Source organism: Mercenaria mercenaria, chromosome 18, assembly GCF_021730395.1.
Source record: "Mercenaria mercenaria strain notata chromosome 18, MADL_Memer_1, whole genome shotgun sequence".
NCBI classification, from domain to species: Eukaryota; Metazoa; Mollusca; class Bivalvia; order Venerida; family Veneridae; genus Mercenaria; species Mercenaria mercenaria.
In genome coordinates, this window is record NC_069378.1 from 50,198,776 (window position 1) to 50,307,693 (window position 108,918).

General features: G+C 34.8%; 3 protein-coding genes across 7 annotated transcripts; 2 read left to right on the top strand and 1 right to left on the bottom strand.

Moving 5' to 3' along the window:
• The first annotated feature begins 559 nt into the window (after positions 1-559).
• Positions 560-36,988, top strand: LOC123539497 (MPN domain-containing protein-like). Of its 5 annotated transcripts, none has more exons than XM_045324143.2 (16): positions 573-752; positions 20,977-21,197; positions 22,251-22,397; positions 23,026-23,115; positions 23,247-23,421; positions 24,203-24,290; positions 25,654-25,697; positions 26,197-26,338; positions 26,793-26,889; positions 27,712-27,784; positions 28,537-28,613; positions 28,785-28,953; positions 29,942-30,012; positions 31,904-31,993; positions 32,892-32,984; positions 33,997-36,988. In XM_045324143.2, the coding sequence occupies exons 2-16, from the start codon at positions 20,994-20,996 to the stop codon at positions 34,078-34,080; spliced, it is 1,644 nt and encodes a 547-aa protein (XP_045180078.2). In that variant the 5' UTR covers positions 573-752; positions 20,977-20,993; the 3' UTR covers positions 34,081-36,988. The 5 variants fall into 5 exon arrangements, with proteins under 5 accessions (XP_045180075.2, XP_045180078.2, XP_045180076.2 ...); XM_045324142.2 differs by lacking the exon at positions 573-752 and adding an exon at positions 17,953-17,988; XM_045324140.2 differs by lacking the exons at positions 20,977-21,197; positions 22,251-22,397; positions 23,026-23,115; ... (10 more) ...; positions 32,892-32,984; positions 33,997-36,988 and adding exons at positions 10,408-10,973; positions 13,634-14,889 and having other exon boundaries at positions 560-752.
• Positions 36,989-37,066: 78 nt separating this feature from the next.
• LOC123538795 (peroxisomal membrane protein 11C-like) lies at positions 37,067-63,578 on the bottom strand. The gene is made up of 4 exons (XM_053529569.1): positions 63,338-63,578; positions 53,421-53,599; positions 48,707-48,787; positions 37,067-44,630 (listed from the first exon to the last, which is right to left on the bottom strand). Exons 1-4 carry the CDS (start codon positions 63,557-63,559, stop codon positions 44,390-44,392), a joined length of 723 nt encoding a protein of 240 aa, XP_053385544.1. The 5' UTR covers positions 63,560-63,578; the 3' UTR covers positions 37,067-44,389.
• Positions 63,579-69,376: 5,798 nt separating this feature from the next.
• Positions 69,377-94,350, top strand: LOC128545898 (uncharacterized). The gene is made up of 5 exons (XM_053529570.1): positions 69,377-69,533; positions 74,291-74,765; positions 76,043-76,117; positions 77,740-77,980; positions 81,956-94,350. The coding sequence occupies exons 2-5, from the start codon at positions 74,307-74,309 to the stop codon at positions 84,640-84,642; spliced, it is 3,462 nt and encodes a 1,153-aa protein (XP_053385545.1). The 5' UTR covers positions 69,377-69,533; positions 74,291-74,306; the 3' UTR covers positions 84,643-94,350.
• Positions 94,351-108,918: the final 14,568 nt, after the last annotated feature.

Consider the following 108,918-nt stretch of genomic DNA (forward strand, 5'->3'; position numbering starts at 1 on the left):
TTTATTGTAAGCCACTAGACTTCTGTAACGATAAATGTTTAATGTATTAAGGGGAATATACTCTTATAGTTTTAGAATGTGGCATTCCTTGACCACCGTATCTTTTCTTATGCACTACTTTGTAAACAAACTAAATAATGAGTTTTAGCTCACATATGCGAAATGAAAAGCAAGACAGTGAACTTATTTCACATTCTTTCTTTAAATTAGAATCTGTAGGACATTGATAAATGTTTGGACAAAGTGAAGCACTATTATTTTCGCACCAAAAAGTCTTAATTGTTGACTTTGAATGTACACAAGAAGTCTTATGTAATTCAACAATAACTTTCTTATTTCAGTTTTTCTCATTTTTATTTTAGTGAGCAATCCTTTGTGTACTTATAACAGTTGAAACAGTATTCATTTCATTTACCAAAACCTTGTACTTTTTTGCAGGTAAATTTTATAATACCCCACCCACTTTTTTTTAATTTCAAAGTATGCGTCCCCTTAACGAATTCACCATTCTGACAATCAGATTTGTTCTACAAGTAGTGAGGAGTGCTTCCCCTTTAATTGTTCAATCAAAGTTAATTGGAGTCGACATGAGAATGGCACAGTGCCTTCAGCAATATATAACAATGTTAAGATAAAAGTTTAGTTCAAGTGCTGCTAAATACCGTTGGTGCACGCACTCAGCTGCAAATTTGTTGGAATTATTTTATAAAATGAAATAAAACAGAGGTACATGTATAACTGCTTCTATTAAGGTAAGAGTTTAAAGTGAATTTTATAACTTTGTTTCTATTCTATCTGTACTTTTTTCTACTAATTTATTTGCTTACTTTATTTTACTTACTTACCTACTTACTTACTTGCGTACATGCTTGCTTGCTTACTTATCTTTTTCTCCCTTGCTTGCTTACTGACCTACTTGCTTACTTTAATACTCGTTTGCTTGCTTCCTTCCTTTATTGTTCGCTCGCTCGCTCGATTACTTACTTTCTTGCTTGCTTGCTTACTTATTTAACTAACTTAAATATTCGCTCACTCACATAACTTGTATTTTCTGAGCGGCAAATTGACAGATCGCTTACTGTGACGTCGCAGGTTCGAATCCCGGAAAGACCAATACGTATGTGGGCTCTCATAATTCTATGCAACTTCAGTTGGGAAAACGATGAAATACGTTGTCTTGTAATAATTTGACCCGCGCCATGAGTAAACCAATATAGTGGCTTTGCGACCAGAATGGATCCAGACAAGCCTGCGCATCCGCGCAGTCTGGTCAGGATCCATGCTGTTCGCTTTCAAAGCCTATTACAATTAGATAAACTGTTAGCGAACAGCATGGATCCTGACCAGACTGCGCGGATGCGCAGGTTGGTCTGGATCCGTACTGGTCGCAAACGCACTATGTTTGTTTTTTCATGGTTCGGCTCATTTGTCCTATGATAGATGTAGAATTTAACACAAGGAACGGTAATGATATAATGTCCCTTTTACTACACTATACCTATTAGTATTCTTGTCCTAGTTAAGAATGATCTTCAAATCTACTTCCTTAATTAACTCTCATCTACAGGAAGTTTCGTGTAACAAAAGTTTGACAAGTGCACAAAACTGTGTTGAAATGTTTGATAATACAATGTAGCGCTTGTTTACGTCGCTCTATAATCATGACACATTTAAAGTTCAGATTTTATATGAAATAAGACATTTAAAACGGGACAATAGGTACCTCGTCCGTCCGTCCGTCCGTCAGTCAGTCCATAATTCCTTTAGTCAGTCCTGTTCTTGCCGGTCCATAACTCTCTCATCCATCAAGGGATTTTGATACGTATGTTTTCAAAAATGTTCCCTATAATAAGACAATGTATCTATCGCCCCTATAAAATGGTGTTATAACAGCACGTAAGCGCGAGAATCTCTCTGTTACCCACGAAAAGTGACAAGAACAGCCTTTTTTATGCTAGAATATTGCTTAGAACTTACTTTAACATCGCCTTAACATTGTTAAGCATGCAAACAAAGTATGTGCAGTAGCTGGGCCCATTATTCCGAAGCTCAAGGTCACCAAGGTGTTATACTTAGGTCAAGGTCATATCTTTGTTACTATTTGCTTATATCTTACGGTTGTAAGTCTGCGCTCCTCCAGCTAAAACTAGTAACATCTGGATATGAGTCTTGTATGGATGCAAGCAAATGAAGAAAAAAAATAACAAAAATCCACAGCAACAACAACACTTCTAAACTGGAGTGTCCTCTATATCTTGCATGCACTATTTTTCAATTAGTAAAATAACAGTCATTTTTGGACGAATTAGTTTGGCTGAGGGTGGGTTGAAGTTGGGGTATCAAGTTGGATGCGCCTACGAGTAATCATTGTACGAGAAGAAGATTAAGGCGGGGTCATGCTTTAGGGAAACTATCATTTTCATCAACGCATACACATTTAGAGTTTGAACAAAATCTAGATATCTAGGCAAAATCAGTTACAAAAAGCTTAAATGAAGTCAGCTGTTGGGAAGGCGTTGGATTTTTAAAAATGCAACACCAATTTCTTGTGAACATAATACTGTATATAAATTTAATTCCTGTTGCTAGGTAATACAATTTAGTCTCTTTTTATCGAAAAAAAAACAACAACAACAAAACATGTTAAGTCGCTTATCACGCCTGACCAAATATGGATATTTATAGGTATAATACAATTATTAAACACGCACTTGGTTAAATAGAGTAAATCAAAAAGCATATATTTATATGTGGATATTTTTTGCAAGTTTTATATAAGGTTAAACTACTTTCAGGACATTGTAATCGGAACACTTTGACAAGGTAAGGGACAAACCTTTTACAAAAGGTGACTTAATTTATACCCCTTTTTCACAATAAGTTGTTATGTCCTATCAGTACTATAGGAACCAGCGCAGTCCTGAGCTGTCTTGGCGGACAGGTTCTTGGACACTATTTTTTCACTTGTGGTGGTCACAGAGGTTTAAATTAAAGCTAGTTTTTGTTTATATTTCATTGTGGGTGTATTTTTAACATTCTGATAGAAAAGAATGAGGGTATTTTTTATTTGAAATCTGCAGTGGGTGGTGGTAGGTTCATTCCCCACTGGGACCTTTTTCCCCCTATTTTCCTTTTTTCTAGTGATTTTTTACTTCTTTCAAGACTTATTATTCATTTATTGTACAAAAGTGGACAGTTTTCATTTGATAAGCGAGTTCTTGCTGTTCAAAGTGAATTTACCTCAGAAACAGAAAGGGTAGAGTTAGACATCTTTAAAAATACTGAGTTATACATGCGGTAAAAGTTCTCTTTTTGCCTTCACACTTTAGACTACATATCGTGGAAGAAGTGTAGGTAAGTCTTACTTCTGCCCCAAAGTAGTTTTTGAATGAAGTGAGCTAAATTCAAAACAGACCCGCAGGATTTGACCTTAATTTTTCAATGTTGGAGTTAGTATTCTGTCTCATTAAATCATTTTACTTGAGACACCCTAGACAAAAAAATATACTCAAAGTTTTATTTTATGTTTTATAATTGTTTACAGATCGTTTAATGTTTCTTTTATTGAAATTAATGGTATAATGAATTCTCTGCAAACGTTTTGGATAGTAGCCATCACATTGAAATTTGTCTCTACTTGAGCTTGAGGAAATACCATAAATTATACACAATTTATAAAAATCAGCACTGTAATTTTTTTTATATAAAATTGCAACACAGTGCGAAACACGGTCAACTTTAAGAATATACCAAGCAAATGCCATTTTTTTAAACATTACTATTAGGAGTCTAATACCTTAACTGCCACATACATCACTTCATTGAATAGTCATCGCATATTGATCGTAAAAAGAATTAAATACCTATGGCAAGAACTTGAAAAAATGCCTTTGTCATCAGTGTCATTTATACTTACTGTACAAAATGAGAATTATCTTGTTTTTCTTGTTGTGTAACATGATTATTGAAACATAATGGATAGGTGCCTCTAATGGGCGATGTAGAAATTCCGTCTACCAAATACTGTTTCCCAATAGTGCCATCACCACATACACTAAAACTACGACTGCTGACTCAACAAAACATCAAACTGAAACAAGATATTGAAAAGTCGATGATTAAAACTCGAAACCGACAGTGCGATGATGTAAAGTTAAAATTACGATAAGAATTGAATTTATATATGATAATGAAAGTCGAAACTACGACAATTAATGAGACAGCTCAACCACGATGATGAAAAATCGATGAAGAAATGTCGAATGATGAAAAGTCGAAACTTATGTGCCGAACAGTCAAAACGACGAAGTTTAGCAGGAAAATGAAAGAACGTAATAATTTCGAGTTTTCGCCATCGTTGTATCGTCTTTCGTTTTTCCGAGGATATTTTATGCTGCGATGACTCAAACGTGCCACTATAACCGGCTACATGTTAAACAAAAAACGAGAAACATTTGTACTTTTGTAGTGTAGGTTAGTAAATGTGTACAATGTATTATTTTTTAACGTTATGTTATCATCAATCAAGTCGCTAAGCTTACTACTTTAATTGACAAACAGGTATTCTTGAATATTGTATGTAATAATTCATTTGAACTTGACTGAACTGGTTTAGTATTTGGGTCAACTGCAGTGCAAAATATAATATGCCCACTTATTTACATATACAGTCAAACCTGTGTTAAGTAGCCAGCCAAGGGAGCAGCATTATCTGGCTGCTAAAGACAGGTAGCTGCTTAAAAGAGGTTGAAATTAGAATAAAAAGTCAATTTTGGAAGTTAGCTGACTGGCTGCTTAATGCAAGTGGCTGCTTAATAGAGGTAACCGCTCAAGCAGGTTCAACTGTATACCATAACTTACATAATTGATGAAAACCCCTAAATAAGACTTAAGCCATATAAGCATTTTTTTTTGGTAAGTTTTCTTTATAAAACCTGCGGGGGCAGGTGTTTGTACGCATCAAAAATAATGCACTGAGTATAATGCGCCACGTATGGGATTCGAGCCCTTGACCACAGGAAAGAAACTTTGCTCTGTACTAGTTAACCGGTTTGAAAAGTAACGGCTGATGATATTGGACAGATGGTTTTATGGTGCCGGTGGTATTCCGTATTTACATGTCATGCCAGCCTCAGTATGTTAAAAATGCATGAAATTATGTAATCAGTAAGTACGTTTCATTATGGTGCACTTGCGTGGGCGGTGTTTTTGATATGTACAAGACTTTCATACTTGAAATGAAGAAACAAGGCTGTTGGATAGTGATCTAAATGTAAGTGAAGTGTTGTGTATGAATTAATTATACGCATGTGCATGTTTGTACGTTTCTTTAATCGGAAGGGGATATTGTAGATATGGGGGCGGAGGGGGAGGGGGAGGTGGAGGAGGAATATGGGGGATACATAGACGGTTCAGAGTAAGGATAGGTTGTTGAGTTTATTGAAAGACATTATTTGGGCGAAGACTTCGTGAAAAGTTAACTAAGAAAGGTGTGTATGCATATGAATTCAGTATTTCGTAAAGTCTGTAAGGGAGGGGTTTTCAAAATAAATGAGCCGCACCATGAGAAAACCAACATAGTGCATTTGCAACCAACACGAATCCAATCCAGCCTGCGCAGTCTGGTCAGGACCCATGCTGTTCGCTTTCAAAGCCTATTGCAATTAGAGAAACCGTTAGCGAACAGAATGAATCCTGACCAGACTCCGCGGATGCGCAGACTTGTCTGGAACCATGCTGGTCGCAATTGCACTATGTTGGTTTTCTCATGGTGCGGCTCAAATGTCAGTGCATACAACTACCACTTTAATGTTTTCTTTGATATACTAGCAATACTTGCCACTTAATCTACATTAAATGAACAACTGACCATACATTTATCTACATTAAATGATTAACTGACCACCACAATTAAGCCGAAATAAAGAAGATTAAATTGTTTCTAAATCTACAGAAATAGTACACTGAAATAAATTTTCGATTCTACGTGTAACATACTAGTAGAGGATATTTGTTTTTTTTCAGCGTAAATTTCAAAAATCATTCACGAGTGAACATCATATGCAGTATTTTCACGAGCTGTACGTATAGCAGCGAGTGAAAATGTAAGATAAGCTGGTCATGAGTAAAAGAAATTTTGATCTAAAATAAACAAGTTTTCTTTGTACTCCATAGTTTGACTAGATTTACCCATTTTGTAGTTTCTTACCAGTTTTTTCATTATGAAAATACCAGATATATTTCACTCTAATATTTATATAATTCACTGAAAAGTATGTTATAAAAAATCTACATACTTGTTTCGAAACACACTCGAATTTGAATGGAAACTAGATATAAGAATGAACAATATTTTTTCGTGTTTTTTTTTACGCCTCGATAGCCTAGAGTGTCCACTTCGAGTGCGGGAGGTCGTGGGTTCGATCACGGGTCGCGTCATACCAAAGACGTGAAAAATGGAACCAGGAGCTCTATTGCTTGGCGCTCTGCATTTAAAGGGAATCCGGCTTCCCTTCTCTCATACACTCGTGGGGATGGATTTCATCAGAAATGAGATGTAGAGAGTGAAGAATATAAGTAGTAGAACTTGCTTCACAATCGACCGAAAATAAATAAGTATAAACAACATTTGAGCCGTGCCATGAGAAAAACAACATAGTGGCTTTGCGACCAGCATAGATCCAGACCAGCCTGCGCATACGCGCAGTCTGGTCAGGATCCATGCTGTTCGCTAACAGTTGCAATAGACTTTGAAAGCGAACAGCATGGTGCTGGTCTGGATCCATGCTGGTCGCAAACCCACTATGTTGGTTTTCCCATGGCACGGCTCATTTTTGTTGATTATGGCCTAGTTTAAGAACATGTGTTCTTACGGACACACGCATGCAGGCATCACAATAACCAAAACATTAGTTGGTTTGGCCGAAATGTCATTGTAGTTTTTGACCAACTTAAATAAAGTAGAGCTCAAACATTCTCTAGACTTTTAATCAGTTTAAAATCAGGATAAATGGAAGTAATATCTCCCTGTAAATCATTGCGCCTTGAGAATCTGTCAGATGGTTTACTTCAAAATTAATGTTAGTTCGTTATCAGCTTATCACACTCGTCTGTCTTTATTCCGCTGTAATTTATGTAAAACTGTCCAGTTTTCGTGAATCAAAGACTGAAAGAACATTGTTGCAGAGTAATACAGTGCGCTTCTGTTCGAAATATTGGAATTCTATGCACGTGAAAACTGACAATGTGCGATATTCTAGAACTGCGGATCGTGTGTGCTTGACAATTAACATTCATAGACATTCAGCTTAGAAAACAGTATGTGTGCATTAATTTTTTAATCTAAATTTGGATAAACCTAGAGTTTTTTTTCTGTCCATATTGCTGTAGGCATTTTGACTTTTGGAAGTGTCTTACCATTACTAGATTTTCTTTAGGTAGCGGACCCGTAATGACATTCGGATATTTCCGTGCGATTTACGTACCCTCCGTATGCGATTTCGGAATCATTCGGCCATAACCGAATGATAACCGGAGAATGCCGAAATCGCTTACGGAGCATACGGAAATCAGCGGAAATTGCCGATTGTCATTACGAGATAAAATCCATATTTCACGCATACTAAGCAATCAGTCATAGGACGGAAGATTATCATGCAACATTCTATAACACTATTGTTTTTGTTCTACTTATGGTGGCAGATGTTGGTTAGAGTTTTAGACCTTTGTAATTAAAATCATATAATATCGTATTAAGGGTAACTAGTTCATTTATTTCAAGTTTTTTTTTCAAAACGTGTTTTAAATAGATCATGCTGGAATGGACGATCAAGTGTTTTCTCAATGGATTTATATTGAACTCTTAGAGTGAATTATATTTGGTATGTTCACATTGTAACATATATTTTGCGCTGGCACGGAACTATACAATTCAATGCAGAAGAGTATGAATTATCAATAATCAAATTACGTATTTTTTAGTTAATATTCAACTTCTTCTTACATAAACATTGTTACGTCATAAACACCAGATTTTACATTTTAAACAGCCGCTGGTAGAAATAAATTATACTGTATCTGAAACATGTATTCATTCTGATGTCTTTTATCTATAAGTATTTTAATCAGCAAGGTTGCCTTAAAAGGACAAAACTTCAGATTAACATAAAAACATTACTTTCATCTGTTAATTATTGTAAAAATAAACAAAATTGTGTTAACTGAGCAATGTTTTTGTTTAGCCAGTAAAACACATAGAACTCATTTATCGCGTGTTAGTCACTTAGTAAATGTTCGTCGCGCGGTAAAACAATTATGATTTAATTGTTATTTACATCATACTAGAAAAAAACTCACTTAAATCATACCGGTTTAGTATTCTTTATATCTATATTTAAAACATATATAGATCTTACATTTGGTGGCATGACTATTGCCTTGTCGTAGAGAAACTCGTATGTACACAAAATCAGAAGAGTTTAAAGCAGCATGCCTCCAGATTTGGCTAAAAAAATAATCTTTCTTTCAAATTGAAGTTTGGTCATATTATGAACATTAGAATATGATTTTTTGTTTCTAACATATTTTAAAAGTTCCAAATCAAGAAAAAAAGATGACCGCGTCGGGAATCGAACCCTGGACCGCCGCGGCAATAAAACATTTTCCCGTCGTCGTAACCAATAGCGCTGTAGCTGAAGTAGTGAGTAATTATTTATAATCGAGACAGTTTACCTGGAGTAAAAGTTTGACAAACGCTTTTCGATTTTCATCGCAAAAAGTAGTAAAAACAGCAAATTCTCATGTGTTTCCGTAACATAAAGTTTGCCAGTAATTAAGTTTTAAAGCCTTCTTAAGAAATGTAGCATTTATTTCAAGATATCTAAAAACAATTTTTTTGTTGCCGAACGATCTGGAGGCATGCTGCTTTAAAAGATGTTACATGCCGTTACGTGTTTTCCAAGAGACAAACACAGGCGTGTCGTAAAACGTTAAATAATCCAACTATAGAAAATCGATCTTAATTATATTTTATTCCAGAATACACAGGTGTACATATCAATAATGCAGTATCAAGCTTTCGCCTAATGTCTTGCAATCCGGATATATTATTCAGTAATTAACAAGAGGCTTGTCATAAAAAATTCAATAGGGTCAGGCATAAAGATAGATTACTGTTAAATACTATTCATGTAAACGACAGAAACACGAAACAGTCTTCAAACACTACGGAGACTGATTACGCAATCGCAACGGAAGGTTGTGGACTTAGCTTTCTGGTCCCAAAGCTTATGAAACTGACATGATTATTGACTGCAGCCTCAAATTGCAACATTGAAAACTAAACAATCAGGACCAGCTAGTCAGATTTTTGCGTTTTGAGACTTACAGCCAAAAATTTTATGACCTAATATTTGAGCCGTGCCACGGGAAAACCAACATAGTGGGTATGCGACCAGCATGGATCCAGACCAGCCTGCGCATCCGCGCAGTCTGGTCAGGATCCATGCTGTTCGCTAACAGTTTCTCCAATTCCAATAGGCTTTAAAAGCGAACAGCATGGATCCTTACCAGACTGCGCGGATGCGCAGGCTGGTCTGGATCCATGCTGGTCGCACACCCACTATGTTGGTTTTCCCATGGCACGGCTCATTTATGTTCAATAATATAACTTAATATATCTTAGCTACCAGCATCTGTGAATTGCAACTGGCAAATTATGCTATTGAGACAGGGGACGGGAAAAGGAAGAAAGATTAGGACTTTTTATATTTGGACTACTTTTAACAGACCAGCGTAGGTTTACATCAATTGATTTGGTAGTGGTCAACCTAATGTCCCACCGAGATTTTCAGTACATACGCGTTGTCTTTTATTAAATCATGCATTTATTGTTAGCTACAAATCAAATAATACCAATCGTTTTTTTTTCGTTGACCAATGTATATAACAGAAAATGTTTAGTACAATGTACTACTATCTTAACATTGTTACTTGCAAGTTTCACGTCTACTACAGGAATCAATACTCAATAAATCTATAGTAACCGTAACTAACACTGTGGTTAACATTACATAACATTACAAAAATATGCACTCTTGATGTTCCACAACAATTGTAGTCCAGGAGACACTTATGTCATTCCTTTAATTTGGAACATTTTCATAGTGGTATAGAAAGGATCTTTAACTTGCCGCAGTCGGCTAGTTGCAAAATTACAGTCTGATGAAAGGACTTATGTTAGCAAAAGTACATTATGATATATATTTCTGAAAATATAATTTCAGATGTAAGATTCTCAACAATTATCCATTTAATCAATGCTGTCAGCGTAATATTAAAGTGGAGACTCGAATAATGGAAAATAATATTGCGTCACACTTACATGTATCTTTCTTTTTTATATTTCAGAATCGTTTGAATAAGGATGGGAAAATCAAAGAGGAAGTCAAAATGCTCCCTGAGGTCGTATATCCTAAGTGCTATGGTGATAGTTGCGTTCCTGACAATTTTGTACGAAATAGCGATTTTCTGTACTCTGGATAGAATCAGTAACGTGAGCTATTTTGGCGGGCTCATTTCCGTTCCAGAAGAGAGTTTAGACAATAGTCAAAAAATTACGGACGGATTCGACGCCGAAATAGTTTTACACGAGTTAGCTGGATTCCGAGAGGGCGGATTGAGCGTAGTTGGAAGAAACAAGGTTATAAATACCGTCCATTACGTCTGGTGCCATAACAAGACTTTTGACTTCCGGAATTATCTAAGTGTTATGAGCGTCTGGAAGATCCTGAGACCGGATATCATTGAATTTCACCAGAAGGTGGCGCCAAAACCGGATAAGTACGACGACTGGCTGGTTGAAATTCAAAAAACTATTCCGAGCTTTGTTATGAAAGAGTTACCACAAGACTGGGACGGTGATGATATGGGTTGTGGTTTCTGGTTCGGTCTGGCTGTCATAGACGATAGGGGAGGTAAGATACATTTTACATGCAGTCGTTATTACTTTGATAGGTGTACAAGTTTTAACAAGGCAACAAATTGAAATATGCTTGTCTAATCTTTCGGATAAATCAGTGGACGCTAGTGTCGCAGGTCTAAGTACAGATCAACCGGTAGATAAAGGCAGTGTGCTCGTGTATGGGGCTCAAATACTGATCGGTAAAAAGCGATGAAGACAGAAAATACCATTTTAAAAAAGAACAGTCACTTTCGGTGTTGTGAATATAGATAATACTTTTAGGGTGAAGAAAGCATTTCATGACTTCTTAATCTTATAATTTTGACTTCAAAATTCAAAGACCCAATGGATCAGGGGTCACACTGGGAATTTATTTCTCTGAGCCACTGCTTTTTCCGAAGATAAAATTATGAGGCCAGCAACGGCGAAGCGCATAGCATTGACGTTCTTGTAGGACTACATTATATGTACCAAAGTACTACTCAAGAAATTAATGTAGTTAATTATAACATATTTCTTAGTAACCCTTTAAAAAGCTAATTAGAAATCAATTTGTGTTAATTTCTAAAATAATCACTTTTATAAACATCTGCAATGTAATTAAAAAAATTCTGAAAATCACATTTAAAATAAAGATGTCAAAAAAAAGAAAAAAAAAACTTGTTAAAAAAAAACAGTGTCTTATTTTGCACATTGCCTATAAGACGGTGGGGTTCGATGCCTTCGCATGTTTTATTCTCGAAAAATACTTCAAAATAAGAGCTCCTTTTGCAACAGTTGTCATATTTTCTTAAATGTAGACTTTTTATTGGCTTTTTATTAAGATTGCACTAAAATATCTCGTCAGAAATGACAGTAATATCCGAAAATCACGGTCGCGAAAACGGGTGACAAATTCGTAAAACGTAAGTTGGAATTAAATATTTGATACAATACCTATGTTTTATTGCTTTTCTATCATCATAACTATTCAATATTTACAATTTCTGCTTGTCTAAAGCATTTTTATTTGTTTTTGCCCAAACTAACCCTCGGCAATCATAGAAAATTTGTCTAACGGCCGACTGCTCATAAAATCGTTTAAAGTGCACAAAATGATGATTATAATTATCCAGTTTGTTATTCAATAATCTAATTATCGCCAATTAACTGCCTGATCAAATAAAAAAAATTCAAATTGGCTCCCTCCCTTTCAATAACGGATGTTGTGTCTACACAGATTATCGATTTTTCACACCTTTTGGTTCGTAAAACTGGCAATATTCGTAGTTTTGCAGCGGGCCATTTTCGCCAATCAGAAAATTTCGGAGCCACATTTAATTTTTTGTCGCAAATGGCTCAAGTGGCGATCGACAGCGTGACCCCTGTGGATATAACCTCGGGGTTTCAAAATCCATTGCTTATCACATTATCTTCTTCCGATGCGTAAAAGGAGTTAATTTTCTTTAGCCATGATTATTATGTTAGTTGTTTCCTTAAATATACAATTTAACATTTAAGAAATCTATGTAAATTGAATAGTAAATCAATGAATTGTTTTAGCTAACAATTTTTTGTGACAATATTGAATACCAATTGTAGCAAATCCATATACAATGTAATTTAAACATCTACACGAAGTTACGAAGTAGCTAATTCCGTATAAAACGTTTTACAAGTGATTTCTAATATGTAGAGCTAAATTGTGTAAAACTTTTAATATTTTGAATGTTAAAACCTCATACGCTTATCGAAATAAAGAATAAAATCTTACATGATCGTACAGTTAAAAAAGAAAGTTCGGGAAATATTCCACTCGGCCAAGTGCTATCTTTCTACAACTTCCAATATATTTCAAATTAAGATATGTCAATATATTTTGCATCTAATACCTTCTGTTTTATAAAACTATAATTTCTACATGCCAAGAATCAATGCAGTTTTATATAAAAAAGTAAACATCTCAAGGTAATTATATGAGCCGTGCCATGGGAAAACCAACATAGTGGCTTTGCGACCAGCATGGATCCAGACCAGCCTGCGCATCCGCGCAGTCTGGTCAGGATCCATGCTGTTCGCTTTTAAAGCCTACTGCAACTAGAGAAACTGTTAGCGAACAGCATGGATCCTGACCAGACTGCGCGGATGCGCAGGCTGGTCTGGATCCATGCTGGTCGCAAACCCACTATGTTGATTTTCTCATGGCATGGCTCATATGTGTTTCTTATCATTATAAGAGGGGTGATCGGGAACTTCGTAGAGTGTTGCTAGAAAATAAAAAAGAAACTCTATATACGTTGAAATTATTATATATATTTTAAGGTTGATATGTCTTGTCCACGATGTATAAATATCAGGTAAAAATATTAGATAAAGTAGCTTGCCGCTTACTTTCAATTATTTACATGCTGATATTGTTCCCAAAATAGAGGGATCAGTGTTCTTATGATTCTTGCCTGGTTCATTTTGGCCCATGTGGGTCCAAACTGTGAAGGGAGCGAGCGAGCCAAGAAGTTCGCAGAAAGGAAGCATGTTAAGCTGGAAATTAAAGATGAAAATAGCAAAATGAAATGTGTCGTTTTCATGCATATGCACTGTTAGAGAAATGTATCAATGTTTTAAAGTAAATCCTATATGTGTCAGAAAAGGTTTCATATTGTAAAGTCGTTAACTTGTTTCTTTATCTATTTTCAGGTATATACGTTGGTGAAAATGTTATAATAACTGAAGAAGTGGTGAAATATCTGGAAAGCGACATGACACTTCTATTTTCTAAATCCAAATCCTCGGAGTATGCCAGTGTTGCCTTTGCCATGGGAACAGACCACGATGAGGATTTCAAAACATTCAGAAGGGCCTTTGCTAAAAATAAAGAAATTCCGAATAAAGCACATTTTTGTGAAATTGTAGATGAAAGTCTAGACATAACTAAGACATCATGTTATGTACTAAGTGCGCCGTTAAGCCCAGCGGATGTATTTCAATCTGAAACGCAATTCGGTGAATTGGTCAGAAAATTAACGTATGGTTCCACAGAAAGGAAAGCAGCTAAAGCAGTGCTGCCGGGAACTATTCCAAAAATAGTCCACTATGTTTGGTTTGGTTCTAAGGAGCTAGATTTTATGATGTTTTTAAGCATGCTTAGTACTTTATTCATTCTTAATCCCGAGAAAGTCTTTATTCACACAGATGGAGGACTGAAGGGAGGATACTTTGACAGAATATTGAAAGATCAACGAGTGGTCCTTGTGCTCCGGGAGAAGCCTTTTAACATCTATGGACATAAAGTAATATATACACAACACCGCAGTGATATAGTCCGAGCCGAATGTTTGCTAAGATATGGCGGTATATACATGGACTGGGATGTCTTGTGGCTCAAAAACCCTGACGACCTTATACAAGCTGGATATGATGCAATAGCAAATTTTGACCATATTCAACAGGGAAATTTTCCAGATACTATAAATTTAGGTGTTTTAATGGCCAAACCTAAATCAACTTTTATAAAGAGATGGCAAGATGCCCTCGCTAATTATAAATCCGAGGATTTTCTATACAATGCAGTAGAATTACCGTACAAAATTTATGAAAAATATCCGCAATATCTTAAAATAGAAAAACGGTTACAGGTTATGTGCTTTAGATTGAAATGCCACCCAACATTCCAAAATGATTTCAAAAATTTCATGGAGGAGCAGCCATTTGATTGGCGGACAGATGTTTATTCCATTCATTTTACATTTCCGGATCCGCCGGAGCTCACTAATGAATTCGCTTGTAGGAACGGCACTGGACGGTTCGCTGAAATTGGGCAGTTCATTTTGCAGCATGAAAAGAAACTGAAAACGTGAGGAAATACAATGAAAACGGTTTACTTGATTTACTTGAAATGGTCACATAATAACACATTCTCACAAGAAGTGATAAATAAAGTTTTATTTATTGAATATGTATATAATTATTATACTTAAGGTATTCATATTATATTTAACGTGAAGTGAAGTATTTTTCTGGATTAACCCAAATTGTGATTTAAATAATTTAGAAATGAAAATTATTTTGATATTCAATTATTTTGATTAACAAGAGTACTGGACAGCAATTTTACTACCCGTAGGCTGCGTGCCGATCTATGCACAAAATACTGCCTAGTTCATGATGTTGTATTGCCATGTACAGAAAGTGCAAGTTTTGCAAACTTCAATCAGTTAAAGCAATGCCGTAATTGACAAGGGCCGTAATACGATCTTACGGAGTTACTTTTCAAACAACCCGGAAATGCGAAATCCACACGGAGAATAGTAAACGAACGGAATTCCGATTGTCATAGCGTCTATGACTTAATGTTATTCTAGACGTGCTCAATGCAGACTTGGAGTAGCCGGTATAAATTAAGATCCGGTATTACCGGATTCTATTTAAACAAATATCTTAATTATATATTTTGCAACCATGGTTATACTAACCCTAACCTTTAGTCATATATTGCTATTAACACTAAATGCGTACGACATGCAAAATTAGCATATTTTTGCGTGCGCTCAATTGTAATCACTTCGGTATGCGCATCAGACCGCTCAACTCTGCAATGAGTTACATCGGTTTTTCCTATGCCATGTGAACTCTATATATCAAGAAAATAAATATGAAGCAATGTTAGTAATGAGGATGCAATGTCCAATGACAATGTAACATAATTTTAAATAAACTTTACATCTATTTACAGTGACAAGCGTCTGTTTCAACAATTCCCACCTAAAAATTTTAACCTTTTGTAGGTAATTCCACTAGAAAACAAATGCTGACAAAATTTTATTATGCATTGTAATTTCGTTTAGACCTTAACCATTGCGTGTTTTATAATGACTATTTGATTTTTTTCGTTTGAAAAAATCCATTGAAGGGTATAAAGACGTTATACATTATTTCATAACTGAAGCACCCACGCCGCTTAGTCAGTATAGGTGAGCGTTGTCTCGATCTCGGGGTAGCGAGTTCGATCTCGGGGGGGCATTTTCTCCGTGACGATTATAAAAGACATTGTCTGAAATCATTCGTATCACTCTGATAGTTCATGTGGATGTTGGTAGTTACTTTTTCGGAACGTTATACTGGTACAGATCCAGGAACACTGGTTAGGTGAACTGTCTGCGTACATGTCGAAGCGGTGTGCAACGACGTTAAACCCACACACCCACACCACACACCACTCACAACACATAACAAAATAACTGATATGTTATGCATATCATTTAAATGTTATTGGTGAATATGTGGTAAGCGGTACTAGCGACACACTTTTCCACGATCCGGAGTTTGAGTTCGAATTCGCGGACGTATTACGTCTTCATCCCATTCGATACCACGCTATATTACTGGATGCGAGAAGTAAATATAAGTTATGACTTCCTCTACAATCGGTATAATGTTTTAGGTTATGTCTTATTTATGCTTGGCCATAGTTTTATAGAGAATTCAATGGTTTCTGTTGCGTGTAATATGGAGACTGACATTTACTAGATTGATCCACATATCATTTGTAGCCTTGACAATCGATGGGAAGTAACGCGAGTAGATCCTGTCATCTGTGAACAGGGAACTGGGATGTGACTGTCAGGAGGTCTTGTATGATTAGAAGGACGGGGCCCAGAAAGATTCCTGAGCGTGACGGGTTATGAACGCAATGCCTCAACTATCTACTGATGGATCTACCTATATGGAACTAGCTGTATCCATACAAATTGTCGTAAAAACCGTGTTTATGGCAGCTTTATAGTATTTTAAGTGACTGACCTTGTCAAAGCTAACCAATAATCGAGCAATAAGTCGGCATATTCACCATTTCGAGAATTTTTTTGCTAGATTCGTCATACTAAATTTAACACTGGGTTCTACAGAATTTAGTAACCGTGCTGCAATTCAAAGTATTTTTGCTTTGACAAGTGTGTGGATAAGTTTAATGTTATAACGTGCTTCAGAAGTTTGCATAGAAACATGTTAATGATATGGGCCTATAGTTTGCTGGATTACTATAGTATCACATTTCATATTGAGAGCAGCGACGTTTGCCTTCGTTCACTCAAAAGGGAGTTGACCAGTGTTTAGGGACTTTTGGAATAGCAGTGGTACTATATCATGGATCTCATGGCGAGTTCCTTAAGGACAATGGGCTTTATTTTATATGGGTCGGTAGCCTTATTCACTTTGGGGTTTTGGAGTAGTTTCCTGACACCATTTGGGTTTATTTTTATGTTCGGCATCAGCGGATATTTTGGGATCCTTAAAACATTTTTGGACAGCTGAGACAATGATAGTGGGGAGATGCCGGAGAAAACAGACTGGAAATGTTTGTTTAGGATGTTTGCTTTTCCAAGGTTTCCTGAAGTTAGAGTACCACTTGTCTGATCTTTTAGTGGGGAAATACTTTGGCTGTCTTGTCTGGCATATTTATTGATTGAGTAGAAATTTTTGGCATTAAATTTGGTAAAGTCAGTATCAGTTCAAAATGTTTTCTATGCATGCACTTGCATGGGACCTAGATAACCGCTGTGTTTATTTTTCTGTTGACCAGTGTGTGTTGTCTGTTCGAATTGTCCTGACTTATGACTCACAAAGAGGGGCCTCCATGGTCAAAAGGATATGGTGGCTGACTTCGACACTTCGCTTGTGGCGAAGATACCTTTTATTCTAGGAAGCCATGCAGATAGTGTCCGCTTAAAAGATACAGGAATTTTTATTTTACGCCGGATACAGTACATGTGTGTAACAAAAATAATTAGAAAAATATCAAATCAAATCAACAAAATTTATTTAATGTCGGAGATATTTCAACAAATTAACATAAGCTATGTCTGTAAATGCCCTGAGAGCTGCCTATGGATCTTCCTACATCACTAAAAATTGGAAAGTCGCCATGCGACATGTCGGTGTGGTGTTAACCCCAACAAAACATAACAAGCATACCGGACTGTTTTTACGAGGTTTTAGTCTATGCGTCATGCAAACGATTTAGAAATGTACTACAGCGTCTAGTAATTCAGATTTAGGTAAACAAAGACTTTTCATTTTTCAATCGATTTTATTTGTATAACGCATAATTTTAAGATTTATTTAAGTGTTCTACGATTAACATAATATGTGCTAATAGTAGCAATAGAGAATATCATTATAACTCTCTTGTTGTAACTAAAACTTACCAGGTAAAATAGTGTCAGTAATTCGGATAGTCAAATAGTTGCCTACTGTTTGGTCCACATAATTTGTAACATGGTCTTTTACGAATTGCAGCTTCATATTGCAAGATTTAGATATATACAATATAAGAATCTTTCACTGGTCGCGGGTAAAGATGGGAATATCCGGCACGAGGGTAACTGTTCAGGCGGTAACGAGGCTTCCAGCCGAGTTACCGCCTAAACAGTTACCCGAGTGCCGGATGTTCCCATCTTTACCCGCGACCAGTGATTGATTCTTTTTCTTGCATACCGATTTCAAGAAATAATAATAAAAATAAAATCAATCGAACGGCTTTCCTTTTAGAACTATTTCTTATAGCAGTGTATTTAAACAAAGCGCGGGAAACCAACGTCCGTAAACAGGAAAGACGTCATGACGTTTCAAAACAAATAACAATGTTTAGTTCCGGTTTTGTTTTATCAGTTGCAGCGTAACGTTATGAATTTTTGATAAAACAACGTGATTTGAATCGAGAAATATACTATCAGGAACTAATAGGAACAGTCAAGGTATTGAATTTTTATTCCGTTTTTTAAATAAAATATCAATTACTACATAAATCTTCTACATATATGTAGTTCGTAACACGTCATTTACAGCACGAGAGTCATCTTACACCCCGGGGTGTAAGATGGAGTTTTCCAGCACCGGTAAAAATACCGGAAATCCCCGTCTGGTATGCAAGAATACATACCTCTGAAAGGTGTTTGAGGTTGAGCATAAGATCTTTTTTAATTTAAGAGATATCGTTGTTCATGTCAAGTTTTATTTTTAAAAAAAAATTAATTTGGCTAAAAGGTGTTTGTCCTACACCTCAATCTACGATGACAGTGGCTAAGACTTTGGTACTGGACCTCTAGACAACCCCTACAGGGCAGGCTAGAGGTCCTGTAATCAATATAAATACTGAGAACGATAATTATAAAGAGGAGACTATAATTTATCTTTACAGTAAAACCGTAGGAAGTGGCTATTCTTACGGTCCCATAGGAATAGCCTCGCAGGCTATTCTTACGGCTCTCACGTAAGAATAGTGAAACGCCCGCCGGTGGCTATTCCTACGGCTCTCCGTAATTTATTGTAAGTGTAAAATACTATTTTTTAACCGAAATTTGTCAGAAATATGTCAGAAAACGACTGTTGGTTGTACAGATGTAGATGTAAATACATACGTTATTAATATTGAAACACTAATAATATTAAGTGTTTTCAACTAAACCAGTTAGAGAATGATTGATCTATGTTTCGTGTATATACATGCAAGTTTTTCACAACAGTATAAATCTCTTACCACTCTAATCATGTTTATCGCTCTTTAAATTAGTTTCATACTTGACGTTTGATGTGTGTAATGTGTGTACTTGATGTTTGTCACACATCAGCTTGACATGTTTGCATCAATTTTGACCAGACATTTTATTTGTAACACAATGACCAAGTGTGATTAATGTCATTTCCGAAATCAGTTGAAAATATATCGGTTGAATGACTGCAGTACAATGTATTGTAATACAAAACAGTCGTAGAAATAGCCACCGGCGGGTTTTTCATTATTCTTACGGGAGAGCCGTAAGATTAGCCTGTGACGCTATTCCTACGGGACCGTAAGAATAGCCACTTCCAAAACCGTAAGATGATTTCAGATGTTTGCTCTCGTATTATTCTCATCATTTTAAATACATTGTAAGTGACAGGAAACAAGTAGAATATATTTATAATTCTTTAATCCTGAGAAAAATACAGTCGCAAGTTGGATCATATTCATTACACTCAAACCCGAGTGAGATTTACAATAAAAATGTAATAACTGCAACTTTATGACAACTGATCATGACTTTTTCAAGCAATTACCTTATGCACTAGGAATACGGTACACAATAGTACAAATATATTGAGGACTGGTTACTGGAGTCCTACCCGCTTCCATCTACGATAGATGGGTTGGGGTTTGGAAAGGTCAAAAGAAGTACAGACAATATTGTGGTCTGAATTACCAGAATAGGTTTCTACATTGTTGACTACTGTAAGTTTTGATAATTAATTAAGCTTTACTTATTTGGCTTGTCGGGATGACTTATTTTATGATCTTTTGTTTTATAGAACTTTATTGTCATCCCTCTAAGCCCCACCGGTACCTGCATTTTACTGTTAGGAAAACAAAGATATGTTAAAAAATCCAAAAAAGTCATGAAATATTGGTCAGACTTACTCGCTCCAATAAATCAAACATGAATATTTATGTAGAAACTTCAAATGGGTTTAATATTTTTTAAAAACGAGACTTAAATCTTCGGAAATAATATGTGTAAACAGGTGTGAAGAGATATCTACCCTGACGCTGGTTTCAGTATACAGCGGACTGCCGATGACGCTAAATTTCAGAAACAAAAAATATACATTAAAAAAATGTAAGGGTGGCAATTTTATGCTTTAGTGTCAACATGAATTCATTATCAGAGATGTAATTGTTACAGATACATTGTACATGCACCAGAAAATGTTCCTAATGGATTTAATTGGGAATTTCCTAAGAGAAATATGCAGAATAAGTATGGACCTGAAGGGACAGGGACAAAAGTTATCAAAATACCCTGTCATTTGGAAATTTTGGACTAAGTTTTGATGTCCAAAATAAGTCTAGGGCATTTTGTTTTTGAGTTTTCAAAAGTATAAAGACATAAGAACTGTTTATTTTAGATGTTGAATGTCTAAAGTTTACTTGTAACTAGAATGATATTCCTTAATTCCTCATATTATGCAAAGTGTTGGGATAGCTTTTACAACATTTGACTTTACAGTTACTGTCTGATTCAAAATGAGTGAAGATATTCCTCTGGATGAGATGGATGAGGTTGATGATATTGAAGATGAAGATAATCTGGATGAGTTGGGAGTAGAACAATCTACACCTGAAAAACGTGCCAGACATGCTATCACAGGAAGGGGAGTAACTCTGCAAATGTTGATGGCAGATGGAATTATCAAACCTGGGGATGGTGTGCTGTCTTTAGAGTACTTGGTAAGCAAGGCCTGTGGTTATATATCTTGAGTTTGGAGACCAGTCTCAGAGTGCAGTGATGCCATTGGTCAATTTCAGTTTGTCACTGAGAAACAACCAATCAGAATCAGGGTTTTTATGCCCCCCCCCCCCCCCCCGGCATCTACTGATGTGGGAGGCATATAGTGATTGTCCTGTTCGTCCATCCGTTCAGTCGTCCATACAAGGTAAACCAAATGGGACCGTTTCGTCTAGCATCAATACCCCTTACTAGAATGACTTGATACTACTGCAGATGTAACCTGTGACCATTCCTCATCTTCAGACATCACCTGACCTCAGTTTGACCTTGATCTTGACCTCATTTTGGACTTAGGTTGCTTTATATGGGCCATCTCTTAGTTAACCAAATGGGACCGTTTCGTCTAGCATCAATACCGCTTACAAGAATGAATTGATACTAATACAGATGTAACCTGTGACCATTCTTCATCTTCGAACATCACCTGACCTCTGTTTGACCATGACCTGGTTTTGGACTTAGGTTGCTTTGTATCGACAAGGATGCTACCGGGGGCATCAAGCGTTTATTAGACGTAGCTCCTTGTTTGAGACTGGTACATAAACTCAGTTTTATAACCATAGACAAACAAGAGTATTGGAAGAGGACAAAGTAGTTAATTTTCATGAACTGTTTGTTCTGTACCTTGTTGTATGTAAGATAATAGTTTTAAAATTTAACATTATATTAACTTATGTTATGAGATTGAAGTTTATAAATGATACAAAATTAATGTGAGTTATAAGTTGGACAAAATTAATGGAACTTACTAATCATACAAAATAAATTAGCGGAGCTGTTCATAATAACATGTCTGTGGCATGCACGTTTACTTCTAATCAAAGTTGAAAATATATATGCAAAAACCAGGTATATGTTGTTTTTGTGAAAGCTGTATAAAGTACAAACTAAAATATGATTGACACTAAACAATTTTCCAAACTTAAGTTTATAAAACATGTTTATTATTTCTGTTACATTTTTCTAATAATGTGATTTTTTTAAATATACAGGGCCAGAAATTTACAGCTGATCTGCAATCAAATGGGAAGATTAAATCAAATGAGACAGACCAAATTTTCAGTTCGCCCAGCTCATGGGCAATCTTCTGTAAAAAGCTTGTCAACCCTGCAAAAAAATCTGGATGTGGCTGGGCCTCGGTAATACCTGTTTTCCGTAAAAAATATCCTTTTTTCATTTAAAGAACAATGAAACCATCTGATTGAAACGTGTTGGCTCACTTGAGCCATTCAAGATTGTTATTCCCTGCTGTTTTCCAAATATTTTGCTCTAAATCCTGGATAATTCAAGTATTTTGAAACTATGAGCGATCATTGTTTTACTGTAATAGATTAATTAAGAGAAAAGCAGTTTTGTAGCATTCAATAATTAAATGATTTTAGGTCCTTTTATATACATGTACGTAATGCATTATAAATTTGTTTCTGGACCTACTTGTAATTTTATATATTATGCTATACGTTAGTCTGCAGTTTAAGATTTACATAGAGACACCTGCCTTTTGTTAACCCTTGCCATGCTGGACATGATTGATTCTCCCTTTGCGAACAGTGTAGATCATGATCAGTCTGCACAGTCTGATCAAGATCTGCACTGTTTGCCATTTAGTCAGTATCATTTTGGTAAGCACCCCTTTTAGTAGTTAATGGCACTGTCCAAAATGAAAGATAGACAAATTCATTACAGATTATCAGCAGAGGAAGGATTAAATTAAACATGCATGTATTTTCTAAGGTTTCTGCATTGCTTATAATTTTAATTCTGTAGGTTAAATACAAAGGCAGAAAACTGGACTCATGGAAAACAAGCTGGTTCAGGCAACAGAAACCAAGAAAACCTCACATCCCAGGGTCTCAGGTAAGCAGTTTGTTTTCTTTGAAGATATTGGAAATGAATATCACACTGTTGTATCTCACATGAAATATTTATCCTTTGAAACAGTATCACTCTATGTAGAGTAAGATTTTTTTTTCTTTTTCTTTTTTCAGTCTCCAGCTAGCAGCATCTCCAGTGAGACTATAGATCTTTTCCAGAAGCCCGGGCTAGCTGATGACACCAGTTCTATCAACTCTGAGTCTACAATTGGAACTTTTGGAATGACTCCTTGTAGTTCATTTGGAACAGACCTGCAAGCTGCTGCAAAGGATTTAACAGATAGTTCATGTAAAAACAGATAGTTCATGTAAAATTCTTTTTCTCTGTAACAGACAGTTCGTGTAAAACTGTTCTCTGTAATAGACAAAGTTCATTTATAACCCTTCTCTGAAATAGACAGAGAGTTTATGTAAAAACCTTCTCCTTTTGTAATAGATTTGACAGGCAATTAATGTAAAGCCCTTCTCCTCTTTAACAGATGGTTCATGTAAAAAACCCTTCTCTGTAATATACAAGTAATTTATGAAAACCCCTTCTCGACTGAAAAGACAGAGTTTGTGTAAAACTATGCTCTGTAATAGACAGAGAGTTCATGTAAAACCTGTCTCCATTTTAATAGACAGAGAGTTCAGGTAAAACCCTTCTCCTATGAAATAGACAGAAAATTAATCTAAATCCCCTCTGCCATAAACAGAGACCTCCTCCTCAGAAATAGGCAGAGAGTTTATGTAAAAGCTTTCTCTGTAATAGGCAGAGTGTTCATGTAAAACTGTCTCCATTGTTACATATATATATAGAGAGAGAGTTCAAGTAGAACCGTTCACATCTGTAAAAGAAGGAGAGTTCATGTAAAACCCTTCACCTCTGTAGTAGACAGAGAGTTTATATAAACCCTTTCTTCTTTGTAATAGACAGAGAGTTTATATAAAACCCTTCACCTCTGTGATGGACAGAGAATTCATGTAAGTGAATGATTAAGAAAAAGAAAAGAAATTTCATTCAAAAGGAATGTTAAAAAAACAACAAAATCTTTGCTCTACAGTATCACTGTTTCATTTTTTGTTTTCAGCTGTGAAGAGCAGCGTGTTAGAAGATGATAATGGTGTGTTAGATCTTACAACAAAACCCAAGTCAAAGGATTCAATACCATCCAGCATGTAAGATGTCTTAAACAATAATACAGATTCAATAACAGTATTCACAAATTGTCCTGTCTGCTTGGACTGAGGTGATAAAGAGACCAGTCTTGAAATTCTAGCATCTGATTGGTTGTTTCTAAGCACACATTTAAAATTGACCAATTGCAAGGTTCCATTCTTTGACTGGTCTTCAATTTCAGTCAACCTTTCAGTAAACAAAGGTTACCAAATAGTACGCCAAAAAGCCCAAGTTACATATTATATGTTAAGAATTTCAAAAAGGATAAATATAAATCACAGTGGTTGGTCAACACTGTGGCTATATGTCAGCAGGAACACGAAATAGTTTCCTTTTATATAGTTAAAGTAGTTGCTGCACGTTTGGATCGAAAGTTTTTCTGAAATGTAGAATTTGATTTAACTCTGATTTTTCGAAACTTCAGAATATACCTAGAAAATTCAGCAAATAAAAAAGATAGGGTCATGTGCTAGATTTTTTGCTAGACTGTTTTGAAAAATATGGACCACATGCAATATTTCATAATGGGAATCTATTGGAAAAACTTTCATAACATTTTCGTGAATAGAAATCTTTCTATAATGTAGATTTTGATGAAACTTCTCACAGTTGTAAATAAAGACATGGCCTATAATTTAAAGAAATAAAATTTATAGGTTCGTGTGCATATTTTTAAGATATTTGACCATGATTAAAGTGAACCGGACTTTTCCCGCTAAGTTTAAGACATTATTTTGAACTATTTAACATGTCATATTTTGACTTTAGAAATATAGCAACAGTGCCATTGTAATAAATTTACTCACAGGTTGCGATTAATTCATAAAATGGTTTTCATTTCCGTACTCTGAATCCAGGCTTTATTCTACTTTTTCCGGATATTGAAATGATGTTACGCAATCACTATTGGTTTATCAAATGTGCAGAACTACCTTAAGCAGAAAGGACAATAGCACATTTCCCTTTCCATGAATTAAAATGAAATGGGGTAGTATTCTGATGCTTTGATTTTTGCTTAAAGTTGCAATGCCACTTGTGCATTCAAAATATTTGTGATCATGTCCTGAAACACAAGCACTCTATGTTACAGAAATTCTTAACACCATGGATGAGACTGTTACCCACAAAATTATTATGTAAAATAAAAATTAAAATAAAGCCAGTGTGAAAATTACCTAAACTGCAGTAGCCCAACTCGTTTAACTCTTACAATGCTAAATTTCTATAATCTTTCAGTTTGGACAGTACCGTTAACTGTTAAAAGGACTGATCTTGGTCTGCACTGGTCGCAAAGGCAGACTCACTTGCCGTTAGCAGGCTTAGGGTTAATACTTGCATTAATACTTTATTACTTGTTTTCAGATCTGAGCCAGCAAATCTTTGTTTTATGGGTGAGCAAGAAGAAGGTAGGCTGGTTATTCCCATTGATTACAGGTTCCAAAGCTGTACATAGTAAAATTTAAGTTATATTGAGATGTTTAGATAAATACTGCTAGACAGTCTAGATTTACCTAAAATGGTGTGTGTAGTTTTTGAATGAAAAAAACCCTGAATTTTCCAATTCTTTGTAACTTTTTATTGGAGAGAAGGCTTGCCCTTCTAAAGATTTTGTATCAATTTGGAAAAAAAGCAATTGAGCCGCGCCATTAGGAAACCAACATAGTGATTTTGCGACCAGCATGGATCCAGACCTGCCTGCGCATCTGCGCAGTCCGATCAGGATCAAGGCTGTTCGCTAACAGTTTCTGTAATTGTGATAAGCTTTGAAAGCGACCAGCATGGGTCCTGACCAGACTGCCTGGATGCGTAGGCTGGTCTGGATCCATGTTGGTCGCAAATGCACTATGTTGGTTTTCTCATGGCATGGCTCAATTGTTTAGTAATGAACACAACATTTGATTTCAGCATTAAATCTATCCTTGAAAGCAACCCCAGCAAAGAAATCAGTGGAGGTCAAAGTAGAGAAACGACCAGAAAGTCCTGAAATTACCAAAAATGACAGAACACCAGTGAAACATAGCTCACTGCCAGACAGATCTAAAGTTGTGTATGTGAAGTTTTCATCTGAAAAGTGTTATAACTGTCTACCATTTTCTGTAATCTAAATTATTGTTTTTGTTGGGGTTTTCAGTCACATCAGTACAATTATGTAAAAACTGCACAGCTTTCAGTGGTAGAAGAAGACCCATGTATTGTTCAGCATTTAAAGTTGTGCAACTTTGGTTTTATTTGGGATTTTCACATCCAATTTCGCCCTTCTTGAGGCTATTTAATTTTGTAGTATCCATACCCTGTCCTCAGCTGCCACGCCCAGCCTAAGGTAATCTGAAAGTTTACCTAGTCTTGCATCATCAGCATGTAACTTATGACTATAGTTTACATTGATTGCAAAGTTGTCACCATTGTCCCATGGACACACTTGTAGTTATTTTCTTATTTTCCCTTACATCAGATCATTTGATTCTGTTAATATGAAACAGTCTATTTTTATCACGTTTCAGAGATATGAACCAGCTAGTATCATGTGAAATGTTCACCAGTTTAGGGAAAATACAGCCTTATACGGTTTCCATGTCAACCAACTCATTACTTCTGATGGTAAGTACAGCATTTAGAATTTTGGTCTATAGCCAGTGCGAGATAAAATAGGGTTATTATAACAGTAGCTTGATCTAGGATGCTGTATTCGTCTCAAATGAATTTTTCCAGATCGGATCTCAAGAGGCGCGCAACCGATGAGTGTGATCCGACTTTTTAAATCCACTAGAGCCGAATACAAAGTCCCAGATCTAGTGATTCATCATTGATATAATGACCTTTTTATGATATATCTCTACCGCTTTGTTTGTTGTTTTGTTATTGAACGAAATCTTCAGTGTGTATCAATATTTAAATGGAACTAAGTGAAGTTTTTATGTGCGCTATTTATAGAACTGTGTCGGGTCGGAAGGTACAATTCAGAATTTAAAAAGGTAGAATAACAGATTTTTTTCTGTCTGTTCATACAAGCCGACTTTCTTACAGAACTTATATAAGTATATAGTAAAGGGACATAGGTATTTACTTGTAATGTTGAAGATGCATACCGTCCTCCAGATTTCTGTCAAATTTTTTGAACTTTTGAAAATATTTTCGTTTGTTAGTTATTTCAGTAGTAAATTTTAAAATGGCTCCATTATATATTTTAGGAAGTTTTTCTCTAAATCACTAGTTTTCATTACTAGTACCCTATCTTAAGGTAATGTAAATCACCAGATGACTTATTTACTGTTTGTTTGTTTTTTTACAAAAAGCTATATGCACATTGATCTAAATTTATGCCTGAAATATGCTGAGTTGCCTTGTAAGAATACACAATCATACTGAAACTGCTGAGTGTCATAATTGGTCCCCTACCTTAAACTGAAATTTGTTTTACAGGACTTCCATTGTCATCTCACCACGAGTGAAGTGGTTGGGTATCTTGGTGGAAAATGGGACCAAAGTGCACAACGTATGTCTGAACTACAATTTTCTGTCAGTTGATATAATTTCTTCAGATTTAAAACTTGGTTTGGTTGTTTACATCGAGGGCATGATTAAAATATGTGGTTGTAAAAGCCTGGCCTCCTTACAAGGTTATTATGTCTCCCACACAACTTAGTAGCGGAAGTCTTATTGATTTACTCCTGTCTGTGTATGTGTCCATCTGTCACAAAATGTCCGCACTCTAAGTTGATCATTTTCTCATTCAAACTTGAAAACAAAATATGTTTGCCAATAAGTTCTTGGCTAAGTTCGGTAACTAGCCAAAGTGGCCCAGGCTTTTCAGAATTGTGGCCCTTGAATTACGAATAGACTGCTTACTCCAAAACTTATCCGATAGGCTGATTACTCCAAAACCTATCCGATAGGCTTAATACTCCAAAACTTATCCGATAGGCTGATTACTTCAAAACTTCTCAAAAGCAGCTCTAGTTTCCTCACCTTTTCCTTTAGTTTAATGATGATGTGGGTGGAACATCAGACACTTCGAATTTTTTTTCTACTTTATAGACTTACAATTTTGTATTTATTTCTGGTTATAACTGTTTTTAAAACTTAATATTTAGATAGGAAAATGTTTTATCTTTCTGAATTGTGAATTTTATGATTGCAAGTCTAATATTGAAAAATATTGGAAATAGATATACGTGTAGTTAATTTTAGTGTTTTAAGAATTTTATTTTGACATGTAACATTGTAGAATTTCTGCTATTGTTTCAGACTTGAGTATTCAGCAAGCATTCCCATGTCGTTGTCGACTCAGTGATTCCCAGAATGCAGCACTAGTAGAAGAGGAGGTTTGTTATAAATGTTACATCTTTACACTGTCACAATATTCAAAGATATTTTTTTCATTTTAATCAGTTCAAAAATTCATATCCCCACGAAGTAGTTGTTTTGACGAAAACAATGAAACACACTGCTCACAAAGTTAAATGATTTTACAGTATTGTGTGTTTGATTGACAGATTCGAAACCACATGAAGCATCTTGGGATGTCGCTAGTTGGCTGGTTCCACTCTCATCCATACTCCCTACCGGAACCATCTGTCAGGGATCTAGAGTGTCAAATGTCATATCAGCTGAAAATGAAGGGTGCTAAATCTACATACTTCCCATGTGTTGGAATCATAAACTGTAAGTTTTGATTTTTATTGACAGTCTTAAAATGTTTTGATTACTTCCTTTTCCTTTACCTTGGCAAGAAAGATTAAACGAAACTAATTATTTGTTGCTAGGAACAGTTACAGAATGTGTCTGCAAGTTGGTTATTGCTGTAGCACTGACAGTTGGAACAGGGAAACTAAAAAATATTCCTAAATGTTTAAAAAAAATGTTTTAAAGGGAGATAATAACAAAATGGAATGAAAGTTCTTACATAAAGTTCTTACATGTACTTAATAACACTTTATATACTAAAATATCTCAAACAGAGTGTAAGAAAACTCAAAATGTTCAAATCGAGTTGTTAAGTGTTTCTATTTTGAAAAAAAAGGTCTCTGTCAAAACTATTTTACTCTATAGGGGCAATATTTCTGAATAAATCGGTGGGTTCAGAATCACCTTCTACCATTCCGCCTGAACAGCCTGATGTATTGTTACAAATGTAGAGCAACTATACTTGAAATATTGAGAGGGCCTCCTAGCTGTAGGCCATGTGGTTCTTCTTCTTCTCGTACGTGACTACACTGTCAGACTAGTAGCCTCGATGAAACTTGTGGTTTGCCGCAGATCCTCAGTGTCTCCATACAGTGTCTCCATACAGTGTCTGGTGGATTGAGGTATCTATCGGCCAAGTCGCAGCTGGCTCCTGGTCATGCTTTTTACATCTCTGAAGTATATGCTCCGCAGTCTGATCTTCCTCACCACATGGACAAGTTGGCAATGATGCCAGTCTGTATTTCTTGTACATGATGGCCAAGTGGTTAAGGTCATTGACTTTAATTGCTTGCCCCTCTCCCCCTCCACCACTGTGGGTCCGAAGCCTCACCTAGAGTTAGAATTCTTCAGGTAAGGAAACTATCCAGCTGTCCTCAAACTTGGAATATGTAACTTCTTTTGAATAGCTGTTCTGAAAAAATATTAAGTTAAATGCAAACATTATAACTGATCTTGTTATTTGCAGCGCCATATTATGGAAAATCATTGAAGACAGAATCTACAGTACAAATGTATATGGTTATGCCACCTCCAGAGGTACACATTTTCACTGCGTTGTTTTTTTTACACCATCTATGTTGCTTTTATGACCTGCCCTTATTTGTTTTATCTCTCTAATTTGTTGTTTTATATCCATATGGAAGGCAGTAATCATTCGGTATTTATTGTTTCACATTTCACAATCAACACTTAACATTTATCATTTGATAATTACCAAGTCAATTAGTCAGTATTTGACATTAAGCATTTGGCAAAAAGCATTTTGCATTAGCTATTTTGCATTTAGCATTGGCAATTAGCATGATTCACCAGCCTTCCATAGCTTTCAACATTTTCATGCCCGGCATTTGTTTTGTTTTTTATCCAAGGTTTGTTCATTATATGCCTTGCCTTTGTTTTTTTATTAGCTTGTCTGACTTTTGAAAAAACAGTCTATAAGGTGTTGTCATCACTTGATCGTCGGCATCAGTGTCTGTGTTGGGGTTGGTTAAAATTTTTGTTTAGGTCCATCTTTTCTCAAACGCTGTTAGAGCTACAGCTATGAAGTTTTGCACACTTGTTTACCATAATTAGGGGACTGTGAAGGCCAAGAACTGTAACTCTTACTTACTTTTTCTTAGAATTATGGCCATTTTGGCACTTTGAACTGTAACTCTTTTCTTACATATAGTCTAGCACTTGCAGACGAGCGTTCGCACCCGTTGGCAGTGCTCTTGTTGTCGTTTTATATTCCCAACATTTGTTTTTCCTTTGCTGTTTTTATGCCATATATTTGTTGTTTTTGTGCTCAGCCTTTGTTTTTTCACATCTTATTTTACTTGTTTTTTTGTACCATCTCTTTTATAATTAGATTTAATTTCCTTAGTTAAAAAATAGCTTAATATTTGAAAAAAATTAACCTTACTTTTTATGCCCCCTTTGAAGAAGGAGGGTTATATTGTTTTGCAGATGTCTGTCGGTCGGTTGTTCTGTTGGTTAGTCAATATGTAGACCAATCCATTTTCCTGATGATAAGTCAAGAACGCTTGGGCCTAGGATCATGAAAGTTGATAGGGAAATTGATCATAACCAGCAGATGACCCCTATTGATTTTGAGATCAGTAGGCCAAAGGTCAAGGTTTCCAGATGATAACTCAAGAATGCTTAAGCCTAGGATCATGAATATTGACAGGAAAGTTGATCATGACCAGCAGAAGACCCCAATTGATTTCGAGAACAATAGGTCAAAGGTCAAGGTCACAGTGACACGGAACAGTTAAATGGTTTCCAGATGATTACTCAAGAATGCTTTGGCCTAGGATCATGAAAGTTGACAGTGAGGTTGGTCAAGACCAGCAGATGACTCCTATTGATTTCAAGGTCAGAAGGTCAAAGGTCAAGGTCACAGTGACCCTGAACAGTTAAACGGTTTCTAAATGATAACTCAAGAACACTTGGGGGAGGTTGGTCATGACCAAAAGATGACCCCTAATGATTTTGAGGTCAGTAGGTCAAAGTCAAGGTCACAGTGACCCACAACAGTTAAATGGTTTCCGGACGATAACTTGAGAATTCTTGGGCCTAGGATAACGAATCTTGATAGGGAGGTTGATCATGATCAGCAGATGACAGTGATGTTGAGGTCAGTTGGCCAAAAGTCAAGGTCACTGTGACCCGGAACAGTTAAACCATTTCCGGACAATAAGTTGAGCCTAGGATCAAGAAACTTAATAGGGAGGTTAATCATGACAAGCAGATAAACTGTCTTTATTTTAAGGTCAGTAGATCAAAGTTTAAGGTCATATTTACCCAGAACAGTAGAACTTTTGTGTATAGTGACTAAATAATTTCTGTTCCTTGTGCAATTACTGAATGCATCAAGGGGAGCATTTCGTGTTCTACGAGCTCTTGTTTAGAAATAATAATTTGACATCATTTTATATTTCAGTCATCAAACACAGATTATGGCATCCCAATGTCTCTAAAATACTCTGTAAAACAGAATCATTCAGTTAGTGAAGAGCTTCTTACTGAAATGGTATGTATGTGGTTTTTAGCATAATTAGGATAAAGTCTATACCTTTCTCTAATGTGCATCTGCTCATTTTTATTCATTTACATGTAATATGAAATGCAGTCATTGATTAAATTTTGGCATGTTTGTTTGTTGGAATTCTTTTGAATTTTTGGTCACTTTGAAAGAATTACTGATCAATAGCACACACTACGAATGCAAGATTATATAAGGAGTCATGTTAATATACAGTATGTTTTTTTTTTTTTTTTTTTTTTTTTTTTTTGATTTATTTTTTGTTTGCATTCTTGTATAACCAATGGCAGGCGTGTGTTTACTATCAATAGTCCAAAAATTGTCTTTTTATTGATGTTGATTATTAATTTTTCATTTTACATAAACGTTAAATATGAAATTCAAAGTTACTTGCATGAGTAAATTACAAGCTCTTGTCTTTTTATAAACTTGTATTCTATTTTATTGTCCTGAAAATTGATTGAAAACTGAAGTTTGTGCACTTGTGTTCATTTGAAAAGATATAGCCAAATAAAACTCACCTGCTTATCTCAATAGGGAGAGTGCCGATATATGTATAGTGGGGTCATAAGTTTGGCTGTATGTTCTCCATGACCATTTGATGAAAGACATTGTGTCCAAAATTATTTGTCCTTCACCTTTGATTCATGTGGGGAAGTTGACAGGTTACTTGTGGAGAACAGGTTTGTTCTGGTTCAGAAACTAGGAACTGCCCGCTGTAACATAACTGAAATACTGTTGAAAAATGGCGTAAACCCAAAACAAACAAAACAGCCGATACATAAATGCTGCACATATCAAAGTGTTAGGGTTGATATATGGGGTAAAATCTCTGACATTACTGAAATGTTCGTGAGAGGCAGTTCATTTTATTGATATTTTTCAGAAAAAGTTGGTAGAATTTTATCGAGGGGCCCCTGACTGGATCTCATTTCAACATTCATGGCACCCAAGTGTGACATACCTGGAAAAACTAAAGGTAGGTTCTCTACTGGTGAGTTTTATTATTACAAATATGGTATCTCTTCAGTGAATAAAACCATCTTAATTTTCATGAAGGGGGTTTAACTGAATATAGAAAAATATGTCTTCTTTTACCTGTAATCCTACAAATAAAGGGAGTTAAATACCTCATAATCTGATGACACATCAAGTCTATAAGAAATACATGCAGATGTGTGAGAAATACATGCAGATTTATCAGAAAGACTTGCAAGTCTTTGGGAAAAATATGCAAGTTGATAAGAAATACAGAAATACATGCAAGTCATTCAGAAAGGCATGCAAGTCTATGGGAAATACATGCAAACTTTGTCTGTAAGAAATATGTGTAACTGTATGAGAAATATGTGTAAGTGTATGAGAATTATGTGCAAGTTTATGAGAAATACATGCAAATCTATGAGAAATACATGCAAGTGTGAGAGAAATACATGCAAGTCTATGGGAAATATATGCATGTCTATGAGAAATACATGCAAGTCTATAAGAAATATGTGCAAGTGTATGAGAAATATGTGCAAGTGTATGAGAAATACATGCAAATCTATGAGAAATACATGCAAGTGTGAGAGAAATACATGCAAATCTATGAGAAATACATGCAAGTGTGAGAGAAATACATGCAAGTCTATGGGAAATATATGCATGTCTATGAGAAATACATGCAAGTCTATAAGAAATATGTGCAAGTGTATGAGAAATATGTGCAAGTCTATCAGAAATACATGCAAATCTATGAGAAATACATGCAAGTGTGAGAGAAATACATGCAAGTCTATGGGAAATATATGCATGTCTATGAGAAATACATGCAAGTCTATAAGAAATATGTGGAAGTGTATGAGAAATATGTGCAAGTCTATCAGAAATACATGCAAGTCTATGGAAAAGTTTTTTCTGTGAATTTCAGTTAGGCATGTAACTGTTAAACTTAGTTTAAGACAAGTATTTTCTCCATTTGATTAAAAAAATCATGATTTTTTTTGCAGACCTCACTTGGAAATAAATTACCAGAGGACCAACTTGACAATGGAACATTTATGGAATTTGTTCAGCATGTCCTTACATCTTAGAAATATAAAATATGTGTATACTCATGGCATGACAAAGGCATTTTTGGAGATAGCAGCAACCATACAGAATAGAACTTCCATGGAATGGAAAATAAAAATGGGATTTCTGAAGTGTGACACCTGGAAAAACTAAAGGAAATAGCAGCAACCACACAGAATAAAACTTCCATGGATTGAAAAATAAAACTGGGATTTCCAAAGTGTGACACACCTGGAAAAACTAAAGGAAATAGCAGCAACCACACAGAATAAAACTTCCATGGATTGAAAAATAAAACTGGGATTTCCAAAGTGTGACACACCTGGAAAAACTTAAGGAAATAGCAGCAACCACACAGAATAGAACTTCCATGGATTGGAAAATAAAAATGGGATTTCCAAAGTGTGACACACCTGGAAAAACTTAAGAAAATAGCAGCAACCACACAGAATAGAACTTCCATGGATTGAAAAATAAAACTGGGATTTCCAAAGTGTGACACACCTGGAAAAACTTAAGGAAATAGCAGCAACCACACAGAATAGAACTTCCATGGATTGGAAAATAAAAATGGGATTTCCAAAGTGTGACACACCTGGAAAAACTTAAGAAAATAGCAGCAACCACACAGAATAGAACTTCCATGGATTGAAAAATAAAACTGGGATTTCCAAAGTGTGACACACCTGGAAAAACTTAAGGAAATAGCAGCAACCACACAGAATAGAACTTCCATGGATTGGAAAATAAAAATGGGATTTCCAAAGTGTGACATACCTGGAAAAACTTAAGAAAATAGCAGTAACCACACAGAATAGAACTTCCATGGATTGAAAAATACAACTGGGATTTCCAAAGAGTGACCAACCCCTGGAAAAACTAAAGGAAATAGCAGCAACCACACAGAATAGAACTTCCATGGATTGAAAAATGCAACTGGGATTTCCAAAGTGTGACACACCTGGAAAAACTTAAGAAAATAGCAGCAACCACACAGAATAGAACTTCCATGGATTGAAAAATACAACTGGGATTTCCAAAGTGTGACACACCTGGAAAAACTAAAGGAAATAGCAGCAACCACACAGAATAGAACTTCCATGGATTGGAAAATAACAAGAGCTGTCCGTAAGACAGCCAAGCTCGACTATTCGAAATATTGTCCCAGAAGCAGGAAAATATTATCCAAATGGTTAAATATCAAAAGAGTTTTAAGTTCAAAAGGGGAATAATTTGACCAAAATGCATATCAGTTATGGGACTTGCTGCTATCAACTAGTTTTATAACCCCGAAGGCACATGTGAAGTTTCAATTCAATATCTGCATTAGTTTTGGAGATAGAAACTTGCATGTAAAACTTTAACCAGAATTTTCAAAGTCCAAAAGGGGGCATAATTTGCCCAAAATACATGCCAGAGTTATGGGACTTGATCCAGTGAGGTTAGTAATTGATCTAGAAAAAGAAAAAATAAGTTTCAAATCTATATGCCTTTTAGTAATAGCTGTATGTACTTGCATGCAAAACTTTAACCAGAATTTGCTAAGTCCAAAAGGGGACATAATTTGGCCAAAATGAAGGTCAGAGTTATGGGACTTGCTGCTATCAACTAGTTTTATAACCCCCGAAGACACATGTGAAGTTTCAAATCAATATCTGCATTAGTTTTGGAGATAATAACTTGCATGTAAAACTTTAACCAAAATTTTCTAAGTCTAAAAGGGGGCATAATTTGCTCAAAAAACATGTCAGAGTTATGGGACTTGACCCAGTGAGGTTGGTAATTGGTCTAGAAAAAGAAAAAATAAGTTTCAAATCTATATGCCTTTTAGAAATAGCTGTATGTACTTGCACGTAAAACTTTAACCAGAATTTTCTAAGTCCAAAAGGGGGCATAATTTGGCCAAAATGAAGGTCAGAGTTATGGGACTTGCTGCTATCAACTAGATTTATAACCCCGAAGACACATGTGAAGTTTCAAATCAATATCTGCATTAGTTTTGGAGATAGTAACTTGCATGTAAAACTTTAACCAAAATTTTCTATGTCTAAAAGGGGGCATAATTTGCTCAAAATACATGTCAGAGTTATGGGTCTTGACCCAGTGAGGTTGGTAATTGATCTAGAAAAAGAAAAAATAAGTTTCAAATCTATATGCCTTTTAGAAATAGCTGTATGTACTTGCACGCAAAACTTCAACCAGAATTTTCAAAGTCCAAAAGGGGGCATAATTTGGCCAAAATGAAAGTCAGAGTTATGGGACTTGCTGCTATCAACTAGTTTTATAACCCCGAAGACACAGGTGAAGTTTCAAATCAATATCTGCATTAGTTTTGGAGATAGTAACTTGCATGTAAAACTTTAACCAAAATTTTCTAAGTCCAAAAGGGGGCATAATTTGCTCAAAATACATGTCAGAGTTATGGGACTTGACCCAGAGAGGTTGGTAATTGACCTAGAAAAAGAAAAAATAAGTTTCAAAGCTATATGCCTTTAAATGATAGCTGTATCTACTTGCATGCAAAAACTTAACCAAGGTGTGACGCCGACGCCGACACCGACGCCGACGCCGACGCCAGGGTGAGTAGAATAGCTAGACTATTCTTTGAATAGTCGAGCTAAAAATGGGATTTCCAAGGAAGGAAAAATGTAAAAGGTTTTCCATGGATTACAACTTTATTTTAAAGGGAAATTTCATGGGTAGGAACGAAAAAAAAAGGGGTCCGGGTCTTCAGTAACACACATCACCTCATTATGAGGAACATTTATGCCAAGTAATTTCTAAAAAACTTCCATGGACTGGAAAATACAGGAAGGAACTATCAAAGAATCTTAACCAATGTCTGAAAGGATATAGAGAATAGAAAAATCAGGAATTTTTATTAAGAATTCAGTTTTGCTATATTCACAAAATATAATAGGAATTTAGTTTCGTTGTATTCACTCGTTAATTATTTTTCGCCAGCATCAGTACTGGCTGTAAGTGCTGTTTTTGTTGTCTTATATACTTTTGTATTTCACAAGTTGGTTGTACAACTCATATATTCTACCTCGCAAGCTAACTTGTGTTTTGGAATAGTTAACTTTTGGCATCTTGAAAATATCTGATTTTCAGATGGAGATTATTTTCAAGGAGGCGAAATTTGCATGGAATTTTTGGACATATGTTTAAATCTTATGATAACTGAAATAGGAACAAAATATGGAATGACTCAAAATGTTATTGAATTTAATTGTGAAATTTATGTTTGACGTGACACCAGTGATAGTAAAAATGTGGACCATATACAAACAAAATGAGATACTGTAGCATCAGTCATGTTTAAGGGGGACTTACTGTAAAATCAGAAATTTTCACACATGTTTAAATTTTGCTATGTTCGCGAGGCCCTACATTTTACGAAAATTAATCATCTTGCAAATATTTATTACGTGTAGTAGTATTCAAATTCAAGTAAGATACCATTTTTACAATTTCGCAAATATCAAAACCTGCAAACATACTCAAAATTACAAATGCGCAAAATTTCGGCTTGGCGATAATATGTGCCTTTACAGTACTTTCATGGATGTTATGGTTTTGCCAAGGTACAAAATTTTCTCCCAGATGAGCAAACAAAATGCTCACTCATTCTGATCTTCTGACATTGAAATCTATGAATTCAAATCTCCATGAAATAATAATTTTGGCCAATTCCACAAAATTTCATTTCCCTGAAAATAAATGATTTTATGGTAAATACCACAAAGAACAACTGACTAACTAAATGCTCAGTTATTTATGTATCTGTAAACAACATTTTCAACTATTTGTTGAAGTACCGTATGAAATGACATATTTCCCAACCTTGTTGGATACTTCAGGTTACGCTCAGATTGTACAGTACATGCAGTTCCAGTAATGATTCATTAATCAATTAACCAACATCAGTAAATCTGGTATGTCTGGTGTATACAATACACCACTACCTACTCTGAAAATTATTTCAGACGTTTCATGCACTATTTGTGTTACTGTGAAATCATTAATATTCGTGGGGGACTAATTTTTGAGGATTTCGTGGTTGAGTCCATTCACGAAATTTAATCCCAACAAACAAGTAAAATTCCCATTCATTTTATGTTCAAAAGTTGAAATCCACGAATTCATATCCCCACGAAATTGCCGTTTTGACCAAAACCACAAAGTTTCATGACCACGAAATTTAATGATTTCACAGTATTACAGCATCCTAGAAACAACTTTTTTTTTATGTGTAAATAACAGTGATATTTTTGACCAAACTTAAGTGTTGTTGATATATTGTAGATGTATTTTGTGCAATAAAATGTCAATATTGAATTCATTCTTTTATATTCTTCATATTTGCAAAGTGGAAACAGGGGAGGTAATGGTATATAGAGAACAGTTATGATTTCAGCAAGAGTACAGGCCCTTTGCTGAAAGCACAGTAGGAAAAGAACACTGTTAGTGGCGCTAACAGTATTCTCTAATTCTGCACCAGTACTGACTTGTTTATCACAAGTAGCTGACAACTTCGCCTCATGTATCAAAGGTGGACAAGGAATAACTTCAGGCACATTGCCTTCTGTCAAAAATGGCCATATAGAAAATAAGCCTCATCTATTTACTTTTAACTAACCAAGGATGAAATTTACATTTAAGGATTTAACCTTTACCCTGCTAAATTTCTAAAATGGACTGGTCTATCATTCAATTTGGGCAGTACCATTTACTATTTAAAGGGTGTTCACTGAAAATAATACTAACCGAATAGCAAACAGTGCAGACCATGATCATGCATGCATAAATATTTTTAATAGGGTTCATAGCCTATGAACTGAGATGTAAACTGCTTGGAACAAACTTAAACTTACCATTAGGCCTTATATACTTTATAATGAAGGTGGGCATATAAAAATCACACTGTCCATCCGTCCATGTGTGTGCGAGTCTGGTAAATTCTTGTCCGAACTGTAACTCTTCCATTCATCAAGGGATTTTGAAATAACTTTGCATAAATGTTCTCCATAAAGAGACAACATGTCATGCGGAAGACCCAGCCCCCTAGCTCCAAGGTCTAGGTCACACTTAGAGGTCAAATGTAAAATTGTCTGTTTTGTGTCCGGTCCATAACTCTGCCATCCATGAAGGGATTTTGAAATAACTTTGCATAAATGTTAACCATGATGAGACAAACTGTCATGCAGAAAATCCAGACACCTAGCTCAAAGGTCAAGGTCACATTTAGAGGTCAAATGTTAACATGGTCTGTTCTTGTCTAGTCCATAACTCTGCCATCCATGAAGGGATTTTGAAATAACTTTGCATAAATGTTTACCATGATGAAACATGTGTCATGCGCGGTTAAATTCAGACCCCTAGCTCCAAGGCCAAGGTCACACTTAGAAGTCAAAGATTAACAGGGTATGTTTTGTGTCCGGTCCGAAACTCTGCCATTCATAAAGGTATTTAGAAATTACTTGGCATAAATGTTCCTCATAAAGAGATGATGTGTGTTACGGAAGACCCGGACCCCTAGCTTCAAGGTCAAGGTCACACTTAGAGGTCAAAGTATAAATGGTCTGTTTCGTATTAGGTCATTAGGTCATACGTAATTCTGCCATTGATGAAGGGATTTTGAAATTACTTGCCATAAATGTTCCCTTTAATGAGATGAGGTGTCATGCATAAGACCAAGACCCCTACTTCTAAGGTCAAGGTCACACTTAGAAGTCAAAGGTGATTCTTGTCTGGTCCATAACACTGCCATTTATCAAGGGATTTGAAAAAAAAATTGACACAAATGTTAACCATATTAAGGTGTGTCACGCTTATGATCCAAGCCTCTAAGGTCAAGGTCAAGGTGACAAAATGATGTGATTTTTTTTACGGATACAACTATGGCATTCTTGGGCATACTTTGGGGGCATTTGCCACCAATAGTGACAGCTCTTGTTTTTTTAGGCCCAAGTCATATTGGGATTTCCAGCTTTAGCCTTATGATTGATTTTGCCTTTGGGACCAGTGTAGACCAAGATTAGCCCGCACATCCATGCAGTCTTATAATGGTCTGCACTGTTGGCTATTCAGTCAGTAAATTTTCAGTAAACATCCCTTCAAATGATAAATGGTACTGTCAAAATTGGAAGATGGACCAGTCCATTATAGAAATTTAGCATTGTAAGGGTTAATGGTGGAAGAACATCCCAATTGCCCTTCCATGCATTTTTTCATCATAGGCAGGCACCTCAGTCTGTAAAACCACCAACCTCGGCAAAGTCAGCGTGATGGCTTTCTCACATGAAGAATTCAGTGCACCAAGTGAGGCTTGAATGTAAGAAGTTAAGGGGCAAGTGATTCAAGGTCAGTGACCTTGACCACTTGAGAACAAACACTTCATGTAGTACACGAGAACTCACCATGACAATGTTGTTAGAAAGAAGATCAAGTTTGAAGATCTTGATTTACTGCCCTATCATGTTCATGTTTGTTTGTTTTGGGTTTAAGGCCTTTTTCAACAGTATTTTGGTCATGTAATGGCGGGCAGTTAACCTAACCAGTGTTCCTGGATACTGTACCAGCACAAACCGTCTCTGTAAGTAACTGCCAACTTCCACTCGTGAAATATCAGAGGTGGAGGACAAATGATTTCAGACACAATTACTTTTATCAAATTGTCAGGGAGAACATATGCCCTGCCCTGGGATTGAACTCGTAACCCTGCGATCTGTAGATCAACACTTTCCCTACTGAGTTAAGCGGGCGGGCGCTTTACCATGTTCAAGATATAAGATATGCACCCCTGTTTTCATGGTATTATCACTAATATTTTATTTAGCCTATTTTTTTTTTAAATGGTGTTGTTAACAGGAGTACTGGTTAATGTTGAACAACAAAACTGTTAAAAGAAGAAAGAATAACACAAGCTGATATAACTATCTGTTTATTATAACAATAATTTTTATAGAGCATTTGATAGGCAACAATATATCTTTAAGACTTAATAAAACAACTTGCTCTGTGTTCTAGAATAACTGTCACTACTTTTAACATAAAAAGTTATTTTAGCCGCACCATGAGAAAACCAACACAGTGGCTTTGCGACCAGCATGGATCCAGACCAGCCTGCGCATCTGCGCAGTCTGGTCAGGATCCATGCTGTTCGCTAATGGTTTCTCTATAGACTTTGAAAGCTAACAGCATGGATCCTGACCAGACTGCGCGGATGCGCAGACTGGTCTAGATCCATGCTGGTCGCAAACACACTATGTTGATTTTCTCATGGCGCGGCTCATTTTAGAACCAATGATCTGTAGTTTTGGCCGACATACCTGTAGTAAAAATTAAAGACGTAGTGAATGGCTTGCTGGTCTATAGTAAAAACTATTGCCCAATGTACAAAGGGCAGCGGTTCAATAATTTTGAATATTGACCAGCAAGCAATTCAGTCAGTGTTTTATAACATGACATCACAGATACATCTCAGCTAGTTTTTCTTTTTCAAGTATTGACTTGAGCTCAACAAAATATCTTGTCGACCTTTAGATGGGTCATATTTGCTTTCAAAATAATCAAAAGTAGTGAAAATAAATACATTGTGAATACCTTCGATACAAAAAAAAAATTATTTTATTATACAAACTACTGCTTTTAAACAGCAATATCTGTCAATATAAAAAAACTCATAAACTCACAAACATCACTTTAGCAAACTCAAGTGAAAAGTCAGGCATTCAGAATTTAATGTCCTATCTTTCATTTAGTTCAAGGCAAGGGAAATTCCAAAAAAGTTAATAAATAAAATTTATTTGACTTGTAAACTGAATATTTATTGTCTAAGTCTAAACTTTAGACTATAAACATTGATAAATATTGCCTCAGTAATGGTTTCAAAAATTACGAAATTTACATGATAAGGCAGGACCGGTGTTTCTTTCTTCACTATTCCAATTTAAAAAAAATTGGAAAATTCATGACAATGTATAAATTTAAATTTTAATCTATATTAACTATTAACACTATATCTCACATGAAAGCAAATGATTCAAAGGGTTACATGGGACTGTTTAACAATCTTGTAAAAGCTTAACATTTTCTTTGGATTTTTTTTAATGAAAAAAAAACAAGAGCTGTCATTAATGGTGACAAATGTCCCCCGCAGCACCTTGACCTTTGACCTGGTGACCCCAAAGTCAGTAGGGGTGGTGTACTCAATAAGTACTATCAGCACGTGAAGTTTGAAGGTCCTGGGTGAAGAGGTTCGTGAGTAAAGTGCCTTCATGCAAAAAGTTAACGTTGGCCCCTGTGACCGTGACCTTTGACCTGGTGACCCCAGAGTCAGTAGGGGTCGTGTACTCAGTAACTACTATCAGCATGCAAAGTTTGAAGATCCTGGGTGCAGTGGTTCGTGAGTAACGTGCCTTCATGCAAAAAGGTAACGTTGGCCCCTGTGACCTTGACCTTTGACCTGGTGACCCCAAAGTCAGAAGGGGTGGTGTACTCATTAAGTACTATCAGCATGTGAAGTTTGAAGGTCCTGGGTGAAGAGGTTTGCGGGTAAAGTGCCTTCATGCAAAAAGTTAACGTTGGCCCGTGACCTTGACCTTTGACCTGGTGATTTCAAAGTCAGTAGGGGTGTTGTACTCAATAAGTACTATCAGCAGGTGAAGTTTGAAGGTCCTAGGTGCAGTGGTTCGCGAGTAAAGTGCCTTCATGCAAAAAGGTAACGTTGGCCCCTGTGACCTTGACCTTTGACCTAGTGACCCCAAAGTCAGTAGGGGTGGTGTACTATCAGCAGGTGAAGTTTGAAGGTCCTGGGTGCAGTGGTTCGCGAGTAAAGTGCCTTCATGCAAAAAGTTAACGCTGGCCCCTGTGACCTTGACCTGGTGACCCCAAAGTCAGTATGGGTGGTGTACTCAATAAGTACTATCAGCATGTGAAGTTTGAAGATCCTGGGTGCAGTGGTTTGCGAGTAAAGTGCCTTCATGCAAAAAGTTAATGTTGTGACGAACGAACAAACAAACTAACGAACTAACGAACGAACGAACGGACAGTTGAAAACTAATATGCCTCCCTTCGGGAACATAAAAAAATAAATAAAAATAAAGAATATAAGATTGTTCCTTAGGTGTAAATGCTTTTGAGCCAAATGGTTCTGACTCAAATACGATTAAGGGCCAACAATTTTAGACGAAAAAATATGTTGGTATACCTTAAACAGTTTTTACCTATCATCTTGACTACTTATGGTATGAATCAATTTCATTGAATTACATCTAATTATGTCTCCCACCACACAGTGGTGTAGGAGACATATTAATTTACTCCTGTCTGTGTGTCTGTCTGTGTGTGTGTGTGTCTGTCTGTCACAAAGCTTGTCCGCATTTTAAGTCGAACATTTCTCATCCGATCTTCCCCAAACTTGAACAAAATGTGTTTGACCATAAGACCTCTGCCAAATTTGATAATTAGCCAAATCTGCCCAGGCACTTTTGAATTATGGCCCTTGAATTACTGATTGGATCCACTCATCAAGACCATCTAGACATTTTTGATAGGAACCATTTGTCTGAACAATCCAGACAAAGAAGGCAGTTGTGGGAGGCATGCGCTTTTCTCAAAAGCATCTCTAGTTTCAGTCAGTCATTGCCAATATCTGTCAATTATTGGGTACTGAAAAAATCTGCTTTGCTGCTGGAGCCAGGTAAAACTATCTAAATTAATTAATTTATTTAGTTTTTTAAAATTTTGTCGAAAAGGAAATACTTATGTGGGTATGGGAGAAGAAGAATGGGTTTTGGGGTCTAGAACTGGTTTTAAAGGGATGATGAGATGGGGTGATACTGAAAGCAGACATCAAAAATCGTACAAATACTGAAAGATTAAAATGGCACATATAATGCATAAACCTTCCCATTAACCATTACCCTGCTATATGTCTAAAATGGACTGTTCCGTTATTCTATCTGTGCTGACCCACTTATTATTCTAAGTGATGTTCACTGAAAGTTTACTGATTGAATAGTGAACAGTGCGGACCAAGTTCAGCCTGTGCAGGCTGATCTTGGTTGGCACTGGTCTCAAAATCAAAACCACTTGCCGCCAGCAGACTAAATGTTAAACGATTATTTTAGCAATTTTTATGGAAAAACTAATTGTATACTATTTGTCACTAACTCAACTGACACTTTTTAGTCAGTTATGTTCATTAATCAAAATTAATTCTGATTTTCATTGATCTACCACTATGTTAAATATGTCAACAATAACATTAAAAGTAAAGATTATGCATTTTTAAAAATATGGAGTCAACGGATTAAATTCCAGTTACGAAACTTTTGATTTTGCACTGTGTATGCGATATAATTTTATCGCGGATGAAATGATCCCCATGCCACCACAAAACCTGGACGGAAACTTGCCAGACCAGAAGTAACCAGCCGGGAGCCAGTTGATAGCATTGGTAAAATCGGCACTATTTTCGACAACTGCCAAATAATTGTCCATCTCCTGTGCTTTTAAAGCTCGAATCTGGTTCTTGATGCTTGCAGTCATTTCAGTAGAATCGCTGAAATTACAGAAACAACTGTTACTAAGAAGTAAATACTGCGATAAAATTTGAGCTGCACCATGAAAAAAAAAACAACGTAGTGCATCTGCAACCAGCGCAGTCTGGTCAGGATCCATGCTGTTCACTAACAGATTCTCTTTTTGCAATAGGCCTTGAAAGTGAACAGCATGGATCCCGACATGGATATGCGGGCTGGTCTGGATCCATGCTGGTCGCAAATGCATATGTTGGTTTTCTCATGGCGTGGCTCATACAGAATTCCACAATTCTGGACAACACCTACTTTGTAGAGACAGGAATTGGTGGACTTGAAGTTTGTTAAAGATAAAATCAAATCAGCAGTTTATTTCCATATACTGTGACTAAAAGCATAGTAGGAGAGCCTGTGATATATTTCAGACTCCAGTAAATATTCAAAAGTATCTTTAATGTTTATACATGTATTTTGAAACTACGGTAATTCTAACCCTACATTTTAGTCAGTACATTAAACGTGTTATACACTTAATGCGTGCGGAAATGCAAAAACTTGCACATTTTTGCTGTCCACTTTGATGATAATGATTTTGTGACATGCCCAGCATTATCTATTACAGCAGTATCTGTTTGCTGAGATGGGATTTTAAATTAGTGTACATATCAATGTAATCATGAAATCCAACAAGAAAATTAGTCATCAAGTAATACAGTCGACTCTTAGCGGTCACCTGTATTAAGCTGTCACCTGTCTCAACGACCCTGACCTTCTGATTTGGCTAAAAATAAACTTTCTATCATATTGAAGCCTGGTCATATTATGAACATCAGAATATGACTTTTTGTTTCTAAATTCTAAAATATCATACAAATTCCAAATCAAAGAAGTATAAATACACAGATCTATTTATTTTTATAGCTCTTTGTCCAAATCAAGAAAAAAAGACTATCTTGTCGAGAATCAAACCCTGATCCACCGCGACACTAAAGACATTTTCCAGTTGCCCTAACCAAATGAGTGAAATATGACCTCAGAAATTGATATTTATAACTGAGACAGTTTACCTGGAGTAAATGTGTTACAAATGCTTTACAATTTTCATTCTAATATGCTTTTCTTTGTTAAAACACTCTTATGCAAGAATGACGTCACGTAAATGTGCGGTGACATCAATGTTTTTGTTGCGACCAAGAAAGAACTCTACTATATTTTATCTACTGTTTTAGATTAAAGGCATATTAGAATCGAAATAATTCATAGCAAAACCATGTTTTAACAGTACTTAAACACTTGGGCTGTAATACGTCATACAAATAATTTCACTATGCCCTCGTGAAATTATTACGCCCAACATATAACCGCCCATCATCCATAGTGATAAAGCACTCTTTTGCTATAAATTATTTCTGAATCATGACAGCAGATTCTCACGTGTTTCCATAACATAATTATAGTTTGTCAGTAATCCAATTTTAAAGCCTTCTTAACAGATAGAGCATTTATTTCCAGATATATAAAAGAAAAACAAGAGGGCCATAATGGCCCTATATCGCTCACCTGTCATCATTGCATTTAAGGACAAGAAGGTCAAAAAATCATAATCAAGATCAATCAAAAGAATCATGAGAAAATATAGTTGAAATTTTCTTAAAGGTATAGATACGTCAAAATACACTTATAAATTGGAGGTACCATCCATGTTGTACCACAGGAAAGTGGTCTCGGTTTTTCCCTATGGCCAATAATAAAAAAAAGTTACTAATAAGCTGTTTATAGTAACATAAAAGGGAAGTAATTAAAAAAATTATTGTAAGTGAACAAAAGAAGGATCTGCCAAATAAAAACAAAAGCACTGCAATGCAACGCAAATGCAGAGCAATATACACACAAAACAAAGCCATATGACCTTTGACCCCTAAGTGTGACCTTGACCTTGAAGTGAGCCATCCAAAACATGCGCTCTGCACATCATTTGGATGAGGTGAACATTTGTGTCAGGTTTCTTCGAAATCCTTCAAGGGGTTCAAGAGTTACAGAGCGGCAGGGAAATTGCTAACCAACAGACAGACAGACACCGAGGCGATAACATAATACGAGGGCATATAAAAAGGAATCGAGATCTTATGGTGATACAAGTTGTATGCAAGTTTGGTTAAAATCAAAACATAAATGAAGCTGCTATTGTGCAGACAAAGTCAAAATAGGTAATTTTGGTCTATCAGGGGCCATAACTCTGGAACCCATTATGGGATCTGGCCAATTCAAGAAAGGAACCAAGATCTTATGGTGATACAAGTTGTGTGCAAGTTTGGTTAAAATAAAATCATAAATGAAACCACCATCGTGCAGACAAGAAATTGTGGACGGACGACGAACGAACGGACGGAAGGACGGACGATCACAAAAAAACAAAAAAAAAATTGTGACCTATGACAAATATATTAAACAACTGCGACCAAAACATACAAGAGGGCCATGATGGCCCTATATCGCTCACCTGTTATCATTGCACTTGAGGACAAGAAGGTTCTCAGAAAAAATATCTAAGTCCAAAGGACAGGAACAACAAAGGAAAGAAATTTAACCAAAAAGAAAAAAAAAATTCTTACAAGGTACAGATATGTCAAAATACACCTAAAAGTCGGAGGTACCATCCATGTTGTACCACAGAAAAGTGGTCTCGGTTTTTCCCTACGGCCAATAATAAAAAAGTTACTAAAAATAAGCTATTTATAATAATGTAAAAGGGAAGTAATTAAAAAGAAAATTATTGTAAGTGAACAAAAGAAGGATCTGCCAAATAAATCTGTTGACATAAATGAAATTTCAGATCAGTATCTTCATTAGTTACAGAGATTTACCCATTATAATTTGAAATAAAGGGAGGTAATTTGACATAAAATCAGTCCATAGTTATCTACCCTGAATGACTCAGTCCAACTAATAACAATAATGAAATTTCAAGTAAGTCCTATATAAGTACTTACTGATATAAATCCAGGGGAGGTAATCAGATATAAAATAACTCTGGAACCTACGATTGGATCTGATTTGTCATGGAATCCAAGATTTATTGTTGTTGAAGATATTTTGGAAGTTTGTATCAAATAAAACGATAAATGAAGTCTCTATATGGCTGCAAAAGCCAAAATAGCCAATTTTGGACCTTTAAGGGGCCATAACACTGAAACACATGATGGAATCTAGCCAGTTGAAGAAAGGAACCAAGATCTTTTGGTGATACAAGTTGTGTGCAAGTTTAGTTAAAATCCAATCATAAATGAAGTTGCTATTGTGCAGACAAGGTCAAAATAGCTAATTTTGGCCCTTTCAGGGGCCATAACTCTGGAACCCAGTATGGGATCTGGCCGGTTCAACAAAAGAACTGAGATCTTATGGCAACACAAGTTTTGTACAAGTTTGATTAAATTCAAATCATAAATGAAGCTGCTATTGTGCAGACAAGGTCAAAATAGCTAATTCTGGCCCTTTCAGGGGCCATAACTCTGGAACCCAGAAAAGGAATCTAGCCAGTTCAAGAAAGGAACCAAGATCTTATAGTGATACAAGTTGTGTGCAAGTCTGGATAAAAAAGATCATAAATGAAGCTGCTATTGTGCAGACAAGGTCAAAATAGCTAATTCTGGCCCTTTCAGGGGCCATAACTCTGGAACCTATAATGGGATCTGGCCAGTTCAAGAAAGGAATCGAGATCTTATGGTGATGCAAGTTGTGTGCCAGTTTGGTAAAAATCAAATCATAAATAAAGCTGCAATTGTGCAGACAAGGTCAAAATAGCTGACTTTGGCCCTTTCAAGGGCCATAACTCTGGAACCCATAATGGGATCTGGCCAGTTCAAGAAAGGAATCGAGATCTTATGGTGATACAAGTTGTGTGCAAGTTTGGTTAAAATAAAATCATAAATGAAACCGCTATCATGCAGACAAGAAATTGTTGACGGACGGACGCATGGACTGACGACGGACGAAGGGTGATCACAAAAGCTCACCTTGTCACTATGTGACAGGTGAGCTAAAAAAGGGTCTAAGATATATTATAATATATTACAAAAAATGTGAAAAAGTGCTATGGTACCTTTCATTCTTTGCCACGAGCTGTTGTTCTTTCAGCAGCCTTCTCTGGGCATTTCTGATCATGTAAATCCTACTGACGGCTCTGAAATATAAATCTAATGCACAGATAATGTGTACCTATACAGTTATTGTTCTTGCCTAACTAGCAGGGAGAAACAAAGATAGGTGATCAGTAGGAAAAAGAAAAGCTAAATATATGTATGTGAATTGTGATGTCATAATTATGATGTGACAAACTACAGGCAAAATTTCATAGCGTACAATACTACCTGTGATAATTTTGCAATGGTAAACAAGAAAAATGATCTTACATGTCTACATGTGTGAGACAGGAGTTTTCCCCCCACCTTGGGACAGCGCCAATAAGAAACCATAGTGCTTGGTTCTAATTCCCTCTAGTCTCTTTTTAGTTTGGAAAGACCTATCCTACACAGGTAGGCATGTCAGATCCTTAATAATAAATATATTCTTGCATGTCCGACATGATTTTTCTGTGTATTTGCTGGTGCTGGAAAACCTCAACTTACATTCAAGATATAAGATTACTCATGTGCTGTAATTTATGAATGCAGGTTTTTTTTCTAGCTAATTTGGGAACATAACCTATACCCCCAAAATTGGGAATTTCGACTCGTAAATGTTCCAAATTGGGAAATATTTAGCTCCATAGGATATAGTAAGGATGTGTTTAAGCTCTTTCTCATACACTTGTTTCACATTGAACAACCTCTTTAACATACTTCCATTACAAAATTGTCCATAATCTGGCCAATGTTTGTGCAATTTTGGTGAAATTTTTTTCAGAATGTAGATTGGGAATTTTTGCACTCATTTTGGGAAAAATACATACTTTTTGGCATTGGGAATATAGCCAGATAACGGCTATAAAAACGGCTGAAAAAAAACCTGGAATGAATGCGTAAAATCATACACTACTACAATAAAATTGGGCATTCATATTTTTTTTATTTCTTCTATTATTTGAAGAATATAGTATGAAGAAAAAGAATATATAATACTGGTTGAATGAGTGGTCATAATGGCCTGAATAGTTACTCTCAAGCCAGAATCATTTCAATCAGCATTTTCAACCAGTTAAAGATTCTTGTAAACATTCTTAATACTTCTCTTAACCAAAGAGCTATAAAAATAAATAGATCGGCAACTTGAAAGGCATATAGAGCAAATCTCGCCAACATCCCGTGACTACTGAATGAGATTTTGTTTACTAAAAGTGACGCGTTCTCCACGCGGCATATTGTATTCAAAAGCAATTATTCATCGGTAAATTAATTATCACCGTATGACCACGCTTCTTTTGATGGTAAGAAACGTGTACTTTGTGTCTTAAGATTATTTTACATGAAACTAATGTTGTTTTAGAAGCTAACATGTATTTTAAATGTAGTTTTAGAGGTACAAATTGTAACTCCATGCTCGCCGATGTTTGTTTTTACTAAGATAATGCCAATTCACGCTCTGACACGAGATCAAGCAAGATTACAGCCAGTTGCCATTCTGTGTATTTTATACTTCTTTGTCTTAACTTTTTTTTTTCACTCTGATTACTAATATTTAGAGCTGAAAAGGGACACAACTGTTTATAATTTGAACACGTTCAGCAGATTTTTTTATGTAAGCAAGAAATGCTAGTAAGTCTGAAGGAAAAAATTCTTTAAAAAAATTTGTGCACTTTAATTTGGTTTAATAATTAAAAATAAGTATTTTCTTTTTTGGGTCTAGAGACACTCTGATATACTTTAGGTCACATGGAAAATGTTTCAACTTCAAAAGCGGAGGAAGACCACAGGTGCCCGTCTGTATATTATTTCATGCATTGCCAGACACTTTGTTTGGGACCAACAACCTTCTGTAAGATAGCTGGATGGCTCCCTGGCATGATGAATTCTATACCTCAACCAAAGTTTTAAACTCTCATCAGTGAGGGCAAGTGATTTGAAGTCAGCTGCTTTATCTACTCTACCTTGAAGGCCCCTCAGACATTAATCCTTACCATGCTGGACACGACTGGTTCTGTCTTTGCTACCAGTGTAGATCATGATCACAGGGGTCAAATTTAACAGTAGTTTGTACTGGCTGAAGTTAGCTAGTGCTCTTTTTGATCACTAGCTAAAATAAAAAGCTACCGGCGAAAGTTAATAATATTTAATTACTCTATTAATATTTTACTGGCCAAAACTTACTGACTGATCTCTGTTAGTAGCCAGTCACAAACAAAAGTATTTTCTATTAGCTTAAAATAGCTTGTGCCATTTTTGTTGAACAATAAAATATCATAAACATAAATGATAACATTCCTTTCATGAAGAAAAATGTGTACCTTCAAAACAGTTAAACTTTATTTAAGCACTGAATTGATTGATTGATTTATTTCGGCAAAGGAAAACATATAATGGTTTACAAACATTCTTATAATGTTAAAATTCTAACATATTGAAATATTAAATAAATAAATAAATAAATAAATGAATAAAAATGGATAAATAAATAAATATTAAATAATACAAAATTAAACCATGATATGCATCCAATACCAAGGATAACACAAAAAAGCGCCAGCGCTTGTTTCCATTGTGATCCTTTGGCACTGTTGGCATGACATAGAGAGGCACTATTTAAATTTAACACATATTACAAATATTATTAATATATCACAGAATAATTCTAAATAGAAATATCACAGGTGACTGACAAAAATTATTATGAAAATAATATCCTATCGTACAGAAACATATCTCAGCAAAATATATCATCACAGTAATTACTATATGTATGGGAAATTGAACACTGTAAGCACATCATGGATAGATGGTTAAGAATAAAGATGTTGGTAAAATATTAAGAAATAGTTTTACCTTAGCCGAAGAAAACAACAACTTTTAAAAATGTATTACATGTAACTTTAAATTTAAACATTCAGAAGATATTTAAAAACTGTTCATTAAATGTTTTTTGGAGGCATCCTTAAAAACTGCTAATTTTGTAATATTTGTGATTTCAGAAGGTAGCCCATTCCATAGTTTGGCTCCTAAAAAACAAAATGATTTTGATCCCAACCCCTTTACCTTAGGAAGACCATAACCCCCTTCATTCCTGAAACGGGTATTATATCTATGTAAAGAATCTTGAGCAACAAAATAATCATTCATATACCCAGGGGCCATATTGTTTCTGACTTTAAAAACATGACACAACATCAAATAATTAACCCTTTTATCAACTGGTAACCAATTAAGTCTATTAAAATGTTCAGAACTGATATGGGATCTGGGATCAAGATCAAGTACCAACCGAACCATTTTATTTTGAGTAACTTGTAATTTATTTTTCAAATTCAAACTGTTATACCAAACTGAGCTAGCGTAATCAAAGTGACATTGAACCAATGACATAACAAGTAACTTTTTAGTATATTGAGTAAGAAATTCTTTTTTATGATAGAGAAACTTTAATCTAGCATTGGCTTTCTTGATAACAGAATCTGCCAAATTTACCAAATGATAAATGTTGGTCTATGGTAACACCATTGACCAAGATATTTTACAGATTTTGTAGATTCAATTGTAGTGCCATTACAAGAAATATTCAAGGATGACTTTGACCTTAGTTTTTGTTTGGAGCCAAAGACAATGGACTCAGTTTTACCTAAGTGTAACGACAATTTATTATCAATGAGCCATTGACTTACTGATTGTAATTGAACTAAAGACATTTTCTTGTTATATTATTGACTAGCTGAAATTAGCTAGTACATTTCAAACCCACTAGCTATTTTAAAATTCCACTAGCATTTAGCTTGTATGCTTGTCTAAATTTGAACCCTGGATCAGACTGCACATCCATGCACATCTGATCATGATCTGCACTGTTCGCCATTCAGTCAGTAACGTTTTTAGTAAGCACCGCTTTTAAAAGTTAATGGTACTGTCAAAATTGACAGATGGACAAGTTCATTATAGAAATTAAGCAATGCATATTTATGTATGTGAAGAATTTCATTTTTTTCCCCAAAAACTGTAAATGAATATCTTAATTACTCACTCAAGAAAACAATGGGTAAATATGTAAATTAAAAAGGAAAAAAATAAAATGGTGTGCATATTCAACATATTGCCTTTTATACCTGTCAAAGATTTCAAGAAAAAATCTCTAATACTTTTAAGTTATGACAGAATCCACTATTTTTGACAGCTGGATAGACAGACAGTTGGATGGATAAGATGGAGAAATTCTGAACATGAAACAACATTCATTTTCCTACATTTTTTTATATATACATCAAGTTTCAGGAAAAAATCTCTTGTTCTTTTTAAGTTATCATAGGATCAAATTTTTGTCATACTGCTTCAGTATCTGAATCAATGAACCACATTTGTTGCCATAGCAACAAAATAAAAGAACATGCTCACTCTAATATTACCATTTATTATACCAAGTTTCATGGTAAAAGTCTTCTTCTTGCAGGATCCCACTTTACCAACGTTTTGTAGTATTTTTTTGGGATACTCCTTGCCATAGCAACAAAATAAACGTAAGTTCAAAGCTTCATGAAGAAAAATCTAGTATTTTAAAAGTTTTGGCAGGATCTCACTTTCTGTGAGTGAGTGAGTGACTGGCAGGGTGATTGGCAGACAAGGACAAGCCATAAATATATCCGGTTTAACCAGCAGGTGACTAATAAAAGAAAATCTTACTTGAGTATTTCCGAGAACAGTGACACTGCCCATGCTGCTATACAAGCTATCGCCCACTTGGTATGTGGCCTATCAATAATCTTATTCTGGGCGCACCATGACACGTGCTCCAATGGGAAGTACAGCTGGTTGGCACAGTTACCCACAAGTGTTAGGAACCGCATCCATCCGTTTGATTCCTGAAAAAAGGAATATACAGCTTTTATATAAAAAACATGTGTTTCTCAAACTTTCTTTAAACAAACATTCTAAGCACGTTATCACAAAGTCAGTGCTAAACATTTCTCTATCAAATTTACAACAGTGTAAGCAAGCCTTTAAGCTTTCATTTGCTGCCATTAGATCATAGAATAAAGCACTCTCATGAGAAAAATTGATAATGGCTCTAAGGCTAGGCCATTTGCTACTTGTTGTGAAGCAGTGTTGATAATACTGAAGTTAATACCAGTTGTAAGGAGAAGTCCGTCACTGATCTTTTTTTCATATGCAAAGTACATGTATGAGGCCCCAGACAGACCTGAGCTTGTGTATGCTGTCACCAGCTTCAATACATACATATTTTTTACAGTTTTCCCTGTTCGAACTGCCTGCAATTTGAGGTCATCACAGCCCAATTAATTAAAGACTTCCAGATTCAAGATGGTAGAACTTTAGGCACAGAACAATTTTTGTTTGTTCTAATTTACTTAAATTGTCAACTTTCCTCACCATAAATACCAAAAAGTAGAAAAAAGAAAATCATCCTGTACAGACAGATGAAATAGTAACGTTTCTACATACTGCACTTCTTTTCAATCAGGGTTCAAATTTAGACAAGCATACAAGCTAAATGCTAGTGGAATTTTAAAATAGCTAGTGGGTTTGAAATGTACTAGCTAATTTCAGCTAGTCAATAATATAACAAGAAAATGTCTTTAGTTCAATTACAATCAGTAAGTCAATGGCTCATTGATAATACATTGTCGTTACACTTAGGTAAAACTGAGTCCATTGTCTTTGGCTCCAAACAAAAACTAAGGTCAAAGTCATCCTTGAATATTTCTTGTAATGGCACTACAATTGAATCTACAAAATCTGTAAAATATCTTGGTCAATGGTGTTACCATAGACCAACATTTATCATTTGGTAAATTTGGCAGATTCTGTTATCAAGAAAGCCAATGCTAGATTAAAGTTTCTCTATCATAAAAAAGAATTTCTTACTCAATATACTAAAAAGTTACTTGTTATGTCATTGGTTCAATGTCACTTTGATTACGCTAGCTCAGTTTGGTATAACAGTTTGAATTTGAAAAATAAATTACAAGTTACTCAAAATAAAATGGTTCGGTTGGTACTTGATCTTGATCCCAGATCCCATATCAGTTCTGAACATTTTAATAGACTTAATTGGTTACCAGTTGATAAAAGGGTTAATTATTTGATGTTGTGTCATGTTTTTAAAGTCAGAAACAATATGGCCCCTGGGTATATGAATGATTATTTTGTTGCTCAAGATTCTTTACATAGATATAATACCCGTTTCAGGAATGAAGGGGGTTATGGTCTTCCTAAGGTAAAGGGGTTGGGATCAAAATCATTTTGTTTTTTAGGAGCCAAACTATGGAATGGGCTACCTTCTGAAATCACAAATATTACAAAATTAGCAGTTTTTAAGGATGCCTCCAAAAAACATTTAATGAACAGTTTTTAAATATCTTCTGAATGTTTAAATTTAAAGTTACATGTAATACTTTTAAAAGTTGTTGTTTTCTTCGGCTAAGGTAAAACTATTTCTTAATATTTTACCAACATTTTTATTCTTAACCATCTATCCATGATGTGCTTACAGTGTTCAATTTCCCATACATATAGTAATTACTGTGATGATATATTTTGCTGAGATATGTTTCTGTACGATAGGATATTATTTTCATAATAATTTTTGTCAGACACCTGTGATATTTCTATTTAGAATTATTCTGTGATATATTAATAATGTTTGTAATATGTGTTAAATTTAAATAGTGCCTCTCTATGTCATGCCAACAGTGCCAAAGGATCACAATGGAAACAAGCGCTGGCGCTTTTTTGTGTTATCCTTGGTATTGGATGCATATCATGGTTTAATTTTGTATTATTTAATATTTATTTATTTATCCATTTTTATTCATTTATTTATTTATTTATTTATTTAATATTTCAATATGTTAGAATTTTAACATTATAAGAATGTTTGTAAACCATTATATGTTTTCCTTTGCCGAAATAAATCAATCAATCAATTCAGTGCTTAAATAAAGTTTAACTGTTTTGAAGGTACACATTTTTCTTCATGAAAGGAATGTTATCATTTATGTTTATGATATTTTATTGTTCAACAAAAATGGCACAAGCTATTTTAAGCTAATAGAAAATACTTTTGTTTGTGACTGGCTACTAACAGAGATCAGTCAGTAAGTTTTGGCCAGTAAAATATTAATAGAGTAATTAAATATTATTAACTTTCGCCGGTAGCTTTTTATTTTAGCTAGTGATCAAAAAGAGCACTAGCTAACTTCAGCCAGTACAAACTACTGTTAAATTTGACCCCTGTCAATGTCTTGTATCTTGGTGTGAAATGTCAACTAAACCCCTTGGGTATGCACACACTTTTTCAGTTATGTTCTAGACAAGAATTTCAAACTATATTTAAAAGATGATGATAGGTAAATAGGTGTTTTTTATAAAAAAGGGGGAAGGTAGAGTAATGTCTTTTAAGTAATGTATCTTATTAATAGTAATGTATCTTATTAATGGTCTCGTTTTGTGAAATATGAACAGATCTTTAGTAATCTGTCTGATAAGTCTATAATAAGAAGAATAGGGAGGTGGGGGGTGTGGGGGGCCCCAAATGAAAGATGAGACAATATTCAGAGTTATGACACTTTTTCACTGCACTCCACTTTAATGTCCTCTATTTTAAAATGCAGTTTGAATAATTTCACTTTCAAAGAGTCAGTGGCAAAGTTGTTAGCAGGCTGGTCTGCAACATCAGCGATCCAGATTCCATTCCCCATTGGGCCAAATATCCCAATGAGTGTTCATTTCTGGGAGATTTACTTAAACTAGTACTGTTTCCAACAGTATCGGCCTAGACTGGATGATGTGGAGGTAAATAATACACCCTGTCATGGACTTGTCTAAAGTTGTTCCATCCATTCAAGGTCAAATTTACTTTCATAAACTTACCATGTAAACAAAAAACTTTTACCTTTAACACTTTTAACAGTTATGCTGGCAGACACAGACAAGAAAAGTTATTTTTAAAAGAGAGTTCAAAATGTTATATAGTACGTATGGTATGTATTTGTAAAACTGAACATTTTCTCTCTCTTCATATAAACATGTTTCCTGTCATTGAATGAACATTCCACAAAATCCTTGTAATATTTCTGGAGTTACCATCTGGAAAGAAATGTTCAGGATCATCCTGTTTAAGACAAATGAGAAAGGCAAAATTGTAAATATGCCCCAATGCCTGAATCAAACCCAAGCTTGCCCTCTATCAACCAGCTATGACCGGTGTCCTGACAGTATATTAATCAAGGGCGTAGGAGCTGGGGCGGCAGGGGCGGCACTCGCTGCCCCAATAATTCGAGGAGCGGCGAAATGCCGAACTCGTAAATTTTCGAAAAGGCCAGAAAATATACAGCCAGTTGTAAATTTATCATGAAGTTCATCGGCGACTGATATGTCCATAGAACCTTATCATATCGTTGACACCTTGCTAAATCGCCTTGGTTACAGGGTATTGTACAAAATCGATAATCCGCAACGACCAAGGTCGCTGTATTTTCATTTGCGTACCAGTATGACACAGAAAAGGTTAAACCATCTCATGACACTCTATATGCATACTAGGGAGATGACGGACAAAATTGACATGATGAAAGTGACAAATGAATTTGTTTGTGGAAATGAAACACACAAAAGTACATTTGGAAAGTTTGTTTAACTTGGTATCAGCTAGCTATTGGTGCAAATGATGTTCTAGATAATATGTTGTACATTGTGTGCGATAAATTCTGTAATAAAATTAAAATATATAAACATACGAATATATAATTAGTGCTTAGTTCAGAAAGGAAACAGCGAATTGCGTATTACCTTTATAATGTCATTTAACGACTTAAATGCCATAAGGATTGGAATACCCCTTTAAGTCAGAGTCTTGTGCTCGATGCCCTACATAGACATTACTGGTTCTACCCTGGTAAGACATTGTTCGTGTCTAACATCGAACCGCCATTACAGTGTTTGAACACGGTAAACTGTTATTAGGGCTGAAAACTCGAAATAAAGTACTCCTACCCAAATCACCGCCCCAACACGAAAGTCATCCCTACGCCCCTGTTAATAACCTGTCTTAAACATACTGCAAGTCTGTGATTATGCATCTTATTGAACATTTATAATCTAAAATCATAAGAAATATTTTCTAAAGTTTAGGATTGTGATTATATATTTAATGTTAATATATAGGCCGCATAAATCACTTGTAATATGATAAACCTATAGGAGTGATCGTGTTTGTAAACAAATCCATTGTATTTTCTATTTTTAGAACTGATAAGACAAAGACCGGGTGGGCCGACGCCGAGCGTCCATGTTTTTTGTAAACAGTGATGTTTTTCTAATAGTCTAGTCCAGATTTCAATAAATGTCAGAGGTACAGGCATTTTGTTAGTATTTGGTCCCATATACCTTTTTAGTATAATTTGAGTATGCTGAATTCAAAAATATATGTTGGCCATCTGACAAATAATTTTTTGTAGGTCAAAATGGCGGAAAACAAAATGGCCGCCAAATTAAGATATTTCTAATATAAATATGTAATAGTATTACAATTATCCAAAAATATGTGGAGTTCTTTATCAAAGTTATGTGTAACATAGTAACAGATTAAATTAACATCACTTTTTTCAAAGATAAATAACTTTTAATCCAAATGTGTGCTCCATTAGGAGAAAAAAAGCATTTAAAAACCCACTCTAACTTGACTATTTTGCCAAAAACATGATTATTAAATAATTCACGTTGGTTATATTTGCAAAACTATTGCTGAATACAGTACACTAATTTATATGTGGAATCAATTTACAGGGCAGAAGCTAAATCTATAAACTGTTTATCATATAATTGTTTCAAAATAATATAGATTGAGATATTTGCTTCATTTCATGTTAATTTACTGTCTCGAGTTCATTCGAGTTTAATCGCATATACATTATCTGTATCTGTGCATAAGAGCCCAGTCATTTTACATTCACATCTGAGGGTTCTACATCCAGATGTACACTTGCAAGCAATGAACTCAATACAAGCTTGAGGAATTGGATCACGGGTAATAAAAACTGGCGTAAGTGTGTCATCTGCCACTTTCCATCCCATGTCGGAAGGTGCAGGTAGGTCTGCATTGAGAACAGTTGATTGGTTCCATACCAGGGCCTGATAATGAGCTCTTCTAATGTGAAATGCGCAAGCATCGCTGGTTGGGGGTATGTGTTCAGGACTTGTAGACCTTCCAAACATAACATTTTGAGCACTGTCAGTACTTACAACATCTTGGCCATACATTTTGCAAATAAGATATTCACAGTTTTTCATTACTTCATCAGACAGTTGTCCATATCCAAGACCTTCTATCAGTTTTGCACTGGCTGTAAACACTTTAAATACAGATCTTTAGAGATTCCACAGAAATTTGATGTTGTGTCTCAGCCAGTGAGTGCATGAAAGGCAAGTAGATTTCTACGCAACTCTTATTGAGGATTTAGTTAACACTGCCTATCAGATTCAGGATCTTTATGGTCAAGTTCTTCATCTAGAAGCTCTTTGCCACCATACGTTGAATTCAGAAACATGAACAGACACTCTGGAACACAATTTACTGAATCATTTTCAGTCACACTCAGTGCAGAATTTCCGAGTTAGTGCTACGTGTACAATTGACAAGATGTCGTCACTGGAATTATAGTTCTGTATTGTCAGCCGTTCATCAATATTACCAGTAGTATTATAATGGGCATCTCTAAGCATTGACGCAAAACATTCATATGGAACAAGAAGTGTATTCCTTTCAACAGAAGATATATGTAGTGGAGTTACAAACTAAAACTGGTTTCTCAGTTTACGTTGTAGGGCTTCTTTGAAAGATGATATTCTAGAATTAAATGAATGACAAAGAATTGTTGAAGAAGTCTCTTCAGTACGTATGCGGTATCTGTTCCAACTGTCTGAAAACTGCAGTATTTGCGATTTCATTGCAGCATACCAACGTTCATGTAAAAGAAAGATCATGGCAAGATCTGTATTTGAGTTGTCCGACTTGGTTTTGCGAACTCCGTATCTAAAAAAATTTAAACATTTTTATATTTGCCCTCCGTTGACATCAGAGAGTCATAATCGCATTGTGTTGTCATGTTTAGCATCCTTTAAAATACTTTCACTAACTAGTTCTATATATGTTAAAGATTTTTTTGTTGTTTATTTTTGTTTTTGTTTTTGTCTTGACAGAACATACACATTTCTTAATTTAGTAAGAGTATATGATAAGTTTCATGAGGATGCAGCTTAATCTGATGTTTGTTCTATATTAAACTTAGCTTTGACTGAATAGTATGTATTAGTTCTTTGTGGACAAAATTAGAATAACACTTTCTATGGCAACGTATTTTGTCATTTTCATCTATTTTTTTCAATTCTACTAATGGCTTCATATTTAGAAAAAATCTCTGAACAAATCTTGACAGCACACACTTTTAGAGATGTTATGCCTTGAGGCTATTTAGTTTCAAGTTTTGTCAGATTTTGCCTCCTAACAAATGATGCACTTTTCTGTGCTATCTTGAAATGGTCTCTTAAGATGCAAAGTCTTGTCCATTCTTACTTTGGAATATTTTAACACCTGTTAACCAAAATGATATTTATTACTTATCATTCGCAGCAATTATAGTATATAAAAAGCTAGCATTAACAGATTCTTATAAATGAACTTATCACAGATACTGAAAGTTAAAATAAATACAATTTCACCAAATCTTAAAATATAACGAAGTATATAAAGCCAAGCATCTCTAAAAAAGTTTAGAAATAAAGTATACATGTACATTTGGCCTACCTGTAAAAAAACCTTCGAAAAGTCCTGATTCCATGAAGTATTCTTGACATCTCTAAAGCCTTAATGATCATGAAAGAGTGTTGTTTTTTGTCAGAGTTAATGTACATTAAATAACAGGTAAAACACTCCAAAGAGTTTAGAAAAAGACTTTAAAACATGATTTGACTCAGATTGTTATTGTGATAGAGACCAGGATTGTTTATGCTAATTAAGTTCACATTAGCCTTAATCTTAATCCCTGTCACACTTAATTTTCATCAATTATTATGATGGTAAGGTATTAAAAAGTTTACATTTGTAATATTAAATAAAATGATCTAGTTACCAGGATAAAATACGTTCTACATGGTATTCTGTTCATTACAAACAATGTCATGTTAATTAAGTTTTAACTTCTCCATTGTTTATTTTGTCTTAAATGACTATTTTAAAACTGCAAAACCATTTCATCAAAATATTATTTTCTTTTTTGACATAAAATTCCAGCGGAAGTTTTCAATCTACTACTTAGTCTCATTTTTCTATTCTATAAATGATGTTGGATATATATTTTTTAAAACTGTCTTCAAATTCCCCTTTTTGAACCCCGTTAAGTTCACATTTTTAACTTGTGATATATTTTTTTGATAAATATTTACTGAATTATACTAATAACATTAAATAATTTGTTGAAACATATCTAAAGATAAAGATTTGCATTATAAAGTAATATTGATGGATTTTTTTTTGTTAAAAACAGTGGTCATTTTTGCCCCCATTTTTACCCTTTCAGAGGCATTTGCCAGATGGCCAACATATATTTTTAGATTCAGCATACCCAAAATATGTTAAAAAAATATGTTGGATCAAATAGAGTAACTTCGGATAAATTCGACAGTCGTGTATATTCGACACCTTGAATTAATATCCGTGTGGAAAAACCCATAATGTCCTAGAATAATTCTTCTTTGGTAATTTATATGATGTCATATTTATGTATGACATCATGAGAACATTTTGATCACACAGGTGCTCTTTCCTTTTCCGATACGCTCATCGGGTAACTTCGACAGTCAATTCATTTTGAACGAAAACCGCAGTTACAGTTTTCTGTAAGAATGGTCAGCGAACCTAAGGTATGTAAAACTATTCTTACAATTGCATTTTGACTTTATTTAATCGAAATATAAACAGAACTATATTTGATGTTGATGTTTAGAAACAAATAGTATCACATGTTTCCAAGCATGACCTTGGCTAGGGGGTGACGAATTTGCAAGACAAGATATAACATTGTCGTGCAAATTCGTCATACTATTAAAAATTATTCGATTATATCTCCTTTAAAGGAAATTTACGGTATACAAGTGGTTTAAGCGTTTTTTTACCAATCCGAGCTTTCCTAATTTTGTCCACACAGATCCTTAGAGTATGTAACCTGAACTGACGTCGCTAATTACGTCATTAAAAAGCACCTGTACATTTAATTAGCTTGCACATAATTACACCTGGGACCAATATGAATATATGACAATTAATTATCAATAGACAATAAAAAATCATGCAATTTTAATAGTGTAATATATTGATTAGCATACAATAAGAACATATCATCGATCGTTATTTAAAACAATCACAGCCGAGTACTCCACATACTTTAGTAACAAAAACCCTTCTATCAGATTAAAATGTCGTGACAAGTTCATGCAAAATGTTGCAGCTACTCTCCGTCAAAACTTGCTTCTGCCTTTCAGATGGTAGAAAATGGTACCATGTCAAAAAAGAAGGCAGCAGCGAATAAATAAATAAACATCATTAATGAGGCTATATCTTATATTGTTTCCCGAAACAATTAGCCAGCGTTTGTATAATCTACTGAACAATAAAGATTATTGTTTGTTTTACTTTTTATAGCTCAAGTTATGAAATCTGAAAAATTAGAGCCTACTCGTCAGCATAAAACCATGTGTTATGTCTGTTGTGAAATTAGCTGTTTTTAATGTAGTTCTACAAAAATGATTAATGTATAGTTTTAAAATTCATCAGGGTGCCGAATTTGCCCGAAAGATGTCGAACTTACACGACGACAACAATCAGAATAAAATCCATCATTTTGACGATGTAGATGCAAACACTGGGCAGCGTTTTATACTGAAGACGCAGAAAAGGTCTACTTTCGTTTTCATGAAATGTTCGCACCGGTCATTCTGCAATGAAAATTGCTTCACCGTTTTTATGCTTAAGGTGTCGAATATACCCGAAGTTACTCTACTAACAAAATGCTTGTAACTTCTTAAATAAGCTTATATCTGCAAAATCGGACTAGACTATAACGGCTTAAACTTTCTTAAAACACAAATAATATCAATAATTTTTTGATCAATGGAAAGTGTATAAAACAAGCAATTTATTGATTACTTTTGATTATAAATTCGAAATTAAATGGATTAATTATGAACGCTTAACTTACAGTGTTTTTTCAAAATGTTTGGAGGATCGCTACGCCGCTATTAAAATCTTATGTCATTTAAAACGGATATTCATTTTAAAAAGATATTTAAATGGGAAAATATGAAAATCCTAAGCATTCCAAAACTTTTTTAATTTTTAAAATCCATAAATGAGCGAAAAAGTTATTAAAAATTAAAAATTCAGATCCCATACACAAACGGTGTAAAAACATTTGTTTTACCCACCACCAGATAAACAGGTATTTATGCGTGACGTAATGGCGATCTCTCCTATAACAATAAGACATACTAAATCATGAACTCGTCAACACGTACTAAATACTGACCTTTTTCCCTAAACCATAGTGTAGTGTGTAAGCTAGCATGGGTATATCATCAAACAACCTTAAAACTGTACGACATTTTCCGAACTCCTGAGCAACAGTGCTGAGCCTGACTCCCATACCAGTCTGTGCCGTACCTGCCAGGAATCGTGCAACATACTGACATAATCTTATCAACTTGTCACGTTCTCTGTAACTCCCTATCAACTGCACCAGTGTATCCATTTTCGTTTTCGTTTTCTAACGTCAGATGAAAAAGGGAAGTAACTTTTGTAAACTTACATTACTATCCGGACACCGTTAGCAACGTAAAGGAAAATGCAGGTAGGTAAAGGTAAATTTTATTTACCGTTGCTTTGTGAAGCAATTAACATAAGCTCTGTAGAGCTTTTGATCGACCCTATTTTAAGAACAGTTAAAACAAATTATACCTTACCCCCCAGAAATTTGCTGGTACACATTTACAGCTGGGTCGACTGAGGCAATCGTGATAAAGTGCCTTGCCCAAGGACACACCGCAGTGGGAGTAGCAAGGATTCGAACCAGGGGCTTTCACCTCCGTAGGAAAACCTCTTAGTCTTTTCGACCACTATGTCCACTAAATAACCTAAATAAAGTTCTGTCCGGCAAAATTTACAGTAATCAAATGTGAAGACTTATCTATAGATTTTTCTATTTTGTTTAAAATGTTTTGTGCTTAGTTTTCATCATAATTGATCCAACAAATTAGAAGAGAATGATTATATAGTAAACACTATGGTCTCAGATCTATAAAAAATTGTATATATTGATAAGAATAAATATCCGCCCATTGTTTTAAGAATCGACGAAGAAAATTGCTTTCAATCTACTAAAGTATAGTCGGTTCAAAAGCACCTTGAGTGATTATGTTGTATTTTTACTTATCTTGCCGACTCAAAATAAAATTTATCTTATCACATCTTTATGAAGATAGCCAATCATTTTAACTACCCTTTTTTAAGTTCAAAATCTCCCTTTACCCTCTGAACTCAAAAAGATCTAGTTTGCAAATATCGAAAACTATTTTGTCGGGTTTTACGTCACACCGACACAGTTATAGGTATTATGGCAGCTTTCTAGCTTTGATAGTGGAGGAAGACCACAGGTGCCCCTCCGTGCATTATTTCATCACAAGCAGGCACCTGGGAAGAACCTCCGATCTTCCTGGCTTCCTCAGACGAAGAATTCAGCGCCCCGAGTGAGGCTGGAATCCACATCGATGAGGGGCAAGTGATTTGAAGTCAGTGGCCTTAACCACTCGGCCACGGAGGCCCCTCAAAATATCGGAAAAGAAATGAAATCCAGATTGTATTGAATTCAAAGCTCATACTGTCAGTGAATATGTTATTTATAAAGAACTACGTAATTTAAACTGTTCTAAAAGCACTGAACTATATTATAGTCCAGCAATATTTTTGAAAGATGCAGAACCTTTCTTTTTTTTTAAAAATACACGTTACTTAAAAGATAACTCTATTACTAGTATCGAGGTTTTCGAAGACCTTAATTGTTTTTGTACATTTGACATGTCTAACTGTTGAGTTCTGCTCAACTCTGGGCTAAAGGGCGTGGACGGTAGAATGCATTTCCACTTCCGTCCATGAACAGGCTCAATCAAACCGAGCGTGCAACATATTCATTTTTGTCGTGTTGTGCGAACTGTGGAGTTTCCACTTTTTTGTAAAGTGTAAAAGTAAAACCTTTGTTTAAGAAAAATAACTCGTCTGATGTTTCAATTATAGACCAGTTAGCATCTTGTTAGTAGTCTCAAAATACTAGAAATAGCTGTATATAATAAGTTTAAGTTAGAATCATTTCTAGTGAAGCAATTAAGGTCTTTTATATAAATTCCAAAGTGGGTTTCGAGGGAACTACTCCACTAACTCCTGCCTAATTCATCTCTCTGACCATATAAAATGTCAAAAATTCGAAAAGACTTCTTACTGGCATGGTTATGCTGGATCTTCGAAAAGGCTTTCAATACATTTCATGCATTTGATCATGTAATTCTGTGTCATAAATTAGAGGCAATGGGATGTCAATACAAGAATTTAATTCTAGACTTTACTTTTCTGATAGACTGCAAGTAGCACAAAACAAACTTGTGAGACTAGATCATGCCTATAATTATAGAACCTCTCGTAAAATTGATGACCAGTAACATTGGTTGGTTAAATATGAAAAAAGGAGTTAGACAGTTATGGAATTTTAACAATCATGTGTAGGCTACAACATTTTTAACAATAAAGGTCCCTCTTATTTCAGAGAGCATTTCAAGTTGACAATAGCAACTCATAGAACTAGGAGTAGTACCAGGAACTGTTACGTACCTCCGGTTGATGGTTGTTCTTCTTCTACCTTTTTTTATAATGCAATTTTAGACTGGAACAGTTTGCCACATAAGATTAGAAATAATAGAAAATGTATGCTTTTCAAAATTGAAGATATCTTGTTAAAAGCTTTAAATGAGTTTTTTTTATATGATAAAGCTAAAGGGACGAAACATCTTCTTCTAAGGATTGAAATCCATACTAGATTGTCAGGAACCCTGCGTAAAACTTTATAATGGCGGTAAAACAGCTTATCATTCGGCGATATTTGCATTCTAAAATAATTTGCATGGTCGGTGAGGGTCCACAGAGGGCGGTAAGGTCGGCCCTGTTGTCCTCTAGAGTATGTGTATCTGTAACCCTGACTGGGAGATTTCATATTCCCTTGTTACTTATCCATGCTGACTGTGAGCCTTTGCCCTTATGAATCGATGATCTAGACAAGTGAAATGCATCATTGCTCTTGTCAGATGGATTTTTTTTTGACAAGGACACAAAATTGTATGAATCAAATCATTCTATTTCGTAATTTTTTACTTCATTTGGCTCCTCCAAATTTCAAGAAACCAAAATGTTTGACAGAGACACCTCTAACCGTGAGCCAACTACATCAACCACACCATAGTCTATATAGCCAATTTGTCATTGTCTTTGCTAATAGAAAATAAGTAAAAGCTAGACAAAACCATGCCAAAATGCGTTAGTTCTGTGGCGAAATGAGGAAACCGTCTTTAAGGAGGTAGGTTACCTTGTTACCAGGGTAAATTCAAATTAGTTGAACCGCAGTGATTTTTTGTATTTCGTGTAATTTAATGTTTTAACTGCTACAATCTCAGTTCCGTTTATCTCTGTCCTTTCAAGTACAATTTTTATCCAGGTTTGAAGTACATGACCCTCTTAAGGCATTTTATATAGAAAGAAGAAGGAAAATACGGATATTTAACACTTTTCAGTGTATTTTGGTTTCATTGTTATCCGTAGAAGTCTGCATAATTAATAGTTTTACTAGCATGCGCATTAGCTTTCTAATAAAAGCTTAAAATGTATATGTCGCGGGGCTCGTGTTTCCATGGTAACGCATTTTCTCTCATTTTTCAACAATTATGTATGAAAACGGGTTTTTCGACGGCTTCAGTGCCATTCTGTTATTGACCAGCATGGAATATTTGGGTAATATGATTAGCAAAATAACAAGAACTTTACATCGTACTATGTTTTTTTTTTAAATTTTAGAGTAACCATGGCAACAGAGATGTTTAAAATAGCTTATATGTTGCTTTTTATCGTAATTTCTTATAAAAAAATATTATATAAAATTATCTTTCTTGTTAATGTAGCTTTAAAACATCTTATTTCTATCGTTAGTAATATTTTCGTATGAACTGCAGTTAATTTAACAAATTTCACAGCTTACAGCAGTGCCCGTCGTCTGACATTTTTATTGAAAAATCGTTCTGCATGCTGCTATTATTTTCATGGATATTGTTGAAATGAAAATAAAAAGTCGAAGCTGTGTTCCTTAAATAGACCAGTGTCAACGTTTTTGAATTTTACAATTAGACATATAGGTCACGGGCTTCGTTTCCATGGAAACATCAATTTAATTCAAGACACCACAATTTTATACTGAAATTTGAACAATTTTAGAGCTTAGTTTTAGTATTTAAGTAACAAATTATCAACGGAAACTGGGAAATAGGTATAACAAATCAAACTGCCCATTTTTTTATTTGTAAATGACTGTAATAAGTTACCTTTCAGCCAACTATATTCCCAATCACATCAGTTACCATCATCCATTTTCTTACATTCCGCATAACATTTCAATATAATTACATAAAAGAAGCAAAATATTGATCATTTTTCAGAGCAAAAGACTAATAAAAAGTATTTCAGCAAATAATGGCTATTTAAAAATAGTTCAAATAAAGAAAAAGCACAGAATAACGTACTTTCAAAATAAAAGCTATTAATTTTGCGCGGTAACTGACACGTAACGTCATGACGTCAATGACGTCATTTTAAGGCAACAATGTTTTGAAGCGTTTCTGTGGCAATTCATTCATTATTTCTGCATTATTAAACCATTAAACAGAAGATCGGAGGCAGGTTCAAGATTTATTTCCAGAAGAATGGATAAACAAACACATTTAGTTTGTCGTAAACGTCGCCGTAAATCGTCACGTTAGCTTCCGGTTGGACATGCGCACTTACAAAAATTAAGGTAACCTACCTCCTTAACTTGTTTGTATGTAAGCTTATTTCTAGTCGCCACCGGTAACCCATTTGGGCGACTCCTCCAGACGACTGTTAATGTTAGAAGGAGGATAGTGCAAGATACAGAAGACGCTCCAATTCCAGAAGCTTCCCTGGTTCTTTAATGTGCCAAGTGTAATGTACCCATATACGGGTCTCCCAATGTCACTTATTTTTAGTTGAAGGAGAGGGGGCTCGAACTTACGACCCCCTGGTTTCGTAGTCAAATAGTATTACCACTGGATCACTGCGTTTGTTCTAATCGTCTTTAAACTCGGAAATCCATGAATTATAGTCATAATTTAGGACTGTTTTCAACCATGTAGAAAGTGTCTACTCAGTATTGCATGTATTGCATGTGAAGAAGCCCAAACTGTAGTTCCCTGCATTTGATGAAATATGGTATTATGAAGCATATAAGGATGTGGCAAATTTATTTTTGACTTAATTTCATTGTTTATAGTATTATGTACATAGTATATTTAGCTTATATGTTAACTAACTGGCTAAATATGAAATATTCTTAAATAAGGACTAAAGATTTGATTGCTTATGCGGAATAAAGAAGGAACTGAATTAGTATTATATGGGGCATGTAAACGCCGTCACATACCGTGCACTGGATAGTTACCTGTTCTAATCTAGCATTCGTAGGTGTCTTCTGAATAAAAAAGACTGCCATCCACCTCTACCATGACCTTCGGGCTGCAATTTAAACCTCTTTTCAAAAATCTAAATACAAATCCTATTAATGAATAATCTTACCACTTGAGGTATGGATGTCTAAAAACTGTTTGACCTTTTACCGGAAGACTAATTCTTTTGGAAAAACAGAATGAACTTTTCCTAGATTGGTTCCCTTCATACTTCAAGGTTTAAGATGGCAGGGGAGTGCAGATTTGCGAATTCCACATTGACGTGTGGGTACCAGTGTTGAAATATCCATAGAAATCTCGTTTTTGCTTATTTTTCTTTGAAACTAATATGGACCATTGCAGACACTATAGACTACATAAAGACGACTCTCCGGTTCTATACACCTGTCGCTTTCCACGCCAGATGTAGTGAAAATCGGCCAAATCACCCAAATTTTATAGACCAAAAATAGCCTAACCGGGCCTCACTTTGAACTCTGCCATTCACCCATTATATATTTTTAAATCCATATTTCGTAGCATATATGTATAGTACGAACATAGATGCATACCCAGGTGGTGTGGAATGTGTCTGCCAACCACCACTTTATTTCCCTAATTTTCACTTGAAAAAAAAGTGGATGGATGACAGCCGCGCGTCTGGCCGACTTTTTGTTCTGATATTTATGTTTTAGCCTCAACCGGAAGAACGGAGCTAGGAATTTTAAAACACCCGCCATGTAGAATCATTAATTGTCCTCATTCCCCAGATATATTAAAGAATTGATAATGATAAATAACCAGTATGATAGATATGCCTTTGTATCTACCCTGTCCTGTTTATACAGAAAATCGACGGGGCCAAAACTACGAAACCGCTCCCTGCCACCTTAAGTATATACCCGGACTATTTAGGAACTTTATTATGTAGTTCATTTTTCGTACATGGATCAGAAGGTATGTATATAAGTTTCTGTAAGTTTCCGTATATTAAGATATACAGGCCATGGGTATCACAAAGTTAAGAGCAAACAAAAAAAATAAAGAAATTTAGGGGAACGTAATACAAATATATACATGTAACTTAATTGATAAAGTTGCATTTTGTTATAAATTGATTGGATTATTTTAACAATACATGACATCAACAATATATTTAAATAATGAAGTATTAAAACTGTCTATAATACAATTATATGTGACGGTTAATTGTTTCTTTTTATCATTTTAGATGTACTTTCGGTTTTGATTTTATAGGCCGAAGTAACGGAAATACCCCTCAAGATAAAAATAAAGTTTTGCTGCGCATGCCTGGTTTATATTTAATCTGATATCATATTAGCGACTTCAAATAAAGGTGTATAGGGTTAACATATTTTTTACATTTATTTGTCATTTTTGCCACTTTAGTTCTCTGGTGGATGTAAAAGCTTACTTAAGTAGAAAAACAATACCTTAAGCGTTATATATACATATTTCAGACATGTACAATGATAAAGATATCTTGAAATGTTAGTTGCTTAATAGCATAAATGCCTTACCTGCACATTATATATGAAATAAACTGAGCCGCGGATAGCTAGTAATAAGTATGAATTATTTTGATAGTTTACAATGGATTTGCGAACTGACCAACATTGAACAACTAGATTCTATTAAAAGTAATTACATACATCATATGGACGAGAATTGTATCATGTTATTAAATGTTATGAAGGTCGTTTTCTTTGCTTAACGTTGTGTTTCATCTTGAGAAATTCTATGGGTTTTTAACAAAGTGTTGACAAATTTCCATACAGAAAATGTAATAATTTATGCTTTAATTGTTTTAAGATATATTAGAGTCCACAAAAGTTTTTTTTTTTCGTTTTAATGGTGTTCAAAGAGGTATTTAAATTTGTATTAACATTGAGAGCATAGTGCAGCCGTCCTTCAGCATGCAAGACCCTAATCCTAATCTAATCTTAATTTTGGATTTAAACAACTTAGTACGGGAGTGTTTGTGATAGTAATCTTGGCCTCTTTGTGGTTCGTCCCAATAATATTCCGCATATTTCTTCTGTTACTTCTAGGGGAAATTCTTGTTACTTAAAATACTGAGGGAAACAGAAAAACAAACCAGCAACTATTAACAACAACAAATTTGTTTAGAAAAGTAACAGTTCAAATACCTAGAACATATTAACTAGCCATAAATTCCATTTGAAATATGCAAGAATAATCCAAATCCTGTCCTGGTCAAATTTAAATCCAATAAGTAATAATTCCAAATTCCTTATCGCATAGTGCGGCAGTTTTCCTTTGATCTTTGCTGTATGTTAAACATGGTAACACACATTAATACTACAAAGTCTGTGCTGATATTTTACAAAACTGTTACGATATATATCAACACAGAAATCTCTATAGAGTTTCATTAGAAAAAAAAACTGTTGTGATATATATCAGCACAGTAAAACTGTTCCGATATATATCGCAACACTTTTTCTCTTTCGAGGTCCTATCGAGGGAGTATAATTTTTTTCCTTTCAAAAAAGAAGATGATTTTAGCTCCAATTTACAGTTCACAGAGAAAGAATTATCACAAACACCTACATTTATAAAGTAAAAGAATAAATAAACTAGAATATTTCAAAAACTCGATAGTTATCGCCAAATTCAGAAATACATGAAATATATGAAATTCTGAGATTTCTCAAATGTTTCTTTTTCTTTGATTTTTTTTACAAACAGAACAACAAGTTTTACAATAAGTTTGGTCAATGAAATGCAAATTTTTAAGATTTAAAACCAATGCAGAAATATGTTGGATACTTTTATCTGGGGAACACATTTCCTAAAACAGAAGTTTTAGTGTTTCAGTCAGCGAGGCGCAGAAAGGGAATCAAAAGAGTAAAAATAATAATAAACAAATTTAAATGAAAACAATATACAAATTTTAATGATAAAACTATGCGATAAAACAGTTATAATATGCAATGCTCGTGTGTTACGAGGATATATCAGAGCTAGGGGTACATCTCGGTATTTTTCTCTGCACATATCTGTCTCGGCCTACCGGCCTCGACGATATGTGCAGAGAAAAATACCCTCGATATACCCCTAGCTCTGATATATCCTGGTAACACACTCTGACACATACTATAACTATTACTTAAAAAATCAAAACGGAATTCAGTATGTCCATAGAATAGGAATTCTCTCTTCAAAGATGTTAATGTATATCCATCAAGTTTTAAATGTCCAAACTGGTGATATTTTACTATTAAGAATCAAAGCCTTGAGATGTCTGGTGGTTGCGGGTTTTGCTAGAGTTATTTTCATTTTAAATGCCAATCTATAAATATAAATGTATAAGAAACAAATACTAATATGCCTCATATCTAAGATAAACTCTGCCTGACCGTACATTAACAGATGGAAGTCAGTGATGCAACCATGGACTGGAATACCTAATCATTGACAGATCTTATATAATCTAAATGGCCAGTGCGAATGGATAGAGGATGAATAAGAACTGCTTGATCATTGATAATTCATCCGCATTGTTCATGAATGGGACTACTTTGTGTAGCACATGAACAAATTCCTTTGGATGTGATTTGGAATCAAATAAAGATGCTACATGATTGTCAGAAATACACTTAACTTTGGTAGCGGGATAAACCCGCAACCAAAAACAGGAAAGTTTTTCAATAAGATCGCTGTAGGTTCTGTCCTGTCCTCGACAGCTGCCTATTTAAATTATCATGGAAGGTTCAAGAACTTTTCATGTTATCACTAAGAATAAAAAAAAGAATATTTTAGAAAAACCAATAATATTCTAGTCTTTAAAATAATTCTAACACCATTTTTATCAGTATCGAAATAGAACATTCTGGAACACCATAGATATTGGATAGATAAATAACTATTGACCTACATGATGTCTCAAAACCAGGTTAGTAAACAATGAGTTATCAATAAAGTAAAGCATAAGGGGAAGTGGCATGTACATTATATTTGCAGAGGGTTTAGATCATCTTGTCTGATCACAAAATACTTCTTTTACACATATGATGCATTTATCAGGGTTGAAACGCACATTCTTAGAATGTCCACGCGTAAAAAGTACTTTTAGAAGCATTTCACCGCGCTCAGTTCTTGTTTTACCTCACATCAATATGTCTACTACTTTACATGTGAAACTCTTCATTGATTTTTCTTTGGAGTACACCCAGTGTTGACTTTACATCAAATTGTAATCTAGGAAATGGAGATGAAAATGTTGAAAGTCCTGATGAAGCTTTTTTCAAGATTGAAACTCCATTACCCATGTGCGCAATCAAATATAGGGAGGAACGACTATTCGCTAAGTTTTGCTGTTTATATCGTTCATCATAGGCATAGGCATAGGTTAATTGGACCACATGACGGAACGTTTTGGTCGAGATAGACTTTTTCTGTTTGAGCTGATAACCCATTCAGTAGGCTCACCTTTAAAATTTGGTTTTAGCTACTCGGCGTCAAAGATTAAGAACTAGACTTAAATTTGGCTTTAAATGCAATTCACATTCTCATTCAAGAAGACCAATACATTGAAATACATCCTTATATTTGTAAAGGACTGTTTTTTTTATCTCGGGGAGAATGTGTTACGGATTGCAGGTTAGGTATTTACCCCTGCATGAGCCTGTGCTAACTTTCAATGTTGCGTTCTCGCAGCATGATCGTTACATAGAGTAAGAAAAACCGAATCAAATGTTATATACCAGTTCCTTTTTATGGTTATTCATGCTAGAATATCAGACCTTCTGGATCCGTTTTGTATGACGCATCTTGAAAAAGCGACAGACTATAGTTAATTATTCATGATAGTGATTTAATGCCCGGTATCCGTTTTGAAAAGTGATTAAATATTGTTGATCATGCCGGAGATTTCAACGTTCGGATCCCGTTTGTTCGACCCCTCTTCAAAAAGTGATTGAGTTTGTAGAAGTTGTAGCATTGGCGCCGTAGCTTGACATGTTGATACGTCCAAATGCCATGAGTTTCAACACTTCCCGCTCATCTTCTGAACATTTAATGTCTGCCCAGAAGGATTTTGTTCCAGTGTTTTTATGGTGGTTACTACTAGCGTTTATTTCCCTCGGTCTAGGTTTCATTTTATCGACGTTGTTCTAAGCTCGAAAATATAACTGTGTCTGCATTCGTTCTAAGTAATAGAGTTAAGCTATTTGTAATGCCTTGCCCAATGTTGATGAGTTTCGTATGGACTCGTTGGATAGAAAGCTCGAACTCTTTGTGATCTCTTGTCATTTTCTCTGCATCATAAAATTTACATTTGTTTGCACTGTGTCTTAAACTGGTTACCATTTTTGCAAATTGTTTCGATCCTGTATGTCTCGTTGTAAAACATACCGCTTCTTCCTTTGCCCATGTATTGTATATTTGCCGGTCTTGCTCACCAAGCAATAAGAAAGATACGAATATCTTCCTTTGGAAAATAGGCAGTGGTACTCCAGACATTTCCATAATTAAGGCTTTAGATCAATACAAGAGCTACAACAACGATGCTAAATATTTGCTTACATCAGCTATTTATCTCTACAAAGCTAATACACTCATGTGCTACTTTATATTACAATTAAGTTAGGATAGAGGCATTTTACAAAGTTTCACAACTGCATAGAGAATTCTTAACATTAATAGATTTCATGTACATATATTTGTAGGCAAAATTGCTGTAATATGTCACTGCCGCCATTAGTGACGACACCAAAGCCTGAAGATGGGCGAAAGTACGCATATAGATACTACAGTTTGATAACTGATGTAGGTGGATATGTATGCAGGGGCATATTGCACTATGAAATGCAACTCACGATAAAACTCGAAGATAATCCAGACAATAAACGAGAGCTGTCCGATTTCCTGAGAGCATACAGAGACAATATTGAAGACTATTATTATGGCAGAAATAATAAACCAGTTATTCTGAAGAAACATCAACACGAGAAGCTCTTTCCTGAAAGTGGTGAGGCAGACTCCAGTAAATTTGACTTAACATTGATATTATTTTTGTTAAGAACCTGCATATTTTGCAACCGGAGCTCAGAAGCTATGTGGAGAAGAGAACTACATGAAATTTATCCCCATGTGACATCTGTGATAGCTGATCTCGCCAGAATAAGATGTTACAGAAATAAGGTATTTGTTTACACTTTTTCTTGATATGTTACATAGACCAATACCTCTATTTTCAGTCTGTTATTTCTTCCTTACAACTTTTATATGAATGTATATGTTGCTTGATGATTTTGGCATTTTAGTTTACATATGTCATTTTTCCTATATGCACCAGCCGATCAATATTTAACATGATGTTTAAGTTTATCCTCTTTATTTATTTTTCGTTGCCAGTCAATACTTTCAGTATTTTTGTATTACTTGGTGTTTGTGTATTTGTGATGATCCGATTTAGTTTATACTAATTCATATTAACTTGACTGTGATGAAAACATAAAGCTCATTTGAATAATTTTCTAGTACGCTTCTTGGAACAAGCAATACTGGTGTCATATGAGAAAATATGGGCTACACCACAGTGGGACTGGAACCCACGAGTGGCTGAGACCCTAACAATTACGCAACCACCCCTTACTACGTTTTATACTGCAAGACAATCTTACTAATTTTAGTATCGTGGAGTCGCGAGTCTGATGCGAGGCGTATGATCTCCCTGACATTTTAATGGAAGACATTGTGTCTGAAATCATTCAACCTAGGTCTCTGATAAACTAAGAAAAGTCGACAGTTACATGTGGATGACGATTTGTACTTGTAGAAATTCATGAACATAATGGCCCTTAATTACAAAACAAAAAATGACACATAAAGCAAAAACAAAACTAACGAAATAGAATTTTATAAATGTTGTGTTTGAAAATGTGAAAGGATCTCTAAAACACCACTTGACATAGGAGCTAAACAAATATTCCAGGTGAGGTTAGAAACAGGGTTTAGCCCACTCCTGTCTAATATGTCATTTCCTTTAGCTTGAAAAAGAAACAAACAGAAATTAATCAGCACATTAGATTGTTTTGGACATTTTATACATGTACTTGAACAGAGGATGTAGAAATCAAAACTTATTTGATATTTATGTTATTTTAGCCAAAAAGCCACCACCTGGGGATATTCAAAAAGCATTGCACTGAGAAATTTGTCATGTCCTTTAAACTTGTTATGTAGGCTGATTGCATTTAACGAATAATACTCCTTTATGTATTAGTTTTGTCCTTTTCTGTCTATTTCTTTTACTGTTTCTGAGCAGATGTTTCTGGTTTTAACAGACATACAAACACTGCTACGGGACTTGCTTTAAGAAGTGGCGTTATAGAGACTGAATCTTCTTTCCTTGGTTTTATGTGTAAGTATCGAATCCATCAAGCTAACAACACTTTTTGTTTGATTTTCATTTTCAGTTCCATGACATTCCAGATACAAGCATATCGCTGTCAGCAGAAGACTTTTGGACTTATTGGGGTGACCTTAGCCGGGTAAGTGTTTAACATTTTTGTGACGTTATTTTGTTTGAAAAAAATATCATATTGAGTTTATATTTAAAATGTTTGTTTTTTTTGTTTTATTATATTTTTTTACTTTTATCTTTAATTTGTGTTATAATAATTATTTTTACACGGTTTGTGTGCACGTACATGCATTTCCGTTTGGAGTGATAAGTAGGTAGCTTCTTCCCTGGAATATGACTTGTCTATTAGGCCTTTGTCCGTGTGTTTTATCCCCTGCCCGATATGGATATAGACATCGGTTGCGACCATCCCATAGTACATTTACTTGAACTTTAAGAAAGATCTTTATTTAATCTTTATGTGCATATTGGAGAACTGGATATGGACATCATTATACTAATAACGAAATGTCCGTTAAGTCTACAGACGATCGACAGACAAAATAAATTTTGCAATGTCCGCCATACAAGCATTCATGTACATATAATGTATTAACAGTTAATTCAAAAATGTTCATACATAATTTTGCCTCCACATTCCTCACTGTATATATGGGGATATGTATTAATTTTGCGTAGTCTGTCCTCTGTTCGTCGGTTTGTCTTACTCTGTCTTTTACAAACGTTTCTCTAGAAAACATTTCTGCAGCTACTCGTGAAATTCCTACCAAATATATTTAGAGGTTCAGGCATATCTTTTCGTAATTCTTTTGTTTATATTTTTGGGCTGAGTTAAGGCCCCTGAAATATCATGCCATTTTTAATCTTAAGTTTGCTCGGACTACTTTTTCTTTATTACTGACTAGATTTGAATAATCTTTATAGGACTGGTTAGTATATGGCATTGTTCTGGGTGAGACATTCGAAAAAAATCTATATTTCACCATGTTTTCACATTAACTACATCATTTCTTCACCACTCCTATTCATATGTACACAGAATACACAGAATATAAATATCTATACAATATTGTTTAAGATTTATAACTAGAATGTGTCTGTAGGACACAGGGTGTACCCCCACTGGTACATTTGTCTCAAATAAAAGGCAATAATTCAAATTTTGCAGTCTTAATGGGGTATAGCCTCAATAAACATTATATGAAAAGGATTCATTATTCAAGGCCATATACTTTCTGAGCTATGAGCATCACAAACAAAATACCCCCCCCCCATTTTTGCTATTTCAAGGGCCATAACTCTGTAATAAGCCCTAAGATTCTCAAGAAGAATGCCAAGTGTGCAAGGTCACAATATGATAAAGACTCAAGCAAGGTTTCCTGAAATTACATCAAATACTTTTTGAGCTAGGCACGTAATTAGGTGAAAATGTGCATTTTTTACTATATCAGGGGCCATTACATTAAAAATAGGGGGTGGAGCAAGCCAAAAAATAAGAGGTGTGCAATGAGTCTGCTAATCAGTATTTTCAGCAAAAGATTTAAGACAGTATTAAAGAGTAATTAAAAATAATTGCAAGGAGGACACGGACATTATCTGTAGAAAGGTTTACAAAAGTTTACGGAAATGCCTCTACATCTCAGACATATGCATTTGAATAAACTTCTGACGTTTGGTGCAAAACTGTTACTTCCGACAGGAGGTTTGTGTTCCGTATCTTTTGTAAGAGTGTTTGACACACAATTTCAGATTTTTCTTCATCTTGGAAATTTATATACTATTCCCGGAGTTTGCAAAAAGATCTATGAATTGCTTCATAAGCCGTTAGACGAAGAAAGAGTGAATAGTCTGGATGACCATATTAGACAGCTAAGAGAAGACTGGAAAGAAGCTGATGACAAACTTACTGGATTACTTCAAACATTAGACTTAAACCAAACTGAAATACAGGAGCAGGTTGAAAATATTTATCAGAGATTAGATCCTACTGGTGAGTTATTTATTTAAGTACTAGTTAGAACTTGGAACAGATTTGTTAATTTTTGTTGAATGTAAAAATGCCGAAACGGTAGTTTTTGTAATTCTTTTTCAGAATGGGTAATATATAATCTTTTAGTTTATTGTTGTTATCATAGTCCTTCTGATTAATATATTGATTAAGACATTGTACCGCCTATCTGTCAGTGTATCAAAACAAATCTTTATTGTCAAGTAAATTTTTATTTAATAAAACCTATAAGAAAATAAATTGAAAGCATTGAACGCAGTGAGGCAACATATTTAAAAAAACTCGGCTTCATTGGCTATCTTCATGACAAGTAATGACAATTGCTACACCCTCACAACTTACTGTCCATATAGCTTATTGATTTCCTAGCTAAATAGTATTAGATACAAACTTTTACTCTTTACAAAACTCCTCCAACTGAACGCCTGTGAGGTATCCAACCAAAACTAATAAATCTACGGGAAGATCCTTGGAAGCTTTGAACCGAACAAAGCGAACTAGTACCAGACTAGGTTTGATGGAAAATGTTCAAGAGGGGTAATAAAAAGTGCAACACTATAAGCTCTACGGGTGAAGGGCTATAGCAAAACGCTGCCACAGCAGATGGTATATTGCTCCATAACACTAAGATGTAATTGTTGAAACAGTTAATTATGTTTTGGAAGTCCTCTTGAAGTTCAGAACACGACTAAGAATTGAAAAGCAGACTCGGTTTGATAAAGCCTATTCATGAGAAGCCATTAGAACTGCAAACCCCTTACCTCCATTAGCACCGGCTTTAGCATAACTATTTTGCAATAGATTATTGAATTGACTCGGTCAGTGATCACAAAAATCGTTTATCTAGTGATGTAGTACAGGAAAAAACGAGTTTGATCAGATTACTTCTTTTAGCTGTATGTTGGATTCAAAACTTGATAGGCGCTGAGACTGTTTGTTGAGCTGAAATGATTTAGAGAACCTCTCAGCTGGAACCGAATTGCAAACAAATCTTTGTCGAGACTATACTACCAAGTTTCAGTCGAAATATTTAGCTGTTATGTATTTAACTGTTACATTTTAATGAATTTACCGTTTCATTCTATGTATTGATTCACTTATTGACTTGCGTGTACACCAGTGCACTTACAGAATATTTAAGAGTTACTGGCCGTTTGTTTTTAGCTCACCTGAGCAATGCTCAGGTGAGTTTTTCTGATCACTCGATGTCCGGCGTCCGTCGTCTGTCGTCTGTCAACATTTAGCTTGTGTATGCGATAGAGGCTGTATTTTTCAACTGACTTTCATGAAATTTGGTCAGAAAGATTACCTTTATGAAATCTAGGCCGAGTTTGAAAATGGGTCATCTGGGGTCAAAAACTTGGTCACTAGGTCAAATCAAGTAAAAACCTTGTGTATGCGATAGAGGCTGTATTTTTCAACTGATCTTCATGAATATTGGTCAGAATGATGACCTTGATGAAATCTAGGCCGAGTTTGAAAATGGGTCATCTAGGATCAAAAACTAGGTCACTAGGTCAAATCAAGGAAAAACCTTGTATATGCGATAGAGGCTTTATTTTTCAGTTGATCTTCATTAGTATTGGACAGAATGATAACCTTGATGAAATCTAGGCCGAATTCGAAAATGGGTTATTTGGGGTCAAAATCTAGGTCACTAGGTCAAATCAAGGAAAAACCATGTGTATGCGATAGAGGTTGTATTTTTCAGTTGATCTTAGGCCGAGTTTGAAAATGGGTCATCTGGGGTCAAAAACCAGGTCACTAGGTCAAATCAAGGAAATGCCTTGTATATGCGGTAGAGGCTGTATTTTTCAATTGATTTTCATGAAATATGGTCAGAATGATTGCCTTGATAAAATCTAGGTCGAGTTTGAATATGGGTCATCTGGGGTCAAAAAGTAGGTCATAGGTCAAATCAAAGAAAAGCCTTGTATATGCGATAGAGACTGTATTTTTCAATTGATTTTCATGAAATTTGGTCAGAATGATGACCTTGATGAAATCTAGGCCGAGTTTGAAAATGAGTCATCTAGGATCAAAAACTAGGTCACTAGGTCAAATCAAAGAAAAACCTTGTGTATGCGATAGATGCTGTATTTGTCAGTTGATCTTCATTAGTATTGGATAGAATGATAACCTTGATGAAATCTAGGCCGAATTCGAAAATGGGTTATCTGGGGTCAAAATCTAGGTCACTAGGTCAAATTAAGGAAAAACCTTGTGTATGCGATAGATGCTGTATTTTTCAGTTGATCTTAGGCTGAGTTTGAAAATGGGTCATCTGGGGTCAAATACCAGGTCACTAGGTCAAATCAAGGAAAAGCCTTGTATATGCGATAGAGGCTGTATTATTCAATTGATTTTCCTGAATAGTGGTCAGAATGATTGCCTTGATGAAATCTAGGTCGAGTTTTATATGGGTCATCTGGGGTCAAGAAGTAGGTCACTAGGTCAAATCAAGGAAAAACCTTGTGTATGCGATAGAGGCTGTATTTTTCAATTGATCCTTATGAAGTTTGGTCACAGTGATTGCCTTGATAAAATCTAGGTCAAGTTTGAATATGGGCTATCTTGGTTAAAAAACTAGGTCACTAGGTCAAATCAAATAAAAACCTTGTGTATGCGATAGAGGCTGTATTTTTCAATTGATCTTCATAAAATTATGTCAGAATGATTGCCTTGATGAAATCTAGGTCGAATTTGAATATGGATCATCTGGGATCAAAAAGTAGGTCATAGGTCAAATCAAAGAAAAACATTGTGTATGCAATAGAGACTGTATTTTTTAATTGATCTTCATGAAATTTGGTCAGAATGAATGCCTTGATAAAATCAAGGTCAAGTTTGAATATGGGTCATCTGGGGTCAAAAACTAGGTCACTAGGTCATATCTAAGAAAATACTTGTTTAAACTCAAGAGACCACATTTTTGGTCCAATCTTAATTCAAACTGGCCAGAATATTTGTTTCCATGAATTCACTAGGTCAAACATGTTTACACTGTTATGGTGTGTTTTTCAGGTGAGCAATCTAGGGCCATCTTGGCCCTCTTATTACTAGATTTACTTAATGTTGCCTCCTTTACGAAAATGTGGCTACTATTTTGCTCGTGTTGGTTGGTCAGTCCAACCAATAACTAGAAAACATCATATGATGATTGTCTGATACATGTTGTTTCAGCAGTAATTTGGTCTAAGGTCAATGTCACAGATATCTATAGATGTCTTTGTCTATGTTTTACTGCTTAGCATTATCGTTAACGATTATGACTAGCAGGCGCGTTGTCAAGGATAGCTGTTATAAAAGAGTAAGAACTCAGGGATTATGTGCATCACAAAGATAAAGTAAAAAAAATATATTTTACAGGTCAGGTTAAATGTAAAAGCATTAAGTTGAATTAGAACTGATAGAAGGGTGGTAGCTGCCCAGCAAGTATTTCTAACCAGACTGAAAACAATTTCCGATCAACTACTTCATATGATAAGATAATGTTTGGTTGGTAGGTAACCCCTGTTGTTCTGGGGATAAGTTGATGAAACGTAACGGTCACATGGACATTACACTGAAAACGGTGTTTGATTAATATTTGGAGGTTATTGAGACTAGAAACAGTTTCCAGTCAATAACTGGAGGAGAGTTAAGTCAACAGTTGGCAAAAATTTAATAGATATCTGCCCTTGGTCTCTTGATAAAAACTTATTGTTTTAGATTAGTAGGCCATATGTTACGTTAACTGTGGACTTTAGCCTATAATCGTTTCTGATCAATAGCTATAGAACGTTGTAATATTGTTAATGTCAATAGATGACCACGTTTGCTTTGAGGATGGGGAGGGTTAAAGTCATAAAAACGTTCTCAAGACTAAAATGTTTAGTAATCTCTGGAGAGAATCCATGGGTTTCTTGTCTATCTATATATTGATTGTAAGTAGTTCTCTAAATCCTTTTATAACAGCTCGCTGTCAGCTAGATATAAAAGAGGTGTTGTCGGAGAAGTATTTCGTGAAGACAGAACAGTACTTTGAGGTGAAAAAGAAGCTCCTGGACTGCAATATTGTTGTTATAAACGGTGCGCCTGGAGAGGGAAAATCAACAATGGCGAAGATGCTTTTTACAGACAATGACATATCAAACACAGGATGCATGGAAGTAAGAACAATGGGAGATATAGAGAATATAAGCTTCGAAAATTGTAAATTTGATGCAATCTTAATTGATGACATGTTTGGTGCTGAGGTATTTGATAAACAAGAAAGCAGAAAATGGCAAAAGATTTTGCCTAGAATTGTAAAATGGGTTAGAGATTCTCCTCAGCGTATGCGATACGTCGTTATTACTTCTAGGACATACATTCTGCAAGAAGCAATGCAGGATCTGTATCTTGATAACATATTTGGCAAAGAGAATATCTACACTCTTCTTTCAAACGAACTGCGTACAGACGAAAAGCTTTCGATTTTAAAAAAACATTTTGCTATTGCCAAAAGTAGGTCAAGCAATGTCCACTCCTCAACTTCAAATAAAGAACATGCTACACTTCTTAAGAGAATAAGTGAGTTAGAACTTAAAAATCACGGGTCATCTTTTACGATAGGATTTCCAGAATGCGCAAGGTTATTTGCCAATAACGCAAGTATATATAAAACTGGTGTTGAGTTTTTTCAAAAACCAATGGTGCACGTTATGAAATGTATTTCTGAGATAACTGAGAACGATGACGTATTAGTAGCATTTTTTGTTTTATGGGCCCAAAAAAAGCAAACACTAACGTGTATAGATCTGGAGCGTTCTGTTCCGGAAACCTCAGTTGATATCAAAATTCCTATATCGAAGCTCCAATATAAACCCAAGAACAAAATAAGAAATATCCGCAAAGTATTATACACTCATACGCATGAAGATGGTTTCATTATATTAGACACGGAAAACAATTTTCGTTTCAGTCACAATGTAGTCCGAGATGCTGTTGGTTTAATTGCATATCGTAGAAATGCAACAGCAGTTTTAGAATTATGCGATGTGGCTTTTATAGAAAATTACGTCCGAATTACAACAATAATTAATGAGACGGAATCTGAACGAAGCGACCAACGGAAATCAGAAAACGTTAATTTCCAACTTCAGCCGTTCCGATATGATCAGCTTAGTCTCAGAATAGCTGATCTGGTGATCCCGGACAAATCTAAAATGACAGGTGCCTCAAAACCAAGCCTTGGTCCAGGTACAGAAATAAATGCAACGTCATTGGAGAATTATTCTATCTTCAAACATTCGATATTTGCCAGTGAAGAGTTTTGTAAAGTCTTCATTGAATCAAATAGGAAAAAAGGAAATCTCAAAACGCTTCTTACAACAGAGTTGAGAACAATTACATCAGAACTGATGAAATTTAAGTTTCTGGAGCTTAATGAAAACGAAACTGCGGTCAGATTACCGTCATTCTTACTTTGGCAAAATGAACAATTATCGATTTTGGCGAAGCTTAGTTTCCATGAAATGAGGCAATATCCAGAGGATTTGCAAAAAGAAACACGTATAGCATTGATTATTGCATCAATGATTGGTTCGTGTGAAGCAGTTGAATTCCTTCTAGGGAATGGAGAAAAAGTAACTTCGCAAATGATCCTTTTGGCCTATGAAGCTTTGAAGCGGTCCGGTTCGGGGATCAGTCTTGGGAAAACAAACCAGGCAATAACATTGTTACAAAAACACTTCGGTGTTACCGAACCGAGTGGTCAGTATCAAATACATATCGCAGCACTTGATGGATGTTTAGACATTGTTCGGCAAATTCTAAAAAAACATCCCTCACAAGCACAAAATACATTCACATTATCAAAATTTAATGGTAATGATTTAGAAAAAGCATCATTGTACCATATTGCAGCATATAAGCAAAACAATAAGCTCATTGAATTGCTATTGGCCGAAAATGTTAAATCAAAGGTTTTTGACGCCAAAAACAGATCTCCTTTCCTGTATGCCATTTATAAAGGAAAATGCAAAGTTGTGAGTACACTTCAGGAAATTGCAGAGAAACATGGCGACGAAATGACTCCTGATACAGAAAAAAATACGCCCCTGCATGTTGCGATAAGGAAGTTTGTCAAAGAAAAAGATGAAACTAGTAAGAAAGTGTTCAGAGATATTGCGGTAAATCTGTGCAGAAAATGCACAAAAAACATCAACATGGTTAATTCAAAAGGTCAAACGCCTTTGCACGTAGCATGTGCGTTAAATGCAGCGGAAGTAGTTGAAGAGCTGTTTAAAAGGGACATTCATCTAGCTGTAGAGGAACGATCACTTATGCATGATTTCGTAATGAGTGACAAAAAGGTGGCCTTAACATTATTACTGGAAAAAGGCTTCGATCACACTATTACCGATAAAGAAGGTAGAACTCCGTTGATGCTTGCACAAGCACAAAACAAAACACAAGTAGCTGATATATTACAAAGGTTCGCCCAAAATCAGAATCCGGGACCATGTCTGTCTGAGAATGAGCGAATTACTAAATCCTCAGATCAAATTAACAAACTGTCTGAAGAAGTGTCTGTTCAAAGTGCAGAAACTGGAGACATATTGCCAGATGCCGTGTTACCCGTGGATGCGAAATCTAGTGCAAAGAATCAGAACAATTGAAAAACTATCTAAAATGCAGATTTATGCCGTTGACAAACATGTCTTCGTAAACAGTAAAGTACTACCTTCAATGACATCATTCAATAATTGTCTAAAGGTGGATTCGAAAATAGAACTCAGTGTCTCAATCAATACTTTCAGTATTACCGTTTAAACATGTTACGTTCAAGACGGTTGCTAGGGATGCTGCGCAAACCCCTTATGAAACAGTATCCATCAAACCGAGTCGGTTACAGAGACTGTGACTATTAGATCTGTCTCCGTTATATACCGGATTCAAACGATTTGAATGATAACTATCATTAATGAATATAAGTTCTTGTATTTTGTAACCATTGTAATACTAACCCTAAACTTTAGTAAGTATAATATAAATACTATACACTTAATGCGTGCGAACCTCAATTATTTGGGTATTTTTGCCGAGCACTCCAACGATAATCACTTCCGGACATGCAGAGAAGAGCATTGAGCAGAATGTATTTACTTTGCATACTATAAATAATTCCATGGTCTGAAAGATATTGAAAACGGAGGAAACCACCGTAATAGACGGTTAAACAGCACCCTGTAGTTGTACTCCATCTTGGGCCATTTATGAAAACCAGAACCGTGGTCACTTCAAAGGGGCAAAATGTAGAAGTACTAATAAACTTAATTTCTAAAGAACTGATCACAAAACATAGAGGAAACCACCGTAATAGACGGTTAAACAGCACCCTGTAGTTGTACTCCATCTTGGGCCATTTATGAAAACCAGAACCGTGGTCACTTTGAAGGGGCAAAATGTAGAAGTACTAATAAACTTAATTTCTCAAGAACTGATCACAAAACATGCTTGGTTGTATGGTTTTAGTGAAATGGATTTTTTTCTACACATAACGAGGCCGAAGGTCATATTAGATAACCCTTGTTAAACATTCAAAATCAACAGACGAAATTTTGTAGTGAATTTCCCTGTAAGATGTTAATCTTATTTCGTAAAGGTATCAGTCAGGGTTTATTACATTGTTTATTAAGGCATTCACATCTACGTAAGTCATACCAGATCTTACAGTGAAATATGATATTATAAAAACCAACACCAATACCCATCATTATCGATTACCGTAATCGACTTCAGCAGACACATCACCCTAGGCGGAGTACATCTGGTAATAAGGGTGTTCCTTGGACAATTTTAAACGTTACTCTTGTCGTAAAATAAAGGCATTAATAATTGCGAAATATTTTTTGTCGGAAACAGTCAACCGCTTCCCCTATAGAAAAAATGCAGTTATATTGTGTCTGCTCTTTATTTCTACTTTTCTGTGAATATACATTTCAAACGCAACATAAATTACAATTAATAATCAGTTTTAGCACACATTATATAAACTGCATGAATTATTACAAAAGTAGTTAAAGTAACTTTTCTTTGAATACATAAATAGAGACAAAGGTGTAAAAATTCTAAGCGTACATGGTCATGATTCATTACAGAATACATATTCATAATGAAATAATCGCATTTGTTCTCTAATCAATTAAACTATTGCATCTTTGCAAGTAGTGCAGAGAACGTTTTACAAACAGTTATCAAGTGTTTACCTAGTCATGATATGTCTGTCAATGTAATCAAACTAAAACTGAATAAATTCATCGAAAGAGAAAGAAGAGAATTAAATCAGTTAGCAAGTCATGTCTGAATGATTCAACATGCAATATCAATCAAAAGGATCAAAATCTGTAGTTCATTTCGTTTCTGTAATTGTACGTAAAGCAAATTGTTTCAAGATTTTGATATGAAATTATTTTAATTTTTTTCATGCTTGATTTACTTCAGTTAACTCAGTTAATTATATCAATAAAGATTTTACATCTTCCTAGCATAAACTGACCATCAAAATAGAGTGTCTTATTCCGTAGACTTTTTCGTCATATTTACCCCTTACGGGCAAGTTAGAATATATTTAGCACGCAAACATGTCATTTAAATGTACATATTATAATAATGTTTTTGATAAATCTATATACATGTATTTTTTGTTATAATAGGAAAGAATATAAGTTTGATATAATATTTACTTGTATAGTCATTTTTGTACAATCTAGCAAGTTTATTTTCTATGTATCATATCTATAGTAGTACATTCCTCTTGTATTATATATAAAGAATTATTCTGGTTGAACTTTTGTATTATATATCTATACAATAACGATGTGCATATTTTTGTTTCATGCCGCTGTGTTTTACCTATTTTTCTATGTCGAACTGTAGTAATTTATGACAATGAATATTGTCACTTCATTTTTGAATGTGTGACTTAAGGTATGTGATCCGTAATGTCAACTGGCAAATTCCGTTCGATTACGTTTTTTTTATATTTCTTGTTGCATGGAAAGCCATGTACTGGCAGGAGTTTCATTTTCTAGGTAATTTAGTTATAAAATGTAATAATAATATTTAGTCTAGCCTATCAGTTTTTATATCTTAGTTTAAGTATTGATATGTATTCAGTAATAATAGCATATTGTAGAGTGACATAATCACTGATTATGCCCTTCGTAGATTTATTGGGCAACCTTCATTAAGTCTGGAAATTATTTTAGTTTTATCTAGCCACTCTTTTCGCATTATTGCTGTTTTAATAATTACTTTGTTTTAAATGTATGGTAGTTGTGTATAACATGTAAATTGTTGAATAGTCTCTTATAATTCTGTATGGAATAGCCATATACTTCTTGTAATACGTTGTTTTAATAGAATAATGCTGCTTATCTAGATGTGTTTATATGTGTATGTGGAAAAGGTTTAAATAAATGTAGAAACTAACTTATTGGTCGAAGTATTGCCACAGCAATTGCTGATTGATATTACGGTTCAGGTACTTTAAAGAAGTTTATGTTTACAGATCACGACTGTTTCATACGAGTCACCTGTTCAAATGATTAATGTATATTTAGTAGACATTAGAGTTTATTCATCCAGGCTATGCCAACGTTATTTAAAAATATTTCAATGATAAAAACATTTTCTCTCTAGATGGCCATTATTAATAATGAATCCATTTTTCGATACTTTGACTTATTGGAAAGCTTTCGGATTATGAATACTGCTTTTAAAAGATTGTTTATTTTTACTTCTGCGTTTCGAAGACATAAGATTCCCCCTTGAAACAAAACATTTTTAGAAAACATGTATGTGAGTGGTTCAGAATTTATTTCAACAGTCACAAGTTTTGTTTTGAATTATCTTTGAATAGCTGGCATACTGCTGCTGACATGCATGTTTACCTGTTACAATCAGTCGGTAAAATATTATTTGTAGAATGAATTTTATAGATAAATACATTTGTATTTTTGATAGTTTGTATAATGTAAAGTTGTATCTATTATGATTCCTTTTTAATAGGTTGTAGGAGGTTGATAAAGTTCAAGACTCCAAAAGCCATATTTTGTTCTATAACAAGTTTCTTGTGAGGTTAAAGTATAATTATAACGGTACGCAAATATGTCATTCAAATGCATGCGTATTATAATGTTAATGATGAATATGTATAGGTTATAGAATATTTATTGACCTTTTAATTAAATAAGGTGTTGCAGTAACACAGCCCACGAATTGACAGGAAAACAAATTCATTAGAAGATCAATACGTAAGGTATAACCTATGAATAGTTTAACAAGTAAAAACTTTAAGTTACTATTACATCTAGCCAGCACCATATCAGCACACCACTAAATGGTCTAATTAATGGATTCACTCTAAACATGCTAAAACAAGTAGTGCATTATCCGGCATTATAAAGTAATAAGTGAATCAAAATTCGAAAATCTCTGGTGGCTGATTGAATGTAAACTATGCGTATACTTTTGTTATAATATAAGGAGTATATTTAATTTTGGTATTTAATTTTCTTGCATAACCCTTTAAAAGTGATTCTTGTTGCAAAACTAATATTTGGGATGAACAGTTGATACGCATTATATTGCTTTATATCTATTGTATGTTTTTTTTATATTTGATACCAGTTTTGCACAAAAGTCTATTTTTATCTCACTTTGTAATATTGTATTTTATGTGAAGCTTTGACAGTATGAGGAGATTGAAAGTTTTCATTTCATCTGTGATTGTGTAGCTGTAAAAAGGTCTAACTTGACATTAATTGCTTCAAAAGTGCCATTTGCTTTACGCTTGTTTTGCATTTATTGTAGGCAACAGTGTTTAATAAATTGACTTGTTTCATTTTAGGAAAGTTATTGATACTGTATTTTTATCTGTTAAAAAGCCTTCGGATTATCAATAGATGTGGAAATATACTTTTCAGTGATTTCCTTTGTAAGGTTTTAAGTCCATCACTGACAGTATTAAGAGTACGAAAATATCACATATGTATGACCTATTATTGTGTCGGCGTGACGTTAACCCTAACAAAAACAAAAATATATATACTCATTATATTATGTTACCCATATGATAAAACAGTTATTGACTCTTGAGCCATTGGATATGATGTTATATTCACCGAAGAGGCCAATATTGACCGATATGATTCACCGGAAGAGGGTAAATATTAACCTCGACTATTGCCTAATATTGCCCTCATCCGGTGAATATCACATCTTATTACATACTCGTTTTTATTCCTCGTTAAGTTGCATTGGTACCGGAAACGTCAATATTTTTCCATACACTGACGCCTGAATTTCATATCGGGTGCTTGACGTAATTCAGCGTGTGTTGTTGCACTACTTTTTCTTCTTAGTTCAGTATTGTCAATCTTTTTCAGGCTAATGAACAAATCTATGATATTTACATTATATTTACTTGTGTAGATGCGTATGTAATAAAAAAGTTATTATCTTTGCATCGGGAAATATGCACCCGTTCTTCAGTGGAAGAATATTGCGCTTCTATAGTCGCGCAATATTTCCGCTGAAGAACTCGTGCATATTTCCCGATACAAAGCTAATAACCTATAAATATCAAATGCAACCCATTTAAGTAAAAGAATCACCGTCTAATAGAACATTCCTAGATTTTTTTATCCCTTGATAATCTTATCAGTTCGTACAAAAAAAAGGTTTTATCTCAAATTCGTTCAGCAAATAACTAGAATAATGTTAAGGTTAAAAAGTGAGAAAAACATCTAAAAGTATATGATACCGATGGTGTTTGAACTCATGCCCTGAAAAAAAAGAAAAATATATTCAGTCATCTTGGCTACGGAGTCATTTGAATAGAATTGTAAGATATATGTGCCTCATGTTCTATACATTCTTCCAATGCTATAATGATTTCTTTCATGATGACAATGTATATATTTACGAAGAATGACAGTTACATATTTTTATTCTGCAATGCCAATTACTGCTTTGCATGTTTTCTCCCGTGTTCATGCATTGATTTATTTATTTTTATTTTGTATTTCTGAGTACAACATTGTACTAAATTGTAAGGAAAAAAAAATCATCAACTTGACTTCATGTACTCATCTGTATTTTGTGTAAATGTCAATTCTTTAAAACTATTCATGAAATTTACGGTGTCTGCCATGTTAATTGTTTATTGCAGCAAGTTGAAATACGTTCAATTTCATATTCAACTGCAGCATGCTTTTATCAGTTTGTTTAATGTGTATTGATACGGTATTAGAAACATATTTTTATAAGATCTTTAATAATGATGTATTGTCCCTTATTATACATTTTTTTTGTGAAAGAAGTCCGCACTATATTTTAGGTCAGCGTAGTCTAAAATGTTCTTTACCATTTGATATTACATGCGAGATATGTTGTCATTGCATGTTACTGTTCATATTTTTTGTTGTATGCCATGCTATTTGTAATTTTACCATGTTAACGTATTTAAGGAAGAGATATCTTACCAAATTCTGATTGGCTTAAGAAATTCCGAAGTGCTATCTAATTAGTTTAGGCATTTCTTCTAAAATAGCGATAAGCCTCACTTTAATCGGGGCAGTTGCGAAGGCGCCATTAATTATATTTGTCAACAATAACTATCACGCAATCTTAAATCATTCTTACTAATAGTAAGTAACTTATGAACCTTTCCCTAGATTTCGGATTACAAACTTTAGGATCAATGAATTAGCATTATTTGAATACAACTACATGTAAAATGTATATATATAAAATCATTTTAGTACGAATTTAAGGAAATCAATCCTAAAATACGGATTTTATGATACTTAAGAATACTGGACATTTACCTTTTTCCAAGGCAACTGTCCCAATTTGAGAGCTGGTGCACTTCAAGTTTTCTGATAAATAAGGATTTAGGAGTGTTATTTTGTATGTTATTGTCAGTTATAATGCATTATTGCATGTAATAGATAGAATTATTACTAATATTGCTGTCGTTTTCTATTCCTTGCTACTCCTTGTTTATTCAAGCAGCCCTATCCAATGGTCTCGTAATTATATGCGTATTTTATTAAAACATCCTGGTCCCCTGACTACGCATTAAGGGATTTTAATGTCACTTGGCACAAATGTTCTCCATGATGAGACGACGTGTCATGCACAAAACCCAGCCCACTGGCTCAAAGGTCAAGGTTACAATTGGGGGTCAAATGTAAACAGGGCTTTTTTTCCTGTCCGTTCCATAGCTCTGTAATCCATGAAGGGATTTTGATACTACGAGGTACAAATGGACCCATGATGAGACATCGTGCCATGCGCAAAACCTGGATCCCTAGCTCAATGGTCAATGTCCTAATTGGAGGTCAAAGATGAATAGTTTTTTTTCTTGTCCTATCCATAACTCTGTCATCCATCAAGGGATTACAATATTCTTGGCATAAATGTTCTCCATGATGCGACTCCCACAACTCTAGCTTAAAGGTCAAGGTCACACTTGAAGGAATTTTCCTGTCCGGTCTATAACTTTGTCATGCAAAACAGGATTTAAATTTCAGTTCGCAGAAGTATTTTCCTGGATAAGACCATGTGTCATGCGCAAAATCCTGGCCCTTAGCTACAAGGTCACACTCGGAAGTCAAAGGCCAAAACGGCCTTTTTTGTGTCCAGTCTGTAACTCAACAATGCCTAAAGGGATTTTAATATTACTTGGCATAAATGTTTACCACCATAAAACGGAGTGTCAGACGTAAGAACCAGGTCCCTGGGTGTAAGGTCAAGGTCTCGCTTAGAGGCCAAACATCAGTTACAAGAATAACTTTTTCTGGAGCACTTCGTCTTCATGCATGAAGGGATTTTGATGTAACTTTACACAAATTGTTTACCACCATGAGACGGATTGCCATGCACAAAAACCAGGAAGTAGGTCTAAGGTCAAGGTCACACCTACAGGTCAAAGGTTAAATGCTTTTCTTTTTCATGCGTTAAGGGATTTTGATGTAACTTGGCACAATTGTTCACCACCATGAGACACCATTGTTTTAGAATTATGTCCCTTTTGTTGTTACTATAAATAGATTATATTGTATTTAGTTATTACTGGAAAAAGGGAAAAATCGAGACCACTTTTCTGTGGTGCAATATGCAGGTTACATCCAATTTTGGGTGTATTTTGACCTATCTCTTCCTGGTAAAGAGTTTCTCAAGGACTTATATAATATAGATTTTTTAAAACTTAGGAATAATTTCTTTTTGTTGTTACTATAAATGACTTATATTGGAGATGGTGCATGTACCAATTCAAACTGTATCTGATATAAGTTTCTGTTAAAAACTCAATATTGTAGTACCTCAATAATATAATTGTTTAACTTGCATACTTAATTTCTCATGCTGAAAGGCAATATTTAATCCGAAAAATTTGGTCATACTTGGAAAAGTGAAGTCAGTGAAACAAAAAGTTAAGCATTATCTTCCATTTTCAAATGAGCTAACATTAAGATTACTTGTTTATATATTACTGCTGATGATTTACTTTTATGGTATGGTCATAGGAAAGAAAACATTATTCGTAAGGAAAAATATAAATAGACTATATGAATTTTATGACATCGAATTCCTTAACATTTTACAAATTTCGTTCGTGAAGGATAGTCAAGGCCAATATACGAGATATAAGAATGTATATTCTATCTGATGGTCACACCAAAACCATACAAAAACTTTACCGAAAGACGTTATTGCACTTTTCATACCCCGCTCCTTGTGTTTTCAAATGTACCTAATTTGCATATTGATCGTGGCGTGCGGAATCGCAGTTACCTTACGGAGTCTGCCGTTACAGAAACTTCTGTTAATATAACGTTCTTTAGTATAAATAGAATTGTTGTGTTAGTTAAAAGGAAATGACAATCTCCTCTCTTTAGCTAATCCGCCAAAAACAACGAAGCCGATGTCGCTGTCAAAAGTTCCCGTATTTATTGTACGGTGCTATGTTTAAATATTGCTAGTGTGCGATAAGCGATATGCACTTCAGTTTTGCACTTGGTTTGTTGTTGTCGTTGAATACATAGCCTTAGGTACCATCTCTGCTTATATGTTAACTATTTTATAATCAGCAAAAAAGTTCCATATGAAAACAACTGTAGGTTTTTGTATATGCAAATTTTAGTCCAAGTGTTTTGTTATAACATACTGCATATATAGTACAATATTGTTTATAAATCAGTAATAGTTATAGTATGTGTGAGAGTGTGTTACCAGGATATATCAGAGCTAGGGGTACATCGAGGGTATTATTCTCTGCACATATCGTCGAGGCCGGTAGGCCGAGACAGATATGTGCAGAGAAAAATACCGAGATGTACCCCTAGCTCTGATATATCCTTGTAACACACGAGCATTACATATTATAACTGTTTTATCGCATAGTTTTAGATCTATCATTAAAATTAATATATTATTTTCATTTAAATTTGTTTATTATTACTTTTACTCTTTTGATTCCCTTTCTGCGCCTCGCTGACTGAAACACTAAAACTTCTGTTTAAGAAAATGTGTTCCCCAGATAAATGTATCCAACAGATTTCTGCATTGGTTTTAAATCTTTGCATTTCATTGGCCAAACATATTGTAAAACTTGTTGTTTTGTTTGTAAAAATCAAAATCATAGAAACATTGGAGAAATCTCAGAATTTCATATATTTCATGTATTTCTGAATTTGGCGATAACTATTGAGTTTTTGAAATATTTTAGTTTATTTCTTCTTTTACTTTATAAATGTAGGTGTTTGTGATAATTCTTTCTCTGTGAAATGTAAATTGGAGCTAAAATCATCTTTTCTTTGAAAGGAAAAAAATATACTCCCTCAATAGGACCTCGATAGAGAAAAAGTGTTGCGATATATATCGGAACAGTTTTACTGTGCTGATATATATCGCAACAGTTTTTTTCTAATTAAACTCTATAGAGATTTCTGTGTTGATATATATCGGAACAGTTTTGTAAAATAACAGCACAGATTTTGCAGTATTAATGTGTGTTACCATGTTTAACATACTGCAAAGACCAAAGGAAAATTGCCGCACTATGCGATAATTGACAGATATAAGTTCATTATGTTATACTGCAGTAGAGAAAATTAGGTGCCTTTCAGTAGAGGACATTGTATGGCATGGCAATACTTCATTCACTTGTGTTATGTAATTTTATCATACTTATATTTAGTAATATTTTTCATGAACTTTTATATTCTCTTTAAAATTTAAAGAGAATAATTTTTTTCTATGTTTTTATTGAAAAAAATGATGCATGATTGTAAAATACAGATTAAAGCAAGTCACTTTTTCTTTATTTTAGTTTTGATACATACTTAATTTCTGTGTATATAGAAAAAATTTAACCAGGTGGACATCTTATTCAGTGAATAAAGTTTTGGTGCAAGGCCTTCCTTATGTCTGTATAAAAGCAAAATTAGTAGTTGGATTATCAAGCATAGTAACAAAGAGTGAGTAATTACAAAATTACAATCAAGGCAGGTAAAAGTATTAAACCTGCACAACAAGGCTAATGTGTCTCTAGTTTATGCTCTTAACCTGCTGTGTCCGTCTATTCCAGTCTTGTTTGCAGAGAGTTGCCAGCTTATGATTTTTAGTTTGTCTGATTTTAGCTCTCCTGAGCAGAAGGTGCTCAAGGTGAGCTATTGTGATCACCCTGTGTCTGTCATTGTGCTTCATCAACAATTTGAATATTAACACTCGAAGTCAAGTTTGAAATTGGGTTACCTGTGGTCAAAAACTAGTTTACTAGGTCAAATCAAAGAAACACCTTGTCAACACTCTAGAGGTCACATTTTCTGTTTGATCTCTTAAAATAATTTCTCAAAATGTTTGTCTCTCTGTAATCTAGGTCGAGTTTAAAACTGGACTACCAGAGGAATCAAATTAAGTCATATAAAAAAACTCGTAAACACTCTGGAGGCCACATTTTGATATTGATCTTCTTAGGAAAATTCAGAATTGTTGTCTGTATTAAATCTAGGCCAGGTCAAAACTGGACAGCATGAGGTCAAAAACTAGGTCATAAGGTCAGAAAATCCTTTTTAACACTCTAAAGGCCACATCTTCTTAAAACTGTGTCAGAATGTTTGTCTATGAAGTCTAGGCCAACTTCAAAACTGTGTTATCTATGTCAAAAACTAGTTCAGATTATAGAAAGATATTTTTAAAACTCAAAAGGCCACATTGTCTACATGGTCTTGATGAGACTTTGTTTGAATGTTTGTCTGTTTAAAATCTAGGATAAATTTGTAACTTGGTCTCTTGGGAAATAACGAGGTCATTAAGTAAAATTGTTAACACTGTAGAGGCCGTTTTTCAAATCTTTGTTAGAATGTTTATCTGTAAGGAATCTAGGTAAAGATCAAAAGTGAGATACCCGAGTTCAAAAACTATGTCACTAGGTCAAATCATTGAAAACCTAGGTTAATGATCTACCTGATGTACATAAAACATGTTTGTCTCTATGAAATCTGTGCCAAATTGTATACTATGCTATCTAGTGTGAGCTAGGCCAGGTGAGCGGTAAAAAGGTATTGATGTCATTTGATTGTCAGTAGTTGCATTTATGAAAATGTTTGTTCAGGTGAATTAAAGCTTCAGGGTTAACTATTAGTATATTTGGGTGGATGAAATGGCCCTCTCTGAGCCAGCTTCCTTATCAAAGGCATGCTCCTTTTCAACCAAAGCTTTTGTTTGTAAGCCAGTATTAGGTGGAAGGGTTTCAAATTGTCTAGAGTGCTGTCATTAGGCAGTCTTTTCAAATGTTATGGGACGAGTTGAAGTCGGATCGATTCCCGAGTGAGGCAGTGCCTTATTATGTCTCCACCACATATTGTTTTTGCCCTGTCCGTCCGTACTTCCGTCCGTCACACTTCATTTCCGATCAAGAACTGGAGAACCATTTGACCTAGAACCTTCAAACTTCATACGGCGACAGGGCTTATGGAGTAAACGACCCCTGTTGTTTTTAGGGTTGCCCAATCAAAGGCCAAGGTCACAGGGGCCTGAACATGGAAAACCATTTTCGAACTTAAGAACCACTAGACCCAGAATGTTGAAACTTTATAGGATGATTGGACATGCAGATTAGATGACCCCTATTGATTTTGGGGTCATTCTATTAAAGGTCAAGGTCACAGGGGCCTGAACATTTCCTGTCAGTAACTTGAGAACCACTTGACCCAGAATGTTGCAACTTTAAAGGATCATTGGACATGCATAGTAGATGACCCCTTTTGATTTTGGGATCACTCTATTGAAGGTCAAAGTCGCAGCGAACAGAACATGGAAATCCATTTCCAATCAATGACTTAAGAACCACTTCACCCAGAATGTTAAAACTTCATAAGATGATTGGACATGCAAAGAAGATGACCCCTATTGATTTTGGGTTCATTCTATTAAAGGTCTAGGTCACAGGGGCCTGAACATGGAAAACCATTTCCTGTCAGTAACTTGAGAACCACTTAACCCAGAATGTTGCAACTTTAAAAGATGATTGGACATGCATAGTAGATGACCCCTATTGATTTTGGGGTCACTCTGTTGAAGGTCAAGGTCGCTGCGAACAGAACATGGAAATCCATTTCCGGTCAGTACCGTATAGCGGGTTATTTCTGCGGGGGCAATATTTCTGCGTTTCTGCGGTCTCTCGGTAGAATCGCAAAAATATTTCCAGCAGAATATTCATCCAGCAAAAATTTAAAACGCAAAAAAATCTGCATTTTTTTTAAATTTCACCAACGTTGTTTCACGCTATGTTATCCGAGGTAATCCGAAGTTCACAATTGCCTGGTCTAATTATTGAAAATTACCGTCGCCATCTAACAATTACCGATAGTGGTATATCATGATAATTAGGTGTGATGGTCAGTCAAAGTCCTAACTGTTAATCCTTCAGAAAACGTTTTTCTTTTGTGAATGAAATAAACTGAGTGAATTCCACTTGTGTTGTTCTTAATAATCCCTTGTGGCGATCATCTAATCAATTGATACTTTAGTAACCTTTATATAGGTGTAACCGTTATATATATATATATATATATATACCGTATTTTGTAGTTGCTGTTTGTGCAATGATTTATTGTTGTTGGACTTATATTTTTTCATTTCGCAAATTATTATATCCTACAATGTATTCATTAAGTACAAAGATACTTTACTGCAAATAACAGTAAGTTAGCTTATTGTTTTCATACGCTATCATTCTCAACGTCCGATCATGCGAGGAATTACCTCCTCCTTGGCATCGAAAACGCAGAAATTTCTCTTCCATTTTAAGTGAAAACGCAGAAATAAAACACGCAGAAATTTGTTTCACATTTTTTGGGGCCAAAACGCAGAATATTTTGACCGCAGAAATAACCCGCTATACAGTAACTTGAGAACCGCTTGGCCTAGAATGTTGAAACTTCGTAGAGTGATAGGATTTACAGAGAAGATGACCCCTATTGTTTTTTGGGTCCCTCTATTAATTAATGGTCAAGGTCACAGTGGACAGAACATGGAAATCCATTTCCAGTAAATAACTTGAGACCCATTTGACCCACAACCTTCAAATTTCATAGGGTGATAGGACTTACAGAGTGATGACCCCTATTTATATATATCATTTATATACATCAAAGGTCAAGGTCACATGTGGCTGAACATAGAAAACTCCTTTCAATCATTATCGAGAACCACTTGACCCTGAATGTCTAAACTTAATGGGATGATTTGACATGCAAAGTAGATGACCCCTACTGACTTTGGGGTCACTCGATCAAAGGTCAAGGTCACAGGGGCTTATACATTGAAAACCGTTTCCAATTCATAACTTGAGAACCACTAGGCCCAGAATGTTGAAACATAGTAAGATGATTGGACATGCCAAATAGATGATCCCTATTGCAGCCAACCATCAGTGTCTCTTTGACTTTTGCTCCTGTCCCCTATTGACTTCTTGCCTATACGACTATGCATTGGGGGAGACATGCGCTTTTTTACAAAAGCATCTTCTAGTTTCATATCACTAATATCTTTACCAAATATCGATAAATGATCACTAAGGTTCAATCTTATGTTACTAATATCAGTTTTACTTATTTTGAAATTTCAAAGTGTCTTTATTAGAAACCTGTGAATTAAAGGTAACTTGTGGTCAATTTGCAATCTTTGTGAAAATGACAATCGGAATTTGTACTTGTATTATTGATGAAGAGAACTGAACCACAGAGATAGAACGGTCAGTTAAAAAGGTTGGTTTTGTTTCAATCTTCAAACAGTTTATATACTGTTCACTTCTATTAAAATGACCGGTTTGTAACACCTCCCAACCCCAAAAAAAAGAAAACAACAAACAAAAAAAACAAAAAAACAAAAACAAAACAAAACAAAAAAAAAACAACAAAAAAAAAAAAAACAACAACAAAAAACAAACAACATTAAGAAATGTCACGTTATAAACGCTTCTATACAGGGTGGCAAAATATTGATCGTCTGTTTGTTTGAAAACTACATTACCTTTTGTCAAAAGAAAATCTAATAATATTTCATATCCAACGTGTTTCGTTCTATTTATTGTTTCCTCTCTTTCATAGTCTCTCTCAAAAGTTGAATGAAAAATGAGCCTCGGATCGATACTTTTATTGTGAACATTTATCTATTTCAACATTTCTATTGTCATTTTTCTTGAATACTTTGTAACATTCGCGGCCTACAAGATATTTGGAGAGACATCATGTAAGTACCCAATTTATTTTGCTTCGTTCTTAATTAAAAATATTGACGCCATTTCACAAAGGTTAACTTAATATTTATTGTACTGCACACAGTTTATCAGTTATTAGGGAATCGATCCTATCGATTTTCGTCGCGAAGGGTGATTTTCGTCGCGAAATTGTGATCGATCCCTCTACAGTAACATGCAATATATACCGAATGGGATATATTACCGAATTAAAAAATGTGTCCTTCCGGCAAGTGCGCAGAGCGTCTGACTTCGGATTATTTGGAAGAATACGCATTTTCCTTGTGCGTAATAAGCGTCCACATAAATTGTCCGAACAACAACGTTTTGCACATCAGTACAAGTATGGGCGGTATTGTTTTTATTCCAAAATCTATCTTTAAATTGATACAAACGCATATTTCTGGGCAAGCTGATGGCCTGTAACGATTCCCGATTGAGGCAGTGTCTTATTTTATAATATGAAATTAGGTGCTACCTATGACGCGGAAAGCCCGTTACAAGTTAAATTAAGCTTAATAAAGTCTTTACAGTGAAGATGCAATGAAAAACGGTGTTATATATTTGGTGGATAAAATAGTAAAATAATTAGAATGAGTCTGGACTATGACGTGCAACCACAGTGACAGCAGACTCGGTTTGATGTAGTCGTTTATGGAAGATAATGAAATGTGCAACACCCCTCATGCTACCAGTTAGACAAGCTTATTGTTGCTGAGTGGCTGCTTTTTAATTTCTGACTTTTGCAGCCACCGCAGTTTGACCGTCACAATATAAACTGTATACGTCGGATTAGTTCGACTAGCTACCAGTATGTTTTCCAGAAGGCAATTCACTTCAAGCTTTCAACGAAATCGAAATACTTAAAGATATCCAATGGCAATCTTTCACTTGAAAATGTTTTATCGGTATTAACTTTGAATGTATAAAAGCCTCATCAAATGTTATCAACTTTACTGAATATATAAATTAAGTTTAGTCATGATAAGTTATGTAGTTACAGTTAATTGCTAAAAAGCAGCCATTAGTCCCATTACACATTTATACTGTATTTATCTGTACTTGAATACAGTTTGTGCTATTTTAAACCTAATGTGTAGTTCTGTTAATACACATAAACTTGTAAAGTTTATGTTTAAACTTTGCATAAAGGAAGTGGCGAGGGGTCCGATTACCGGACCTCTAGACCCGGAGTGGAAATGTCCGGTTATCAATATATATATACTATTATGAACTGTATTACCAGTGTACAAGATAATCGCTGGTAAAAAGATATGATTAGTTGTCATAAAGATGCCGTCATTATGGTTTTTTTTAAATATCTTACTTATAATTACTTCTCACTCTTGAATATAAAATTTCTGGTAGTCATTGTCATTTATTTACTCAAATTCAACAATTCATGAGCACATGCCATGTCTAAAATACTAAAGAAAATATTAAGTTTATTATTTCGGCGATTTTTTTTCCACTATTTCGGGAATGGGTCTGGTACCATTCTAATGGGAAAAAATAGTTCAAATAGAATAGACATTCTGGAAATTGGGAATAAATGACTCTCAAATTCTCCAAATTGTGGAAAATATATCGTATTGTAAATACACATTTTGTCAGCTTCCATTTTCTCTCATTTGAAACGTATTTTATACATATAACTGTGACTCAAGGATTGACATAAAATTTATGTTTTTTTCCCCTCAAAATTGGGAATTTTAACTGCTGAAATTTTGATTAAATGCCATATTTGGCAATAGGGAATGTGACCTATTACGGGACCTGTTGATATAGAGAAAAAATCGCTGTATTGTAATTCATCAGTCCCGAGAAAAACAAAAATTTGATCCAGTTAGGACGTACAGGTTCCTATTTATCATTTATCGAATTTGTGATCGTATATTTATTAATTAAAGATGAAAATTAAAGTGCAAGCTGTAAGAACACCAACTCAAACCTGTAAGTCACACAGACGTAATGTTATAAAAAGTAAAGTATTTGTTCCTTAAATACTTTTCTTTTCGATATAATAAATTATCTCTGTGTGGCTTACAGGTCTGAGTTGCTTACTGCTTGCGTTTTATTTTTCATTTTTTAACTAGTAAACTTTAAGAGCCCTCTTATTATCATACAAATGCTTTTTCACCAACTGCATACAAATAGAAAATCCGAACGTGCAGTCTGTGATTCAGTAAATTTCCAATTGAAATAACTTTCATGCATATGTAATTTTGCGAAATAATTGAAATACAATAGGGTTAACTCACAAGTATATTTTTTCAGAATACGTGATTATTTTATTTGTATTACTTTCATTAATTAAAAAAAAATGGAATAGAATAAGGCTCCTTTCTTGATAACAACAAGATATGTAGACATTGAATTCTTTATTGTTGATATTAAAGGTCTAAAATAACTGTCATTGCCCCATACCACTGCCATTCTCTTATGGCACTTATAATAGCATATCAAGAATAAAACATTTTGCATTTTGGTACTGCTTAGACATTTGTATGATCTGCATTTTCCCAACTTTTTGTCAGTGAAAAAAAATGCAGATAAGTATTCAGGTGAATGTAGGACTTTTCAATACTCAAAATAATGCAGTACCCTTTAAGTCTGTTATGTCGTATAAATAGTGGACCGCAGAAATGTTTTCACTGACGCCGATGACGTCATACAGCGGCAAATTTGTTTTGTAGCGTTCACGTCGTAGTTCGCTCATTGTTCAAGTCAAATTTCACCATATAAAATCAGACCGGCAACAGATTGATAAAGTTGTCCATAAAGTTAAATGTACGCACACTTAGTTTGTCGTAAATATTGTCGTAATTAAATTTTCCAAAAGTCAACATTTCCGGTCTTACTCAATGAGCGATTGCGTCTAACTTTGACCAATAAGCGCCTAAATGATCAAGAATTCAAAATGGCGGCCCCCACGATAGCTGGAGACGAAATTCAATTTGCATGGTATTGGAAATATTTTTCTCATTTGTTTTCATTATTGTTTCATATATTTCACATACGTCATACATGTTATCTAAAAGCGCTCCAAGCCCTCGCGTATGACGTACCATTTGGGTCAAAAGTCTGAAATCGCTCGAGCGGTACCATAATACACGGTAAGCGTGTAAATTTACACGCTCACCGTGTAAATTTATACGTTAAGCGTGTTTTTACACGGTTAGCGTAAAAAATACACGCTAAGCGCGTAAATTTCCACGCTTACCGTGTAAATTTACACGCTCAACGTGTATTTTCGTTGACCCGATTCCTAATTTAGAATTCGAGCGAATAGACTAATCAAAATTTAGTTTAGAACTGCAAAAATGACTGCATTCACAGCGGACCAGTAGTATGGTCGTCTTCTGTATCAATATGAAAAGAATGCATACAGCAGTAGTTTCTTAAACGAGTGTATATTATTAAATGGGAAATAATTTACAACTAAAAACAAATGGAGAATAATTTCATTGAAGAAATTGATAATATTTATTTCCGGGTAGCCAACGACTGGCTACGCGAAGTCCCGGTTATTTATTTGATGCGTAACTGTTACTAACAAACTTAAATAAAATTGATAATAATTTATAACTACAACGAAATGGAGAATAATTTCATTGACGAAATGGATAATATTTATTTCTGGGTAGCCGACGACCGGCCGCGCGAACATCCTGTAATATTTATCATGCGTACCTGTAACTAACAAAGTTATCACTGAAATGAATAATAATTTATAACTAAAACGAAATAGAGAATAACTTCATTCATGAAATGGATAATATTTATTTCTGGGTAGCCGGCAACCGGCCGCGCGAAGCCTAGAAAATGTATATTATGCGTTTAGTCCCCCCCCCCCCCCCCCCCACCCCGGGTTAAATCATATTTTATTGCTCATTACTTTTTACATTTATACTAACAAACATCAAAAATGTACATGTACAGCCAAGAAAATAAACAAATAGGTCGGGCCACAAGTACATGTAACTAGCAAACTTATTACTAAAATGGATAATAAATACAACGAAATGGAAAATAATTATATATGGAACATTTAAAGATCAATTATTTATACCAAAGTATTTGTCTTATTTCCTTGCTCGACCTCGCAGAACTTACAACCTGCCGCAATAAGCTTGCATGATACTTGTAATACAATTAAAAAGTTGAAAACGAAATATTCAGTTAAGTGCAGCCTTTCATATTGTATCCACTTATACTAAAGTGAGGATGAATTCATTCCGTATTCAAAAATAGTAATCATCTTAAAATTGTTATCATTTCTATTGATTCTTCGAATTGAAAGTTTTTATTTGAAAATATGAAATGGCAGCGGTCAGATTTAAGAGAGAGAGAGAGAGAGAGAGAGAGAGAGAGAGAGAGAGAGAGAGGGGGGTGGGGGCGTGTAGCAGCAGGGAAGTGTTCTAGACTTGAAATCTTGTTCTATTTTTTGCGGAATTCAGCTTTATCAAAATTATTCTATTAAATTACGGATAATGACTTTGCGCACGATACAGTTTCAATATGAAAATGATCCAGCATGTAAATTAAAAAATAGAAAATTATAGATTTATATTAGCAGGAAGGTCTAATACGTATCAGTTGTTCCAGATATTAGGTATTTTCCATCAGTAGTAGTTTAAGTCCTTGATTCATATCTAACGAATTTACATTTTTTGTTACTACACTTTCATCGTTTTAAAAATAAATGTCCATTAAATTTCCAAATATATTCTTACAGATTTTAGAATACTAAATATCCTGTGAAATTTTTATTTTCGTTTCACAAGACAGCTCCGCCACGTGATATATTAATCGTGTTCGTTCATATATAGTGGCATTGATGATAAAATTGTATTATGTAAATCATGTTTAACAATGTACCTGTAGTGTACTCGTTAATAAACTTTCTGTTCTGTTCTGTTCTGTTCTGTTCTGATGACCGAAGGCATTAAATTATATCATATCGAAGCCATCTTATATGCTTCAGTAAATTTTATGATCCGCTCTAATTAGTCTGATAACCTAGGTGACATATGTTTTATCATGTCATTTTGCATAAAAGTTACGTAATGATTTCCGGTAGATCACTTAAAACAGCAACTTCAGTGACATGGAGCCGCTCGATTCCGCCACCCCTCCCCAATTATGTACATGTCATTAAAGTCGGAGAAAAATAAATACTATTATTATTTATATATATATTATTTGAAGTTGTAGAAAAATAGATATATGATAACAAATGACATTTTAAAAAGTAAAGTACAAGTTTTATATGTGTATGATGTGTGGAATTAGACTTGAAATGCTTGTTCTTTTCTGACGAAAATAAGAATAAAGCAGGCTTTTCAGGTAAGATATAATAAAAAATATACATGTCTTTAATCAAAGCATATATACAGTAGAATAAATTACTTGACTGAAATCATCTTTACAGTGGCAAAACATTTCGTAATATAATGAAAATATTATGTATGTTTCCTTAAAAGTAATCATTCAATCATAAACTTTATAAATATCTTCCTTTGTAACATGTATTTTGATTGGCTAATTTATTTAAAAGTGTAACTCAAGCGAGCGATACGCGCTAAGCGTATAAATTTGTACGCTAAGCGTATATTTTACCCGGTAAACGCGTAAAAATACACGGTGAGCGTGTACTTTTATAGATCTACCGATTGAAATACACGGTAAGCGTGTAAATTTACACGGTAAGCGTGTAAATTTACACGCTAACCGTGTATTATGGTATCGCTCGAGCGATTTCAGACTTTTGACCCAAACGGTACGTCATACTCGCGGGACCTTCGGCCTCGCTCGGACTTTCCGCGTATTAAAAGCTAAAAATGGGATATTCAAGGTAGTGTATGAATGGATTGAACGCATGAATGGTTAAACAAATCAACTACTTTTTTCATTGCATCACGGCAAATTACTGAGTGCATAATTTCTTCATAAATCCCTGACGTGACTTGGGTAATATGATAACGTCTCTTTTGCCCTTTCTGTTATCGTTATGTTTCCCACCCCACTGGGGGAGACCTATTGTTTTGCTCTGTACGTCCGTCCGTCACGCTTCATTTCTATTCAATAACTGGTGGACAATTTGGCCTAGAATCTTCAAACTTTATAGGGTGGAATGGCTTATATAATAGCTAACCCCTATTGTTTTTGGGGTCACTTAATCAAAGGTGAAGGTCACTGGGGTCTGAACATGGAAAATCATTTCCGATCAATAACTTGAGATCCACTTGACCCAGAACATTGGAACTTCAACGGATCAACGGATGATTAAACATGCAGAGTAGATGATCCCAGTTGATTTTGAGGTCATTCTGTTAAAGGTCAAGGTCACTAGGGTCTGAAAATGGAAAATCATTTCCGATCAATAACTTGAGATCCACTTGACCCAGAACATTGCAATTTCAAAGAATGATTGGACATGTACAGTAGACGACTCCTATTGATCTTAGGGTCACTCCATTAAAGGTCAAGGTCACAGGGGCCTGAACATGAAAAACCATATCCGATCAGTAACTTGAGAATCACTTGACACAGAACCTTCAAACTCCATAGGGTGATAGGATTTGGATGAAACCTTTTCGTTTTAGGGTCACTCAATCAAAGGTCAAGGCAACAGGGACCATTCGTCTGTCACACTGCATTTTCGATCAATAACTGGAGAATCATTTGATATAGAATCTTCAAACTTCATAGGGTGATAGGGTTTACAAATAGATGGCCTCTATTATTTTGGGGTTACTAAATCAAAGGTAAAGGTCACAACGGTCTGAACAAGGAAAACCATTTCTGATCAATAGCTTGAGAACCACTTGACCTAGAATGTTAAAAATTCATACATTGATTAGACATGTAAAGTAAATGACTTCTATTAATTTTAGGTTTCTTGATCAAAGGCCAATGTCACAGGTACCAGAACATGGAAAAACCCTTTCCCATCAATAACCACCCGACCCAGAATGTTGAAACTTTATAGGATGATTTGACATGCGTAGATGACCCCTATTGATTTTGGGATCACTCGATCAAAGTTAAGTGTCACAGGTGCCAGAACATGGAAAAGTGTTTCCAGTAGGCCCAGAATGTTGGCCCAAACCTCGCGGGATGATGAGTCATACAAAGTAGATGATCCCTATTGTAGTCAACTGTCAGTGTCTCTTTGACTTTCGCTCCTGTCCCCTATTGACTTCTTGCCTATTACTACTATTCATTTTAGGGGAGACATGCGCTTTTCTATAAAAAGCATCGTCTAGTTATTTGTGTTCTTTAGTTTGCTCCTCTGGCGTCTTATAAGTCGTTGAGTGCTTACAGCCCTCTATTTTTTATCTTAAATGTAGCTTTATTACGCAGCTTTGAATAACTTATTTAAGCATAAAACATAAGCACATTCACTCAAAGCAAACACACTTACACACACACTCATACAAAGCCAACACACTAGGACAAAACGGACAATTTAAGGAAAACAGTCGGGTACCGCCTTTGAACGTAAATGTTGTACCTAACTTCACTCTTATCCCCACCATGTTCCAATGTAACCGGAGTTGGTGCAAATTAGAGACAACATAAGGAATCACATTGTTCATATTTGTAGTAAGTGATTAAAACATTTTCGGATGCAAAAATAGGATTGGTTATCCGCCAGATCAATTTAGAAACCCGAATACAGCTTTCTGCTATAAATCATGTGAGTTCTGGTTTAACGTCTTTTCCAACATTTTTTTCTGTCCTATAAACGACAGTGTCTACTTGTAGCAGTGAGCACAATGCCTAACTTTATAGTTCAAACATTCAAAAAAGAAACTAACCATATTATTTCATAACTGAAAAAATTGGTCCACTTAATGATAGTAGTACAAAATTAATTGGTATTCATTGTTCCGCCTACTATGGATTTCCCACATTCAGGGAGGCGGAGCAACTACCAAACAGGGAGTGCATACAAGAAATAATGTGTCTATGTAATGAATGGACCAAGTATCGAATTGTGTTTTTTTTCTTCTTCTTTTTAATGCAGGCTGTACTTTCGTAGTTCAAGTTTTACCTATCTGCACCTTTCACTCTCGATCAATACCTTTACTGGTCTAAAAATAAACCAGAGTGCACTTACTTTGTCTTGTTTTATTTTCAAATTATACAAAAAAAGTCATGTAGTTGCTTAAATAGTATTGTTAGATTATTACGAGTTAAACCTGCATATTATTGTGTTCTACAAACTACCCGATAAGAGAGTCGTCTACTATGTATTTATAATTACATCCACATGAGTTTGTGTACAAACAATGTTGGCCACACCTTCCAGGGAAATTCAAATTAAAATCGTTAACTTTTTTCTCAAAGTCACCTTTGCAAAATAAACAGAAACAGATTTTTAATCAGATATTTTAAAAAGTCTATATGTACAAATATGAAAATTAAAAACAAAATATGTTTCTACTGATTTACAGTAATTTCAAAGAAGGGTTCCCTGTGTGGTTTAGTATACATGAGACGGAGATGTCGCTGATTGTTGAAAAAGGGGCGTTTTAACTATAAGTCGGTTATAGACCATTTATTGACTTTCTAATGCAATTAAGTTTGCCGAAACGGAGCGTAGTGCTGCCTCACTGGAATATCACACCGTAGACACGTGACATGATACCCCACCCAGTCAAATTATACTGACACCGGGCTGACCAGTCCCAGTACTATCCTCTTAATGCTGAGCATCAAGCAAGGAGGCTACTAGTACCATGTTTACGTCTTTCTTAATACGCGGCCGAGATCGAACCCGCGACCTCCCGCTCTCGAAGCGGACGCTCTAGTTTGCTAGGGAATATATGTGGGAAAATACAAAAAGATGTGGAAATTCTACAGGTCACTCAACATGACAAAAATGAAAATGTTGCAGGCTCGGTTTGATCGAACCTGTTCGTGGACGGTAGTGGAAATGCTTACCGTCCACGCCCTCTAGTCCCGGATTGAGCAGAACTCAACATTCACACATGTTACAAGTACAAAATATAATTTAAAGACTTCAGCAGATATGGTCATACGGCGGTGCACATGAAAACTTCAATGATACACTATCGTGTAATTCCATGAAGTGGCGTATGGTCTCTAGTTTAAAAAATTTTTTCGCGGTAATCTTTGATAATGATTTTATTAATTATCAACTCAGCGGTCTTAGAGTGGTGACCATAAATCCTCACGCCAAGCTAGTAATGCTCAGTGTTGGTATCAATTCTGGTCCTAAAGGTCAATAATGACCGTGAAGTATGTTCAATTTTGTTATACAGGAAGCACCATTGACGGCCCAACAAACACGAGAAGATGGATGTCAACCTTTACCGCATTTTTTTTTCTAATCTTACAGATGTCACTACCTTGCACATAGTGACAAACATCCATAGTGCGATCTATTGTTTAAGAGTTGTCTAATCATAACTGTCACGTCATATTTGATTCATATCTGATTGCTATGGTTGTTATCTGTTGTTGATATGATATCATCGTTCAAAGTATGCCCAGTTTTCGTAGAAACATATCAATATCTGACAAAAATTATTTTAAAAATAGTATAACGTTAAAAAAGTACTGTTAATTATATATGCTATATGCAGCGAAACATACATTAGTAGATTATTAGATGGTATCTGTAAAGATATGGATATGTCGTGCAGTCCCTCTTTCAGATCATCTGATTAGGATTTTTAATTAATATACAAATAAAGTAATTAAAAAAATCGTTTCAAAATGCGCCTTGTAAAATGTCACAATCATCTGAAAATGAGGCAATATAATAACAACAATAATAGGTTTTCTATTTATCAAAATGAAAAATTGCAAAATATACAATGGCAATAGGATTTTTACATGTTTTTTTTTATTAGTTTTGATTTATTGAACCATCAATTTAATGAGAAATATTGTCTTAACTGGCAAGTGATCCTTTTGCAATCTTAATCGTTGTAAAACACAAATAACACGGACAATCTGTCCCTTTAAACAAATATTTGCAAGGTGCCGATTAGAAATATTTTGTAGTGTTTATTATTATCTTATCATATTCTTTTGATAATTATGCGTGTGTATTATCACTGAGAATTATTATGATTACACA

Coding starts and splice junctions, on each gene's coding strand:
- LOC123539497 (XM_045324140.2), top strand. CDS start 10,424: ATGGGAAAATCAAAGAGGAAGTCAAAATGCTCCCTGAGGTCGTATATC. Junction 10,974..13,633: donor TGTCATAGACGATAGGGGAG/GTAAGATACATT, acceptor ATCTATTTTCAG/GTATATACGTTGGTGAAAAT.
- LOC123538795 (XM_053529569.1), bottom strand. CDS start 63,559: ATGGATACACTGGTGCAGTTGATAGGGAGTTACAGAGAACGTGACAAG. Junction 53,600..63,337: donor ACTATGGTTTAGGGAAAAAG/GTCAGTATTTAG, acceptor TCCTTTTTTCAG/GAATCAAACGGATGGATGCG. Junction 48,788..53,420: donor CTGTTCTCGGAAATACTCAA/GTAAGATTTTCT, acceptor TTTATATTTCAG/AGCCGTCAGTAGGATTTACA.
- LOC128545898 (XM_053529570.1), top strand. CDS start 74,307: ATGTCACTGCCGCCATTAGTGACGACACCAAAGCCTGAAGATGGGCGA. Junction 74,766..76,042: donor TAAGATGTTACAGAAATAAG/GTATTTGTTTAC, acceptor TTTCATTTTCAG/TTCCATGACATTCCAGATAC. Junction 76,118..77,739: donor ATTGGGGTGACCTTAGCCGG/GTAAGTGTTTAA, acceptor ACACAATTTCAG/ATTTTTCTTCATCTTGGAAA.